This window comes from Miscanthus floridulus, chromosome 5 (genome assembly GCF_019320115.1).
Source record: "Miscanthus floridulus cultivar M001 chromosome 5, ASM1932011v1, whole genome shotgun sequence".
Lineage (NCBI taxonomy): Eukaryota > Viridiplantae > Streptophyta > Magnoliopsida > Poales > Poaceae > Miscanthus > Miscanthus floridulus.
In genome coordinates this window covers 19,214,541-19,357,924 of record NC_089584.1, presented here as the reverse complement: position 1 = coordinate 19,357,924, position 143,384 = coordinate 19,214,541, and the positions used below count along the sequence as shown (strand labels likewise).

Here is a 143,384-nt window from a genome sequence, read left to right as displayed (position 1 = left end):
CCTAGTCCTGCCTAGGGAAGCGGAGAGTCGCCTATAGGTGAGCGTGCCTCAGTTCTCATGCCCGGGGCGCATTAGTGGTGGGCCATGCCTGGGTGACGTTCTGGCTTACCAGGTGGTGTCCTGTCGACCAGAGCGCATCCCGTCATTTCCGGCGCGTCCCCTCGGATTTAAGTCCGCCCGTGATTCTGTCAGCATTGATTTCACATTTGCATTGAATAGGGGAAGGCAGAAAGTTTTTCGTCTGAACCTTTCACCTTTCCTTAGATGCTAAGCCCCCTCTTTAAATAGGGGGGAAAGAGTTCTCGCCCCACCTCCCCACCAGCCTCTGAGCCGCCACCTCTTCTCCTTTCTTCTCTCCGAATGCGTCGTCTCCTAAGTAAGAGAGGGTAATGTCAGAGAGAGAAGAACTCACAAGTCCGCCTGTGATTCTAGAGCGTGATGTCGAGCTGGAGGTCATCCAATGTGGATGAGATGGTGCGGTTCGCCTGTGCTGAGGAGGGGTCACTGCTGCCAAAGGAGAAAGGGCGCCGGAGGGCGATGAGCGTTGTTGACTTTGCCGCTGTTGGTTGTAGCCTTCCCTCAGCGAGAGGTGCTTCTCACCTCGTCGCCGTTGTTAGGGTTGTGGCTGATGACGATGGCGTAGTCCCGGGGCATCCTAGTGGAGGCGCCATCATTGGGGTTGCGGCTGATGATGATGGCGTAGTCCCTAGGCGCCCCGGGGTCAGGACACCATAGTCGCTGGCGTGGTGCTCATTGTTGTAGATGACGGCGCTTTCGAAGATCTGGGGAAGCGGTGGGACATCGCCAACGGAGAGCATGGCGCGGTGGCCGCAGTAGATGAACTGGTTCATGTACATGCTCGAACATTGCTGATGGAGAGCTTGGCACGGTGGCCGTAGTAGACGAACTGGTCCGTGTATAGTTTTTTAGTTCCCTCTTTTTGTGAAGGGGTTTTCATGCCTTCCCATGGCCCAAGTTGCAAAAGACTAGGAATAAGGGTGAATTAGTTCTGATTATGCTGGTGAGCAAAGAGGTTGTAGCCGCTGGGGTGTGGGTCTCCCATAGTCCTACCAGTTGTACTCAGAACTTGTTCCCAAAATCTTAGTTTTTAGGACTTGTTATGAGAAGAACCGAAAAACTTAGATGAAGATTTGCAAAGACAACGCAGGAAGTGTTTGCAGAATGTGCTTGTATTATTTGTATCAGCCCCCGAGTGAGGTCCGTCCCCTAGCGATTTGCAGGGGTTGGATGTCACTAAAGATCGGGGATTTGTAAGGACAAAAACTGATAAGAAAAACATGCGTTTATTTAAGGGTAAAAATGACGTAGCTGCTCAATGTTCCAGGCGTTGGTGAAGACCTCGCCGTCGATGGTTTTTCAGCCTGTAGGCGCCCGGGCAAAGTACTTCCGCAATGACATACGGCCCCTCCCAGGGCGGGGAGAGCTTGTGGCGGTCCTTGTTGCTCTGCACAAGGCGGAGGACGAGGTCCCTGACGTTGAAGGCTCGGTCCCGCACCCGTCGGCTGTGGTACCGTCGCAACGCCTGCTGGTACTTAGCTGAATGGAGGAGGGCGATATCGCGGGCTTCATCTAGCTGGTCCATGGTGTCTTGGTGGGATGCCTCATCCCTCTATTCATCGTATGCTCTGATTCTTGGTGCTCCATAGTCAAGGTTCGTTGGGAGAACGGCCTTAGAATCGTAGACCATGAAGAAGGGTGTGTAGCCGGTGGCCCGGCTAGGAGTTGTCCTTAGGGTCTAGAGCATGGCCAGAAGCTCAGCGAGCCAGCGTGCGCCAAACTTGTTCAACCGGTTGAGAATTCTGGGCTTAAGGCCTTGTAGGAGCATGCCGTTTGCGCGCTCGACCTGCCCGTTCATCCGGGGGTGCGCGACAGTTGCCCAATCGATCCGGATGTGTTGTTCATCGTAGAATCGAATGAATTTCCTATCGATGAACTACGTGCCGTTGTCTATGATGATGGAGTTTGGTACTTCGAAGCGATGGATGATGTTGAGGAAGAATAGCACAACATGCTCGGATTTGATCGTGGAGATCGGTCGAGCTTCGATCCATTTTGTAAACTTGTCTATGGTGGCAAGTAGATGGGTGAAGCCCCCGGGTGCCTTTTTGAGTGGCCCAACCAGGTCGAGCCCCCAGACCGCGAAGGGCCATGTGATGGGGATCATATAGAGCGCCTGGGCTAGAAGGTGAATCTGCCGAGCGTAGTACTGACACCCTTTGTAGGTGCGTACAATTTGCTCGACATCAGTTACTGCGGTGGGCCAGTAGAAGCCCTATCGGAATGTGTTTCCAACCAAGGTCCTTGGTGTGGCATGGTGACCGTAGACTCCATCGTGGATATCACACAACAGAAGTTTTCCCTGTTCGCCAGGGATACAGAGCTATAGGATCCCGGTATGGCTTCATTTGTAGAGTTCGCCTTCTACAAGAACGAAGGACTTGTCATGATGTGCGAGCCATCGGGCTTCCGTCTTGTCTGTCGATAGTGTGTCGCGGAGGAGGTAGTTGAGGTAAAGCATTCTCCAGTTGTCGGGAGGGTCGGACTCTGCTGCTGGGTCCTCTTCAAGCTCTATGACCTCAGGGTCAGGTGGATCCATTAGCGGATTGGCCCCTGGGGTCGGATTAGATGGGCCATCGTCGGCCTGTTCTGACCTCGCGTAGCGTATCGAAGGTTTGTGTTGATCGCTGGCGAAAACACTTGCTGGGACTGGCTCTTGGCCAGACGCTGCTTTCGTGAGTGCGTCGACTGCTTCGTTGAGGCGCCTTGGGATGTGATTGAGCTCGAGGCCATCGAATCTGTCCTCCAGTCGTCGGACTTCTTAGCAATATGCCGTCATCTTGGTGTCATGGCAGTTTGACTCCTTCATAACCTAATCGACGACCACCTGGGAGTCGCCCCTGACATTATGGCGTCGAATGCCCAGCTCGATGGCGATTCGTAGGCCATTGATGAGCACTTTGTATTCTACAATATTGTTTGATGAGGGGAAATGGAGCCAAACCATGTACCTCATGTGGACCCCGAGGGGTGATACGAAGACTAGTCCTGCACCGGCGCCCTTTTTCATCAGTGATCCATCAAAGTACATTGTCCAGTACTCTTGATCGATGACTGCTGGTGGCATCTGGACTTTGGTCCACTCCACGATGAAGTCGGCCAGCACCAGGGATTTGATCGTCGTTTGGGAGGCATAAGTAATGCCCTGATCCATCAGCTCGAGCACCCACTTCGCGGTTCTTCCTATAGCGTCCTTGCTATGGATGACCTCGCCGAGGGGGAACGACGTCATGACTATCACAGGGTATTGACGAAATATGGTCGGTAGTCTACCTAGGGGTATGCCCAAGGTAGTAGATTATTGGCAGACAGGTGCGCAAGCCACGAACGAGATGGTGATGCAAGACAGACACGTGGTTTTATCTAGGTTCGACCGCCGTGAAGGCGTAATACATACGTCCTGCGTCTGGTTGTATTGTTGTATGTCAATGAGATGTTTTTTGAGAGGGGTCCCCTGCCCGCCTTATATAGTCTGGGGGGGTAGGGTTACAGATCTAGAAACTAATCCTAACTAGTTACAATTGCCATAGGTGGCCAGATAAGGATTCCTATTCTAACCGACCAGGATCTTGCTTGATCTCCAAGTCTGCCTTGATTCCTTGCGCGGGACTCTAAGCTGGTTGGTCGGGCCGCGCGTCGTCTTCTAGTGGGCCAGACCCCCTGGTCCGAACTAGCCTAGGCCTAGCCGTAAGGGTATAGGGGTTAATACCCCCACAGCTAGTCCCCGAGCACCATGTATTATGTTGCGACACGCCGTTCGATCTTCTTCGGCTAATGCAGTCTGTCTTCATATCATCTCCAACTGGTTGAAAAACGTTGACCAAGCAAATGTGCCAGTATTCCGGTCAGCACAGAGAGGAGTAGACCATGATTATAGCCGAAGATTCCGGTTGTCCGAAGAATGCATGGTGTTCTAAAGAAAAATGAAAAAGATTTCTTTCCTGATCAAGTGTGCCCACTTGTATTTCTGAAAAGAAATGTAAGTGACCCTTGTACAGTAGTAGTTATGGCCAACAGTCAGAGCGTAGGGGTCGATAAAATAAGCACATTCACCGCAAGGTGAAGTGTGCCCACTTAGTCCCCGAGCCTGGTAGTAGGTGACGTAGGCACGTGGTGCTAGGGTCTAAAAAGAATTCCCAGTTAAGTTAAAAATTCAATCGTCGTACAAGCGATACGACATGCACCGGCAGGTGCATCGTACCGATGTAGTCTCCAAGCTTGCTGGAAGATGAGGTATCAGCCTTGTAGCAAGGTCTAAGTGAGAAAAAATAAATGCCTCTCAACTGTATGTGAGTACAAATCACATGTAGCCAAGGAGAGCGGTCTCCGAGCAATGGTCAGAGAGTGGTACGGGCAGTCCCCGAGTGCAGCATGGGGAAAACGATGAATCCCCAAGAAAAACCGTAGTCAGTTTAGTCCCCGAGCACGAGGGCGATCGAGACAGTCCTGAGGACGAGAGTGGTCGGAATAGTCCCCGAGCACGATGGTGGTCTAGATAGTCCTCGAGCACGATGGTGGTCTGGACAGTCCCCGAGCTCAAGGATAGTCAGGATAATCCCCAAGCACAAAAAGTGTGGCAAAAAACCATATGCCACTTGTACTATTATTTTATGTATTTATTTATTTATTTGCTCTGACAAGTCCAGTCGGACACGTCTGGTCAAAAAAGTAGACGAGTATAGCACATCATACTGCCTTTTTGTCTTGTCAAGCAAAACAGTTGTGTGGCACCTATCAGTAGGTGCGTCAGCATGGGCCCTCCCACACTGGCAACGAAGAGGCGCATATATTGGCATAGATCTTGAGGCTATGAAAACAACCGTCTACGGCGCATGCGCACGTCTCCCAAGAATCCTAGGCAGACGAAACAACATAACTCTTGGGTTAAATACAGTATAGGATAGGTCAGTTACTATTTTACTGAACCCCATTGCCATTCGCAACCGCAGCTTTTGTCTTCCTCTCGCCAACCAACCCTAACACATCTAAAATCACCACCAATCAATCCGCCGCCATTTCCCCGTTCACCAGCAAGGCCGGAGTCATGGTGAAAAGTGATGCGCAGAAGAAAGCAGGGGTCATGGCGAAGGAATGGTGGAAATCGAAAAGCAACGAGCAGACCATTGAAGACCTCATCACCATGGGGGTATTCCACAACAAGGAGCTCATAGGATGGCGTGCACCGGAGGGCGAGGGGTACCCTGATCCACAACCAGGTGAGATCATGGTGTTCGAGGATTTCTTTAAACGGGGATTTGGGGTTCCAGTACATCCATTTCTTCAGGGGCTCTATCTTTACTACGAGATTGAGATTTGCAATCTGCATCCCAACTTGATCCTCCTTGTCGCCACTTTTATTCATCTCTGCGAAGCATATGGCAGCTTCCAACCCCATTTCAATTTTTTCCACCATCTGTTCTGTCTGCGGAAGAAAGGAAGCGATGGTTCAAAGATAGCCGGGGGTGTGTACCTCAACCTCCATGACGTCATGAAAGCCCAGTACCTACACTGCCCATGGAACACGTCGCTCGACAACTGGTACAAGAAATGGTTCTACATCCGCGAAGAGCCAAACACGATCATGCTATGCAACGTGGGCTACATTCCAGAGAAGAAAACAAGCTGGTCGGAAAAGCCCGAGCATCTGGGACAGATCCCAGAAATATTTGGAATGAACCCATGGAAAAGACTGGATGGTCCGAGTGTGGTCGGGAGCTTCATTAGCCGATGAATCTAGCCCTGCCAGAGGAGGGTACATCCTGGCTATGAGTATCAAGGGAGCACGGACCCGACGTGGACGAGGCAGGAGGCACTTGACAAAATCGAAGTCAAAGCCAGAATTGGCGAGCTATTTAACTTAGCCGATCCAAATTATGCCAAATTGAGCGACATCAAGCATGCTTTCAAGCTTGCCGACCTCCCCCAAAGGTAACTCATCTTGCCTTGTACCTGTAGTCTTATATTGTGGTAGGATAAGTGGAAACTTACTGTGTTCGCTCCCTTTTGTTACCCAGGTTAATGGTCGGGATAGAACGATAGTGTTTGTGTCGCCACCCCCTGGAGTAGAGTGGCCACAAGGAGCTAATCCCACCACCCAGACTAGCGTCGAGATCGAGGACGAGGACATCGACTGAGCGGTGCTCGGAGCTGGAGAAGAGGCAGCGGCCAAAGCCGCTGGTAAGCGGCCGACTGCCCCCAAACAGTCGAAGAAGAGATCAGTAACCACCCTGCTCACCGGGGGGGGGCGCTAAATATCAATGAGCCCGAGGGGGACCCAGAGGAGAACCCTGCCGGCAAACGTCGGCAGGTGATTTTTGCCTGGTCGGACGATGACGCAGAGAAGGGAGAGGATGCAGACACCTTTTGACTTGTCCCTCGAAAAAGGAGGAAGCAACTGGAGTCGATGGAGTAAGGTGGCTCCTCCACGCCTATGGGACCTATATCACCGACGGCGGTGAAGGATGCAGCCGGGTCGACTTTGGGAGGACCTAGGCAAGGAACGTGACCGGCGATGGGAGCGACAACCCAACCGAGCACGCCACCGACCACTGCAGTGCGAAGGACAAGCGGTGGAGGGGTCGAGCACCAAGGCCCAGTGATAGTGCTGAATGTCGAGGGAGACCAAGAGTCACTCGCATAGCACGTGGAGCAAGTACGGTTGAAAAGACGCGCCTTCTCCACATCATTCCGTGGTTCCAACATGTAAGTATTTTTAACCCTGTTGTAAGTTAGCAATTTGCATTGAATATGATTGTGTTCTAAACTTATTTCGGATGTACTAGCTCAGCATCCACAGAAAGTCCGGACCAGCTAGCTAGAAGTGGCGTGGCGCCGCCAATAGGTACAGAGCAGACTGCCCAGCAGCCGACCACCGAGGAACCCATAGTAGAAAATCTGTCGGGGCCTCAGCAAACGAGCAGTCAGACAACAGTCCCCGAGCTAGTGGTCGAGGGACCAGCCGAGCCGGGCATGAGTGCTCTGAGCGCTAAACCTACTAAGGACAACACCTCAGTGTTGAGGGTAATGGAGCAGATCAAGGAGCAGCAGCCGGAGGTGAGAGCACAGACCACATTTACTGACGCTGCAGCTCATGGGAAGGTTGTGGTGATCACAGATGCTGCTAACGCCGGACTAGCACCAGGACCCGAAGAAGAAACCGAAGAGGATGAGGTGGAGGAGGTCCTGGGCCATCCACAAGACAAGCGACAACATGTTTATGTGTTGCATTGGCGGAACGACCAATGGGTTATCCATGAGGAAGTCCTAGAGGTTGAAGAAACCAAGAGAGTTGAACGGGCGGCGAAGCGGCTTGTTATGGAGGTGTAGGTAAGCTTCACTTCACCCGTTGGTCTTGCTGTCTAGTCGTAGTTGTCTTACTTAGCTATCTGCACACAGGACTTAATGAAGACCGCAAGGTACCGCAAGAAATGCTTCGACCAGATCGAGGGGATCGCTGCAAGTAACAAGGAGCTGACGGCGGAGGTGGACCGCTTGCGCCAGTGACTTGAAGCCGCCAATCATGAAAAGACGGTGCAAGAGTCCTAGAACCAGAACCTGGTCATCCAGCTCAGTAATAAAGAGCGGGAAAGAACAAGTAAGTAGCCATTTTATCATACCGACTACTGACAGGTGCTGTTGCGTTGTTGGTAGTAACAGCTATAGTGTAGGCTTAGAAGCTAAAGTGATCCGTCTCCGAGAGGAGAACAGTCGTGCGGTCGTGGAGTGTGATCGCCTGAACGAGGACAATAGAAAACTGGCGCAAGACCAGTCGCAGCTCCGAGACCACACGACCAAGATGACAGAGGAGTTGAAAGGTAAGTTGTCCAACCGCCTTTGCTTATTTTTGTTGCCTACCGTAGTTTGGCGTGGTTCAACGTTTTAATAGCGTGTGCGGTTTGCAGTTATAAAAATCAGTGCAAAGAAGCATCTGGAGGCCATGATGAAAGACCATGATGGCTAGAAGGCACAATGCCAAGAGATCACCAAAGACTGTGATGTGCTAAGCATGGTACGTGTTCACTACCCCCTGATCGATCTCAAGCACCTGGAGGCTGGATACCCGAAGGAGGTAGATCCAAACAAGGCCGAGGAGCTACGGATGACCCAGCTGGACTTGTCAGTGAAAATAATTGGCGATATTAACTTGTGTGGAGGTGCGACACCACCCGTACAAGGTGCGCCGTCAACAAGTCAGCTGGGAGTGCCGTCATCTTTAAGCCAACCGGTGAAGCCTGCGGTCTCGACCAGCCAGGCATTGGCGGGGCCATCTTCTTTAGCTCGATCAATGCCAGAGTCCCTAAGACCCAAGCACGATGTCAGGGCCAGCGAGCAGCAGGCGCCGCATGCCCCAACCAGCCAATAGTGTAGGCTATAGCTGTAGAAGACGATGTAGTTGGGTTATTGTAAACTTGGACCTTTTCAGGCAAGCTTGTAATAATGTAACTGTATATCAACATAAGCTTGTTTGTTTTGTAGAAAACGTGTTTAAGCTCGGATATCGCATTGATGTAACTAAGTTAGAACGGGTTGGTGTTCTGTTTAGTTGTACCAGTTTAGTCGACACGTCATCCTAGAAGGTTTGTATGGCCCTGGTTTGTCTTGCGATCGGAGTGTGAGGTGCGTAGCTTGTGCACACGTAGAAACACACAAGTCAAACCAGAGAGCACCTGCCGATCACCCGTAGCGTAGAGAGCGGATCCCATGCACGCGTTGGGAGGAACCGGAAATAGGGCCTGCTCCGAGAACCCGAGAAGGAATGGTGGTCGGTTTTAACTGGCAAAGTTGTAGTAACAATAGACTTCGAAGTGAAAAAGTAGAGTGGTCGGAGAAATTATAATAGCTTCATTGAAATAAATCAGAAGTACAAGAGGGGTACATATCTTAATAGCTAAGCATAGAAATGCCTAAGCTTGTCGATGTGCTAGGAATTGGGTACGTCTGTGCCGTCTAGGCGAGCTAACCTATAAGATGTAGGGCGTGTAACCTCCTAGATCATGAAGGGTCCTTCCCATGGGGTTATGAGTTTGTGGACACCAGCCTAATTCGTCTTCCACTTCAGGACCAGGTCCCCGGCCACGAAGAACCGCTCCTTGACGTTCTTGTTGTAGTACATGCGCAAAACAGCAAGGTATTTGGCTATATGTACGCAAGAATCGAGCCGCTTCTCTTTTACACTATTCACTTCTAGCTCCTGCACTTTATTGGCCTTGTCTTCGTCGAAGTTCTCTACCCGTGCTGATCTGAACGCTATATCTGCTGGAAGCACTGGCTTAGCGCCATAAACCATAAAGTATGGTGATACGCCGGTATTGCAACTGGGCTAGGTTCTGAGACCCCAGACAACGGTTGGTAACTCTTTTAGCCATCTTCCAGGAGCTTTGTTATTCTCTCTGTACATCCTCTTCTTAAGTGCGTCCTAGATCATACCATTTGCCCGCTCGACCTGTCCATTAGCTCTAGGATGTGCCACCAAGACGTATTTTACTACTATGCTCCTTTCATCGCAGAAGTCCCAAAAAATATTCTCGATGAACTGGGTACCCAGATCAGTGATGATGCTGTAGGGTATGCTGAAGCGATGGATGACCTGGTCAAGAAACACGACGGCCTTTTCTGAGGATGCCTTGACCAGGGGCATGTATTCTATCCACTAGGAGAATTTGTCGATCAGCACAAAGACGCATGTAAATTTTCTAGGGCTGGTTTGAAAGGCCCGATCATGTCCAGTCCCCAGCATGCAAAGGGCCAAGAGGCTAGTATAGTCTGAATCTCGTGTGCTGGTATGTGGATTCTCTTGGTGAAAAACTGACAACCTTCACAATGGCGGACTAGCTTCTCTGCATCGGCTACGGCTGACGGCCAATAGAACCCTGCTCGGAAAGCCTTGCCAACCAGCGTTCTCGAGGCCGCGTGGTTGCCGCAGGAGCCAGAGTGGATTTTGTCTAGGAGATGTTCACCATCCTCCTGGGTTATACACTTCATCAAGATTTCCTCCTTCGCGTTCTTGCGCCACAATTTGCCATCGAGGAGCAGATACTGTTTACTGCGACGCATCAGGCATTCATTTTCTGTTTGATCGGTGTAACTGCTGCCATCTGTTAGGTATTTGATGAAAGGTACTCTCTAGTCGGGCTCCTTAGTGGTCGGAGGTGGTTTGGTGGTGTTTGACGCCAGAACCATAGCCACCAATAGCTGGTCTGGAGGCTTGTCGACCGCAGGATCTTCTTCTTTGATGGAGGGCATGAGCAGGTCTTGAACAAATACGCCATGTGGGACTTTGGCTCGGGATGATCCTAACTTTGACAGTGCATCTGCTGCTTGATTTTTGTCCCGGACCACATGTGTGTACTCGATGTCATAGAACTTGCCTTCTAGCTTTCTGATCGCTTTGCAGTATGCGTCCATCTTTTCGCTGGTCGTATCCCAGTCCTTGTTGAGTTGGTTGATGACCAGAGCCGAGTCTCTGTAGACATAGAGACGCTTGACACCAAGCTCGACCGCAATGCACAAACCATGTAGGCATGCTTCGTACTCAGCGGCGTTATTAGACGTCGAGAAATAAATCCTGAGGACATATCAGAGCTGCTCCTTGGATGGTGATATGAAAAGAACTCCTACTCCTACGCCACCGATGTTGAGAAAGTCGTCGAAGTACATCTTCCAATACTCGGTGGGCCCCTGAGAGGCAAGTGTGCTTAAGTCTATCCACTCGACGATGAAATCGACAAGTGCCTGAGACTTGATTGTGGTATGGCTTGCAAATTCCAAGGAGAAAGGGCATAGCTCCATTGCCCATTTGACGATGCACCCATTTGCATCCTTCTTATTGCGAATGATGTCTCCCAGAGGGTACTCAGTCATGACCACCACATGATATCCGTCGAAGTAGTGTTTCAACTTTCAGGATGTGATTAGTATGGCGTAGATCAGTTTCTGAATCTATGGGTACCTGGTCTTGGATTCATTGAGTACCTCACTGATAAAATAAATTGGTCACTGTACCTTGTAGACGTGGTCGGGCTCATCACGCTCGACCACCATGGCAGTGGAGACCACTTGATTAGTTGCCGTGATGTAAAGCAGGAGGGTTTCGTCTTCTCTGGGAGCAGTGAGGACCGGAGGTGATGTAAGGAATTGTTTCAGCTTTGTGAAGGCAGCGTCTGCTTCCTCTGACCACTCAAACTTCTCGGACGCCTTGAGCAGCTTGAAAAACGGTAGTCCTTTTTCTCCTAATCTTGATATGAAACGACTGAGGGCAGCCATGCATCCGGTAAGCTTCTGAACATCCTTCACCTTTTTGGGCGGCTTCATGTCCAAGACAGCTTTTACTTTCTCTGGGTTAGGGCGTATGCCATCAAGACTGACGACGTTGCCGAGCAATATACCAGATGGAACACCAAAGATGCACTTCTTTGGGTTTAATTTCCATTGGAATGTGTTAAGGGTTGCAAAGGTACGTTTTAGGTCATCAACAAGGGTGTATGCTTCCTTGGTTTTAACAACTACATCGTCAACATAAGCCTCGACGAGGTCGTCTTTTATCTCATCTTTGAGGCAGGCCTGTATGGCGTGTTGGTAGGTAGCCCCGGCGTTCTTGAGCCCAAACGACATGGTCATGTAGCAGTAGGCGCCGAAGGGCGTGATGAAGGATGTCTTGATCTGGTCATCCTTTTTGAGAGCGATCTGGTGATAACCAGAGTAGCAATCGAGAAAGGAAAGCAACTCACAACCGATAGTTGAATCTACGACCTCATCTATGCGAGGTAAGCCAAAGGGGGTCTTTAGGGCAATGTTTGTTGAGATCGGTGTAATCAACGCACATTCTTCATTCATTATTCTTTTTGCGTACAAGAACCGGGTTGGCTAACCACTCTAGATGATACACTTCTTTGATAAATCAGGCTGCCAAAAGCCATGTAACTTCTACCCTAATAGCCTCCTTTTTGTCATGAGCGAACCATCGTAGCTTTTGCTTGATGGGTTTGGCCTTGCCATCAACATTTAAGGATTGCTCGATCAAGTTCTGAGGTACACCGGGCATGTCAGCGGGTTTCCATGCGAACACACTCACGTTGCTCCTCAAGAACCTGATCAGTGCGTCTTCCTATTTAGGATCCAGGTTGGCCCCGATAAGGGCCGTTTTGCTGGGATCACCGTCGACCAGCTAGATCGCTTTGTGCTCTTTGGACTTGATGTTCTTGCGTGGGGCCTCGAGCTCTGGGATCACCAGGTGGTCGGCTGGGGTCTGCTTGGTGTCGAGCATGGTCTCGGCCATGCGAATAGAGAGGTCATGAGCCTCTACTATTTTGAAGCTGTCATCCTCGCAGGTGTAAGCTACATATACGTTGCCTTTGAGAGTCAGAACCCCCTTCTCGGTAGGCATCTTGAGCACCAAATACCTGTAGTGAGGTATGGCCATGAACTTGGTGAGCGCTGGTCGGCCAAGGATAGCATGGTAGGTGCCTTCGAAGTCGGCGACCACGAAGTTGACATAGTCAGTGTAGAAGTGGTCTGGGGTACCAAATTGCACAGGTAGTGTGATCTGCCCAAGAGGTGTGGAGCTCTGTCTGGGGAGAACACCCCAAAACTATGCCTCATATGGCTTGAGATCAGCCTAGGTTATCTTCAGGGCTGGCAAACTATTCTTGAATAGTATATCGATGGAACTGCCATTGTCAATCAGCACTCTATCGAACTAAACCTTGTTGATACAAGGATCGAGAACCAGAGGAAAATGCCCTGGCTCAGGTATCATGGCCCATTGGTCCTTTCTGCTAAAGGAGATCTCACAGTGAGACCAAGGAGGGAGCCGTGGATCGGTGATGAGGTTGTCGGTGTTGGCCACATTCAAACAAGTGCGGGCGAGCAGCTTGCGCTCTCGTTTGGTCTCGATGGACACTCTACCCCCAATGATGGTGTGGACGCGGTCGGTTGGCTTGACGTACTTGTGACGGGGATCTGTGTCTTCATCATTGTTGTCCTCGTTACGCTGTTCCCCTACGTCGTTAGGCTTGTCGGATTTATCCGGAGCCTGTTGGCGTGTGTAGATGGATTTGAGAACACGGCAATTCTCCATGGTATGGTTTGACTTGGGATGGAGCTGGTAGGGTCCTTTCAATGCTTTGGCATAGTCTTCTTCGTAGTTGCGACGTCCGCCACCTTTCTTAACGATGTTGACTTTGCCGTCATCTTCCCGAGCATGCTTGCCCCTGTAATCGTCACGGCGATTACGTCGCTGATTACGCTGGTCGTGATGGTCGTGGGAGTCGTTGCGCTAGTTGCGGCGATCAAAATTGTCGTTCTGACCACGGTTGCCGCGGTAGTCGTCGTGGTGTGGGGGTGGTCGGAGCGTGGAACCCTTGCTGCTTCTTCAATGATTATCTTTTTAGCATCATTAGCGTTCGTATATTTTTTAGCAGTGGCTAGGAGCGCTATGACCGATTCAGGTCTTTTACGAAGGAGCTTGTCCCTTAGGGCATCGTGGAAGTGGAGACCAGTGATGAAAGCTTCGATTGCCTCGTTGTTGGAGATTGACGGGACCTTGATGCGCATCTCCGAGAAGCGTCGGACGTACTCGCGCAGTGGCTCATCTTTGCGATCTCGAATCCGCTGCAGATCATATTTGTTGCCGGGTTGTTCGCAAGTAGCAATGAAGTTGTCGATGAATGCTTGCTTGAGCTCTTGCCAAGAACCAAAGTTGTTTGCCGGCAAGCTGACTAGCCATTGGTGGCCTACATGGCCGACGGCGACTAGGAAGTAATTAGACATGATGTGCTTGTCAGCCATGGCGGATCTGCACGCGGTTTCATAGAGCATGACCCATAACTCAGGGTTCTCCTTGCCATCGTACTTCTAGAGTTTTTCGAGCTTGAAGTTTTTGGGCCATATGACTTAGCGAAGGTGAGGAGTAAACTGCTTCAAACCCAGAGGGCCGTGGGTAGTGTCATATTCCATACGGCGATAGCTTTCATGGGATGCACGATCGTTGGCTCTTTGGTTAATGCGATCGCGCAGATCGCGTTCTCTGAGGGAATGGCGGAGATCGTTATTGCCATCACGGTGATCCCGATTGCCCCCCTAGTTGACCCTGTGACCATGGTTATCACGGCGATTGTCACAGTTGTCTCATCGATTATCGTCCCGGTTGTTGCGGCGGTTGTCATCCCGACCACCATCATGACCACCGTTTTTGCCTTGACGGTTGTCTGATGGGTTGTTGTTGCACGAGCCACGTTGGTTGGGTGACTGTGGGTGACTTGAGTACTGGCGACTGTGGCTTGATTCGACTGAGATGGATGGAGCCCGGGCTTGGTTTGCAATTTCTGCGGTCTAGGCCATAGCAGCCGTCAGGTAGGCTTGTACATCATCACGAATTGCCTGGGTTTCTAGGGTATTGGGTAGTCGTTGCATTGTCACCATAGCAACAGCTACATTGGCACTTGGAGTCCTGAAGACCTGCTTTTCCCCTACCCTATCAAAGGCGTTATTGAGGTCATGTGGCTGGAACCTTATGCGTCGTGCCTCCTCTTCTGCCTCGGCTTTGGCTTGTCTGTGATTAAACCGGTCAATATTGCGTGCTTCGCGCGCTAGCCTTTCTTGTTCTATTTCGCCAACTGCCAGTGGTTCGTCATTACTGATGACATTGATCAAGTCTCCTCGCCTTGGTGGGAAGGACGGGAATCGTGGGTACCCTGGGAAGTGGTCTGGGATATCCAGATCGTACTCAACTTCTTCATTGCCATGATGCTGGAGCTCAGTGTGGATGGAGCCATTAGATGCGATGTCGAGCGAGGAGCTTGAGCCGCCCTCTTGAACTATGTGGACCGATCCTTCTTGATACTCCTCAATCCGAACCATGTTGATAAAGTTGTGCATGCCGTAAGCCTGAGCCTGGTAATTCTCCATCAAGGCTTCGCACTTGGAGAGCCAGAGACCCATCGAGGGGGCTGATCGGCGACGAACGGAGCACCCTTCAGGAGTAGACGTGACCACGAGATCTGTACAAAGTCGTGCAGGACGACTGGCCTGAGCTGGTCGGGTAGATCTGTTGCGGGTGGTGGTTACCTGCTCGGTAGGTTGATTTTGAATCGAATCTACCAGAGCTAGGGTTTCAGCAAGCTTGGTGCCGACCCGATCGATGGAGTTGAGCAGGTTGGTGTTGTCGATCTGCCTCCCTTTGTAGCAAGGAAGCAAACGATGGGTTATAGGTGTGGCTGAAGACGATGCTGGTGTGGCCGGAGCCAGATCCAACGTGGTCGGAGTTGTAGCTGATTCTGGTGAAGCAGTGGTCGACGCAGATTGGATCTACGCCTCCTCCATGGTCATGGCGATGAAGTTGTCGGAGCCAGTGGTCCAGTGATCTGGCCGATGGTGAACGTGAGGCCGTTCGGCGTAGCCATGGAGCCGAGGATGATGACCATCTTGTTCGTCTGGAGAGCAGTACGCACACCCCCTACCTGGCGTGACACTGTCAACAAAATATGGTCGGCAGTCTACCTAGGGGTATGCCCAAGGTAGTAGATTATCAGCAGACAGGTGCGCAAGCCACGAACGAGATGGTGACGCAAGACAGACATGAGGTTTTATCCAGGTTCGGCCACCGTGAAGACGTAATACCTACGTCCTGCGTTTAGTTGTATTGTTGTATGTCAATGAGATGTTTTTTGAGAGGGGTCCCCTACCCGCCTTATATAGTCTGAGGGGCAGGGTTACAGATCTGGAAACTAATCCTAACCAGTTACAATTGCCATAGGTGGCCGGATAAGGATTCCTATTCTAACCGACCAGGATCTTGCTTGATCTCCAAGTCTGCCTTGATTCCTTGCGCGGGACTCCGAGCAGATTGGCCGGGCCACGCGTCGTCTTCTAGTGGGCTAGACCCCCTAGTCCAAACTGGCCTAGGCGTAGCCGTAAGGGTATAGGGGTTAATACCCCCACACAGGGTGTGACTCAAAGTAGTGGTGTAGCTTCCTTTTGGTGATGAGGATGGTGTAGAGAAGTTTCTGGATTTGGGAGTAGCGAGTTTTGGAGTCAGATAATACCTCGCTGATGAAATATACAGGGCGCTGCACCTTGAAGGCGTGTCCCTCTTCTTCCCACTCTACTACCAAGGCAGCGCTAACCACTTGCATGGTGGCCGCTATGTACAGGAGGAGGGATTCTCCGTTGCTTTGAGGGACCAGGACCGGGGGTTTAGTCAAAAATTGGTTAACCTTGTCAAGCGCCTCCTGGGCCTCGGCTGTCCATTTGAAGCGGTCGAACTTCTTCAGGAGTCGATAAAGGGGGAGTCCTCGTTCGCCGAGGCACGAAATGAATCGGCTGAGGGCGGCAAGGCACCCTGTGATCCGCTGAACCCCCTTTATGTTTTGGATCATGCCCATCATTGTGATGGCTGAGATCTTCTCCGGGTTGGCTTCAATGCCATGCTCGAAAACAATGAAGCTGAGCAGCATGCCCCTCGGGACCCCGAAAACACATTTTTTGAGATTGAGTTTGATGCCGTTTGCCCGGAGTTTCGCAAAGATTTGTTCGAGGTCGGCGACAAGGTGGTCAGCCCGTTTGGACTTAACTATGATGTCATCGACGTAGGCCTCAACGGTTCGCCCGATGAGGTCCCCGAAGTAGTTGAGCATACAGCGCTGGTAAGTTGCCCCTACGTTCTTCAGACCGAACGGCATTGAAATGTAGCAGAACGATCTGAAGGGGGTGATAAAAGACGTCGCGAGCTGGTCGGACTCTTTCATTGTGATCTGGTGGTAGCCAGAGTATGCGTCAAGGAAGTAGAGGGTTTCACACCCTGAGGTGGAATTGACTATTTGATCTATTCATGGCAAAGGAAATGGGTCCTTCGGGCACGCCTTGTTGAGGCCCGTGTAATCGACACACATCCTCCATTTCCTGCTTTTCTTTCGCACAAGAACAGCATTTGCTAACCACTCTGGGTGGTGTACTTCCCTGATGAACCCAGCAGCCAACAGTTTTGCTATCTCTTCACCAATGGCCCTGCATTTTTCCTCGTTGAAGCGGCACAGGCGTTGCTTCACCGGCTTGGAGCCTGGGAGGATTTTCAGGGTATGCTCGGCGACCTCCCTTGGGATGCCTGGCATATCCGAGGGTTTCCATGCAAAGATGTCTTTGTTATCACGGAGGAAGCCAACGAGCGTGCTTTCCTATTCGGAGGAGAGCGTGGTCTCGATGCAGACTTTTTTGCCCTTGGAGCTGCTGGGGTCCACGAGGACCTCCTTGGACCCTTCCGCCGATTTGAACGATCTGGACGACCTCTTTGTGTCGGGTGCTTCTTCAATGAGCTCCTCCCTAAGGGTGGCGAGATCTTCGGAGGCGACGACTGCTGAGGCATGGCCATAGCATTCAACTTCGCACTCGTAGGCACGACGGAAGGAGGTGCCGATGGTGATGACCCCGTGGGGGCCCGACATCTTTAGCTTGAGGTATGTATAGTTGAGGACGGCCATGAACTTCGCGTAACATGGACGTCCGAGGATGGCGTGGAAGGTTCTGGGAAACCCTACCACGTCGAAGGTTAGGGTCTCAGTCCTGTAATTGGACTGATCCCCAAAAGTGACGGGCAGATCGATCTACCCTAGCGGTACGGCTTGTCTGTCAGGTACGACGCCATGGAAGGGTGCTCGGATGGGGCGGAGGTTTGTTCGGTCAATGCCCATCTTGTTGAGTGTCTTGGTGTACATGATGTTGAGGCCGCTGCCTCCGTCCATTAGTACTTTCGTGAGTCGCTTTGGGCCGATGATCGGATCGACAACCAGTGGGTACCTTCCCGGGTGTGGGACGGTATCCGGATGGTCGGTCCAGTCAAAGGTTATGGCGGATTCTAACCACCGGGAAAAGGCGGGTGTGGCCGGTCTGGCCATATAGACCTCGCAGCGCGCGACCTTCTGGCGGTGTTTGGAGTCATAGGCCGCTGATCCTCCGAAGATCATGAGGGCGCCATTCGGCATCGGGAAGGCGTCGTCCTTCTCCTCGGCGTCGTCTGTGGTAGAGGCAGGTTCCTTCCCCTGCTCCCCTTTGTTGAGGCCTCCGGACAAGTATTTGCGCATGAGGCCGCAATCCTTGTATAGATGCTTGGCCAGGAAAGCATGGTTTGGGCATGGCCCCTCGAGCAATTTCTCAAAGTGGTTCAGAGCGCCCTCCGTGGGCTTCCGGCCACCCTTGCGGTTGGTGGAGGCCACGAGCGAGCTGTCACGCTGTTGCTTCTTGTTTTTTTTCTTTTGGCGGGACGGTTGGAGGCACCTTTGCTGGCGTCCTCATCCCGCCTCGCCTTACCGTCAGAACGGTCGAAGATGGCTCCAACCGCCTCCTCTCCTGAGGCGTGGCTGGTGGCGATGTCCAGGAGTTCCTTGGTGGTCCGCGGGCCCCTACGCCCCAGCATGTGAACCAAAGACTCGCAGGTTGTCCCGGATAGGAAGGCTCCTATCACGTCGGCATCGACGACGTTAGGGAGCTCGTTGCACTACCAAGAGAAGCGCTAGATGTACCCGTAGAGGGTTTCATTGGCCTTCTGGCGGTAGTTCTTGAGGTCCCATGGGTTTCCAGGGCGTTTGTACATGCCCTGGAAGTTGCCCACGAAGATCTCTATAAGATCCGCCCAACTTTGAATGGCATTGGACGGTAGGTGCTCCAACCATGCTCACGCTGAATCGGCCAAGAATAGTGGGAGATTACGAATAATGAAATCGTCATCACTCGCACCACCGGCCTGACATGCAAGCCGATAGTCTTTGAGCCAAAGCCCGGGGTTTGTTTCCCCATAATATTTAGGGATGTTGGTTGGCGGTCGGTACCTTAGTGGGAACGCAGCGTTGAGGATGTGTCGGCCGAAGGCCTGAGGGCCTGGCAGGCCAGGGCTCGGGCTTTGGTCCTCGCCGTAGTCATAGTGTCCGCCACGTCAAGGATGGTAGCCACGGCGGGCTGCCTCTCCTGCGTCGCCGTGGGTGCGCCTACGGGCGTCGATGGTGCTGCGCATGTTGCGGTCGTGGCCGAGACATTGATGTACCGGGACGGCAGAGGGCTGCCTATCGCCTGGCGGTGTCTGGTGAATGGACGTGTCCTTGGTGGGGCACACCGAGGGCATGCGCTGGCTAGCGTCGGGCTCGCGTCGTCGGGACAACGAGCTTTCTGCCTACTGCGCCGCCGCACGCTAGAGCAACGTGCGAATTTTTCAGCGGGTGCGGCGATCCTCGGACGTCGCGGCCTCTAGAAGGCCGTGCAGCAAGGCCGTCGCTGCAGCGATGTTTTGGCTCGCCCGAGCAAAGTGAGGAAGGGTCCCGTCGTCGGTGAGGATCCTTTGGTGTACGGTGCGGGCCGTGGCATGGGCGCACCCACCGCTTTCACGGTGTTCAATCTCGCGATTGATGTCCGCGTACTCCCAGACGAGCCCTTGCTAGGCCTCATCGATCTCCAGCTTGCGGACCCTCAGCTGCTCCATCCTTAGGCGAGATGGGGCCGCCGTCTCCTCCCCAGACCTACCGCCAGGGTTGCTTGTTAGGGTGGCCTCTTCCCCGTAGATACTTTTGACGTGCCCCTCGGGGGTCTGCGCCATGAAGCATTCCCGGGAAGGGTGGTGGCTCCCCCTGCTGGAGTCAGAGCTAGAGGACGATCCTGGCTCCTTCGTGAGGAGCCTGTGGAGAGTCTCTGTATCATTTTCAATTGTCCCCACGAACTCACTGTCTGTGGGTGGCTGAACCATGCGTAGTGCTAGAAGGTGGCCAGCGGTCGCCACGGCGTTGTGGAGACCGAACGGAAACGCTGTCGGGGCACTCCGCACAAGGCCTTCCGGAGAGAGGGTGATGCAGCGCGGGGCCTCCCTGGATAACTAGGGTCCAAGAGTCACCGGGCTGGCCCTCAAGCCTCTGGTGGCTGAGGCTAACGGAAGGGAGAGACTGCACGACCGTGTGGGCTAGTGCCAGCTCTCCTCCTAGTGTGACGATGAAATCTAGGTCACTGAAATGCACGTGTGCGCCCGGAACCCAGCTGATTGCGTGGGTGGCCATCCGAGGCCTGATTTGGAACGCGCAAAGTCCCCTACCTGGCGCGCCAACTGTCGGTGTTTCGTACAAGCACCGACAAGTAAATTTATAGTAATGCACGTTAGGCCCGGATGGTGCGCTAAAGGACACAAGATTTATACTGGTTCGGGCCGAATGTCCCTATGTCCAGTCTGTTGCTGCTCGTGTTATTAGCACCGAAAAATAGTTTGTAGTAGGGGGTACAAACGATCGAGAGAGGGACTGGTCCCAAGTCTCTGATGGAAGGGTCGAAAGGAGGCCAAGAGCTTGGCGGCAGCTTGACTGTGTGTGTTGTGTTGTCAAAAGTCCATCCCCTTGTTGGAGGAAGCGCATCCCCTTTTATAGATGAAGGGGTCAGCTTTACCAGTGAGAGGGTTAGGGTGCGTACGCTACCTAGCCTTGTTGTTCACGTCTACCCAGCCTTGTTGTCCATTCCGGTGGGTGCGAAAGGATGATAAGCGCCTACAATACTGTCGATGCCACTGTAGAATGTCAGGATGGCTACAGAGTACTGCCCCGCGCAGGGTATGGACTCTGGTACCATGGTTTTGACTTATGAGCCTCGCCCAACCTTGCTCCGCACGCCTTCTGGTTCCTATGAGTCTTTGTCGGAGGGACGCGGGGTCGGGGTCCGGAGTAGCGCTGTGGGCAAGGTCTTCCGATTAGAGAGGGCGTCCGAAGGCTGAAGCGAGCTCTCCGATCTGGTGGACCCGAGGGGCCGGGAAGCGGACGCCGCTCCCCTGTGATCATAACGTGGTGACCGCACATTCGTCATTTGTGGAGGACGCGAGTCCTTTCCTGGACCGTAGTGGTTGTCGCATATCTACGTCGGGTTCCATGTCCCAGAGCTAAAGGCGGCGCCTACAACTCTACAGGGCGAAGAGCACGCACCTGCAACACTTTTCAGACTCTGCTACGTCCGGGAGGGTCTAGAGCTCCCATCCCGTCGTTCCCTGGCGGTACTTTTCCTGCCGAGGCGCAGGGTATGGTCCTTGAAGCCGCGGATGACCCGAACGTCTTGTCCTACCCTGCACCTATCATCGTGAGAGAATGGGGAGAGGTTGTCAGGCAAGACGAAACCAGTCCTTGGACATTGAGTGAGGCGAGGTTCGTCCTCGGACGTCGGGCGAGGCGGAGTCCAGTCCTTATCCCTTGGGCGAGACCGAGCCCATCCCTCGGGGGTCGGGCGATGCGGAGTCAATCCCTAAGCTCTCGGGCGAGGCGGAGCTGGCCCTTATCCCTCGGGCGAGACCGAGCCCATCCCTCGGGGGTCGGGCGAGGCGGATTCAATCCCTAAGCTCTTGGGCGAGGCGGAGCTGGCCCTTATCCCTCGGGCGAGACCGAGCCTAGCCCTCGGGGGTCGGGCGAGACCGAGCCTGGCCCTCGGGGGTCGGGCGAGGCGGAGTCTATCCCTAAACCCTCGGGCGAGGTGGAGCTGGCCCAAAGGCGTCGGGCGAGGCGGAACCAAACTCCCGTCACTCGGGCAAGAAACGCAGCGGCGCCCTTGTCCGTCCAGAAGTTTTTAACGTTCGATGGCTATCGGTTCCACCTCCTGGGTACCCCGGTGTTAGGTCCCCGACAAGTATATACTATATAGTTAAGCATTGATGCAGTGCTGCTGCATACGAATAATGTTAGCTAAAATGTTCTACCCTGGTCTTGGCAGCCTGATTCAGAGAGACAGCTACTGTTCAGTTTGAGTGTCATGGTGTGCTGAAATCAGTATCCAGCACGTTGATTGGTGTCAGTCCTGAGTTTGATTTGTTGCAAATTTGCAAATAGAATTTATGCATCCACAAACATGTGGCAAATAATATGCTAACCCGAGATTGCCACTCTGTCAAAACGTTTGACTCAACTGCTTCGCAGACTTTCAGAGCAGAAATTCAAAGGCAGCGTTGCTTATTCCAGTAGAACAAGAAAGCACTTTTTTTCAATTCAAACATTGCGATTTCAGCATCATATATTATTAGGTTGAAAAGAAAAAGGGAGGCCTGCATTTCACACGTTCCAATTTTTTCGTCATCTTTTGCTAGTGCCTACTCAAAAACTGACGCATTAGATCAGGCAATGAAAAAAAATCAATGTCAACCTTCTAAGCTGCTGGATTCAGAGGCTTCGCAGGTTTGTGCAGCAAAATGCAAATCAATAAACAGTTTAATGCAGCCAAAAAAAGATTTGAGATTGTAATCCAGCTAGCTCAAACTGCAAAAAGGTGAAATTACATCTTTTCTATTGTTTGTACCATGTAGGATAAAGCATTGTCGCCGGTGTGTACCTGAGACTGAGAGATGGCAGGTTGTCTGAGCCGCAAACCAGCTCCAGGTGTAGCAGGTCAGGACGGTGCAGGGCAGGGGCGTCCACGTTGAAGGGGCAGGGAGGCCGTCGGAGGGCTTCACCGGGGTCGTGGACGAGCTCCGGTGAGGGCGGTGAATCGACTGCTGCGACCTTTGACCGCTGGCTCGGGGAAATGCGAGCAGGTACGCGGGGGCCAGAAGCGCGGGCCGGCACGGGAAGCTCGAGCGGCCGGCGACGACGGCGCAGCGAGGCCCCAGCGACTCAGCGACCGAATGCGCGCGCATGGCCGCGCCGCTCGATTCGCCGGATCCGAGCTCCGGTGCGACGGGGAACGGGCTTCCGGTCGGCTCGCGCGACGCGACACCGGATCCGGCACACCGGCTGCTGTTGTGCTAAGGCGCAGCGAGACGACGAGCGCGACGAGGGCCTCACGGGGCGATTAATTAAGAGGTGACGATGACATTGGGATCGTTTATATATATATATATATATATATATATATATATAGAGAGAGAGAGAGAGAGAGAGAGAGATGAGAGAAGTCCAAACTGGCCTAGGCGTAGCCGTAAGGGTATAGGGGTTAATACCCCCACACAGGGTGTGACTCAAAGTAGTGGTGTAGCTTCCTTTTGGTGATGAGGATGGTGTAGAGAAGTTTCTGGATTTGGGAGTAGCGAGTTTTGGAGTCAGATAATACCTCGCTGATGAAATATACAGGGCGCTGCACCTTGAAGGCGTGTCCCTCTTCTTCCCACTCTACTACCAAGGCAGCGCTAACCACTTGCATGGTGGCCGCTATGTACAGGAGGAGGGATTCTCCGTTGCTTTGAGGGACCAGGACCGGGGGTTTAGTCAAAAATTGGTTAACCTTGTCAAGCGCCTCCTGGGCCTCGGCTGTCCATTTGAAGCGGTCGAACTTCTTCAGGAGTCGATAAAGGGGGAGTCCTCGTTCGCCGAGGCACGAAATGAATCGGCTGAGGGCGGCAAGGCACCCTGTGATCCGCTGAACCCCCTTTATGTTTTGGATCATGCCCATCATTGTGATGGCTGAGATCTTCTCCGGGTTGGCTTCAATGCCATGCTCGAAAACAATGAAGCTGAGCAGCATGCCCCTCGGGACCCCGAAAACACATTTTTTGAGATTGAGTTTGATGCCGTTTGCCCGGAGTTTCGCAAAGATTTGTTCGAGGTCGGCGACAAGGTGGTCAGCCCGTTTGGACTTAACTATGATGTCATCGACGTAGGCCTCAACGGTTCGCCCGATGAGGTCCCCGAAGTAGTTGAGCATACAGCGCTGGTAAGTTGCCCCTACGTTCTTCAGACCGAACGGCATTGAAATGTAGCAGAACGATCTGAAGGGGGTGATAAAAGACGTCGCGAGCTGGTCGGACTCTTTCATTGTGATCTGGTGGTAGCCAGAGTATGCGTCAAGGAAGTAGAGGGTTTCACACCCTGAGGTGGAATTGACTATTTGATCTATTCATGGCAAAGGAAATGGGTCCTTCGGGCACGCCTTGTTGAGGCCCGTGTAATCGACACACATCCTCCATTTCCTGCTTTTCTTTCGCACAAGAACAGCATTTGCTAACCACTCTGGGTGGTGTACTTCCCTGATGAACCCAGCAGCCAACAGTTTTGCTATCTCTTCACCAATGGCCCTGCATTTTTCCTCGTTGAAGCGGCACAGGCGTTGCTTCACCGGCTTGGAGCCTGGGAGGATTTTCAGGGTATGCTCGGCGACCTCCCTTGGGATGCCTGGCATATCCGAGGGTTTCCATGCAAAGATGTCTTTGTTATCACGGAGGAAGCCAACGAGCGTGCTTTCCTATTCGGAGGAGAGCGTGGTCTCGATGCAGACTTTTTTGCCCTTGGAGCTGCTGGGGTCCACGAGGACCTCCTTGGACCCTTCCGCCGATTTGAACGATCTGGACGACCTCTTTGTGTCGGGTGCTTCTTCAATGAGCTCCTCCCTAAGGGTGGCGAGATCTTCGGAGGCGACGACTGCTGAGGCATGGCCATAGCATTCAACTTCGCACTCGTAGGCACGACGGAAGGAGGTGCCGATGGTGATGACCCCGTGGGGGCCCGACATCTTTAGCTTGAGGTATGTATAGTTGAGGACGGCCATGAACTTCGCGTAACATGGACGTCCGAGGATGGCGTGGAAGGTTCTGGGAAACCCTACCACGTCGAAGGTTAGGGTCTCAGTCCTGTAATTGGACTGATCCCCAAAAGTGACGGGCAGATCGATCTACCCTAGCGGTACGGCTTGTCTGTCAGGTACGACGCCATGGAAGGGTGCTCGGATGGGGCGGAGGTTTGTTCGGTCAATGCCCATCTTGTTGAGTGTCTTGGTGTACATGATGTTGAGGCCGCTGCCTCCGTCCATTAGTACTTTCGTGAGTCGCTTTGGGCCGATGATCGGATCGACAACCAGTGGGTACCTTCCCGGGTGTGGGACGGTATCCGGATGGTCGGTCCAGTCAAAGGTTATGGCGGATTCTAACCACCGGGAAAAGGCGGGTGTGGCCGGTCTGGCCATATAGACCTCGCAGCGCGCGACCTTCTGGCGGTGTTTGGAGTCATAGGCCGCTGATCCTCCGAAGATCATGAGGGCGCCATTCGGCATCGGGAAGGCGTCGTCCTTCTCCTCGGCGTCGTCTGTGGTAGAGGCAGGTTCCTTCCCCTGCTCCCCTTTGTTGAGGCCTCCGGACAAGTATTTGCGCATGAGGCCGCAATCCTTGTATAGATGCTTGGCCAGGAAAGCATGGTTTGGGCATGGCCCCTCGAGCAATTTCTCAAAGTGGTTCAGAGCGCCCTCCGTGGGCTTCCGGCCACCCTTGCGGTTGGTGGAGGCCACGAGCGAGCTGTCACGCTGTTGCTTCTTGTTTTTTTTCTTTTGGCGGGACGGTTGGAGGCACCTTTGCTGGCGTCCTCATCCCGCCTCGCCTTACCGTCAGAACGGTCGAAGATGGCTCCAACCGCCTCCTCTCCTGAGGCGTGGCTGGTGGCGATGTCCAGGAGTTCCTTGGTGGTCCGCGGGCCCCTACGCCCCAGCATGTGAACCAAAGACTCGCAGGTTGTCCCGGATAGGAAGGCTCCTATCACGTCGGCATCGACGACGTTAGGGAGCTCGTTGCACTACCAAGAGAAGCGCTAGATGTACCCGTAGAGGGTTTCATTGGCCTTCTGGCGGTAGTTCTTGAGGTCCCATGGGTTTCCAGGGCGTTTGTACATGCCCTGGAAGTTGCCCACGAAGATCTCTATAAGATCCGCCCAACTTTGAATGGCATTGGACGGTAGGTGCTCCAACCATGCTCACGCTGAATCGGCCAAGAATAGTGGGAGATTACGAATAATGAAATCGTCATCACTCGCACCACCGGCCTGACATGCAAGCCGATAGTCTTTGAGCCAAAGCCCGGGGTTTGTTTCCCCATAATATTTAGGGATGTTGGTTGGCGGTCGGTACCTTAGTGGGAACGCAGCGTTGAGGATGTGTCGGCCGAAGGCCTGAGGGCCTGGCAGGCCAGGGCTCGGGCTTTGGTCCTCGCCGTAGTCATAGTGTCCGCCACGTCAAGGATGGTAGCCACGGCGGGCTGCCTCTCCTGCGTCGCCGTGGGTGCGCCTACGGGCGTCGATGGTGCTGCGCATGTTGCGGTCGTGGCCGAGACATTGATGTACCGGGACGGCAGAGGGCTGCCTATCGCCTGGCGGTGTCTGGTGAATGGACGTGTCCTTGGTGGGGCACACCGAGGGCATGCGCTGGCTAGCGTCGGGCTCGCGTCGTCGGGACAACGAGCTTTCTGCCTACTGCGCCGCCGCACGCTAGAGCAACGTGCGAATTTTTCAGCGGGTGCGGCGATCCTCGGACGTCGCGGCCTCTAGAAGGCCGTGCAGCAAGGCCGTCGCTGCAGCGATGTTTTGGCTCGCCCGAGCAAAGTGAGGAAGGGTCCCGTCGTCGGTGAGGATCCTTTGGTGTACGGTGCGGGCCGTGGCATGGGCGCACCCACCGCTTTCACGGTGTTCAATCTCGCGATTGATGTCCGCGTACTCCCAGACGAGCCCTTGCTAGGCCTCATCGATCTCCAGCTTGCGGACCCTCAGCTGCTCCATCCTTAGGCGAGATGGGGCCGCCGTCTCCTCCCCAGACCTACCGCCAGGGTTGCTTGTTAGGGTGGCCTCTTCCCCGTAGATACTTTTGACGTGCCCCTCGGGGGTCTGCGCCATGAAGCATTCCCGGGAAGGGTGGTGGCTCCCCCTGCTGGAGTCAGAGCTAGAGGACGATCCTGGCTCCTTCGTGAGGAGCCTGTGGAGAGTCTCTGTATCATTTTCAATTGTCCCCACGAACTCACTGTCTGTGGGTGGCTGAACCATGCGTAGTGCTAGAAGGTGGCCAGCGGTCGCCACGGCGTTGTGGAGACCGAACGGAAACGCTGTCGGGGCACTCCGCACAAGGCCTTCCGGAGAGAGGGTGATGCAGCGCGGGGCCTCCCTGGATAACTAGGGTCCAAGAGTCACCGGGCTGGCCCTCAAGCCTCTGGTGGCTGAGGCTAACGGAAGGGAGAGACTGCACGACCGTGTGGGCTAGTGCCAGCTCTCCTCCTAGTGTGACGATGAAATCTAGGTCACTGAAATGCACGTGTGCGCCCGGAACCCAGCTGATTGCGTGGGTGGCCATCCGAGGCCTGATTTGGAACGCGCAAAGTCCCCTACCTGGCGCGCCAACTGTCGGTGTTTCGTACAAGCACCGACAAGTAAATTTATAGTAATGCACGTTAGGCCCGGATGGTGCGCTAAAGGACACAAGATTTATACTGGTTCGGGCCGAATGTCCCTATGTCCAGTCTGTTGCTGCTCGTGTTATTAGCACCGAAAAATAGTTTGTAGTAGGGGGTACAAACGATCGAGAGAGGGACTGGTCCCAAGTCTCTGATGGAAGGGTCGAAAGGAGGCCAAGAGCTTGGCGGCAGCTTGACTGTGTGTGTTGTGTTGTCAAAAGTCCATCCCCTTGTTGGAGGAAGCGCATCCCCTTTTATAGATGAAGGGGTCAGCTTTACCAGTGAGAGGGTTAGGGTGCGTACGCTACCTAGCCTTGTTGTTCACGTCTACCCAGCCTTGTTGTCCATTCCGGTGGGTGCGAAAGGATGATAAGCGCCTACAATACTGTCGATGCCACTGTAGAATGTCAGGATGGCTACAGAGTACTGCCCCGCGCAGGGTATGGACTCTGGTACCATGGTTTTGACTTATGAGCCTCGCCCAACCTTGCTCCGCACGCCTTCTGGTTCCTATGAGTCTTTGTCGGAGGGACGCGGGGTCGGGGTCCGGAGTAGCGCTGTGGGCAAGGTCTTCCGATTAGAGAGGGCGTCCGAAGGCTGAAGCGAGCTCTCCGATCTGGTGGACCCGAGGGGCCGGGAAGCGGACGCCGCTCCCCTGTGATCATAACGTGGTGACCGCACATTCGTCATTTGTGGAGGACGCGAGTCCTTTCCTGGACCGTAGTGGTTGTCGCATATCTACGTCGGGTTCCATGTCCCAGAGCTAAAGGCGGCGCCTACAACTCTACAGGGCGAAGAGCACGCACCTGCAACACTTTTCAGACTCTGCTACGTCCGGGAGGGTCTAGAGCTCCCATCCCGTCGTTCCCTGGCGGTACTTTTCCTGCCGAGGCGCAGGGTATGGTCCTTGAAGCCGCGGATGACCCGAACGTCTTGTCCTACCCTGCACCTATCATCGTGAGAGAATGGGGAGAGGTTGTCAGGCAAGACGAAACCAGTCCTTGGACATTGAGTGAGGCGAGGTTCGTCCTCGGACGTCGGGCGAGGCGGAGTCCAGTCCTTATCCCTTGGGCGAGACCGAGCCCATCCCTCGGGGGTCGGGCGATGCGGAGTCAATCCCTAAGCTCTCGGGCGAGGCGGAGCTGGCCCTTATCCCTCGGGCGAGACCGAGCCCATCCCTCGGGGGTCGGGCGAGGCGGATTCAATCCCTAAGCTCTTGGGCGAGGCGGAGCTGGCCCTTATCCCTCGGGCGAGACCGAGCCTAGCCCTCGGGGGTCGGGCGAGACCGAGCCTGGCCCTCGGGGGTCGGGCGAGGCGGAGTCTATCCCTAAACCCTCGGGCGAGGTGGAGCTGGCCCAAAGGCGTCGGGCGAGGCGGAACCAAACTCCCGTCACTCGGGCAAGAAACGCAGCGGCGCCCTTGTCCGTCCAGAAGTTTTTAACGTTCGATGGCTATCGGTTCCACCTCCTGGGTACCCCGGTGTTAGGTCCCCGACAAGTATATACTATATAGTTAAGCATTGATGCAGTGCTGCTGCATACGAATAATGTTAGCTAAAATGTTCTACCCTGGTCTTGGCAGCCTGATTCAGAGAGACAGCTACTGTTCAGTTTGAGTGTCATGGTGTGCTGAAATCAGTATCCAGCACGTTGATTGGTGTCAGTCCTGAGTTTGATTTGTTGCAAATTTGCAAATAGAATTTATGCATCCACAAACATGTGGCAAATAATATGCTAACCCGAGATTGCCACTCTGTCAAAACGTTTGACTCAACTGCTTCGCAGACTTTCAGAGCAGAAATTCAAAGGCAGCGTTGCTTATTCCAGTAGAACAAGAAAGCACTTTTTTTCAATTCAAACATTGCGATTTCAGCATCATATATTATTAGGTTGAAAAGAAAAAGGGAGGCCTGCATTTCACACGTTCCAATTTTTTCGTCATCTTTTGCTAGTGCCTACTCAAAAACTGACGCATTAGATCAGGCAATGAAAAAAAATCAATGTCAACCTTCTAAGCTGCTGGATTCAGAGGCTTCGCAGGTTTGTGCAGCAAAATGCAAATCAATAAACAGTTTAATGCAGCCAAAAAAAGATTTGAGATTGTAATCCAGCTAGCTCAAACTGCAAAAAGGTGAAATTACATCTTTTCTATTGTTTGTACCATGTAGGATAAAGCATTGTCGCCGGTGTGTACCTGAGACTGAGAGATGGCAGGTTGTCTGAGCCGCAAACCAGCTCCAGGTGTAGCAGGTCAGGACGGTGCAGGGCAGGGGCGTCCACGTTGAAGGGGCAGGGAGGCCGTCGGAGGGCTTCACCGGGGTCGTGGACGAGCTCCGGTGAGGGCGGTGAATCGACTGCTGCGACCTTTGACCGCTGGCTCGGGGAAATGCGAGCAGGTACGCGGGGGCCAGAAGCGCGGGCCGGCACGGGAAGCTCGAGCGGCCGGCGACGACGGCGCAGCGAGGCCCCAGCGACTCAGCGACCGAATGCGCGCGCATGGCCGCGCCGCTCGATTCGCCGGATCCGAGCTCCGGTGCGACGGGGAACGGGCTTCCGGTCGGCTCGCGCGACGCGACACCGGATCCGGCACACCGGCTGCTGTTGTGCTAAGGCGCAGCGAGACGACGAGCGCGACGAGGGCCTCACGGGGCGATTAATTAAGAGGTGACGATGACATTGGGATCGTTTATATATATATATATATATATATATATATATATATATATATATATATAGAGAGAGAGAGAGAGAGAGAGAGAGAGAGAGAGAGAGAGAGACTAGTTAAGTGTCCATGCGGTTGCTATGGGTGTATCTAGAATCTCATGATAGGTAGCCACAGATGTAGGAATATGTAAAATCTCGTCTATTCATTAACAATGTATTTGATATAAAGCTAAATATTAACCATAGAAAAAAGAGGCATGTTAGAAATAATAGCCATCGTGTTACAAATTAAACATAAATGCACATATAGTTATTGAAATATATTATAAGATAATAAGTACATCCAATCAGTAACATGTCCACGAGATCATCATAAGCTAGTTGTCTCGTATTGTTACCTAAAATGTAGATGGATATGACAAATATCAGTAACAAAGGTCACAAACGTAAGATATATAATACTTGTATAAAACAGGTAAATTATTCACAGGTTAGTTTGAAGTCTACATCTGTTTGATTTATGATTGCTTACTAAAAATGCTACACCCTAAAAAAACACGGAAGAAATTAAGTTTCATCACGGTTGGTAACCATGGAAATCACTGCACAAAAAAAAATTGACTTTTCACAAGAGATTGAAATTGAGAACACCCACCGGACGTAGAGGGAGTCCACTCCAGTTTAATTTGACAAGACGACAAACACAAAACGAAGTTCCCTGGAATGATAAAACTTGCACCACATGGATGGAAGAGCACCACGGGGTCATGCACGACACTGAGACCAATGATGAGCCACCAGCAGAATGCGTCCATGATCATTTGGTAATTAAAACAATTATCACAGCTGAGAAACAATTGTAGTAAGTTGCAGTGATTCATCATTAGCGGCAGGTGAACATTAGATAGACAGCTAGTAAAATTAAGTTAGTAGTAAACTGCAAACCCTCTTTACAAAAACTGCAATCTCATGTCCAAGGATGGCAAATGTATGAATCTTGCATCATCTATTTATCCCTTACTTCGATCTGTGCACTAGTATTACGGTTCCATTTAGTCCTATGTGTTGTTATTGGTGATTTCTTGGGGCCTATTTATCCAATGTGGTTTTGGTCCAGTATATTTCGCTATGGATCTTTTTCCTCATGAGAAAATGAGGTCTCATGTATTTTATTTTCTTTTGCTCCTAGGGAATTGTGAAATTTAGTGCCTTCTCTATTCTCAAGGAAGGTAGGTGTTCATCCACCTCTAATTAAAAAAACACTTCTTTAGGGCCTGTTCGGTTAGTCCGGATTGAGTCCAGGAATTATTTCCACTGATCATTGTTATACAGATTAGACAATCGTTCTGGCCGGGAATCGTTCTAGGTCTTTATTCCGAGGTAACTGAACAGGCCCTAAAAAGACCGAGGATGCCACCTAGAGGGGGGTGAATAGGTGTTTCTAAATTTTAACCCTTTAAAATGCGGAAACGATTAGTGTTGGAGTTTCCAATTACATGGAAACCCCAATTCAGATAAATAAATCCCTCACGAGTTAGCCAATAATGAATACAAGGTATATAGAATAAGTCTAGAAGATACAACCCTGCAACAAACAAGTTAAAGCAACAGGTATACAAATTCAGCGCAGTGACCAAATACCGGACATGTCCGGTATTCACGGGTTTGCCCGGCCAGCTCTCAACTTGCTTCGATTGATCTCTCTTTTCAAACCAAGGTCTAGACCACTATTGGTAACCTGCAGATAAGCTTAAACAACACACAAAGATCACAAATACCAAATGTAGAGAGAGATCGAGACACGGTATTTGTTTTACCGAAGTTCAAACTCGGTTGAGTCCTACTCTCCATTGAGGGGGCTGCGGGCGACCCAGCGAAGGTCAGCCCTAGAGGGTACCATGAAGGTCACTCTAGCCGGAGTCTTTTTCAACTCCTTTTCCTCCTTCCACTAGTTGATTCCTTCCCTTGCGGTGGCGGAATCGACCGTTACAAACTTTCCAAGGCACACCACAATCTTTCGGTTGCTCTCCGGCGACGCCTAGCCGTCTAGGACCGAAGAGTCCAAGAGTAACAAATGCAAATCACGAAATCGACAAATATGCACAAGTGCTCAAGGGTGGCTTGCTCTCAATTTTGAATCTCACTCAACCCACAAGATGGATTTTACAAGTTTGAATCAATCAATCACTAAGAGAGGGTTGGAGAGTGTTTACAAGGCTAAAAACGTGCTAGAGGATCAGCAGAATCAGCAGCCTCCAAAGGTGGAGGCTAAGGGGTATTTATAGCCCCTTTGAAAAACTAGCCGTTATGTAGCCGTTGGGCAATATCGGACACGTCCGGTATTTGCCGTACAGCCCCAACGGCTACTATGTTAGTGAAGCGCGAGACGTTGGAACTCCCGATGATTGCCGGAACTCCTGACTCATGTCGGAATTCCCGATGAATCAACCTGAGAACATCAAGAATTTTACCGTGGCTGGGCAAATACCGGACACGTTGCCAGACCAGCAAAAAACAAGTTAGCTCTTTTATCTCTCAAACACTCATAACTCACATGAGTTGGCATGAGCACTTATGAATGATTATCTATCAACAAGATGCATCCCTCTTAATAGTATGGCATACCTATAACTCAAGTTTAACTGAAAACGGAATTTGAAGCGCTTGAGTTGAATTTCCTTGAATAAAAATGCCATAGCTTTCAATCTTCATCGAGAGAGGGTGCCAACATGTCGATATTGATCTTTTCACTTGAGTATAGCCATCTTGAGCACGTGACTTGATTCCATTCATCAAATATGAATAACTCCAAATGCATCCAGTCACTTCATCAACTTGTCTAATATAGATTTGATCCTCCAAATCAATATGACCTTCATAGCTTGATTAGTACCTCAACTAAATGCAAGTACTTCCTTCTTTACCCTAGCTAGGTTCTTTGGACACAAAGGCGTCGCTTGCCCTTCACCCTTGCTTAGTACCTCGAAGCCTTTCCTTGCTATCTTCACCATCTCAAGTCATCTAGTCACACTTGGTGTTGAATCATTCATTAAATTCATTTGTATACTTGTCTTTCATATAGCAAGCTTGAGAGCATTCCATATGCAATCCCTCTTGTCTCATTAATTATTTTTCAACGTGCTTGCTTTCATATGAGTTATCGAATCCCACAATGAATAAGCCTTACATGAATTCATTTGCATTGTTGTCTTGTGTTTGAAATAAATTGTTTCTAACAATACATTATTTTGGATTTTATTAAATATATGTGAGATAACATATTTCCTATCCACACTTAGCAAATGGATTAGTCCTTTAATCATATTGTCATTCAATAATCCACAACCCACTAAAGGGCTAGATGCACTTTCAGGCCCTTATGGATTTTATGGGTCATCCACTTATTAAATTTCATTGTTCTTTGTGTGTAAATGTGTTTGTGTATGTAGTAGAGAAAACATCAGAAGGATGCAAAGTTATTTTACTATGATCCATTGTTCTTTGTTTTGTAAATGTGTGTGTTTTATTTTCTTTAGTAACTGTTGCGGGAGGTGCCATGGAAGCCTTGGAATTCTTGGATGCGGTACATCAATATTGTTTTGTATATCTATGTAATTCTTTAAGTTGATGTGGTTGTTTACCATATTTGACATGTTTACTAAGCACCGTACATATTTGTATATCTTGGCCCAAAACCATATTCATACATCTTGGCCCAAAATCTACTAGACATCGAACCTTTAGTCAACGACCAAGATTATTCTTCTCTGTATATAAGAGGTAAGTCGAACCTTAACCCTACTTAGCCATTCTCTATGGTCGAACCCCTATCATGAGCGTCGCCATCACCATCTCTCACTCCACCTCATCACCTTCCCACCATCCCATCGCAAGGGAGGTTGGATGAAAACCACCTTGATTGTGCTTCTCCGTGCATCCGTCCTCCTCTCAACAACCTCACCGGTTTCAATGGCTTCACCACCACCAGATCTAGCTAGCGATGCCTCTCCACACCTATCTCCATATGAGAGGCCATGTCGCCCTGAAGAGGAAGGTATAAAGTCTGTAGCTTTTGGAGAACACATCATTGACAAACATAGGTCATCGTTTCTAGAAAAGAATAGCTTGTTCTAAAATGAAGATTATACACCACAAGAGAATCCATGCATCAGTAGCCAACATGAATCAGATGTGTCCATGATGGCCTATCCAAGGATGCCAATTTTAAGAACACATTTACACATGTGCCCCCTTCCTAGAAACCAAATTCACTTGTGATTTTTTTTCTAACTGCTACAGTACAGCCTAAGGCTCGCCCTCTACTCTCACTTTACATTCCCCATGTGTTGTGGCTAGGAAGGGGAGGAACAACTTCTTGTAATCGCAAAGGTATGAATCTTGCATCATCTATTTATCCCTTACTTTGATTTGTGCACTAGTATTACGGTTCCATTCAGTCCTATGTGTTGTTATTGGTGATTTCTTGGGGCTTATTTGTCCAATGTGGTTCCATACGAGTATGTTTCGCAATGGAGCTTTTCCTCACGAGGAAATGAGGTTTCATGTATTTTATTTTCTTTTGCTCCTAGAAAATTGTGAAATTAGAGCCTTTTCTATTCTCAAGGAAGGAAGGCCTTCATCCACCTCCAATTAAAAAAAGACTTCTATATGGATTTTCAGGTTGTCCACTTATTAGATTTCATTTAAGCCTTCAATATGGATTTTATGGGTCATCCACTTAAAAAAAGACTTATTTACGGATCATCCACTTATTAGATTTCATTTAAGTATAGACTTCTTTAGTAGTTGTTCACACATTTAGATACTACCACAAAGTGTAGATGATTTTATGGGTCTCTTTTCAATGAATTTGTTTGCTTAGTGGCCCATAAAGTGTAGACTCTTTTCACCATAACACCTCTCTTATATATTATTTATTATTTCCATATTGCTGGACAATATTGAGTGGATCTTTAGGCATAGATACGAAGATGTAGCAGGCACCTATATGCAAGATATAATTAATCTTCACATTTCAAGATGTGGTAGGTGGATCTGGCTACTGTTAAATGATAGATCATCTTGTCGTGTCATGAGGCATGACAACCAAATCCAGCTAGTATTTGCTATCTCCTTATCTTAAGGATATTGTTAATTCTCTATCTTAATGATATTGTGAGTTTCTTAGGGATATTGTGAGTTATTCATCATTTACTATATAAACAAGTCTATTCTACCTTCAATCGTACATAACATTGTAATGCAAACTACCTATACCAAAGGTTAACACAGAGAACCTGTGTGGCTAGTTCCATGGCCACCCAAACTCCCCATGTTCTCATTGTGGATGATTCCCGTGTTGATTGCTTTGTTGCATCGATTATCCTAAATAGTTTCAATATTGTAGGTATCATGGTTATTATGAGTTTTAAAAATAATTATCGAGTAGTTCTGACTTAATATTTTAGTAATGTGATTTTCGCTTGCTTCTAAACAATAGAGAATGCTGGTACAATATTATCTCAGACATGACACTAGCACTTATTCATTTGCAATTATTTGTACCTTGAACTACATCATAAATAGAAATTCAGAACATGTTATGCAACATCTATATAGTAGAGAAAACATCAGGAGGATGCAATGTTATGTTACTATGATCCATTGTTCTTTGTGTGTAAATGTGTGTTTTTTATTTTCTTTAGTAACTGTTGCGGGAGGTGCCATGGAAGCCTTGGAATTCTTGGATGCGGTACATCAGTATTGTTTTGTATATCTATGTACTTCTTTAAGTTGTTGTGGTTGTTTACGATATTTAACATATTTACTAAGCACCGTACATATTTGTATATCTTGGCCCAAAACCATATTGATACATCCTGGCCCAAAATCTACCAGACACCGAATCTTTAGTCAACGGACAAGATTAATCTTCTCTTTATATAAAAGGTAAGTCGAACCTTAACCCTACTTAGCCATTCGTTGTTGTTGAACTCCTATGTTGAGCGTCGCCGTCACCATCTCTCACTCTACCTCATCACCTCCCCGTCTTCCCATTGTAAGGGAGGTTGGTTGAAAACCACCTTGATTGTGATTCCCCATGCATCCATCCTCCTCGCATCAACCTCACCAGTTTTAGTGGCTTCACCACCACTAGATTTAGCACCGTCGCTCCACACCTATCTCCATACTGAAAGCCCTAGTTTGATTTTGGATAATTGATGAAACCTATGGACTAATCCTTGAGCTAAGTGTGTAGACAAGAGAGGATGGTCCAAAGCCAAGTGGTGGAGCTAGATGATGGTCATGGTGATGGTGGTGACCAACCTTGAAGATGAAGTGCTCCAACTTGAAAAGAATAAAGAGAAAAACAAAAAACAAGTTGATCAAGGCAAATATATCAAATAGGTTTTTGTTTTGGCACTCAATACACCATAGAGGGTGTGAGTGTGTTTAGGATCGATAGCCGTACTATAAAGAGGGGAAATATTTGGCTAAGCGATCATCGAGTGCCACTAGGTGACATGATTCTTGGATATGCATTAGGGACCTAGTGTGCTAACTTCTAACCCTTGAAAAATGCTTGGAAAAATGCTAACACACGAGCACACAAGTTACACACTTTGTGGTTAGCAACTTGGAAGCAAGGGTGTAGTGTTTGAGGAGATAGAAAAAAGAAAAGGAGGAGAAGGTGTAGGACCAGACGTTGGTATCGGGTTGACCGGACGCGTCCAGTACCTAACCCTAGGTAGCGATGCACTTGGCCGAGAGGACTGAGGCTTGATCGGACATTGGCGCAGGGTCCGATCACTCGGTACAGTGAGGGCGTGGCGTGGCTTCACGATCGGACACAGTGACAAGCACACGACCGGACGCGCAGGGGGTGCGTCAGGTCATGGCTGACGTAGGCGCGGTTGAGGGCGTAGAGAGGACCGAACGCACTGGCGAGTCCGGTTGCACGCGATAGGACACGTCCGGTCTCCCGAAACCCTCTCTGGTGACTGGTGTCGTTCTACACTTGATCGAACGCCACGTTGTGGTGAGTCCAGTCATTTCAAGAAGCGCGTCCGGTCACTCTTTGACTGTGCATGAAACGTTAAGTGACTGTTGAGATCTGGCGGTTGAGGTTCAAAGGAGGGATGCGGGGCTGCGTCCGGTCAGGCCTCCAATAGAGCAATGGCTCTATTTTCTTAGGGCACCTATTTAAAGGGTTTGGCCGGCTTGGGGCTCACTCTCTTGGCACTTTAACATACATGACATCCTAGTGAGCCTAAGCAAACACCTTCCACTCATCTCCATCATTGATTCATCATCATAGTGAGATTGTGAGTGATTCCTAGTGCATTTGCTTGAGTGATTGCATCTAGTGGCACTTGGGGATCATTGTGGCTGCGGATTTCTTATTACTCTTGGTGGTTGTCGCCACCTAGATGGCTTAGAGCAGTGGAGGAGCTTTGGCATGAGTTGGTGATTGTTCGTGGCCATCTCCTGGTGATTGTGAGGGGTCTTGTACTTTCCCGGCGAAGAGTCGAAAGATAACTCTAGTGGATTGCTAGTGTCATGTAGTTACCTCACTTGTGGTAAGTTCTTGCGGTGCCTAGTGAAGGCTTGGTGTGATGCCAATTAGCCACCAAACCACCAAGTGTTGGTCGACACAATGGGGACTAGCATGCCGGCAAGCACGTGAACCTCGGGAGAAAAATTGCTTGTCTCATTGTTTCCATTGGTATTCTCTCGGTGTTTATTGGCATTCATATTGTGTTTGATCATCTATCTTGCCATGGTGGTATAATCACCCTACTCTCTCTAGTATTTACATTGTTTACATTCTTGCCTAGTCAAGCTCTTTAGTGTAGTTAATCTTTGAGAGCTTGTTAGTTTGGTTAGTGAGGCTCTTTAGTTAGTCTTTGAGAGCTCACTAACTTATAGATTAGTGACATTGCCTTTGTGGGAACCTAGAGATTATAAAGAACTAGAATTGTTGGTATAGGTGGCTTGCAAGTTGCAACCCTTGTATAGCTAGAGCAAAATTGTATTTTGCCATTTAGGTTACTAACCCTTTGCTCTAGTGTATTTGTAGAGAATTTTTATAGGCTATTCACCTCCTCTCTAGCCATTTAGGACCTTTCACATACAAGAGGCCATGTCGCCCAGAAGAGGAAGGTATAAAGTCTGCACCTTTTGGAGAACACATCATTGACCAATACTGGTCATCATTTCTAGAAAAAGAATAGCTTAATCTAAAATGAAGATTATACACCACAAGAGAATCCATGCATATAAGTAGCCAACATGAATCTGATGTGTCCATGATGGCCTATCCAAGATGCCAATTTTAAGAACACATTTACACATGTGGCCCCCTTCCTAGAAATCAAATTCACTTGTGATTTTTTTATAACTGCTACGGAACAGCCTAAGGCTCGCCCTCTGCTCTCACTTTATTTTCCTCACGTGTTGTGGCAGGGAAGGGGAGGAACAACTTCTTGTAATCGCAAAGGTATGAATCTTGCATCGTCTATTTATCCCTTACTTGGATTTGTGCATTAGTATTAGGGTTCCATTCAGTCCTATGTGTTGTTATTGGTGATTTCTTGGGGCTTATTTGTCCAATGTGGTTCCGTACGAGTATGTTTCGCAATGGAGCTTTTCCTCACGAGGAAATGAGGTTTCATGTATTTTATTTTCTTTTGCTCCTAGAAAATTGTGAAATTAGTGCCTTTTCTATTCTCAAGGAAGGAAGGCCTTCATCCACCTCCAATTAAAAAAGACTTATTTATGGATTTTTGGGTCGTTCACTTATTAGATTTCATTTAAGCCTTCAATATGGATTTTATGGGTCATCCACTTAAAAAATGACTTATTTACGGATCGTCCACTTATTATATTTCATTTAAGTAAAGACTTCTTTAGTAGTTGTTCAGACATTTAGATACTACCACAAAGTGTAGACGATTTTATGGGTCTCTTTTCAATGAATTTGTTTGGTCAGTGACCCACAAAGTGTAGACTCCTTTTACCATAACACCATAACACCTCTCTTATCTATCAAAGTAGGTGTCATAGTTATATGGGCCAAACTTTAACAAATCGCAAGGCTTCTAAAACAAACACATATATAGGTGATGGGCTTACATCGGTTGTCATCAGGGTCAAACCCCTGTCTTGAGCATCACCATCACCATCTCTCACTCCACCTTATCACCTCCCCACCATCCCATCACAAGGGAGGTGTGTTGAAAACCACCTTGACTGCGATTCTCCACGCATCCGTCGTCCTCGCACCTAAAAGATGGCAACGGGAAATTCCCCGTTGGGGGATGCCTCCCCATCCCCGTCCCCGTGGGGAGATAAATTCCCCGTCCCCGTCCTCGTCCCCATCCCCGTCCCCGTCCCCGCCAAAGCTAACGGGGAAGCTTTCTTCCCCATCCCCGTCCCCGCATGGGGGAAAATCCCCGTCGGGGATCCCCGCCCCGCGTTTGTTTATCATCATCACCATTCACATAAGGCATTGATATGAAATTAGAGTACAACACGAATTACAATCCAGAAATAGCAATCAAGAAAATAGAAATAGCCAAATAGCAAGATATTGAGTAGGGAGTAGGGACGTGGAGGACAAATCCATGGACCACGGCGGTGGTGATAAGTCTTGATCTAAAGTTCCAGTACCTACCTACTTCAAGAAGCCGCTACTATCCTTGGGGAATGGGGAAGAACGCACTGTTGCCCGTGGGGAGCAATGGACACGAGCTGCTGCTCTTGTGGAGCACGCGCGGCTGCAGGGCACAGCTATCCATAGTGTCTGCGCGTGGATGCATCGCCGCTACTGGAGGATCGCGCGGATGCGCCGTCGCCGGAGGTGCACAGATGGACAACTTGCGGGCTTGCTAGAGCCGTCGTGCAGCAGTGGTGAATGGTGACGGGCACCTGGAAGCCTGGCGACGGCGGAAGGGGTGGCTGGGAGCCTGGGATAGGGAACTCGAGGGTGGAGAAGTTAGGGTTATCGGTGTTATATACTTGGATGATATTGGGCCTTCATGGGCTAGTTGGGCCATCAACAAAGAAAGCGAAGCATGTGTACTAAATGGGGCGGGGAAGCGGATATCGGGTACGGGGATTGATCCCCCATCCCCGTCCCCGCCAGACTCGACGGGGGGCAATTTTTCCCCGTTTAGATCCCCGTGGGGATCAATTTGGCCCCATCCCCGTCCCCTAATAGGGGAATTCTCCGCGGGGAATCGGGGATCAGGGCCCCGTTGCCATCTTTACTCGCACCCACCTCACCTGTTTGGGCTTCACCACCACTAGATCTAGTGCCTCCTCTCCACACCTATCTCCATCTGGGAGGACATGTCGCCCTGAAGAGGAAGGTATAAAGTCTGCAACTTTTGGAGAACACATCGTTAACAAATATAGGTCATTGTTTCTAGAAAAGAATAACTTAATCTCAAATAAAGATTATACATAGGGATGAAAACGGATCGGATACGGACGGATATCACCGATATTACATTTGTTTTCATATTTCTATCCGGATTCGGGTTCGAATACGGATAGTGTCAACTATGTCGGATACGATACGATTGGATATCGACATCATAAATATGCAATTTGAGTATTCGGATACGGATACGGTATCGGATGTTGCATATCCGGACTCGGATACGGACAGATCTCAACCCCTCTAAACGGATTCGGTTTCGAATACGGTCGGAAAATATCCGTACTGTTTTCATCCATAATTATACACCACAAGAGAATCCATGCATCAGTAGCCAACATGAATCAGATGTGTCCATGATAGCCTATCCAAGGATGTCAATTTTAAGAACACATATACAGGTGGTCCCCTTCCTAAAAACCAAACTCACGTGTAATTTTTTTAACTGCTACAGAATAGTCTCAGACTCGGGCTCTGCTCTTACTTTATTTTCCCCGTGTGTTGCGGCTAGGAAGGTGATGAGCCCATAGCTCCTCAGGGTGTTCATGGAGACATGTTTAGTGATAATTCAAATATAGCAATCGGTAATTCTCTAATATAATCTGGTCTTCAATTTAGAGCTATTTATTTTGATGAGAAATATAACAAGAATATGGAGAAATTTGCTAGCATTGGCCTATCATCGCATATCATTTTTCGAGGTACAACATTCAAGAAAGCAAAAAATATAAAGCCAAGGAAATATATATTTTATTGGCTCTATAAATTTGGACATCACGTGATTCAAGTCGCCATTGTTCATTATCAGAGACTAAATTAGCTTGTCATTAGCAGCCTTGCCGGATTATTTTAATATTCTTTGTAAGGGAGAGTCGTAGGCTATCTTAGTTTTTATTATCTATTATTAGTAATCATGTATTCATAGTTTTTATTATCTATTATTAGTAATCATGTATTCATGTATGTGTCGCTGGAGAGTCCTGGTCGGTTTGGCCTGGCCGTGCTTTCACATACACTTTGTTTGGGTTAGTGTTAAGGCTGGACGAAAAACTCGAAGCTCGTTAGTTCACTTGGCTCGTGGCCGGCTCAACTCGGCTCGTCTCGGCTCATTAAGATAACGAGCCGAGCCGAGCCAAGATTTTAGCTCGTTAGCTATAACGAGCCAACTCAAGCCAGCTCGCAAGCCACTTACGAGCTAAACGAGCCAAGCTTCTAGGAAAAAAAGTATCATTTAAGGTTGTTAGATCCATGAATACTGTAGTATTTTATTATACTTGTATATATATTAGCGCATATTAATTTTTTTATTCGATTTAAGGTTGTTAGATGCATTTCTTTTGTATTATTATTATTCTCAAACTTTAGATAAATACAAATATTATATTTTTTGTATTTTTTATACCTGGCTCGCGAGCTTAACGAGCCAGCTCGAGCTTTTAACGAGCCGAGCCGAGCTTGCTTTCTGGCTCGTTTGGATAACGAGCCGAGCCGAGCTAGCTCGTTATTTTAACGAGCCAGAACGAGCCGAGCCGAAACGAGCCGAGCCGGCTCGTTATCCAGCCTTAGTTAGAGTCGGACTTTGGCTTGGCCAAAGCCTGGTGTGTCAGGTCAAGTCCGTTTTCAGCACCTGCGTGTGTTATATTGGCTAGGGTGTTGGCCGTGTAAGTAGAGGAAGTTTTTTTTTTATCGTGGTTATTATGCGCTGCAGACACCAGGAACCCTAGGAGGCGAATTGTCCTCCATCTATCAGCTGCCCATCTGTTGAGGCCGTGAAGATCGTGAGATCAAGCTTCAGGCTTGGGCTCGTGGCGAATTCCATCGGAGTTCATCTCTTATAATCGTGGGTGTTGCTACTCAAGGGTGGAAGATTCTTCTATCAATAATATTGCTTTTGAAATATCGGAGGAATTATTTGATCTCCGGCCCCCTTGGTCTCGCCTCCAGCCCAGAAATTCAAACAGGCCAAGAAGCTAACTTGTAGCCAGAAGCCAACCGGGCCCACTCACGCACGCACAGGCACGGAGGGCAGCAAACCAGTGACCAGGTGGCCGAACGCCGCCGCTGCCCGACGGGATTGGGTCGCTGCTCGCGTGTCCGCGTGGTGCGGCCAGGTTAATATTGCGGGTTGCTTTGAGTTCGGCTGCTACTTACCTGAGATAAAACCGTGCAGCTTCTTGATTATCAGCCTGTTCGTTTGGCTGTGCCATGTCGTAAATAATCGTAAATTTTTAGCTAGAATAGTATTTTTCTTTCACACAAACTTACCAGCAGTACTTCCTTACAAACCAGCAATGATACGAACCAGCCAATCGAACAGGTTGTATATTAACAGACAAGTAATGTCAGTTTAGAGTAAAGTGCATGGCCCATCCTTTAACTCGTGAGAATGTGTCATCCTGATCCCTAAACTTAAAAAATATGTTATTTTTGGGCCTTAAACTCTGCTAGGGTCCTATATTCACCTAAATGGATCTGGACCCACATGTCAGCCCTATGAGGCAGCAGCTGCTCGCCGTGCCTGGTCCAGTGCCCTGACGGGCCAGTGCGCGCCGGCAAACTACGTCCTCGGCCAGTGTTCGGCTGGTGGAGCACGGCGATCGCGTCCTGGGCACGGTCAGCGCCGTGTTCGGCGACAAGCCCGTGGAGCTGTCGGCGAAGATCCCGTTCATGCACTGGCGGCACGGGGCGTGGTCGCGGCCGGCCGAGGCGGCGGCGGGCTTCTGCAAGACGTTCGCGCGCCACGGCTGCACCATGGTGGTGCCGGGCATGGACGGGTGCACGAACAAGCAGCACCACAGCACGGGGTCCAGTCCGAACAACTTGCTGGTGCAGATGAAGAACGCGTGCCGCTGCCACGGAGCACGCATCGCCGGCGAGAACGCGTCGCTCGTGATGACGCACACCAGCAGCTCCTTGCGCATCCGCAGCAACATCCTCACTAACGATATCATGCAGACCTGCCCCTTCACGTACCAGCGCATGGGCGCCGTGTTCTTCTCGACGGACCAGTTCACGTACGAGGACGATGGCCCTGCTGACGAGGAGCGCGGGCGAGCAGCTGCCGCCGCCGCGCCCAGGCACGGGAGAGCAGCCGTCGTGCAGGCGACCGAGAAGCCGCACCGTGAGGAAGAAGACGACTGTTTCCAAAACAACCCCTCGCAAAATTTATAAATATTTGTCTATTTTTTTTTATGTCTAAGCCATTTTATATATAACCTCAGCTAATCTTCTATTTTAAGCAATCAAGTCTAATCTTATACGCGGGCACCGATCAATACCCGTTTGGATGAATATGAGATCCAAACAGAGTTTAAGGACAAAGTGACATTTTTTAAGTTTGAGGACCGAGATGACACACCTGTACAAGTTCGAGAACTGGCCATGAACTTTACTCAGTTTATTTGCTAGTGAAGTTTGATTCTCTTGTAGGCATGGCTTGCGCTCGGACGCTCTGGACGCTAGCTCCCGTCTTGACGCCCACGCCTGCCCCGCTATGCTGTCCGTCCGATGGGCCCACACGCTGACTGTTGCGCCTCACCTTTTGCGTGCCTGCCCCAGCGCCGAGCAGTCGAGCACCCACCTACGCGCCCTACTTCCTCAGTCTCACATGCGCCAGCTGAGCCCTCTCTTTACTGCATGCAGCTATAGGAGTGGCAACAATTTTCCTCTGCATGCAAGGTTCCCACGCGAATTAATGCGCTCCACTCATGAAGAAATGGAACGGCACCTGCCTCACATGCAACAGTTGCGCCTACAACTGATCTCTTGCAAGTCGCGGTATAAGTTAGTTATTGATCTATATTGTTATTTTTAAGGCTGCAACAGACGACTGATCTCTTACAAATCACGGTATAGATTAGTTATCGATTCGTATCAATCTTTATAAGGCTGCAACAGACGACTGATCTCTTGTAAATGTTGGTATTAATCAAAGTTATCGATATCGTGCTAAATAGTTTATTGTTTAACACAATATCACCAATTGCCCGATTAAGATTGAGATTTATTGGTCTTATTATTTTAATATATCGTCTGCCGATTATTATCACAGTTGAATTCAATTATTGATGTTAGATCCTGTTTGATAACTAATCTATCTCGATCTTGATCGTACATGGTGGGTGGTTGAAGTCGTGTTCTATTAAGAGATAGATTCATTGATCACTAGTACCCGGTATGACCCCGCTATCAATGCTGTATTAGCCGACTCGACCTGTTGATAGTGTGTCAGATTGGATATTGTCGGTTAGCAGATCTATCTATTAAGAAGAGCATGGAGTCAAGCCACCCACTATGTCTCCATCGGCTATTTAGCCGATGGCCTGAGCTTCCACGTGTATAACATGCCTCCATTATTTCCTTGCGATGTAAATAGATCTATTGATTGTTGGTCTCTGATCTAGGGTTCTACTATCAGTGTTGCATCAGACGACCCGATCTGTTGACAGTACAATAAATTGGGCCTAGTTGTTTGTAGGTTTATTTATATCCAACGGATGAGCGATCGCATGCTATACGATAAGATCACCGGAATCGGCTAGTTTAGCCGATAGCCATGTTTATCGAGGATGTACTTGCTGTTTATATGCTTTTACTTGTTTTTGTCCAGGATAAAAAGCTAGTATGTCTCTCACTTGAACGCTTACACGACTATCTTTACACCTCTTGCATTTTTTCATAATCATTGGCTAAGTTAGATCCATGTAACTGAGAAAATAATAATTACCGATATGCTTATTTTGTTTACATTATATCATGAACATGCGGGATATCGACTCTCTAGTCGATAGTCTTATCTTGCTGGCCACTTGGCCGTATATTTCGAACTGTCTGGACAAATGACGGCATATTCTGTCTTAAATTACTGATCAATTTTCTTTTCTTATCAATTATAGGGTCAAATTGATTGGCACGCCCTCGGTCACGACCATCCGGTCCAGTGTCCACTACAAGCCGAGAGAGAGCTCGAAATCTGCTCCACGCGGTTTCTCTCGGCTTGCTTCGTGTGTGCTGCACCTGACGGCTGAAAGGTCCTAATATGGCTAGAGGGGGGTGAATAGCCTATTTAAAATTCTACAAATCAACTAGAGCAATTTAATTAGTATGACAAATAGCGTAATGCAAACTTGCTCTAGCTCTACAAGGGTTGCAAGTCACCTATCCAACAATTCTAGTTGCAATGATTACTTAGGCACACAACTTCAAAAGTAATTACTCACTAAGAGCTCTCAATCTTGCTACTCTAAAGAGCTCAACTAGATGAATGTAAATAATAAAGCAAGCTCTCAATTCTAATTACACTAAAGAGCTTGTATCAACTAGTTTGCAAGAATGTAAATAAGTGAGTAAGGTGATTATACCGACGTGTAGGGGATGAACCAATCACAAGAAGAATATATAGCCAATCACCGGGAGAATGCCAAAGACAAGAGACAATTGATTTTCTCCCGAGGTTCACGTGCTTGCCAACACGCTACGTCCCCGTTGTGTCGACCAACACTTGGTGGTTCGGCGGCTAAGAGGTGTTTCACAAACCTCGTCCACATGATAGGACACCGCAAGAACCGACCCACAAGTGAAGTAACTCAATGACACGAGCAATTTACTAGAGTTACCTTTTGACACTCCGTCGGGGAAGGTACAACTCCCCTCACAATCACTGAAGGCGGCCACGAACAATCACCAACTCATGCCGATCCTTCACCGCTGCTCCAACCGTCTAGGTGGTGCAACCACCAAGAGAAACAAGCGAAATCCGCAGTGCAACACGAATACCAAGTACCTCTAGATGCAATCACTCAAGCAATGCACTTGGATTCTCTCATAATCTCACAAAGATGATGAATCAATGATGGAGATGAGTGGGAGGACTTTAGCTAAGCTCATAAGGTTGTTATGTCAATGAAAATGTGCAAGAGTTACCCCCTTGAGCCGGTCATGGGGCTATAAATAGAACCCCCATCAAATAGAGCCGTTATACCCCTTCACTGGGCAAAACGCGCTCTGACCGGACGCTCCGATCATACTGACCGGACGCTGGCCCTCAACGTCCGGTCGCCCGATGGACGCCACGCGTCACCAGCTTCAAACGTTGTTCGTCAGATTTCAACGGCTACGAAGCTGACCGGACGCTCCGGTAAAACTGACCGGACGCTGAAGCCCCAGCGTTCGGTCGTTTCCAGTAAGCTCCCCGAGGCATATTTTTTCAACCAAACGCGTCCGGTCCACCTTGACCGGACATAGACCAGCGTCCGGTGCAATACCCTCGGTACTGTGTAGACCCGTCAGTTTGACCGGACGCAGAAACCAGCGTCCGGTGCTTTCAGACCCAGCGTCCGGTCAGTTGACCGACGCCAGCGTCTTCGCGATCAACTCATTTTCACTTCTAACTTCTTCACCCTTGATCCAATGTGCCAACCATAAGAATTTGCATCCGGCGTAATAGAAAATAGGCATTTCATTTTCCCGAAAGGGCCGAATAGGACCCCAAACCCATCTCAACCCTGCAAACACCACCTCCTTTGTAGATGTGCTAACACCACCAAGTGTATCACCTTGTGCACAAGTGTTAGCATATTTTCACAAATATTTTCAAGGGTGTTAGCACTCCACTAGATCCTAAATGCATATGCAATGAGTTAGAGCATCTAGTAGCACTTTGATAACCGCATTCCGATACGAGTTTCACTCCTCTTAATAGTACGGCTATCTATCCTAAATGTGATCACACTCACTAAGTGTCTTGATCACTAAAACAAAAATGGCTCCTATATTTTATACCTTTGCCTTGAGCCTTTTGTTTTTCTCTTTCTTCTTTTCCAAGTTTAAGCATTTGACCATCACCATGCCATCTCCATTGTCATGATCTTCGCCATTGCTTCATCACTTGGAGTAGTGCTATCTATCTCATAATCATCTTGATACACTAGGTTAGCACTTAGGGTTTCATCAATTAACCAAAACCAAACTAGAGCTTTCAACGGCAGAGGATGACCCATCGCTTTTCCGCCGTCCACATTTACTGGCATGAAAATTACAGACATGCACCGTATTTAAAAGTTCACTTTTGAATTTTCAGTTCTATCTTTCTAGATTCTAACTAAAACAGTCCATGAAACAAAAACATCCGAATGTGCATATGCAGCAAGATAGGTCACATCCTCACTCACCAAACTATAGTATCCAGACAAACATCACTATTGTATCCAGGCACACATACACGTCTAACTCAGTGTCGACAGAATATCATTGGCAGTCCTCCGAAGGGTATCCCACGAAGGTAGATTGATCGGCGGAGGTGCGTGTAATCGAGAACAAGAAGGTAACAGAGACACAAGAGTTAGACAGGTTCGGGCCATCAGCACGACGTAATACCCTACTCCTATGGTCTGTTGGTTTGTATTGGCTATCGTATGATATTGCGTGTGTGATTGAATGTGGGATGGAGCATGCCGACTAGGGGACCCTTGCCCCTCCTTATATACTATGGAGGGTAGGGTTACAGGGAAAGTATCCTAGTCGATTATATGGCAAGTATTATATTACAATATCTGTAGTATCCGATCAAATCTTCTAGATGTCTTGCAGCGTACGCCGAGCAGTGCCATGCGTCGCAAGTCTTGAATCTTGTGGGCTAGACCATCCTTGACCGTGCGGCCCTATCCCTTGCCGTGGGTACCTGGGGTTATACCCCCACACGCAGGAATAACAGTTCATCTCTTTCCCTTAGACGCCAATCGATAGATCATCTCCCTGCACACAGAAGCATCTCACGATGGCTCAAATCTAACACAAAAATTAATGGCTAGAGAAAGAAGGGAGAGCTCACCTCACCTAGGAGTAGGCGAAGGGGTCAGGTCAGAGGAGGAGAACGGCCTCCTGTCGGCTGTAGCTCGACGTCGCCTCAGGCCCCTTCGGTCTGGGAACCAGCCCACTTAGGGACACCCGAGTGCGGGTGCAGCTGGCCAAGGGACAAGCCACCGGTGCCACATTCGCTACAGCCCGGAAGGTGGATGGAGTCCCACGCCCGCGCCAGGGTGGCCTGCAGCCACCATGCTGCGCCTGCCGCCTGCTATGGGGTGGCCAGAGCCGCCACACTCACACAGCAGGCCGCGCCGGGGTTGCAGGGGAAGCAGGGCCCCCCGCCCGCGCCGGGATGGCCGGGACCGGAGCGGCTGGGGTCGTCGGGGCCAATGGGGCCAATGGGGCCCCCACCCGTGCCGGGATGGCTGGGAATGCGGCGCCCGCACCCCGCCTGTGCTGGGGCCACTGGCCCACGCCCGCTCCGGGAGGAGGGAGGTGTGGGGCGGCGGAGGGCAGCAGGAGCCTGGAGGTCTGGAGGAGAGGACCGCGCCAGGGAGAGGCGAGTCGCTCGCCAGTGGGTTCGTGAGGATTCCTGACCATCCGGGTCGACTGCTTAACGGGTGATAGACCCGCTACGCCCCCGATCGGACGGTCCATATTGCATGTTGGTCAGATCCGACGGCTAGCGGGTTTGCGGGTGACGTGGCCCTATCCGTTAGCCCGCTTTTGGTGCATGAATCGTATTTAGAGATACCACATCTTTCTTGTCTTAGTTGCAAAAATAGAAGTTCCAGTCTTTGATACTTCATTGCATGATTGATTAACTGTAGCCACAAACTGCTCAACTTTCTTTACAGCATTTGTGCCCTCTCCTCTCATTGTATCGACCACTGCCAAGTCAGACATAAAACCAAAATGTAGAGGAGACTGTACCAGATCCTTTTCTACAGTATTAGAACCACTACTGGTAGCTTCTAGAGTAGAAATGCCTATGCCACTTTGGTTCATCGCAACTTCTTGTAATCGCAATGGTATGAATCTTGCATCGTCTATTTATCCCTTACTTTGATTTGTACACTAGGATTGCGGTTCCATTCAGTCCTGTGTGTTGCTATTGGTGATTTCTTAGGGTTTATTTGTCCAATGTGGTTTTGTTCCAGTATGTTTCGCTACGGAGCTTTTTCCTCGTGAGGAAATGAGGTTTCCATGTATTTTATTTTCTTTTGCTCCTAGAAAATTGTGAAATTAGTGCCTTTTCTATTCTCAAGGAAGGTAGGCCTTCACCCACCTCTAATAAAAAAAAGACTTATTTATGGATTTTATGGGTCATCCACTTTTTAGATTTCACTGGCAAATATGCCCGTGTGTTGCAACGGGGGAAAAAATGTATCAAAATGTTTATGAAGAACGGAGAGAGGAAATGCTGCATAACTACTTACGTTTTTTTTCTTTTTTTATTAAATTTGACTGTTATACTTTATTTTGTGACAATTATATGACATCTAAAACACAACAATTAAATAATATGACAATGTATAATGCTCACGTTTCTAAGAACAAAAAAAATTGCTCGTACATAAATCACAAAAAATATTTGCTCGTACATACATCTGTTGGTACAATTAAATATCAAGTTTCAAATTCTTTTTAACACACGTAAAATTTTTTAATTCAAGTCAGTGTAGATTTATAGTTATCGATATGTTAGGGCTGGTATGTCGGATTATTATGAGAGTAGGCCTCTCTCGATTTTTCATATCGTGACATAATCGGGGATTGCACCGGTGCAATAATCAGGGATATACAGACCGCATTGGGTTACAAACTACTTATGATCTAGTCTCACGGTTTGATTAGTTGGACTATCGACAGATCCGGGGTTATAAGAGTTTTGCTTTTAATCAAAATTATATTAATAACTTCATGGTGGAAAACATTTCTTTTTCAATGAAAGGTTATGAGTTCAAAGCCTGTTGTCTTTCTTTTATTCTTTATTTTTACTTATATTATTCATCTATCAGTTTTTCGCATTTATATTTATTGAACATGTTGGAATGGGAGAAAAAAAGACAAAAAAAAATGGAAAAACATACATCCAAACGGAAAAAGAAATTGACCCTCTGCATGACACACGAAAACACACGGACGGTACTCCTATGCGTGACGAATGACTCTCTCTATCTGTTTCTCTTGATGAAAATTGGAACGTCCTAGCAAGAGAAAAAGAAAAAAGATCGATTTCAAGATGCTTCCGAGGTCGCTGGGTGTGGAAACAGAAAACAAATGGCTGACCATGCAGAATGGCAACAAAAGTCAGAACGACTATCAACTCCAGGATGGTGCAGAACAGGAGCAAAACAAAAAGAGCGGCAGAATGACTCTTGACTCTTGACTTTGAGTCTCAGACGGGCACGAACATGGCGCGAGGGGCAGAGCGGGAGCAATACAGAAAGCAGCGGCAGACCGACTCCCAGACAGGCACGGACATAGAGTGAGGGCCGAGGGGAGCTTCTTCATTTTAGTTCCTATATCTTGTTTATTCTTATTCTATGATAAAGAACATATGACAAAAAGAAATCGGATGATCCTAATCGGGTCAAAAAGATCTATTATTTATTTTGAATAGTGTATTTATTTTTAACGTATAAAAACATATTCTTTATTATGAATGTAATATACTGTATTTATTATTTTTAATATTTACTTTTTGGAAACAATAAACCATAAGACTATAAAAGCGGAGGCAGGGTCGGCAGAAAAAAAGTTCTCACCTAATCGGAATCATTTTTTTTTTATTAAAGCGTGTGGAGGAATAAACAAAACCATAACCTCTCGCATACGTACAACTGAATACGGAAGGCGCGATTCAATACATCTTAGAATCGGTATCGATCATCACGAGACATGAGCTGTTCTAACTCGTACGGGTCATATAAATGAGAGTGCAATAGGATTATGATTCTTACGCAGGTTCCTCAAGACCTAAAGGACCTATTTGGATTAGGATTTGGATTCGTACATATCCAGGTTATCTCAAGACGGCCTACGTATGTTACTATATATATGAAAAACGGGAAGTTATAGAGAGATGAATAGAAATAGTTTTCACATTCACGGAATTAGTTAGAGGAGGCCGTACAAAAAAAAATGGTACAAAAAAATAGGCTGAAATTTTGTCTCTTTATTATTAGGGGTATAGATTTAAGCTTTATGGATTTCATTTAAGTGGATTTTATGGGTCATCCACTTAAATAAATGTGTGAACTGCCATGGTCCACTTATTTATGGATCATCCACTTATTATATTTCATTTAAGGAAAGACTTCTTTAGTAGTTGTTCACACGTTTAGATCCTAACCACAAAGTGTAGACGATTTTATGGGTTTCTTTTCGATGAATTTGTTTGATTAGTGACCCACAAAGTGTGTCTTTCACCATAACACCGTAACACCGTCGGCAGAAGTGCGTGGAAGTGCGTCGGTCGCGCGAAGAAAGGAGCGGGGTGAGTAAACGAGCTTTGAGGGGCGATTAGAAGTTAATCTGACAATAACATCCGGGTTTTTTAGTACTAGAGTAGATAGATATACATAGATTGATAGAGATGGAGACGATTGAGGTGGGGGAAGATAGAGAGAGAAAATTAACGGTAGAAATAGCACGTGCGGCCACAGATTTGCCTTTCCCGGCCCACTAGCCCAAGTTAATAATCCTTGATGGGAGGCCCAGGTCTCAGTTACAGGTCCAGTCTAACCCAATTAATCAAGAATCGTAACCCAATAGCGTACTGATCCAGATAAGCCCAATACGCGGACAGGCTTGATTAGGCCCATTTCAGATAGACCCGATTCCTCAAGGTTTATCGCAGAGGCGGGCCAATCTTCAGTCCAATGCAGCTGTTCTTCTGTTGCGTAGCCCAGCCCAGCATGATGGCTGCTAAAGAGGTCAGTCTTCTTCATCGCCGAAAGCAAGATAGCGAAGATCCAAACAGACATGACATGACCCCCGGTTTCATTGAACGTTTGTCGACTTGTGTTGATAGCTTGGGCGCGGCTATCCAGAGATACTGCCAAGAAGCTCGCTCAGCCACACCGTTTGAGAAATTTTACAAATTTGAACTGAAATATTGGCAGAGAAGTTGGACTAATCATTGAGTTTGCTTTCTCGGAGTCCGAGGTAGATTTTCCTCACCCAATACTCGGCAGATTGTTTTCCGGATCAGATAACTTGTTCAAGTTGATGTACAGGTTACATTCTATTCAAAAGCGAGAAAAAGCAGATCGTCCGCGGGTAGGAAGGAACAGAGAAGAACCGGGCGAGCACGCAAAGTTACAGGGCACAAGTGCATCTCAGAAAAAGAAAAATGAAACGCTGGAATACCGCCGTACGAAGTTGATCGGACTGACTGACGCACTTGAATGCCGAATCATATCCCAGCGCTTGTAATTCACATAAACAGACTTGCGATCAACCGACCGATCCATCACTCCGGGATGGCGACGAGCATCGGCCGCCAGGGGCGCCGCATGAGCAGCCGGCGGCGGAACCCGCCGAACATGAACCTCCGGTGCACGGCCGGTGCGCCACGGTGCGCGTCACTAGCTGCCGGCGACACCGCAGCCGCCGGAGCCGCCTCTGGCCGAGCCAGCGCCGGCAGCAGCACCGCCACCGGCTGGCCGTGCTTCTTGGCGCCGCCATCGTCGCCAGGGTCGCAGTCATCCGTCATCACGAGGAGCTGCTCCAAGGAGCTTCGACTCAGGAGGCCGCTCTTCTCCCCCTCGCCATCCTCCTCCGCGGCCGCCGGCGGCGGCGGCTTGTTGCGGCCTTTGCCGAGGAGGAGGCGGCGCACGAGGATCCACAAGCTCCTCGCCTTCGGTGGCTTGTTGAGCAGCCTTGCTACGGCCATTATTCTCCTCGTCGCGCTCTAATAATTGGCCCCCTCTGATGTCTGATCAGTCAGTGTTGTGGACAGTGGACGTGCTGTTATAGGTAGGCCCCTGTTCCATTGAATGTCTGAGATATGCAAGTATTAAATATAGAATAAAAAAATAATTAATTATATAGTTACGATTAATTTATAAGACCAATCTTTTAAGCCTAATTAGTTCATGATTTGATAATATGGTGCTATAGTAACATATATGCTAATCATAGATTAATTAGACTTAATAAATTCGTCTCGCGGATTACTGACAGATTCTATAATTTATTTTTTTATTAGTACTGTCGGGGACCTAATACCAGGATACCCTAGAAGGTGGAACCGATAACCACCGAACGTGAAAAACTTCTGGACGCATAAGGGCTCCATGTCATCCCTTGTTCGAGTGACAGGAGTTCGGTTCCGCCTCGCCCGACACCTTTGGGACGGGCTCGGTCTCGCCCGAGGGCCGAGGGATAAACTCCGTCTCGCCCGATGCCTTGAGGGCGGGCTCGGTCTCGCCCGAGGGCTGAGGGATGAATTCCGTCTCGCCCGATCCCGGAGGGGCGGGGTCAGCCTCACCCGACGCCTTTGTGGGATAACCCTGCCTCGCCCCAAAAGCTCAAGGCTAATCTCCGTCTCGCCCGACGCCTATAGGGCGGGCTCGGTCTCGTCCGAGGGCAAAGGGATGGATTCCGCCTCGCCCGATCCCGGAGGGATAGGGTTAGTCTCGCCCAAGAGATAGGGATTGGTCTCCGCCTCATCCGACGGCCCAGAACGAGCCTCGCCCTGATCGATATCTATCCCTCATAATGATGGGTACAGGACGAGACAAGACGTTCGGGTCAACCATGGCTCCAACGACTATACCCTGCGCCCTGGCAGGAAGAGGACTGCCAGAGAACGACAGGACTAATGCTTTAGACCCTTCCAGGCGCCGCAGAGCCCAAAAGGTATTACAGGTGCGTGCATCTCACCCTGTAGAGTTGTAGGCGCCGTCTTCAGCTCTGGGACACGGAACCCAATGAAGATATACGACAATCGCTACGCTCCAAGAACGGATTTGCTATCTCTACGAACGACGGATATTCCATCGCCACGCTGTGGACCCGAGGGAGCGGCGCCCTATTCCCGATCCCTCAGGTCCTCCTAGTCAGAAGGCCTTGGCCACGGCGCTACACCGGGCCCCGACCCCGAATTCTCCCAACAAGGAATCATGGGAACCAGAAGGCGTGCGGAGCAAGGCTGGAGGGAGGCTCATAAGTCAAAATCACTATACTACAGCCCATACCCTGCGGGCAGCATTCTGTGATTAATCTGACATCCTACAGAGACATCGACAACATGCTAAGCACTTATCTTCCTTCGCACTCATCAGAATGGAGGACCTGACCAGGTAAACGTGAGCCACATGACTAAGTAGAGTACACATCCTGGAGCCCTCACCCTTGTAAAGCCAGCCCCTTCATCTATAAAAGGGGATGCGCTTCCTCCATCAGGGAGGACGGGAAAAATAGGACCGAACAATAGAGCGCACTCATACACACATTCAAGCAGCTACGAAGCTCTTGACCACCATTTCAATCCTTCCATTAGAGACTTGGGACCAGTCCCTCTCTCGACAGTTTGTATCCCTTACTACAGACCGTTCACGGTGCTAATAACACAAGCAGCAACGAACTGGACGTAGGGACGTTCCGCCCGAACCAGTATAAATCTTGTGTCCTTTAGCGCACCATCTGAGCCTAACGCGTATTACTATAAATTTACTTGCCGGTGCTTGTACGAAACACCGACAGTTGGCGCGCTAGGTAAGGGCTTTGCGCGTTCCAAATCAGGTCTCGGATGGCCACCCACGCAATCACCTGGGCCCCGGGCGCACATGTGCATTTCGGCGACCTGGATTTCATCATCACATTAGGAGAGCTGGCGCTGACTCGCTCAGCCGCCCCATCTCCCCCTTCCATCAACCTCAGCCGTCTCAGGCTTGAGGGCCCACCGGGCAACTCCCGAGGAGTCCCGTCACCCAAGGAGGCCTCTCACAATGCCACCATGTGTCCGGAGGGGTCCGTATGGAGCACCCCGACAGCGTTTCCGTTCGGTCTCCGCAACGTTGCGGCAACCGCTGGCCGCCTTCTGGCGCTACGTGTGGTTCAACCACCCACGGACATCGAGTTCGTGGGGGCGATTGAGCGGGATACGGAGACCCTCTACGAGCTCCTCAATGAGGAGCCGATATCACTCTCCAGCTCAGATTCCAGTAGGGGGAGCCACCACCCTTCCCGGAAATGCTACATGACGCAGACCCCCGAGGGTCACGTCGAAAGCGCCTCCAGGGAAGAGGCCACCCCTACAAACAATCCTGACAGCAGATTCGAGGAAGAGGGGATAGCCCCATCTCACCTGAGGATGGAGCAGCTAAGGGCTCGTCAGCAAGAGATCGATGAGGTCGGGCAAGGGCTCGCACGGGAATACGCGGACATCAATCGCGAGATTGAACGCCGCAAAGACGGGGGGCGCGCGCGCGCCACAGCTCGCACCGTACATCAAAGGATCCTCACCGACGATGGGGCCTTTCCTCACTTTGCCCGAGCCAGCCAGAATATCGCCGCAGCAACCGCCTTGCTGCATGGCCTCCCGGAGGCCGCGACGTCAGAAGATCGACACGCTTATCGGGAGATTCGCACGTTGCTCGAGCGTGCAACAGCGCAGCAGGCGGAAAGTTCGTTGTCTCGGCGATGCGAATCCGACACCAGCCAGCGCGCGCCCTCAGTGCGTCCCACCAAGGATGCATCCGTACACCAAACACCACCAGTTGGCGGGCAGCCCTCCGTTGTCCCTGTACATCAACGCCTCGGCCGTGGCCACGACGTACGCAGCATCATCGACGCCCGGAGACGTGCCCACGGCGACGAGGGAGAAGCAGCGCGCCACGGCTATCATCCTCGACGTGGCAGGCGCTACGACAGCAATGAGGACCGAAGCTCGAGCCCCGTCCTGCCAGGCCCTCAGGCCTTTGGCCGGCACATCCTCAATGCTGCGTTCCCCCTAAGGTATCGACCGCCTACGAACATTCCTAGATATTCTGGCGAAACAAATCCCGGGCTTTGGCTCGAAGACTACCGGCTTGCATGTCAGGCCGATGGTGCGAGTGATGATAACTTCATTATTCGTAATCTCCCGCTGTTCTTGACCGACTCGGCATGAGCATGGCTAGAGCACCAACCGTCCAATGCTATTCAGAGTTGGGCGGATCTGACTGGGATCTTCGTGGGTAATTTCTAGGGCACGTACAAACGCCCTGGAAACCCATGAGACCTCAAGAACTGTCGTCAGAAGGCCAATGAAACCCTCTGCGGGTACATCCGGTGCTTTTCCCGACAATGCAATGAGCTCCCGAACGTCGCCGACGCCGACGTGATAGGAGCCTTTCTGTCTGGAATGACCTGCGAATCCCTGGTCCACAAGCTAGGACGCAAGGGCCCGCGAACCACCAAGGAACTTCTGGACATCGCCACCAGTCACGCCTCTAGAGAGGAGGCGGTCGGAGCCATCTTTGATCGCTCCGACAGAAAGACAAGGCGGGACGAGGACGCCAGCGAAGGCGCCTCCAACCGCCCCGCCAAAGGGAAAAGTAAGAAGCAACGGTGCGACAACTCACTCGTGGCCGCTGCCGACCGCAAAGGTGGCCGGAAGCCCGCGGAGGGCACTCCGAACCACTTCGAAAAAATGCTCGAGGGGCCATGCCCAAACCACGCCTTCCTGGCCAAGAACCTATACAAGGAATGCGGCCTTATGCGCAAATACTTGGCTGGAGGCCTGAACAAAGAGGAGCAGGGGAAGGAGCCTGTTCCCACCACTAACAACATGGAGGAGAAGGACGACACCTTCCCAACTCTGACCGGTGCCCTCATGATCTTCGAAGGATCAACGGCCTACGACTCCAGGCGCCGCCAGAAGGTCGCACGACGAGAAGTCTATACCGCTGGACCAGCCATGCCAGCTTTTCTCCGATGGTCAGAATCCACCATAACCTTCGACCGGACCGACCATCCGAATGCCATCCCACACCCGGGAAGGTATCCGCTTGTCGTCGACCCGATCGTCGGTCCAAAGCGGCTCACCAAGGTACTAATGGATGGGGGCAGCGGCCTCAACATCATGTATGCCAAGACGCTCGACGAGATGGGCGTCGACCGAACGCACCTCCATCCCGTCCGAGCACCTTTCCATGGCGTCGTGCCTGGAAGGCAAGCCGTGCCACTAGGGCAGATTAACCTGCCCATCACTTTTGGGGATCGATCCAATTACCGGACTGAGACCCTCACCTTCGATGTAGTGGGGTTCCCGGGGACTTTCCATGCCATTCTGGGGTGACCATGTTACGCGAAGTTCATGGCCGTACCCAATTACACATACCTGAAGCTGAAGATGCCGGGCCCCCATGGGATCATCACCATCGGCACCTCCTTCCAGCGCGCTTACGAGTGCGAGGTCGAATGCTGCAGACACGCATCCACGGTCATCGCATCCGAAGAGCTCGCCACCCTCAGGGAGGAGGTCATTGAAGGGACACCCGACGCAAAGAAATCGTCTGGATCGTTCGAATCGGCAGAGGGCTCTAGGGATGTCCTCTTGGATCCCGGTAGCCCCGAGGGCAAAAAAGTCCAAATCGGGACCGCGCTCTCCTCCGCATAGGAAAGCGCGCTCGTCGACTTCCTCCGCGCCAACAAGGACATCTTTGCGTGGAAACCCTCGGATATGCCGGGCATCCCGAGGGAGGTCACCGAGCATACCCTCTAGATCCTCCCGGGCTCCAAGCCAGTGAAACAACGCCTGCGCCGCTTCGACGAGGAGAAACGCAGGGCCATCGGCGAGGAGATAGCCAAACTACTAGCCGCAGGATTCATTAAGGAAGTATACCACCTAGAGTGGTTAGCAAATCCTGTTCTTGTCCAGAAAAAGAGCGGGAAATGGAGAATGTGTGTTGATTATACTGGCCTCAACAAAGCGTGTCCAAAGGATCCATTTCCTTTGCCACGAATAGACCAAATAGTCGATTCTACCTCGGGGTGCGAAACCCTCTGTTTCCTGGACGCATACTCAGGCTACCATCAAATCGCAATGAAAGAGTTCGACCAGCTCGCGACATCTTTTATCACGCCCTTCGGATCATTTTGCTATGTTTCAATGCCGTTTGGTCTGAAAAACACTGGGGCAACGTACCAGCGCTGTATGCTTAGTTGCTTCGGAGACCTCATCAGGCGAACCGTTGAGGCCTATGTCGACAACATCGTAGTCAAATCCAAGCGGGCTGACCACCTTGTCGCCGACCTTGAACGCACCTTTGCGAAGCTCCGGGCGAACGGCATCAAGCTCAATCCCGAAAAATGTGTTTTCGGGGTCCCGAGGGGCATGCTGCTTGGCTTCATCGTCTCCGAGCGTGGCATCGAAGCCAACCCAGAGAAGATATCAGCCATCACAAGGATGGGCCCGATCCAAAACATAAAGGGGGTTCAGCAGATCACCGGGTGCCTTGCCACCCTCAGCCGATTCATTTCATGCCTCGGCGAACGGGGACTCCCCCTTTATCGACTCCTGAAGAAAACTGACCGCTTCGAGTGGATAGCCGAGGCTCAGGAGGCGCTTGACATGGTTAAATGATTTTTAACTAAGCCGCCGGTCCTAGTTCCTCCATGCGACGGAGAATCTCTCCTACTGTATATATCGGCCACCACCCAGGTGGTAAGTTCTGCCTTAATAGTAGAGCGTGAGGAAGAGGGGCACGCCTTCAAGGTGCAGCGCCCTGTATATTTCATCAGCAAGGTGCTATCCGACTCTAAAACCCGCTACTCCCAGATCCAGAAACTCCTCTACACCATCCTCATCACTAAAAGGAAGGTACGCCACTACTTCGAGTCACACCCCGTGACAGTAGTGACGTCGTTCCCCCATGGCGAGGTCGTTCGTAGCCATGGCGCTACGGGAAGAACCGCAAAGTGGGCACTCGAGCTGATGGATCAGGGCATTTCTTATATCCCCCGAACGGCGATCAAATCTCAGGCACTAGCTGACTTCATCGCAGAGTGGACCGAGGTCCAGATGCCACCAGCAGCCGTCGATCAAGAGTACTGGATAATGTACTTCGACGGATCGCTGATGAAGAAAGGCGCCGGAGCAGGACTAGTCTTTGTATCCCCCCTCGGGGTGCACATGAGGTACATGGTTCGGCTTCATTTTCCCTCATCAAACAATACTGCAGAATACGAAGCGCTCATCAACGGCCTACGAATCGCCATCGAGCTGGGCATCCGATGCCTCGATGTTAGGGGCGACTCTTAGCTGATCGTCAACCAGGTCATGAAAGAATCAGGCTGCCACGATACTAAGATGGAGGCGTACTGTCAAGAGGTCCGATGCCTGGAGGACAAATTCGATGGCCTCGAACTCAATCATATCCCCAGGCGCCTCAACGAAGCGGCCGACACACTCGCAAAAGCAGCATCCAGCCGAGAGCCAGTTCCAACAGGCGTCTTCGCCAGTGACCAACACAAACCCTCGGTACGCTACGCGAGGTCGGAACAAGCCAATGATGGCCCTTCTAGTCCGACCCCCAAGGCCGATCCGCCAACTGTTCCTCCCGACCCCGAGGTCATGGAGATTGAAGAAGACCCAGCAATGGAGTCCGACCCTCCCAATGACTGGAGAACGCTTTACCTCGACTATCTCCTCCACGACGTACTACCAACCGACAAGACAGAAGCCCGACGGCTCGCGCGACACGCCAAATCCTTCGTTCTTGTAGAGGGCGAACTCTACAAACGAAGTCACATCGGAATTCTGCAACTTTGTATCCCTGGCGAATAGGGAAAACTCCTACTGAGCGACATCCACGGTGGAGCATGCGGTCACCATGCCGCGCTAAGAACCTTGGTTGGGAAGGCATTCCGACAGGGTTTCTATTGGCCCACCGCAGTAGCCGATGCCGAGCAAGTTGTACGCACCTGCGAAGGGTGCCAATACTACGCTCGGCAAACACACCTCCTGGCCCAGGCTCTCCAGATGATCCCCATCACATGGCCCTTCGTGGTCTGGGGGCTTGACCTGGTTGGGCCACTTAAAAAGGCGCCCGGGGGCTTTACCCACCTGCTTGTCACCATAGACAAGTTCACAAAATGGATTGAAGCTCGGCCAATATCCACAATCAAATCCGAGCAAGCTGTGCTGTTCTTTCTCGACATCATCCATCGCTTTGGAGTACTGAACTCCATCATCACAGACAATGGCACGCAGTTCACCGGTAGGAAATTCGTTCAGTTTCTGTGATGAACAACACATCCGAATCGATTGGGCAGCCGTCGCACACCCCCGGACGAATGGACAGGTCGAGCGCGCAAACGGCATGCTTCTTCAAGGCCTCAAACCCAGAATTTTTAACCGGATGAACAAGTTCGGCGCGTGTTGGCTCACTGAGCTCCTGGCTGTGCTCTGGAGCCTAAGGACGACTCCTAGCCGGGCCACCGGCTACACACCCTTCTTCATGATCTACGGTTCCGAGGCTGTTTTCCCGACGGACCTCGACTATGGAGCACCAAGAATCAGAGCATATGACGAACAGGGAGCTGAGGCATCTCACCAAGACGCCATGGACCAGCTAGATGAGGCCCGCGACATCGCCCTCCTCCGTTCAGCTAAGTACCAGCAAGCGTTACGGCGGTACCACAGCCGACGGGTGCGGGGTCAAGCCTTCAACGTCGGAGACCTCGTCCTCCGTCTTGTACAGAGCAACAAGGATCGCTACAAACTCACCCCGCCCTGGGAAGGGCCCTACATCGTCGCGGAAATACTTCGCCCAGGCGCCTACCAGTTGAAAACCATCAAAGGCGAGGTCTTCACCAACGCCTAGAACATTGAGCAGCTACGTCATTTCTATCCTTAAAATAAGCTTACACTTTTCCTTATCAGTTTTTGTCTTAACAGAACCCCAGTGACTTCCGACCCCTGCAAATCGTGAGGGGTCAAACCTCACTCGGGGGCTGGCATGTGATCGTAACATATGTCATGAGTAATACAAGTATTACGCTTGCAAAAAATCCTTGTGTTATACTTACAAACATTCTCTAAGTTTTCCATTCGCCTCGTAAACGAGTCTCGAGGGCTAAGATCTTGGGAACCAATTCTGAATACAACTGGTAGGACTGCGAGACACCCATGCCCCAGTGGCTGCAACCTCTTTGCTCACCAGTTCAATCAGAATTAGTTCGCCCACGTTCCTAGCTTCCTATGACTTAGACCACGAGAAGAGTTGAAAAGCGCTAAAATGACTTACCATAAGCAAAGGATGTAATTTTGTTCATTTTTTGCACAAATTCACCACTTACAAAGCGATGTCATTACAAAAAGGAACAATATACTCAGGGGGGCTTCCCCACAACGTTATTTCATTACAGTCTTGACTCAGCCCTACCACAAGTACTACTGCAGTCGCCGCGCCACGCTCTCCATCGGTGACGTCTGGGGCGTGTACACGGGCCAGCTCATCTACTGCGGTCACCGTGCCACGCTCTCCATCGGCGACATCTTCGCTGGATCCTCAAAGGCGCCACCATCTACGACGCCTCCACCGGAGCGTCCGGGGACTACGCCATCGTTGTCAGCCGCAACCCCGGCGGCAACGCCACCGCCATGGCATCTGGGGACTACACCTTCATCCCCAGCCATAACCCTGACAACGGCATATGGGCAGGAAATGCCTCCCGCCAAGGGAGGAGCGCAGCAAACGACGACGCCGTCAACGACGTACGATGCCCACCGACGCCTTTTTTCCTTCAGCAGCAGCGACTCCTCAGCAAGGGCCGCGCGCACCATCTCATCTATGTTGGATAACCTCCAGCTCAACATCACGCACTAGACTCACGAGCAAGTTTGTAAGTTCTCTATCTCTCTCTGGCATTACTCTTCCTCACTCAGGAACTGCCGCGACGCACGGACGCGTTCGGCGGAAAGGAAGAAGAAGGAGAGATAGCGGCTCGAAGGCAGAAGGGGAGGTGGGATGAGAACTCCTCTCCCCCTCCCTATTTAAGGAGGAGGCGCTATAACTAAGGAAAGGCAAAAGGTCGGACGAAAAACCCTCTCCCTTCCCCTTTTTTAATACGCAATCAAAGCTGATTGATATCTGAGGGGACGCACCGAAAGTGATGGGACGAACCCCGGTCTACGAGGCGTCCCCCTTTGGTCAAACTGAATACTGCCTAGGTATGGCCCTCCACTAACCCGCTCCGGACGCGGCGATTAAGGCACCCACATAGGCAGACAACCTTTTTGCCTCCCCATGCAGGACCACGGATGACCCGATGACGGGACCTTTCAGATCTCCTGGGTCGGCCGTTCGGCCCAAAAGACACGACGAACGAACGACCAAAGAAAGATAAGCCTCTCAGATTTCTCACTTTATGCGTTAAAATTCATTCACAAGATTCCGACCCCGTCAAATAGCAGGGATGCGAACATCACTCGGGGGCTGCCGAGGATGACTACCAGTCTAGACATCCTCTTCACCCGACCCCTCCGTACACTTGAAACTAAGGGCGCGACATACAGGCACAAAGCTTTGAGTAAAACTAGATGAACTAGCAAACCCTACGCCCCGATAGCTACGGTGTTTCTGTTCACCAGAAAAGTCATACTCAACGCCCCTCGCGTCTCTAGTTTCGACGTCTGCCTTCTCAAAGAAGGATCAGAGGGGTCCGCCTACAGAGTCTCCCCCAAAGGAAGAGCTGTCAGGATGCCCAAGATAATCGAACGGCTCAGATCGTCACCGAGACATGAAAACAAAGAATAGCAATTCTTACGCAGGTTATTCCAACCTCGTCACAAACGTCAGGGCCCGGACCCATCTGGTAGGAGCTTTTCCGCCACTCATACCACCAAGGTAACGTTATCGACCCTGCCTTTATTTTCAATTAAATCTCGCATTCAAAACATTACAGATGCAGAACATTGCATCCCAACGATTCGTGTTGCACCATGAAACGGCTGTCGCCTCATTCGATATAGACAACCACAGGCTAAGGTTCGAAGGTCTGCCCGCGAAGGGCTCGAGGCCGCCTCACGTCAAACAGAGCCAGGGAGAGATAACCGAGACGAGCCCCAGTGGCCCTGCCCGACCCCACTCAGAAGCGAACCAGGACGTCTCGACCTTCTCTCGTTCGATTCTAACCTCGAGCCAAACCCACAGAATCTCCATCGAGGAGAGGCCATCGGGCCCCCTAAGCTTATCGAACGACTCAGGCATCTGCCGGGAGGCGGGTTAAGAAGTTGTGGAGTGCCACCAGAGGGCTCTGCCAACCCCATCAGCAAATGATGGACCCGGATTCCGCATGAATGTACCCGTTAGCGAGCTCGTTGAGCGCGGTACTCAAGCCGTCGAGGCAAGTGTCGTTCACTCAGCCCCTCCGATTGCGAAAACCGAGGACAGGGTAACACGCAATTAACGGCCAACCCCTATCAGACCCTAACAGGGCTCGGGGGCTCGGGCCAAACAATGCAGGGACACAGGTTCAAGGGCCCCACCTTGCCGAGCCCATAGAGTCCCCAGTTGGGATTTCTGTTGGAAGACAAGGCGGGGATTATTGCGATGACATCCATTGTCACCAAAATCACGATACCGGTCTCCAGTAACACCCGGCCCCAGCAGGTGCGGGGGTCGGACCTTACTCGGGGGCTGTTAAGGTACGGCTACCTCCTCAATCTCCTCGCACTATAATCAGCGGCATAATTCAGGGGAACATATTGGCAAGACCATAAAAAATCAAATCGCAAAAAATCAAACAAAACAAAATTAAGACGCAAAAGCATGAAAGGCGTCCAGACTCGAAAAGTACCGACACTTGTCCACGTATTACATATAAGCTGTTCTCAAAATTATTCGATTAATTACTCCCGCGGAGGGAGAACCATTTCTTTCAGACTGTCTGCCAGGTTCTTCGCAAGGGGAGCGACCATCTTCTCCATTTCCTCCAGCTCTTCATCCTCGTAGGTGGATGGAAAGCCTTCGCTCATCACCTTCAGGTTTATTTCCTTCTCATAATGGGCGTGGGCGACGGTGAAGGCCTGGGTAATCCCGGCGTGAAAGGCACTCTCCTCAAGTTGGCCCACCCGAGCCATGATACCTCCGACGCGAGCTGCGAGCGGGCTGGTCTCCACATGCTCCGTCACATTCAGGGCGTTAAGGACCACCCCGACCATAGCTTGTAGAAGATCGTGCTCATCGCTCTCAACCTGAAGGGCCCTTCGCATATAAGCAGCCTCTTTCTCCAGCTTGGTGGCGACGTTCTCAGCACTCAACCTTCCTTCCACCGCGTCACCAAGCTTCGCCTGGAGAGAGCAGACCACCTCGACGTCCTCGTCCACCTTCTGCTGGAGGGCTGTGGCCCTACTCTCGGCCTTCCGCCGGAGGTCCCGCTCCATCTCCAGCTCCTTCAGCAACTTGCTGGCCTTCTCATTGGCCGCGGCATTCCTCTGCAACAGCTCGTCTCGCTCTTTTTGGAGTCTGGCAATCTCCTCTCCATCCAGCTTAGACCTCGCCGATAGGTCCTCGAACATCCCGTGCACCTCCTCCGCATCCTGACGCGCCTGGGCCTCCCGCTCCTGAACGATAGCAAGCTGGGTGGCCATGTTTGCTCGTAGCCGGGTCTCCTCGGAGAGGCGATCCCGTTCTGCCTTCTGCTCACGGAGGAATTGGGATTTTTTCTGGCTACGAGCAACAAGAATCTGAAGAAGAAGAAGACTGATATCAGAAATGTGAGAACACACAAACACGCGAAGAAAGAAGAAAGAAAGTCCAGAGAATACCTGAGAAGTAGGGATAACGATCTCACGGAGGGCTCCTCTGGCTTGGTCCAGGGCGTTCAGCATGGTTGAGATCCCGATGTCAAGACCTTCTCGCTCCATACTCTCGGAATGATCATCGAGCGAGAAAAGAGCCGACGTCGGGTCCTGAGCAGCCATCCACTGGAGCGGCGGCTCCCCCCGCGCAGGGGAGCGGCTTCCTCCCGACAAAGGGGCTGGTGGTGGCTCCCTCCTGACCCTGTGCGGCACCACCGCCGCACTCAAGGACCCTCCGGCTGGACCCTCCTCCGTCTGGACCGCTTCGGGCGCCACGGGCGGATCCACATGGGCGCCTGGCGGCGCGGATTGCACCACGCCCTCGGGTGCCACCACGACCACACCCGGCTGATCCTGGCTTGGCGCAGTCACGATCACCTTCACCGGTGGTATACGGTCCTCGGTCGGCTGTTCCACCTCCGCGGGCGTGGGAGCCACCATGGACGCCGTCGGTTCGGCCAACGCGGCCCCGACATCGGCACCACTCCTGCCTGAAACAGGGGTGACTCCAGGCGACGTTGTCTGTCCCACTTGAAGGGCAAGGCTCTTCTTAGGCGACAGCCCTAGGGGGTGACCCGTCCGCAAGAACCTACACAAAGGTAATAACCGATAAGTCAAAATAAAAATGGAAAAAAGATGAAAACAGAGGAGTCAAGAGCTTACGTTGACGTCCTCGGCCGGCGGAAGCGTTTTGGGGATGGATCCCCAGATCCCTGCCCTGACTCGTCCAGACGGGACCATTTCATGCCTGCCCCCTGCTCCAGGGCAGGGGGGTTCATCTCGTCAGGCGCGGCGCCGGAGTCGCTCCCCTCCATCGTCTCGTCGGGTGCGGCACCGGAGCCGTCCCCCTCCATCGTCTCACAAGGTGCAGCACTGGAGCTGCTCCCCTCCATCACTTCACAGGGCGTGGCATCAGAGCCGGGCATGGCTCCGGTGCCACCCCCCTCCACGGTTGCCTTGGGGTCGGCGGCAGCAAGCCCGACGTCCCCCGTCCACCGATCCTCGGCCGGCACGCCATGCGAAGCGGCAGACTCGCCGGCCTCCACTGACCTCATCGATTCACTTCCCTCTGCGTGAAAAGGGAAGGGCCCCTGCACGGGTGGGTGGCCACTCGTCAGCGTTTCCTCATCCTCTAGGACGCCCCAATCTATGTCGACGGCTACCTCGTCGTCGTCATCGTCATCATCATCATCATCGTCATCCTCACTGCTCACGTCCTCTCCCTGATCCCGTGCCTCCTGCTTCAGTCGTTTCGCCTTCTTCATCTCCTCCTTCGCTTTCTTGTCCCGCTCGGCCGTGAGTCGATTTGCCACCGCCACAACCTTGTCCTTCGGTAGTGGAGCCGGACTATCCTTGAAGACTAGCCCCCCCGGCTAGCCCCAACATCACAAAAGCAAGCATTAAAAAAGAGATTTAGGAGAAAGAAAAGAGTGCGGGAGAAGAAGGCTTACAAATTCGAAGAACCTAGGCTCCGGCCGCATTGGAGGATGCCCGGGCACCGGATACATGATGTCGAGGACCCTGTCGGCGGAATCCTTCGTCGGCTCCGTCGCCTCCTTGATACGTTGTGCCACTTCCAAATAAGGGAGCGCCTCGTCAACGAGCACCGTCCCCTCGAACGATATCCCGGGCATCATCCGATGTAGGGGAAGCACACGCGCCATCAGTGGTGCCACCCTCCTCGCGTGGTAGGCACCGATAATCCCCGACCCCTTTACACCCCGACCCTTTAGGGCATGGAGGGCGGAGAGAAGGTTGGAGATATGTTTCTTGTCTTTAGACTGGATGCCCCAGCCCCACAACTCCGGAGCATCCACAATAAGACGTCCGGTGTACTTCGGTAGGGTGGCACTCACATTGTCCCTAACATAAAACCACTGCGAATGCCATCCCTTGTTGGATGTAGCCAGACGCATGTACGGGTAACCCTTCGACCGGGTATGGTTCAGATGAATGCTGGCACACCCCATCGGCGCGTTCACTTCTTTCCCCCCAATCTTCCTCTTCGACAGACTAATGCTAAAGAAATACCGCCACAGATCAAAATGGGGATCGATCCCCAGGAAACCCTCGCACAGGGCAACGAACGCCGCCATATGCTGAATCCCATTGGGAGTGAGATGCTGCAGCTCTACCTCATAGTAATCTAATAGCCCCCGAAGGAATCTATGCGCGGGTACCCCGAATCCCCGCTCATGGAAGATGGCAAAGGAGACGACATACCCTTCAGGTGGCACCGGCTCACCCTCGTCGCCGGGGAGTAACCACTCCTGGACGGCGGATAGTGGGTGGAGAAGGCCACGGCGGACGAGGCCCTCCAGACGCCGAGAAGTGATGCTTGATCTGCCCCACAACTCCATTGAAGCAGTAGGGGGGAAGGGCAGGCGCGAGCTTAACGGTGGCTGGAACACGAACGCAGGCCGGTCGACGGTGGCGATGCGGGCGCGAGAGGCTGGGAAGATTGGCGGTGGATGTTTCAGAACGCAAAGGAAGGGGAGCGAAATACGGGACCCTAGGGGCGAACCCCGTGGTTTTATAGGGGGTGACGGACGTGAGAAGGGCAACCGTCCGCCTCGATCTCTGGGCCTGCCACGCACGCCACCACGTCACGTCGCGGGACACGCGCCCGCAGTCCCTATCCTCTCATCCCAAAAATCTCGGCGGACGGTTCGCCTTCCCCAAGCGAATCCAGACTCTCTACCCACCAGGGAAGCGCAAGCCACAAAGGCTTGTTCTTTTCTCTTTGGCCCACCTAGGGCCCAGCAACTCGCCGGTCGGCCCAACTAAGAAGGAATCCACGAACAATCCGCCACCAAGGGCAGAAGCACCAGTTAGGACGGCCCCGAATCGGTCCCCAGCGAACGGGACGCCACGACCCACTCGGAAAAACACCCAGTTGATGAAAAACTAAGTCCTTCAGCCTTACCCGCGAAGGGGCCGATACAACCCCCCGGGCGACTCTACTCGAGTCACCCGGGGGCTCGGGGGCTACACCCATCGGGTGCGCTCGCGCGCACCCTCCGGCAAATTAGCTTCGACGAAATCAAAGACACCCTCCAGGCGGTTCTACCCGAATCACCTAGAGTCTCAGGGGCTACTGTCGGGGACCTAATACCAGGGTACCCCAGAAGGTGGAACCGATAACCACCGAACGTGAAAAACTTCTGGACGCATAAGGGCTCCATGTCATCCCTTGTTCGAGTGACAGGAGTTCGGTTCCGCCTCGCCCGACACCTTTGGGACGGGCTCGGTCTCGCCTGAGGGCCGAGGGATAAACTCCGTCTCGCCCGACGCCTTGAGGGCGGGCTCGGTCTCGCCCGAGGGCTGAGGGATGAATTCCGTCTCGCCCGATCCCAGAGGGGCGGGGTCAGCCTCACCCGACGCCTTTGTGGGATAACCCTGCCTCGCCCCAAAAGCTCAAGGCTAATCTCCGTCTCGCCCGACGCCTATAGGGCGGGCTCGGTCTCGCCCGAGGGCAAAGGGATGGATTCCGCCTCACCCGATCCCGGAGGGATAGGGTTAGTCTCGCCCAAGAGATAGGGATTGGTCTCCGCCTCACCCGATGGCCCAGAACGAGCCTCGCCCTGATCGATATCTATCCCTCATAATGATGGGTACAGGACGAGACAAGACGTTCGGGTCAACCATGGCTCCAACGACCATACCCTGCGCCCTGGCAGGAAGAGAACTGCCAGGGAACGACAGGACTGATGCTTTAGACCCTTTCGGGCGCCGCAGAGCCAAAAAGGTATTACAGGTGCGTGCATCTCACCCTGTAGAGTTGTAGGCGCCGTCTTCAGCTCTGGGACACGGAACCCAATGAAGATATACGACAACCGCTACACTCCAAGAACGGATTTGCTATCTCCACGAACGACGGATATTCCGTCGCCACGCTGTGGACCCGAGGGAGCGGCGCCCTATTCCCGATCCCTCAGGTCCTCCCAGTCAGAAGGCCTTGGCCACGGCGCTACACCGGGCCCCGACCCCGAATTCTCCCAACAAGGAATCATGGGAATCAGAAAGCGTGCGGAGCAAGGCTGGAGGGAGGCTCATAAGTCAAAATCACTATACTATAGCCCATACCCTGCGGGCAGCATTCTGTGATTAATCTGACATCCTACAGAGACATCGACAACATACTAAGCACTTATCTTCCTTCGCACTCATCAGAATGGAGGACCTGACCAGGTAAACGTGAGCCACATGACTAAGTAGAGTACACATCCTGGAGCCCTCACCCTTGTAAAGCCAGCCCCTTCATCTATAAAAGGGGATGCGCTTCCTCCATCAGGGAGGACGGGAAAAATAGGACCGAACAATAGAGCGCACTCATACACACATTCATGCAGCTACGAAGCTCTTGACCACCTTTTCAATCCTTCCATCAGAGACTTGGGACCAGTCCCTCTCTCGACAGTTTGTATCCCTTACTACAGACCGTTCACGGTGCTAATAACACAAGCAGCAACGAACTGGACGTAGGGACGTTCCGCCTGAACCAGTATAAATCTTGTGTCCTTTAGCGCACCATCCGAACCTAACGCGCATTACTATAAATTTACTTGCCGGTGCTTGTACGAAACACCGACAAGTACCCGAACACTCCCACCTTATGTGACACTCGACATCCCCAAATTTACTACGTACATTTAAACAATTCCATACTAACCGTGTTCTTCCTCACATTTTAGCTGCCGGTGACCTCTGGTGTGCTGTTGTCAGCTACTGCCACTTGAGATGATCTAGTCTAGCTCTAGGTCTAGGATTTTGAAGTTGAACCTGGAACGCACGCTGCTCTCGTTATATAAGAGTGTGTGTGTGTGTGTATATATATATATATATATATATATATATATATATATATATATATATATATATATATATATATATATATATATATATATATATATATATATATATATATAGAGAGAGAGAGAGAGAGAGAGAGAGAGAGAGAGAGAGAGAGACACCTATCCATCAGTTTTGTCATGGACGCATATGGTATTCTTAGGCTCCGTTCGGCTTACCTCATATTCGACTTGTTCGGCTTCTTTTTTCAACCGGAACGGTGTTTTTCTCTCACAACAATTTAGCCAGAACAATATTTTTCAGACAGTTTCAGCCAAAATTCTGTCAGCCGAACGGAGCCCATGCGAGTGTTAGAATAATAGACAATTTCCATGTCATTTTAATTCCATAAATTAACAGCATGATGATGACATATAAAGAAATATTAATCATTGACATCATGATATCGATTATCTCATCGGTGAAAATACAGGCTAGATCATATATCATGTGAAACATATGAAGATCAAAAACATGTGAACATGATTCATGAACCATAACAGAGAAAAACTGGCATGATATACATCTCATATTTGCAACAAGCATAAGGCTACATATGAAGCCACATGACTGTAAAAATAAAACACATACGCAGAGCATATATTTGGCAGAAACAGACACAGGATATCTTATAAATCGACAAGAAACAAACTGATGGCAACATATGGAACAACACAGAAGAACTGCTGAAACATGTAGAAAGTAAAACAGAGAGAAGATGAAACGATCATACCCTCCCGCCCGTAATTCAGAAGTTCCAGCACTCGATATGTCGTAGGAGAAGAAAATGTTTCCTCGAGGAAGGCGACGTCGGCGATCGGGAAGAAGACGACGTACGAAGACGGAGACTCTCGGGCAGTCGCGTAGACGCTCCCCAAAAACCTAATTGCCGATCCCCCGAGCAAGGCCCCGAACGACAAGGGCTTCGGAGGCACCTGCCCTCTCGCTTCTCCGTGCGCGCAGAGTTACGAGATGAGGAAAGCCATCGAGCAACTGAACTGATTTCCGGAATACGTATGTTCTCTATTTTAACTGGAGTTGGAAGACTCGTCGGGAAGACGAAGAGGCTACAGAAGCATGCGCCGGGAAGACCGAGAGACTCAGGGAGATCAAGCGTCAGATCGAGTTAGTGGGTGCTAAAAATTAACACACGGCGGCGGCGGCGGCGCGCGCGTGGGGCACGCCTTTGTCCGTTTCTCAATCTCTCAAATTAAATGGATTAATTCCAATCATTTAAGTTGAGTCAACGTCCTTTTAACTTCCAATCCGGTACAAACAATAATACCCACAAATACAAGCCATAGAGTTATTGATTTATTAAATATATAAATGGGCCTAGCCCATAATAAATCCAACAGCGAGTTATCCGGATCAGTCCCTGTTGTACGCAACCATTCCAACGAGGCCCTTGACCACTGCATACAACAGCTGCCACAGACAACAGCCAGGGCAGCTTTGGTACACCGCGAGGGTGTCGAGGTTCGAACTGCAAAAACAAATTCCCTGAATTTCTTTGTTTACGACGTGTAGCTTGAGACGGCCGCGACGCGCCTCGCCTCGCCTCGCATCGCCATTTGGAAGGCCGGGAGCGCGGCGCGGGGGCTGTGTCCGCATCAGGATCACCGTCAGGCGCTAACTACCCCAGCGCCAGAGGACGCGCGATTCTTGGTGGGGGTGCAAGAGAACCGCTGCTCGTGCTCGTGCTCGTGCTCGTGCTCGTGCTCGGACCAACGGTCGGCGTCGCCGCCATGGCTAATGGCTTCTTATCGTCGGAGCGTTGTATTTTACGTCGCCGTCGTCGGATCCCAGTTTTTGCACCGGGACAAAACGGGATGCGTGTGTTGTTGGGCGACGGGATTTGACGCGTTCGTTTTTAAGTAGTGGGGTGGTGCTGTGACTGGTTCCGACTGACGTGAACCCAATGGATATTTCTAGTGACAGTGTGCATTAGTGTTTTTTTTAAAAAACGGTGCATTAGTGTTGTTGACTTTCTTTGTTTTAGACTATATATATATATACTCACAAATGTTTCTCTTTCTTTCTTTTATACTTCGTGGCATTAGTGCTTCAGAAGAGATGCGCCTGACGAAGAGGCCCAAAAGTTTACATTGGGCTTTGTTAGATTTTGCACGACAGCCTGGCCCGGTGAACTTTCTTTACCGAAGTAGCCCGTGGACTTGTCGAGATGTGGTACGGCGTCCGTCCCGCGCCCCGTGCTCATTTCGCCGTTACGCACGCCGCCGCAGCGTCGAGTCGAACGCCCCGCCCCGCAACCGCAGTCCGCAGACGGCCTAGAGCGAGGAGGCGAGGAGGGCGATTCCGTTCGCCATTCGGGACCCAGGACTCCAGGAAAGCCAGGAGAGAGACAGACGGGCAACCTGCGCGCTACCGTCTGACAGCGGCGAGCGCGGCGATTGCCCGTCGTGGCGGTGGCGTCGCACAAGCTGCCGCCTCGCGTGGCAAGAACGGCTGGTTGTCTCCTGTTCAGGTACGCATATGCATTTTTATTCTTCCCTGTATATATGTATTGCCTAAGCGTATACAGGCCTTAAACTTCCATCAGAATTAGAAGATATGCATGATAGATCCCCCACTGATAGCTAAATAGATCATGTCTTAGGACTGCTAGAAACAGGAGCAATGTCGCAAACCCAGGAATGCCAACATCACTCATACGTGCATTCGGAAAAATCATGTCCACACTCACAAAAATTGATTGCAGATAAGTGCGAGTGCGATTGATAACATAAAATGGGAATGATTGTGCCTAAGAGACCACACAGGTCAATACAACTTAAACATGGTGGACCAAATACTGGACTGTCAGCGAATTAGAGTACAAAGTATACAGCTTCATTTCTTTGTTTCGTGTTGCTCCGTTTCTGTCATCGGTAGTCCCCCTTTTGTCAAAATGAAAAATAGTTTCTACAATTTTTGGCATGATACTGATTCTACTACTCTGCCTAATGTTTCAATTTATATGCCAAGCTCCTGCTGTGGCTACATACAACATGACTTTACACTACGGACCAGTCAACAAAGAAAAAGGAAACAACAACTTACCCAGATGAATCAGTTCATTAACAAATCTCTATACTGTATACAATTCGTCCGATAGGACTTTATTTCTTCAGGATCAGTATATATACAAGGTACCTCATCCGCTAGCATTTCATGCCACTGAGTGCGTGGTTGATTGGCTATGGAATCTGTGGATTACCGAGTCAGGTGAAAACTGTATGCTATTCGTCAGCAAGTGTGCATCTTCCTTAGGAGATGAGGAGCTCCTATCCGTCTTATTCTCTGGGGAATCCCCATTCTTGATACAGTTCAGGGCCTCCACTATTTCCTTCATTGACGGCCGTGAATCCCTTTCTAGCTGCAGACACTGAAATGCCAACTCAGCAACGAGATCTATCAATTTCTTTGTTTCATCATCAGTCTCGTACCCGAGCTCAGGGTCAACCAGTTGATCAATCTCGTGGTTCTGAATTCTGTTGAGAGCCATGTTGGCCAAGTTAATATCGCTGTGGCTCCTGCTCATGTCAACAGCTGGTTTAGAGGATATGAGCTCGACCAACACAACTCCGAAGCTGTACACATCGCTCTTCTCGGTTAGCTGGTAGCACTGGTGGTACACTGGGTCGACATAGCCTGGTGTGCCCTGTGGGACAGTTGATACATGGGTGACTTCAGGAGGGCACAGGCGCGACAACCCAAAGTCGGCAACTTTGACGTGGAAGCTGTTGTCCAACAGTATGTTGTTGGTCTTAACATCACGGTGTATGATTTCGACTGCATGGAGGTATGCAAGTGCTTCAGCTGTTTCTATGGCAATGTTCATCCTTAGAGGCCATGTAAGGCCACGTTCTGATGCACGGGATCCATGAAGATGGTCTGCAACTGTCCCATTAGGGATGAACTCGTACACAAGCATAAGGTCACGGCTGCTACGAGACGTGCAGCCATATAGGATGACTAGGTTCTGGTGGAGGAGGCGGGACAAAATGTCTACCTCATTTATGAATTGTTCAACCCGTTTGTAGTTGTTCTTGTAGAGGCGCTTAACTGCAACTACTCTCCCATCCCGGAGTTTCCCTGAAGAATAAAAGGGTTACCTTGTCATGTAAAGTCAACAAGAAGAAGATAAATAATATTTTATGCATAGCTCCTATCGTTCACAGTTTCATCTGTTAATGTAGAAATGATGAGATGCAGACTGCCGAATTAAGAATGACAAGGGATTTCAGTAAATAGTATTCCCACCTTTGTAAACAGTTCCAAAACCACCATCACCAAGTTCCCTTGAGTCACTAAATCCATCGGTAGCTTCTTCAAGTTCCTCATAAGTGAAAATATGTGGAGAGCCACCCAACTCAAGGTCTTTGCTATATGACTGCATTGAAGATTCGCTACGCATGAAGCCATTTGGTGCTCTAGCCTGTTTCCTCCTCTTGCGCTTGTGCCAGACAAAAAAGAAGCATGCTACCAATAGACTGCCGCCTCCTACTCCACAGACTGCCCGTAATAGTGTATCAACATTAGCAATATGTGGTAACCAATTGATCCTAGACATTCTGAAACATATATAAGATGCTAAAAATGTTCGTGCAGTGCAGGAAATGGGACCCAATATAATAGATACAAAATACAATACATGGTTGGTACTCACCAATTCCGACTACCATACTTGTTTTGATTTTTCCTCCTGCATAAGAATAGTAACTGTGAATAGCTTGCTAATTTAAATGTAATATTTTCAGATTAAATTAGTCTATAGCCTTCCATGGCTGTCAGTTAAGATATGACAGTATATATGAGGAGAATAGAAAATAAAAAGAACTGTTCAAGGAAAAAAGAGATGTATGTTTAAACATAGAAATGATCGTTAGCATTCGATATCCAGCAATAGTGACCATTTTGCACCTTTGTGTGGCATGAGAAAATATAAGCCTGTACGGCTGTACAACATAGATGTACTTGTAGATATTAAATAGGTATATTTGCAGTGTTTACTGATGATAAACCTGCAAATTCTCAGTGCCCTACAGCCAGAATCAAACATGATGTCATCCTGGAGACAAAGCCACACTATTTGGTCTCTACAGGCAAAAAATTCCTACTACCATTTTCCCAGTTCGATATACAATGGTCAATTATCAGCGCAGGATATATATATCGATGCACTGAGTATCTCTCTCTGATCTCCAGAAACATCATGGAAAAGCAGAAGCATGGCTATGTTACAACCTAAATATTAATGAATTGTCTAGGTATAAATGATTATGGTAAGAAATTGAAGGTGTAAAGTTGAAAAAGACAGCACAAGAAAATGCAGCAACTGCTGGATTTCAGATCCTCAATTGAAGGTGGTACCAACACCATCAGCTTGTTAGAAGTAAAAGAAATAAAAATCTTGACTTCTAGACCATAATGACATCAAAATTGTATGTCCATATATAGATTATGTGGTCTTTGTAACTGCTGAAAACCATGATTAGTGACAAGACAAAAAAAATATTCCAGACAAGACAAAACCATGATTGAAGCACATCTGGGATAGGTTAAATTAGGATGGACAACAGTAATCCAGTGCCTTGTTTGAAACTTTCTTGCATTGTTGTTGGTTACCATTATTGACTTTGACTTTGACTTCATCGAATAGTCATAAAATTCCTTGGTCATGATTGCTGGCCCAAACTATCTATATATTCACCAGCAAATGGAAGAAAATTTAAAATGGGGGATGACTAGAGGGTAAACTTTCTGTCCTCATTCCTCAAAAGAACCTTAAAGGGTAAAGCAGTACTCAAAACATAGATGCGTGAAGAAACACTTCTAAGATGAGCATGGGAGGGTTTTGAGATCAATCTAATTTCAAATTATAAGCCAAGGTGTTGGTACCACCAACCAGTGGTTCCTAGGTTCTCTACATAGAACCAAAGATGTAGTTAGATAAGAGAGAAAAATAGCCCTCAGAAATCGTAGCCAGAAAGTAAGCAAATCCTTACGCAAACTGACTCTTCACACAAGCCAGAAAAGGCTTGGTGGAAGAAAATAGCACAGACACGTCATGCTCACAAAAGGCATGCAGGAGCAATATGATGCAACGAGGAAACATCAAACATGAGAATCAAAATAAACAACACCAAGGAATCTTGTGAATATCAAATCATCAAAAAAATTGTCCAAGTCATGCAGACTATATCACTGTTGTGCAGTTGAAACATGACTAATCACATCACATGGGTATGATTGCACCCCATATAAATTCACTGCAGTGTGTTCTTCTCAACTTTAGAAGCTTGATTCCACAACAGATAAATTCAATTGTTTTCTTAAAAAAATATAGTGCACTGGTTAGCAGACGCTAGAACAGTTCTCTAGTCAGCTACCACTAGTAGAAGAAAAATAGGGATAAGGGCCATTGGTACGGCATCTTTTTTAAATAGTGTAGTTGAATACTTCAACCAATATGTTTGACTATAATACAGTGGGCCTCAATGTCCCAATCAATGGAATAACTGACACTAATCAACCAAAAGATAATTTGCCGTTGAAGCAGACTGTCCACGTAAAAGCGGGACAAACTTTTTTCCAATCAACATTGTATATTCCATGCAGCAGTGATCACGCTAAACTGTATGAAGACGACCTGTTGTTATTATTCAATTAGTACGGATAGCGACTTTATGTCATTGGCAGGACTGTATTTGGCACCCAAATGGACACTACAGAATCATTGAATCCTTTGCATAGTTGCATTGCATGACCTAAGAACTACTGGTTTTGTTCGAGAAAAAAGAACTACTGGTAAAGTGGTAATTGACTACTAGAAGAGTAGGAGTAAAGCAATCCTCCGTTAATTGTGCTTGAACTTCTCTGATTTTTCAGTCCCCCTTTTCTTTATGTGTGTGTGTTGTCTCCTCTTTGTACTATTTGGGATAGGCCAACTTGCTCCTACTTCCAGATTAGCAGACTAATGCTATTTCCAACAAAGAAAGACTAAGCCGAACTTGCTGAGCATTTTAAATTTCCTGAACTCACCGCACTTGTCACCGGAGCAATCACAGGCGAACTTGGTGCCGGTGTCGCCATAGTACCTGCATTCCCCGCCGCTTGCCATGCAATTGGGGCAATCGTCTGGCACCGCTTTCCACTCCACGAGGAGTCCATTCTTCATGCTGGTGATGTAGTCGTCCCCATTTCCATCGGGAGACCCGAGAAACGGCACGACAGTGAAGAGGCAGCCCGGCGGGATCCCTCCCTGGATGCCGTGGCTTGAGAAATTCCGGCCGTCGCCGAGCCGGACAAAGGAACTGTTGTCGCAAGGTAGGCTGTGAAACCCAGCCGACTCCGCCGGTGGAGACCCCGTGCACTTCCCAAGAAAGAGCAGCTCTTTGTTGGTCTTGCTGAATACGAATGCGGGCGAGAGGAGCGACATGTTCATCGTCGGCGCTGGGCAGCCGGTGGCGAGCGGGAGGTTGTGGTCCACCACATGGAAGGAGTTGTTGTTGGGGAAGATGCTGAGCACCTGATACGCCTGGTAGACGGATTTAGTCAAGAAAGCGCCGCTGCTGTTGCATTTGAGCTGGAAGGACGGCGGTCCACACGGCGGCCGGCCGGGCTCCTCCAGCCAGAACGGATAGGTGATGTTGAGCCCCCCGCATGCCTTGGGCCAGCAGCCTGACGACTCTTCCGCGCTGGCCGCCGCCGGCGGGAGGAGGAAGGAAGCGAGTAGCAGGAGGAGGAATGGTTGCATAGCGGATTGGGGATGGAGGGGGTGTCAGCGGCAGAGTGGTTTGGATTCCAGAGTTCGGCCAGGGACCTCCGGACCCGAAGAGTGAGCAGGGAAAATGGTGGGACGAGGGACGGCCGGACGGGACGGGTATGACGATGACGAGGGGAGAAGAGGACAGAGGACGGTGGCAACTGGCGAGCCCTTTGACCGGTCGTGGTCCACGCCTCCAAGCGTTTGATTACTAGTCTTGTTGTACGTATTACCGTTTTTTTTTCTGAACTTCTTTCTGTTCCAGTTTAATACGAGTAGAATATACTGTATTTCGTTTGACTTCCGTGCTGCCGACCCCTGACGGCGAAGTGCCGGCGGCTAAACTAAAAAACGACTACCGGCCACCGTGGTTGGGAGCGACGACACGCGTTTCGCTACGGTCCTTATCAAATCAGCGGGTAAACATGCTGATCGGTGGTTTGGGCTGCCAGGTCCGTGCTTTTCGGTCTATCATGTGGCTGCTCATGTTCTTGTGGAGCTGTGGTGTGTTCGACAATTTTTAGACCAGTGCCCAATGAATGCAATTCTCTCTATGCTATAGTAGCAGTTCTTGATTCCAATTGCGAACTTACCAGGCGGTGATGGCGACGGCGGCAGTTGCCATGTCAAGAGATATCCGCCACTGATGAACTCCTCGTAGTTTGCTGGGTTCACCTCGCCGGGCCTCGCAAGCATCGGCACGACGGTAGCGTTGCAGCCCTCCACGAAGTAGCTGCCAGGCACGTCGGGACCCTTGGTGACGCCAACCAGCGTCCTGTTCCCGCACGTCGTGTCCACGAGCCCACGGCTCTTGCGCACCGCCGGCGCCGGCGGCTCCACGCAGCCGTAGAAGATCATGTTCTGGTTAACTGGGCTGATCGAGAACGAGGGGAAGACCTTGGAGGAGCTGTTGTTCGTCGGGGAGTGGCAGAGCTTGGTGGCGGAGCTATGGAAGTCGTCAAGCTTGTTGACATCGGCGATGAGCAAGGAGGAGTTGTCGTAGAAGATGTCGAGAATCCGGGGCGAATATGTACTCAACCCGAAGTATGGGATGTTGTTAGAGCAGAGAACCTGGAACCCGATCACCAAGCAGTTGGTATCCGTTGCGTGGTCGGCGACGATCCCGAACGGGAAGGAGATGTTCACGCTGCCGCATAGCGTGGTCGGGCAGAGCTCTCCTTGCCGGTCCGCTGCCGTCGTTGGTGCCGCCGTCGCGAGTATCAGAGGCAACGACCACCACGCCCATGCCGTCCAGAGCGAGGAGACGAGGGAGAGCCACGATAAGGACGGAGCCACAGCCATGGATGGGAGCATAGCATATTAGCATCACCAAGTGGTGAAGGTGATTCGACCAGCTACAATCGGTGATGGTGGGAGAAGGAAATATCAAGAGCGCGCAAGTGGCTAACTACAAATGATGAGGGTGAGTCCGCGCGTCCTGTGTGGACACTGTAGGGGGCCGAAACCTTTGACTGGACGTTTTGGCCGTCGTCGTCCGCGCACGGCAATTCCTGAGTTGCTGGATAGACACTGCACAGTGGCAGGCACTGACGTGACCGGATGCGCGCGCCCTGATCAGCTCCGGCCACCGTGTAAGGCACGCTCCTGTCGGCCAATAAGCTCGTCGTCCCACTTCTTTTTGTCAAACCCTGGACTGGTATTAGCGAACGGCGACCACTGTACACACAAACCGGACTAGCAGACTCTTTTTCCAAAAGAAAAGGTGGTCAACGGAATGCGCTAGATATAATTTTGACTTGCAGTTTCAACTTTCACACCTGAATATGTTGGCAAAAGCTAAGGAAGTGTATTGACAACAACCAGAAGTGGTTTTTACAAGCCCAATTACTACTGATTTTTGCACGGTGCATTTAAATGTGTCTGCCACAAATTTTCTTTCTTAGACAAATGTGTTTCTGGGGCTTGCAAAGGTAGCAATAGCTTTTTTCGTGGATAAGGGCGATAGGCTCGTGCTAGGAAAAATATCCATTGGAATCTTGTCAGTGTCAGCTAAAGCAACAGTTCTACTATTATCCTTAATTGCCAGTGAAAAAAAAACGCAAAAACTCTGAAATTATACATATAGGGCCACTTAAGATTAGCAATATATTCTACTACCAAGCTGAGGAGTGCAACCCTATTAATTTTGCTACTTGCATTCAAATTTTACTATTTCACTCAAAAAATCACTTAAAAGTGAATTATTCTAAGAGAAATGCAAACATTCCTCAACAGAGTGCTAATTTAAAGGCAAATAATCCACATTCTATAACTACTCATTCTGCTGACAACTTCTTCGCCATACTCTGTCTGTGTGTGTTTTCTGGAGGTCGTGGGCGATATGCACATCTTCTTGCTCTGAGAAGGCGAAGACTACATAGCATTTTACATCAAATAAGATATTTTTTTCTTTTAGTTGAATTTCCCTTTTTCTCTTTGTTAGTATTGTGCGTGGAAATTGTTGAAATTAGACGCTTTAAAGAATTTAATGGTTTGTCTCAAATGTAGACTTTAAACTACACTTTTCGCTAGTATGAACCAATGAAAATGGAAGGTCAAGTTCTTTGATTGAAAGTTCCAATCAAGGCTCCACTGAAAGTTGGATGCTAGTTGAAAGTTGTATTTGTTTGATTGGAGCTTGGAAGTCATGGTTCACCCCAGTTGAAACACTTAATTCTATCACTAAGTTGAAAGAGTCAAACTGTTATGTATACCGGTGAGGAAAAAAGAGTAGTTGCACCTATAACCTTAGTAGATACGCTTTTGGCTGCTTTTGGCTTTGTAGGTTTAACATGAACATGTTGGCAAAAGCTAAGAAAGTATATTACAACAATCTAAAGTGTTTTTTTTGCCTTTTTTATAGTACTGATTTTTGCGGGATGAATTCAGATGTCTTTGCCACATTCTTTCTTTTTAAAAAAAATATGTTGCTGTCCATTTCCTAGCAGCGGAATCCGTGCTTTGTTATTAGTGGGATCTTGTCAGTGTAAGCCAAAGCAACAGTACTACTATATATTCACGTCCACTTATGCTACTGCTAGAGCTGGGGAGTGCAAACCTATTATTTTTGCTAGTTTCAAGCAAATTTTACTATTCACTAAAAACACTTAAGAGTGAAATACTCTAAAGAGAAATGTAAGCATTCCTAAGAGTGCTAATTTAAAGCCAAATAATCCACATTCTATAACTACTCATCATGCCAACAACTTATTCGCCATACTTTGTTTGTGTGTGTTTTCTGGAGATCGTGCCCGTGGGAGATAGGCACATCTTCTTGCTATGAGAAGACCACGTAGCTTTTTACATCAAATACAATATTTTTCCTTTTAGTTGAATTTCCCTTTTCTCTTTGTTATTAGTATTGTGCATGGAAATTGTTGAGATCAGACATTTTAAAGAATTTGATGTATTGTCTCAAATGTAAAGACTTTAAAGTATACTTTTTGCTAGTATGAACCGATGATGAAAATGGAAGGTCAAAATCTGAGCTCTATGATTTAAAGTTTCAATCAAGGATCCACTGAAAGATGGATGCTAGTTGACAGTTGTCTTTGTCTAGTTGGAAATCATGGGGCACCCCACTTAAAATAATTGAATTCCATCGCTTAAAGTTGAAAGAGTCAAATTGTTAAGTGCAAGGGCAGAGCCAGCATGCTGCCGGAGGGGGCCATCTTCTCTTTTTTCCTCTTTCTCTTCTTCTTTCTCCTGTCTCCTTGATCCATGGCTACAAGATTTAGAGGGGGCTTCATAGGGCTCCATGGACAACATGGAGGGTAGCCCCCCCCCCCCCCCCCCCCCCCCCACACACACACACACCCCAAGCCTCAATGTTAGATCCACCCCGGGCTAGGTGTAAGTTTCGTATCATGTACCAGTGATAACAAAAGAGTTGCTCAACTTATAGGTCTGTTCAAAAAATGATCGACGATGCATAGACACTAGGCAAACAACACTGACTCTCCTAGGTGGTTTTCTACCTATAGTGGTCTAAATATCCACGTCTGCACTCGGCGTTTAGATCAACTAAATTGGTGGCATAGCACATAGGTCACCAGAGGATCATGTAGAAGTCGCGAGGGTTACATCTAACAAAAGCTAAAGCACCTACTAGGGCACACGTTGGAGTTGGAGTAGATATGGGGCTCTATCACACGTTTTTCCTTGAGACCACACACCCCTAGCATAACTCTCTCCACGCCGCGCGCTTAAAGGCATGGCTGTTTTTCTTCTAGGACAACGCATAGAGGAGAGAATTGTGGCTTGCATTCGAAAATGTAATGATCACATCGACATGCCCGATTGTTTTTAGGCTCTCTTTGGTAGAGCTTTGGCTTCTCCAAAAATGGTGAAGCCAAATAAAGCCATATTTTTGTGACTTCGGCTTCTAAGCCAAAACGGCTTGAGCTTCACCACTTTTTGTCTGGTTTTGGCTTCACAAGCCGTTTCACGTGCGACTGTTTGGTAGGGCTTCTCCCAAAAGCCACAGAAGCCACTGGTGAAGCCCCTCTAGAAACCATGCCAAAAAAGACCTTAGGCTAATGCTCTTGTTAGCTTACATTGGCGGTGCTCTAATGGGGCCTGCCGATGCGAGGTGAAAAGAATACAACCTTTGTATTGAGTACTATGTTTTTTGTTTAAGTTTAATTCTTTTTTATTTTTGATAGTAGTAATTCATACATGGGAAATGACGAACCAAACATTTTAAAGTAAGCATTTGATATTTGAAAAATGATGTTAAGACTTTAAAACATATTTTGGCTAGTTTGAATTCAAATTGGTAAGTCAAAATATGAGGGCCCGTTTGGTTGGTGAGCCTGAGATACCAAGACAAATTTAGTCCATGCCATGGTAATTTGGCTAGTGTGAAAATCAAAACGCCAAATTGGTGACCGACGTGTGTGGCCGTAGCCGTACGGCCCAAGCTGTGGGCCCACTTGTCTCAAATGAGCATTTTGGCAAAGCTGAGCCTGTTCATTTGTTGGTTTCAGTTGGGGCTTATCAACCAGTCAATAGTATTTTTTTCTCACAACAAACCAGCACCAACCGGGCTTATCAGCCCAGAAACCAAAGAGCGAACAGGCCGACTAACGGCAACCTACTACCAGGAATCAGGGGCGGATCCAAAGGGGGGGGGGCTAGGGGGGGGGCTCTAGCCCCCCCCCCCCCCCCCCAAATGGCTTTGATTTCACCACTAATCATTGTAGCAAAAGCTTGATTTCACCATTAAATCTTCATGCAAATCAACATCTTCATTGTTTTAGCCCTCCTTGTCCCGCATCGTGCATCCGCCACTGCCAGGAATAGCAATAAAGTACGCAGGACGACGGCAAAGGCACCGAAGCTTCAGGCAAGTGCTCATATTCTTTCTTTTTTCAAAAAAAAAGTGCTCATATTCTTTCATTTGATGCGGTCTGTCAGAGCACTAACGAGAACAATCATACGCGAAGAGGACACGACAAAGCTAACTAATGGCATTGGCATGGCAGGTGAAGTTGACACCCGGCGAGCACTCCATCAGCTGCGCCGGCAGGGAAGATGGCACCAGTGATCACACGCGTTTATCTATAGGATCGCGGCGTGGCCAGTGCGCGCACCACACGTGAACAGTCCTGGGCTCCCGCCAGGCAACTCGTCAAATGTCACTCAGTGCAGACTGCTTGCAGCTACCGCGCGCCAGAGGTACCGGTGAATTGAGGGAAGCTTGCCAGCAAGGTCACTGAGAGTACGTGACATGAGAGCTAGTACGTGCTTCGTGCAATTAGTGTGTCAGTAAGCACCTAGATCTCCATGGGGGCCTAGGAAGGATAACGCTCGATCGCTCCAGTGGGCAGCACCGACGCAACGCCAACGCGCCAGCGCCACGCCGCAATCTGCATGATGCAACGGGACCAAGAAAGTCGTGCGGCTAAAACGACCAGCACTGTTAGAATTATAAAATAGTAGCTTTTATTTTTTAAAATCCAAAAATTAACCCGATAAGCTAGGATCACAAAGGCGTAAATTGTATCATTTATATCATAAAACTTGAAATTTAAAAAACTATACCAGGGATTGTTGTGTGGCCAGTGCGCGCACGACACCCCCAGCATGTAATTCGTCGTGTCACCACCAATTGAGCACGAACACGACACACGAGATAATAACCATCACTTCCAGCTGCCGCTGGCCAAAACTAGCTACCGGTGGATCGAGGGAACAGGGAAGGCAGCCAAGGTCACTCAGGGTGAGATGAGAGCTACTCCTGCGTGCAAATGGGGACCTAATTCCATGGGGCCTACGAAGGATATGACTATGAGCTCCTCTTACTTCTATGTCAGCCCTGATTCGAAGCTACTAGTGTGTGTGTGTGTGTGTCTCTCTCTCTCTCTCTCTCTCTCTCTCTCTCTCTCTCTCTCTCTATATATATATATATATATATATATATATATAACTACTATCCTGTAGCTGGCTACAGAATAACTTATTCTGTAGCCACTTTGAGTTATGATAATTACTATGTTAATTTACGAGATTATAGTAACTCCTTACTAAGTGGTTTAATATAACGTTATGGTAAATATCCCCACGTGTTATAGTAACCCAACTATCGTAAATATGTATTGACATTATGGTAAATTAGTATATAAAATTATAGTAAATGGAGGTGGCTACAGAATAACTTATTTTGTAGCCGGCTACTGAATAGCCTCTCCCTATATATATATATATATATATATATATATATATATATATATATATATATATATAGAGAGAGAGAGAGAGAGAGAGAGAGAGAGAGAGAGAGAGACCAAAAGAAGTATTCCTCTTCCTTGCTAAGCTGATAGATAGATAGACTCGGTATAATACTAGTTCCAAGAGCGAAGTTACCTGGCGGCGGCAGCGGTGGTGGCCGCTGCCATGTCGCTAGGAAGCCATCCCTGACGAGTTGCTCATAGTTGGTTGCGTTCACCTTGCCGGACACTCCAAGCACCGCCACCATGGCAGCGGTGCAGCCTTCCAAGAAGTAGCTGCCTTCTGACTCGTCGGAACGCCCATCGGCGGCACGAACAAACGTGTTGTCGTGGGCCTTATGGCACAGCGTCTCCACGAGGTCCACACCAGGCGACGACGGCGGCTTGTTGCAGTTGTAGAGGATGAGGTTCTGATTTACGGAGCTGATCGAGAACGGACGAACAAGACGGGACGAGGTGTTGGTCGGGAAGGTGTGGCATCTTCCAGTGCTAGTACTATTGAAATATGCAGTCCAGTGTCTATCGGCGATGAGCAAGGAGTGGTTGTGGTAAAAGATGCTGAGGATCTGCATGCGGTGCTCGCTCTGATAGTATCCGAGGTATGGCGTCGGGGTGGTGTCGTTATGGCAACGAACCTGGAACCCATTCCCGGCGCCGCAGTTGGTGTGCTCGGCGCCCTCCGGGATGAGCCCAAACGGGAAGTAGATGGTCACGTCGCCGCATGAAAAGGGCGGGCACTGCTCTCCTCCTGCTTGCCAATCTGCTGCCGCCACCGGCGATGGTAAGGATAAGGCCACCCACACCAACGACGAGACTAGGAAGAGAAGCAACGAGGATGGAGCCAGAGACATGGAAAGCTTCAAAGATGGCATTAGCAATTTAGCAGGACGAATAGAAGGGTGAACCGCTCACACTGGCCTCACAGGCAAACAGGTAGTGGCAGAGTAAATAGCGAAGGTGAGTCCGCGTCGTCGTCGTGTGTGCGTAGACCCGAAAACTTTGACTCGGCCCGATGGACGGGGCACGGCGAGGGCGACGACTGACGTGACCGTGGACGCGCGCTCCCCAGGTAAGCAGGCACGCTCCTGCCGTCCGACCAACGAGCTCCTTCACTTTTTCCAAACACATACACCAAGCCACTATATATATTCCTATTCCTACGGGGAGACTAGCTATAGGCAGATTTTGGAAGTGGTCATCGCAATCGCAATGCTCTAGATATGATTTTGGCTTCTAGTTCCAACCTGAATATATATATGTTTGCAAAAGCTACCAAAGTTTACAACAGCCTAGTGTCGGTGTGTGTTTTAACGGAACTCATGTACTCCTGATTTTGCACTGTTGATTTTATGTTGATGTGTGTTTGCCACAAACAAAATCTCTTTATTGGTATCTTCTCTCTTAGACGAATGTGTTTCTGTTGATTTCGTGAGAGGGCCTGTAGCTTACAAGAGTCACGGTAGCACCTGACCTCTATGATTTCACGGCAATGATAGGCGACGTTCTTGTTAATATACAGTGAGACGTCTGTGGTGACTTTGTCAATCTCGCCTTTAGAATTTACCGGTCCAGCCTTCGAAGGTGCTCAGAGAGGTAAGGTTTGCATGCGTATGTTCTTAGAGGTGAGTGTGTGTGCGTGCGTTGTCCTGTGTAATTGGAAAAAAAAGTGTTTATGTCGATTTTCTAGCGCAGGGAAATCTGTTATTGCAAACGTAGCAATAGCTATTTTGGCGGATAGGTGCCAACATACTTTACTTGCGAGTGAAAGAATCATGTCACGGTCAGCAACAGTTCCAATATTTCCACGACAAATTTTACTTGCGAGTCATTTTTTGGGGCAAAAACTCTGAATTGTATATTTATTATAATGAACAAACTAGACCGGAGAGTGTGAGCCTTTTACTTTTGCTAGTGTCAATCAATTTAATGTTTCCTCCGAAAAGGCAGTTACTATTGAATTATTCAAGAATTTGCAAGCATTTCTAAATGCCAGACTTCTATGTGCATGCGTGTTTTTTTTTGAGGCAGCAGATATATATATTTTTTTTTAATTTTAACCCTTTTTTGAATATAATTTTAAATCTAACACTGTCGTTTTTTTTAAACTAACACTTTTGGCCGCGTCTATTACCCTGGCGCGGCCAAATGCCTGTGCCGCGCCATGCATAGTGGCGCGGCACAGGGCTGACGTGGCGCGGGCCGGCCGGGGGGGGGGGGGGGGCGCTGACGTGGCGGGTCCTGCCGCGCCACCGACCATGGCGATACACTTGGTGGTTGGCACATTTGATCAAGGGTGGTGAAGTTTAGGTGCAAGGGTAAGAAACTCCACCGGCGGAGTGTCCGCCCGTAGAGTGCAGACAGTCCGACGGTGCCACTGGCGCCCTAGACAGAAAAGACGGAGGTCTCTGTAAGTGACCGAACGCTGGTCTCGGTTGGACCGGCGTGTCCGGTCAGTGGCAGCAGAGGGCGTGCATTTCGGTCTCATGACCGGACGCCGGGTCGCTCAGCGACCGGACACTGAGAGGGTGCGTCCGGTCAAGGCTGACGTACGCTGACGTGGGGCACACAGAGGAGACACTGTGTGATCGGACACTGGCTGTGTCCGGTCAAGCATGACCGGACGCGTCCGGTCGGGAAAAATCACGTTTGGAACCTTACTGGAAACGACCGGACGCTAAGGTCTAGCGTCCGATCACTTTCTAACTGACGCGTCCGGTCAACAGACGACCATTGAAATATGACGAACAGTATTTGAAGCAGGGGACACGTGGCGTGAATCACGTGACCGGACGTTGAGGGCGAGCGTCCGGTCAATATGACCGGAGCGTCCGGTCACCCCGCGTTTTACCCAGTGAAGGGGTACAACGGCTCTATTTCGTGGGGGCTTCTATTTAAGCCCTATGACCGGCTCAAGCTCACTCTCTTGGCCATTTGCATTGATATAGCAACCTTGTGAGCTTAGCCAAAGCCCTCCCACTCATCTCCATCATTGATTCATCATCATAGTGAGATTGGGAGTAATCCAAGTGCATTGCTTGAGTGATTGCATCTAGAGGCACTTGGTGTTCGTGTTTCGCTGCGGGATTCGCTTGTTACTCTTGGTGGTTGCCGCCACCTAGACGGCTTGGAGCAGCGAGGATCGTTGAGCGGAGGGTGGTGATTGTCTCCGGCTCCGATCGTGGTGATTGTGAGGGGTTCTTGACCTTTCCCCGGCGGAGCGCCAAAAGGTACTCTAGTGGATTGCTCGTGGCTTGTGTGATCCTCATCTTGTGTTGGTTGTGCGGCACCCTATTGAGGGTTTGGCGTGTGATGCCAATTAGCGCGTGAACCTCCAAGTGAGTGAATCGCCACAACGAGGACTAGCTTGTCGGCAAGCAAGTGAACCTCGGTAAAAAATCATTGTGTTCATCCTTTGATTCCGAGGTGATTGGTCTTCATTGTTATCCACACTTGTGATTGATTGGTTCATACATCTACACGGCGGTATAACCTTCTTGCCTACTCTTTACATTACCACAAACTAGTTGTCAAGCTCTTTAGTGTAACTAGTTGTGAGAGCTTGTTAGTTTGGTTAGTGTGGCTCTTTAGTTAGCATTTGAGAGCACACTAACTTAGTATAGTGATATAGCTATTGTGTGGATATACTCTATCTAAACTAGAATTATGGTAGGTGGCTTGCATTTCTGTAGGCTAGCGCAAAACTCGCTTTGCCTCATAATTGTCTAATCCTTTTGTTAAGTGTTGTTGTAGAAATTTTATTAGGCTATTCATCCCCCCCTCTAGCCATTAGGACCTTTCAAGTGGTATCAGAGCCGAGGTCACCGTTATTTGAGGCTTAACAACCTTCGGTGTTAAAATGGCTCAAATCAACAACACCAAGAAGCCACCCCAATTTGATGGCTCAAATTATCCCTATTGGAAGGCTAAGATGACAACATATATCAAGTCAATCAATAGGAAGATTTGGAAGGTGGTAGAAACAAAAATTGAGATAGAAGATGAAGTGGCTCCCACCCCTGCCGAAGAATTGCTACTCCAAAACAATGGCATTGCTCTTAGTGCCATCCATGATGCTTTGGATGAGAGAACATTTGAGCAAATCAAGAATATTGAGAGAGCTCATGAGGCATAGAAGAAATTGGAAGAATCATTTGAGGGCACCAAGGCAATCAAGGGTGCAAAGGCATACATTCTCAAGGATAAATTTGCTAGTTTCAAGATGAAGGAAGATGAGAGTGTGCCGGACATGTTCCATCGGATGGAAGTGATTGTAAATGATCTCAAGGCACTTGGTGAGAAGATAGAGGACAAGGAATTCTCAAATAAGTTCTTGAGATACTTACCCTCAAGATTTGGTACATTGGTCACTATTCTAGTGAGGTCCGGTTTGGATACAATGACACCAAATCAAATTTTGGGAGATATCATGACCGATGATGCTTATAGAGATAATGATGAGAAGGAAGAAAAGAGGGAGAAGAAAGATGAGAAGAAGGATGACAAGAAGAAGAGCATGGCATTCAAAGCCACATCATCCAAGGGTAAAGCCAAGCAAGAAACATCAAGTGAAGAGGATGATTCATGGGATGATGATGATGATGAGAAGATGGCTCTCTTTGTCAAGAGATTTGGCAAGTTCATGGTGAAGAAGGGCTATCGTGCTAGAAGAAAGAAGTCTTCATCCAAAAACAAGAAAGAGTCAAGAAGATGCTTCAAGTGTGGAAGCAAAGATTATCTTGTTGCTCAATGTCCATACAATAGCGACAATGATGATGACAACAAGAAGAACAAGAAGAAGGACAAGAAAGAAAAGAAAGAGAAGAATGACAAGATGGCCTTCAAGAAGAAGAAGGGTGGTTCATATGTGGTCACTTGGGATAGTGATGCTTCCTCAAGTGATGATGATGATGATAGTGATGATCACAAGACCACCAAGAAGAAGGTTATAGCAAGCATTGCTATCAATAAGAAGCCTTCTCTCTTCGACTCTTCATCATGCTTCATGGCTAAGGCCACTAAGGTACAAACTTGTGATGATGAAAGTGATGAAGAACATGATGATGATAATAAAAATGAAAATGAAAATGAAAATGATAGTGATAGTGATGATGATGAACCTACTAAGGATGAATTAATTGACATGCTAGAAGATGCTAGAGAACACTTTGACATCAAGAGAAGGGAATGCAAAAGCTTGCGTAAGGAACTAAAAGCCCTTAAGCAAGCCTTTGATGAGCTCAATGCATCTCATGAGAGGCTAGAGGAAGCCAATGAGAAGCTTGGCAAAGCTTACAAAAAGCTTGAAAAGGCTCATTCCAATTTGCTTGATGAGCAAAATAAAAGGAAGCATGTTGATACTTATGATGTAGGTTTAACTTGTGATATAATTGATGAATCACTATCTATGTCTATCATTGTTCCTTCTACTAACCCTTCTTGTAGTACTTCCACTTCCACCTCATCTAGTGGTGACGGTCTCACTTGTGATGCCTCACTAGTGGTTGAGAATGAGAATCTCAAGAAGGAAGTTAACAAGCTCACTCACACTTTGGCTAAGGCCTATGGTGGTGAGGACCGCTTGCTTATGTGCTTAGGTAGCCAAAGAGCTTCTCTCTACAAAGAGGGATTGGGCTATACCCCCAAGAAAGACAAGGCGGCCTTTGCTCCTCACAAGACTAGTTTCGTGAAGAACAATGGTCGGTTTTACATTAGTTGCAAGCAAGTGGGTCATAAAGAGCATGAATGCACCAACAAGAGCAAAAATGCTAATGTATCCTCCCTTAAGCTTGATTCATGCAATATGCTTACTAAGGGTACAAATGGTGTGAAGGCTAAGTTCATTGGTAAACCATGAATGGGCTCAAAGAAGAAAGCCATTTGGATACCAAAGAGCTTAGTGACTAACCTTCAAGGACCCAAGCAAGTTTAGGTACCTAAAAAGAATTGACCTTCTTTTGTAGGTGAATTACAAAGCTGGAGGAAGGCATTGAATTCTTGATAGTGGGTGCACTCAACACATGACCGGTGATGCAAGAATGTTCAACTTAATCAACACCAATGGTAATGATGGTTACGATAGTATCACATTTGGTGACAATGGCAAAGGCAAGGTCAAAGGGCTTGGTAAGATTGCAATATCCAATGACATGAGCATATACAATGTGTTGCTAGTAGAGAGCTTGAATTTCAATTTGCTATCCGTGGCTCAATTGTGTGATCTTGGATTTAAATGCATATTTGGAGTAGATGATATAGAGATCATAAGTGTAGATGGCTCTAACTTGATCTTCAAAGGCTTTAGATATGAGAATCTATACTTGGTTGATTTTAATGCTAGTGAAGCTAAATTATCTACATGCTTGTTCACTAAGTCTAGCATGGGTTGGTTATGGTATAGGAGGCTTGGTCATGTTGGAATGAAACAATTGAATAGATTGGTTAAGCATGACTTAGTTAAAGGCTTGAAAGATGTTGTGTTTGAAAAGGATAAGCTTTGTAGCTCTTGTCAAGCCGGCAAACAAGTTGGAAACACCCATCCAAAGAAAAGTATGATGAGCACTAGTAAAGCATTTGAGTTATTGCATATGGATTTGTTTGGGCCAACACAATACACTAGCATTGGTGGTAACAAATATGGCTTTGTGATAGTGGATGATTACACTAGATACACATGGGTATTCTTTCTAGTGGACAAAAGTGATGTGTTTGCAACATTCAAATCATTTGTCAAGGGCATTCACAATGAGTTTGAAACAACCATCAAGAGAGTTAGAAGTGACAATGGTAGTGAGTTCAAGAACACTAGAATTGATGAGTTATGTGATAAATTTGGAATTAAACATCAATTCTCGGCCAAGTACACCCCCACAATCAAATGGCCTTGTTGAGAGGAAGAATAGAACACTCATTGATATGGCAAGGTCTATGCTTAGTGAGTACAATATGAGTCAATCTTTTTGGGCCGAAGCTATCAACACGGCTTGCTATTGTAGCAACCGCCTCTATTGTCACCGATTGAAAGAGAAGACACCATATGAGCTCTTGAATGGTAGAAAGCCAAACATTGCATATTTTTGGGTCTTTGGTTGCAAATGCTATATCTTGAAGAAAGGCACAAGATTGGGCAAGTTTGATAAGAAATGTGATGAAGGATTCCTACTTGGTTATTCCACTACAAGCAAAGCATATAGAGTTTGGAATTTGGATAGTGGTACTCTTGAGGAAGTTCATGATATTGAATTTGATGAAACCAAGGGTTCACAAGTAGAGAATGAGAACTTGGAAGATGTTAGAGGCATTCAACTTTCAAATGCCATGAAGAACATGGATGTTGGTGAATTGATGCCTAGGCAAGTGAATGATGATGAAGATGACCAAGTGCAAGTGCTCTCTAACTCAAATGTGCAAGATGATACAAATCAAGCTAGTACAAGTGGCTCTCATAATAATGAACAAGATCAAGTGGCTAGCACATCATCTCAACCTAATGATCAAGCAAGTGTAAGCAATCAAGTTCCAATGCTCCAACCAACAAATATTGTAAGGGATCATCCATTGGAAACTATCATTGGTGATATTTCTAGAGGTGTTCAAACAAGATCAAGATTGGCTTCATTTTGTGAGCACTTCTCATTTATGTCATCCATTGAACCAAAGAAGATAGATGAAGCATTAAAAGATGTTGATTGGGTGAATGCTATGCATGAAGAATTGAATAACTTCACAAGAAATTAAGTATGGGAATTAGTAGAAAGACCAAAGGGACACAATGTGATTGGAACCAAATGGATCTTTAGAAACAAGCAAGATCAAGATGGGATAGTAGTAAGGAACAAAGCAAGATTGGTAGCACAAGGCTATACACAAGTTGAAGGTCTTGACTTTAGAGAAACATATGCCCTGGTTGCTAGATTGGAAGCAATTAGAATCTTGCTAGCCTATGCTTGTGCCCACAACATCAAGCTCTATCAAATGGATGTTAAGATTGCATTTCTCAATGGCTACATCAATGAAGAAGTATATGTTGAGCAACCTCCCAGTTTTGAAGATGACAAGAAGCCCAACCATGTGTACAAATTGAAGAAAGCTTTGTATGGTTTGAAGCAAGCACCTAGAGCATGGTATGAGAGATTGAGGGACTTCCTCCTCTCTAAAGGGTTCACAATGGGCATGGTTGACACCACTATTTTCATCAAGAAGATTGGAAAAGATCTATTTGTGTTGCAAATCTATGTTGATGATATCATATTTGGATCAACCAATTAAGATTTTTGTGATGAGTTTAGAAAGATGATGGCTAATGAGTTTGAGATGTCCATGATTGGAGAATTGAGTTACTTTCTTGGTCTTCAAATCAAGCAATTGAAACATGGTATATTTGTAAGTCAAGGCAAGTACATCAAGGATATGATCAAGAAGTTTGACATGAGTGAAAGTAAAGCCATTAGCACACCAATGGAAACCAATGGCAACTTAGATAGTGATGCAAGTGGAAACATGGTGGATCAAAAGTTATATCGGTCTATGATTGGAAGCCTACTCTATGTGACCGCATCAAGGCTAGATGTCATGTTTAGTGTATGCATGTGTGCAAGATTTCAAGCCTCACCAAGAAAAAGTCATTTGAAGGCTACAAAGAGGATATTGAGGTACTTGAAGCATACACCAAATGTTGGTTTGTGGTATTCCAAAGGAGCAAAATTTGAGTTGGTTGGTTACTCCGATTCGGATTATGCGGGATGCAAGGTTGAAAGGAAGAGCACCTCAGGCACATGTCAATTGTTGGGAAGATCACTTGTTTTTTGGTCATCAAAGAAGCAAAATAGTGTTGCATTATCAACCGCCGAAGCCGAATACATATCCGCCGGTAGTTGTTGTGCACAAATACTTTGGATGAAGGCCACTTTGAGTGACTTTGGAATCAAGTTCAAGAAAGTGCCATTGCTATGTGACAATGAGAGTGCAATCAAGTTAACCAACAATCCGGTTCAACATGCAAGAACAAAGCACATTGATGACCGCCACCATTTCATAAGAGATCACCAACAAAAAGGGGACATTTACATTGAGAGTGTAGGCACCAAAGATCAACTTGCCGATATATTCACCAAGCCATTGGATGAGAAAAGGTTTTGCAAGCTAAGGAATGAGTTGAACATATTGGATTTCTCAAATATGTGTTGATGCACCCCCACTCATATGACATGCCTCTCCTTCGAGCAATCCAAGGTAAAAGTTGATTGGCATGGCATACATCCTTGCTAAGGACATGTTTAGTGCATCTAGTCATATTTTCAATCTTATTAGGACCTTTCAAGTGGTTCTATTTTATTAGGCTCATTCATAAAAATCAAATGACTTTGATGTCTATATGGTATCACTATTGCTTCTATGCTTGACTTGATCTAGTGATGGCATATGACATGTTTATGGGCTTGTAAACCTAGTATTTAATCTAGAAAATGAGCTCTAAGTATTTAACTCAACATGGTACAAGATAACCCTTATTTGGAGGTGTGAAGAAGCTTGTCCTTGGATCAAACCGAGTTAAATATCTTTGGTAAATGATCTAGACTAGACCAAATTTGGGAAAATAATCCTCACCCCATTGATTGACATTGATAATCTCGACCCTACAAATAATACTATCTATATTTAGAACCTTTGTGGTCATTGATGACAAAGGGGGAGAGAAACAAAGATAGTAGCAAAGATAGTGAAAAATGGGAAGAAATATCATAAAGGAAGTGAAACAAAAAGATATCTTGATATATGACATAAGGGGAGAGATATGACAAAGGAAAGGGATCAACTAAAATTTTGAGCACACAAGTAGGGGGAGCAAGCTCATGAACTTGTATGGTGCATTTGAATATGCATTTCATAAGTTTGCTTGCATGGCACAAGTATTAAATTTAAACATCCATGCTTGTGTGATGTATGTTAGTTGTAAGATTGAATGATGATTTGAAATCACTAGATAACTTTCTTTTCAAGTATTGTTTCCAAGTGGTATTAAGCTAACCATGGTGCTAAGGATGGTATATTGGTGCACTCCGATTGGTATCACGCTTCAAAGGTCCATCTTTTATACCTTAGCATCATTTGGTAGACATTGTCTCCTATATTTCCTATCTAAGCATATGCGCAAGCTACAATCCAAACTCTTAGCACATATGTAGGGGGAGCAATTGCTACCATTTGGGGTTCATGAAACTTGTCCATATCCTTTTACACATGGTAAATATGCTTGGACAAGTAACATGGATTCAATTAAATTTTAATTCATATCTTTGTATAAGGGTTGTCATCAATTACCAAAAAGGGAGAGATTGAAAGCTCTAGTTTGGTTTTGGTGAATTGATGAAACCCTAAGTGCTAACCTAGTTTATCAAGTGATCATGATATAGGTAGCACACTCCAAGTGGTGAAGCAAATGAAGATCATGACATGATGATGGTGATGCCATGGTGATGATCAAGTGCTCGGACTTGGAAAGAAGAAAGAGAAAAACAAAAGGCTCAAGGCAAAGATATAAATTGTAGGAGCCATTTTGTTTTGGTGATCAAGACACTTAGAGAGTGTTATCACATTTAGGTTTGATAGCCGTACTATTAAGAGGGGTGAAACTCGTATCGGAATGCGGTTATCAAAGTGCCACTAGATGCTCTAACTCATTGCATATGCATTTAGGATCTAGTGGAGTGCTAACACCCTTGAAAATGTTTGTGAAAATATGCTAACACATATGCACAAAGGTGATACACTTGGTGGTTGGCACATTTGATCAAGGGTGGTGAAGTTTAGGTGCAAGGGTAAGAAACTCCACCGGTGGAGTGTCCGCCCGTAGAGTGTGGATAGTCCGACGGTGCCACCGGCGCCCTAGACAGAAAAGACGGAGGTCTCTGTAAGTGACCGGACGCTGGTCTCGGTTGGACCGGCGTGTTCGGTCAGTGGCAGCAGAGGGCGTGCATTTCGGTCTCATGACCGGATGCTGGGTCGCTCAGCGACCGGACGCTGAGAGGGTGCGTCCGGTCGGTGCTGACGTACGCTGACGTGGGGCACACAGAGGAGACACTGTGTGACCGGACACTGGCTGTGTTCGGTCAAGCATGACCGGACGCGTCCGGTCGGGAAAAATCACGTTTGGAACCTTACTAGAAATGACCGGACGCTAAGGTCTAGCGTCCGGTCACTTTCTAACTGACGCGTCCGGTCAATAGATGACCATTGAAATATGATGAATAGTATTTGAAGCAGGGGACACGTGGCGTGAATCACGTGATCGGACGCTGAGGGCGAGCGTCCGGTCAATATGACCGGAGCGTCCGGTCACCCCGCGTTTTACCCAGTGAAGGGGTACAACGGCTCTATTTCGTGGAGGCTTCTATTTAAGCCCCATGGCCGGCTCAAGCTCACTCTCTTGGCCATTTTGCATTGACATAGCAATCTTGTGAGCTTAGCCAAAGCCCTCCCACTCATCTCCATCATTGATTCATCATCATAGTGAGATTGGGAGTGATCCAAGTGCATTGCTTGAGTGATTGCATTTAGAGGCACTTGGTGTTCGTGTTTCGCTGCGGGATTCGCTTGTTACTCTTGGTGGTTGCCGCCACCTAGACGGCTTGGAGCAGCGAGGATCGTTGAGCGGAGGGTGGTGAATGTCTCCGGCTCCGATCGTGGTGATTGTGAGGGGTTCTTGACCTTTCCTGGCGGAGCGCCAAAAGGTACTCTAGTGGATTGCTCATGACTTGTGTGATCCTCATCTTGTGTTGGTTGTGCGGCACCCTATTGAGGGTTTGGCGTGTGATGCCAATTAGCGCGTGAACCTCCAAGTGAGTGAATCGCCACAACGAGGACTAGCTTGCCGGCAAGCAAGTGAACCTCGGTAAAAAATCATTGTGTTCATCCTTTGATTCTAAGGTGATTGGTCTTCATTGTTATCCACACTTGTGATTGATTGGTTCATACATCTACACGGCGGTATAACCTTCTTGCCTACTCTTTACATTACCACAAACTAGTTGTCAAGCTCTTTAGTGTAACTAGTTGTGAGAGCTTGTTAGTTTGGTTAGTGTGGCTCTTTAGTTAGCATTTGAGAGCACACTAACTTAGTGTAGTGATATAGCTATTGTGTGGATATACTCCATCTAAACTAGAATTGTGGTAGGTGGCTTGCATTTTGGTAGGCTAGCGCATAACTCGCTTCGCCTCATAATTGTCTAATCCTTTTGTTAAGTGTTGTTGTAGAAATTTTATTAGGCTATTCAACCCCCCCTCCCCCCTGCTCTAGCCATTAGGACCTTTCACTTGGCTAGGTGGTGCTCCGTTTGGCACCCAAGGAGCCTCACAGGTACTAACAAAGATAGTTTGTTTCAGTACATAGGCTCCATGAACTAACGATTATAAAGAATTATAAGTAATCGTGCGTATCATATACCTGTAGGGTACGAGCCGTACGCACCGTCGACGCGACCATACCGACGTTGGCTACACTCCTAATGTGTTGCCAACAAATCCAAAGAGACAGAGGCGTCCGAGGGATCCTTACACTCCTAGGTCTTAGTTTGTTTAGGTCAAACGAATATTGACATCCAAAACTTGCGGGGTTATTTGGTTATGTTATGTCAAACTTATGTAAAAACCATGAATATGTTATGTGGCAGCTTGTCAACTTGCTTCTTATTCGTTTCGTTGAGTCACGGCAGCACTGCTGGCGAGATTAAGTACCCTGCGTTCGGAAACCGGCAGTCCCGGCGTATCTGGACACCGGTGGCAATTTTTCGTAATTGATTAGTTAAAATGGTGCATAACCGTATTATGAAAGACGAAAAACTAATCATTGGCTTATCAAATTCTCTATTCGGCCGTGAAAAAAACTCAACAAAATACGGGCGCGACGCGTTTCGATTCTACCATCCAGGTAGCCCGGGCCGGCGGCAGGCGCAGCGGCCAGGTGGTGTGGCTGCTCGCGCGGTATGGTCGGTCTAGCCGCGCCACGCAACAGGGCGCGGCAGTGCCGCGCCAGGGTCGGTGGCGCGGCACTGCCGTGCCATGGTCGGTGGCACGGCAGGACCTGCCACGTCAGCGCCCCCCCCCCCCCGGTCGGCCAACGCCACGTTAGCCCTGTGCCGCGCCACCATGCATGTCACGGCACAGGCATTTGGTCATGCCAGGGCAATAGGCGCGGCCAAAAGTATTAGTTTTAAAAAAATGACAATGTTAGATTTAAAATTATATTCAAAAAAGGGTTAAAATTAAAAAAATTTCCAGATATACTACGAAGTTAGGGCTAATTTAGGAGAGCTCCTCCTGCTTCAGATTTTCTATGAAAACCATGATTCTCTATAAGAAGTGATTCTTTGATTGAAATTGATTCTCATCTATTCTCTAGAATAAACTCTATGCAAGTGATTCTGACCGTTGAGTGAATTAGGACAAGCTACTTTTTTCAGTTCCCAGCCTGTAGTTTATTTTAGAGAATCACTTAACAGAATCTGCGAAGAATCACTTCTCAATAAAAAAAACTATTTAGCTGAGCTTCTCCTAGATTTAGTCTAGAAGATGCTCTGAGAGCTCTGCCAAACTGGCCCTTAGGCTAATGTGGAGCCTCCCACAAGCCTTGTATGTGGTGGAATCTAAGAGAGCAATAATTATTTTATTCAATTATGATAACTAAGAATTGAACTTGGTATCTTTAACCATGATTCGATATTAAGTCGCATGCACTAACCAGTTCAATATAAGAGTTTAAGCGGATGGAGAATATAGAGACAATTCACTAATACTTTAACGATATCAAATACTCCATGCGCTCCAAATTGCAAGTCATTTTTTATTTTTTTTTAGGTACATTAGTTTTATTATGCATCTAGATATATGCTATTTCTAGATATATAGGAAAAATATATATCTAGAAAAGTCAAAAGAACTTACAATTTGGAATTGAGGGAGTATGTACTAATACTTTTCCCTTTGAGTTCTCTTTTTCTCTTTGATAATATTGTGGGTTGAATCAAACACTTGAAAGTAAGAAGTTGATAGTTTGTCTTATATGTAGAGACTTTAAAGCAAACTTTTAGTTAGTTTGAAAGTGATGACGAAAGTGGAAAGGTCAAAATTTGGGTTTTTTGATTGAAAGATCCAATCAAGTCTCCATTGAAAGTTGGATGCTAGTTGAAAGTTGTCTTTGTTCAGTTTGAAGTAATGGCTAGCCTAGTTGAATCATTTTAATTCTCACACTTAAATAAAGTTGAGGTCATGATCGAACTGGTATATGGAAGTGCAATTTTTCGTTTTGGTGAGAGGGTTGGTGAGAGAAGAGAGTAGTTGCACCAGCAAAGTAGTAGATCCTCCTCTAAGCAAATATCATAAGGGCATCACCAAACTTACACTAGTAGAGAACAAACTTTTGCTTTTTGGCTTTAGTCCCAGCCAGAATTTGGTTCGGGAGTAATAGGAGATTTAGTCCCGGTTGGTGGTGGCCCAGGAGTAATAGAAAATTTAGTCCCGGTTGAAACTACCAACCGGGACTAGAATCCCCTGCCCAACGGATAGTGCAGCAGGCTTTTGCAGTAGGGACCTTTAGTCCCGGTCTGTGGTTTAAACCGGGACTAAAGGTTGCCTTTCAATCCCGGTTGGAACCACCAACCGGGACCAAAGGTCTCGCTGGCCTTTTATCCCGAGTTTTGGCTCCAACCAGAACTGTAGGTTGATCCTTTAATCCTGGTAGGCTCCGCCAACTGGGACTAAAGGTCCCCGCCTATATATACCTGCTTTCCTTGGTCTTTGCCTATTGTTCATCCATGTTCTTGCTTGGGGGAGCAAGTTCTTGCTCTCGGCCGCTGGCTTCATCTTCAATCTTCTAAAGGTTAGCATCTTCTTCTTCTAATCTTTCATTGCTAATAATATAGATCATTTCATGCTTTAGTAATAAGCATAGAAATATTCAAATATGTGGTTTTTTAGATTAGGAATAATAATTGTGGATTTTATTTTTATTTATACATCATTTCTACATAACCTTAAACATTTATTGTTTTCTAGATCTTTGTTAGCAACATTATTTCTTGACGAGAGTTAATAATCGTTAAACAAAATTATGTGCAAAATGTTTAAGTTTACTTGGCATGCATATATATATATATATATATGATTTATTGTTTATATGTTTCTCTAATACATATTATTGCATGGTATATTTATATGAGGGTTCTATATTTATTGGGATGTTTTTTCAATTTTTTTAGTTATAATGAATGGCGTTGGACTTCCTCACCCATAGGAACCAAGTTTCCACCCTAGCGATCTTCTATTCGCGCCATCGCCAGATAGGGCCGTTCCGCGTTACCCAGAGCCATCAATAGTATAGAATATTTTAAGTTTTGCGTGCTAATATAATTTTTGCATATATACATTCATTCATAATATGATTGTTGCATATGTCACAACCTATAAAACCGGTCAAGTGGCTGGAAGCAGCACTATAGCTGCTCGGGGCGTGGGACATCTTTGAGACGACGACAAGTGAGGTCGTGAATGATGAAGGAGGTGAGTTAGGAACATGCAATCTCGCCTTCGATATCCTCATTAGGTACAATAATGAGGTGCGCCAGGACATCGTACAGACTGGACGACGGTCGTCGACCAAGATAGGCGTCCAGATCGATGTCGTGCTGCTTTCTTTGTAGGCAATCGAACGAAATGTCTATTGTATGCCTAATTTATCGTCCTTGAAGATAGAAGCTCTACGTGAGCACAATCTGGATGTGCCGTGAGTAAGCGAGAGGCATGCGACATTCAACTATATGGATGTGGTACGTCGTGTATGATATGAGAGTAATGTTTATTTATTCTTATTATTATATGAGCGCTTCCTGATATTTTTTGTTTGTCCACTTGCAGGTTTTGCTCTATGATTTCACCTATGCTACATGTGGCTGTAAGCTCTTAAGTGACTGGGGTACTCCTGGGACTTCGTGGAAGCGATGGGCCAAAGGACGACAGCTGGCATTAAGTATTGCGTGAGATTTAGGCAGAACCAGGCCATCGTTAGTCCGTCAGTAGGCTACATCTATGGGATGCCATGTCCTCGAGTGTTGTAGTGCGGGCCTTACATTACATAGACAATGACCATGGTTACACAATCCGAGACATGCACTACTGGTAGTGGAGACAGACTAGGGTTGCAGCCGGTTTGTAGGATCTATGTGTTAGTTAGGTTTATTCGTACTGTTATGTTTAATCATATTTATTCGAACGATTATGTACTTTAATTAGGTTTATTTGTAGGGATATTTTAATTATGTTTGTATGCAAGTTAATTATGTTTCATTAGGTTTATTTATATGGACATCATAGTTATATTTGTATGGATTGTAAGGTTCTCTAAGATATTTATTATTGTTTTGGTCATTTCTTTGTCCGATAAAGTCATAGTCTATATTGTTCATAAATTTACATCTATGTGCAGTACCACTTTGTCGAACGAAGAAATGACCAAAATAAAACTTGTAGATCTTGAAAAATTACACAACTTTGTAGTTGACAACTTTTCGATTTGAAATCATTTTGTCAAGGAAAACTATGTTTGAATTTTTAAAATTTGAAATTTGAATTTTGAAAATGTCATCAAATGGAGAAATGACCAAAAATGAAAGTTGTAGATCTCGAAAAGTTACATAACTTTGTAGTTGATAATTTTTTTTCTTTGAAATCATCTTATCAAATAAAACTATGTTTGAATTTCTGAGATTTGAAATTTAAATTTTTAAATTGTAATTATAATTTATAGCATATGTTATTAAACATTTAAAGCATGAGACAAAAACATTATAAACTGTATATGAAAGCAAATTTTTATTGCAATTTTTTGAGTTATATTTTTTTTACTAAGCAATTTCTATTTTTCAGCCTATTTATGTTAAAGGATATGTTATAACTATTGCATGGGCAGAAAACGAATCTGTCGAGTAGACAGCAGTTTCATCGCAAGCTAAAATTTAGCTTTAGTCCCGGGCCAGGCCCGAAGGTTTTGACCTTTAGTCCCGGGTTGGGCGACCAACCGGGACTAGAGTCCTTTTAGTCCCGGTTGGTGGCCCAACCCGGGACTAAAGGTACCAACCCTACATATACCCATCTCTTCTCTTCTTCTTTCTCCTTTCAAGCACTGCCAGATCCGCGCCGCCAGCCCCGTCGTGCGCCGCCCGTCCGACCTCGCCCTCTTCTCCAGCTCACGCGGTGGGTCCTTGTCCTCGTCCTCGGCTCCGGTGCCCGCGGCAGCGCCCACGTCCTCGTCCTTCGTCGGCCAGCCAGCGTCCTCGTCATCCGCTCTGGCGCGTGCACGGCTCGTCCTCGGCTCCGGTGCGCGCACGACGGGCCCTCGTCATTGTCGCCTCGGCACGCGCGGTGACGCCCTCATCCTCGTCCTCCAGCGGCCGGCCGACGTCGCCCTCGTCCTCGGCTTGCTCCGGCGCGCGCGGTGCCCTCGTCCTCCTCTCTCGTGCGTGCGGCGGCTCCATCGCCCTCCTTGTCTCTGGCCAGCGCCTTCGCGTCGCCCGCCTCGCCCTCATCTCCGGCAGCGCCTTCTTCTCCGGCCTCGACATCGTCTCCGCCGACTTCTTCGTCTCCGGCCTCGGCCTCGGCCTCGACCTTCGTCTACGGCCAGGTGGTAATACTCGTTGCCAACCTCTTTTCATCCCTTCGTGCTGTGTGAAACTCAGTTTGGAAAGATGTTGAATTTTGATACATAGGGTTTATTGATGTGAATTTTGGTATATATAGACTTATAAAAAAATGACTTCAGTGATATACATATATGAATTTTGATATATTGACGTGTTATGCATTTTGATATATTGACTTTAGTGATATGAATTTTGATATATAAGGTTTATTGATGTGAATTTTGATATATATATATATATATATATATATATATATATATATATATATATATATATAGACTTATAAAAAAATTGACTTCAGTGATATATTTTGATATATTAACTTTAGTATTTATGCATTTTGGTATATGATAAATATTGACTACAGTGATTTGAATTTTGATATAGGGTTTAGTGATGTGAATTTTGATATTTGTAGACTTATGAGAAAAAATTGACTTTAGTGATATGCATTTTCGTGTATGAAAAATATTGTCTCCGGTGATATGATTTTTGATATATTAATTTTAGTGAGAAGAGATGGTTGGACGTCGTCTCCCTCTGCTGGAAGTTATAGGTTTCAACGGCTATGTAACATGGATGGGATTCGATCCAGTGTTGCCGGATGTACCGTTTAATCATCCAAGTGTAGTAAGCAACTCTATATGTTTCCAATAAATTAATGTGTCAAATACGCTTGTATAGATATATTTTCTGATATGTATATATGTGATTCTTAAATGTACCATAGGTAATTGACCCAATTATTTTGTTTAAAGAGACACTATCAAATTTTGGGGTTCAGAAAGTGGTTGTTCAAACCTTTCATGTAGATAATGGTCCATTAATCCAATGTCGAATAGGCTTTTCCATCGTCGCTAGGAGGGGTAGAGGTGCTGTACAAATCTCAGAGATGGGAATTAAGGCACCCAGCAGACTGTTACACAAAACTATGTTGCCATTGCATGTGTAACTAATCTTGTGAATATTTGGTACACCCTACCTACACTATCCTCCTTGCTGATACAAGCTATAAACACGGACATGCGTCATGATGTTGAGGGCTTTTGTGCAAGCATTGTTCGGAACAACCGAAATGATGTGGTAAAGTCGAAGTCGAACTCATAGCTTATATCTGGATTTGTTGTTATATGTTGCAAAGTTTGGTTCTCATAACATTTTTTCTGCCAACAATTACAGGTTGAGGACTCTGACTTAACTTACAAAGGGTGCAATTTTGAAGCCATTCTAAACCAGACAATGTATCAATTGGGTTATGATTGGAAATATGCTCATGAATGGCCAACACTCACTATGGAAGGATTTCAAGCAAAGCTGCTTGCGACTAAGAGGGGAGACCTACCGACTTCTCGAGCGCCGTTAAACGTCGTTAGTAGACCCTGTGCTTGTGCTTGTGAAGCAAGGGAGAGTGCACTAGTTAATGCGTTGGTCTTCATCAATGATATTTTTTTGATACCACATCGGTGACCTACACTTCACCGAATTAAAAATACGAGAAAGTCAACTTCATTAGGTAGTAGTGGTGACATAGTATGTTTGCATGAACTTTGGGGAGTACTTGCACATGTAGTGTGTAAGGACTTGGTTTAAATTTATTATGGTTTGTATGAAATTTGATTATGGGATGGATGATCATTGTAATATACAACATCTTACTTAATTAGTTTCACTCTTAATATGTGTGTACAATATTCAATGCAAAGAAACTGTAAAAGAAAAGAAAAAAAAGAGACATTCAGTACGTGGCAGCGCCTGGGGCTCGGGCTGTAGCCGCCTTTACTCCCGATTGGTATTACCAACCGAGACTAAGTCCCAAATCAATCTCGGTTGAGGAGATCGGGACTAAAGCCGGATTGTCAGTTCCGGTTGGAAAACCAGGACTAGAGGGGCCTGCATTAGTGTTGTAATGCTATGACGAGGCTCAACCTCACTAAAAGATATTTGTCCATATTTCGAAATCAGAGAGACAGAGACACTGCAGGACAATATTTAATTTACTTGTAATTCGAGGTGGGATCCAACGACTCTCAAACTAAAGCTACTTGATGAGAGTCATGCATGTCATAAAATAGTGCCAAATTGATGGCCACCTGTGACCATAGTGCAGCGGCAGAGTCAAAACTTAGTTTAGGAGAGATAAATGTCAATGGGAGTCTATTTACTCTTTTTTTTTTTTGCGAATTGGGAGTCTATTTACTCTTTAATTACATGGTGGATTAGTTAGATCATTAAAGTGTATAATGGAAAACATCAAAGTTAGACGGTGCCGGCCCCACCTCCCTGGCTTCGTCAGTGCTGTAGCCATACTACACAAGTTGTGGACCCACTTGCCTCAAATGAGCATTTTGGCAATGCCAACGGCAACCTACTAGACAGGAATGGCAATAAAGTACGGAGGACGGCAAAGGCACCGAAAGCTTCAGGCAAGTGCTCATATTCTTCCGTTTGATTCGGTCGTCTAGAGCACTAACGAGAACAATCATACGCGAAGAGGACACGAGAAAGCTAACTAATGGCATTAGCAGGTGAAGTTGACACCCGGCGACGGCGAGCACTCCGCTGCGCCGGCAGGGAAGAAGGCATCAATGATTTCACACGCGTTTGCCTATAGGATTGCGCCTGCGGCGTGGCCAGTGCGCGCACCACACAGTCCCGGCAACTCGTCAAATGTCACTCACTGCAGCTGCCGCGCGGCCAGAGCTACCGGTGAATTGAGGGGAGCTAGCCAAGGTTACTGAGAGTGACACGAGAGCTACTACGTGCTTCGTGCAATTAGTGTCCGTAAGAAAGTCGTGCGGCTAAAACGACCAGCACGTACGTACTGTAGATGGATGCACATACGTGTGCGGAGGGCATGGGCAAGTGGGGCCGTGGGGGAGCATGGTGGGACTCACCGGCGCATGTCGGGCGCGCCGCGCGCCTGCCGTCGGGGCAGAGGCAGCAGAACTCCTCGGCGACGCTGTCGTACCGGCACTGCCCGCCGCTGGCGTTGCAGGTCCGGCAGTCGCCGACGCCGGCCACCTCCCAGTCCAGGACGAACCCGTCCTTCAGCAGCCGGCTGTAGTTGGCCGCCGTCATGACCGCCGCCTCCGACCCGAGCACCGGCATGTAGGCGTTTTGGCATCTCCACGCCGCGATCGGCGCCGGTGGCCTGCCCCAGTAGTAGTCCCCGCCGAGGTACGCGTAGCTGGGAGAACTGCTGCAGTTGGCGGTGGCGTTCGCGTACTCGGGGCCGCTCGGGGCCGTGCCGCTGCAGTTGTAGAGGAAGCACAGGGCACGGTTCTGTGGGCTAATATTGAACAGGCTGAGCGCGATGCTGGAGGACACGTTGAAGTCGATTTTGCACACGACGTCGTCGCCAGCGAGCTTGGCGTGGCAGGCGACGAGGGAGTTGTTGGTGTAGTCGATGCTCAGGACGTGGATGGAGGAGCCCTTCAAGGAGGCTACGCGGCCGTCGTCGCTGCACCAGACCTCGAAGTCCGGGTGACCACAGAGCGAAGGCGGCTGGCTGCTGGTGCTGCTGCCGAGCCAGAACGGGTACCTGAGGGTGAGGTTCCCGCATGCCGCCGGCTCGCAGTCGGCGCTGGCGTGGTCATGGAGGAGGAGGAGCAAGGAGGCCAAGAGCGGGAGCAACAGCAAGGTGGGATGCATCAGGCGTTCAAGCTATCCACTGAATTAATGGAGACGGTGCCAGCACGAGAAATAATGGAGGCGATTGGGGATCGACGTAGGTGAGTGATGAGAGAGGAGAAGGTCGAAAGAGAAATAGCAATTGTTGCTTGATTGACTAGTCTGCTTTCCGGTTTGTTGGACCTTTTCAGTGTGGGTTTAGTTCGCGAAATTTGAAAATTTGATCATGGTAGCACTTTCATTTTTATTTGACAATTAGTGTTTAATCATGGACTAATTAGGCTCAAAATATTCGTCTTGCGATTTTTAACTAAACTGTGCAATTAATTTTTTTCGTCTACATTTAATGCTCCATGCACGTATCGTAAGATTTGATATGATGGCTACTGTAGCACTTTTTGGGAAATTTTTTGGAGCACTTAATCATGAACTAAACAAGCACTTAATCAACAGGACAGCAGGAGTAGAAAAGTCAGTGTTGTCTTATCGCTGATAATTATTTTCCCTGCTATGGCTCGTAAGAGATGACGAAAGGCGCTAGTCTATCGTTCGTCTACTGTTCTCAATTTCGACTTTCGAGTTCCCCGTTTTTAAAAAAACAAAAAATGATTTTGGAGCTTTTGCATCTATATCTGCCGTGATTTTTTTGTTCAATTATCATATATGTGTTTGTTGTACATTTTTTTTAAATGTCTCTCATCTAGTTACAGCTGTAGCATCTGTTCGTACACACGCACGTCCACTCAACGTACGCACACTACTCACACCATCCGATACAAACAAACATATAACTATACCCAGATCAGAAGACCGCGACCTTCTTGAGATCACCGAAATCCACTGATTTCGTAGGCGACGGGTACGTCGCGATCCCATTGTGGCATCACGCGCGAGAAGCAGAAATCCCGGGAAAATCCCAGGCAACGGTGAGGCAAGCGAGTCCATCCGGGATCAAACCCGGGTGGGCTGCTCGCACCCCGGCGCAGCAAGCCAACCGAGCCTTGCTCGGTCCTCTGTGTTTGTTGTACTTGTCTCTTTAGATGCATGGACCTTTGTTGGGCCACAAGATGTGTCAACTAAAACAACCAACCAAACGTGCTATGTGAATAAGCTAATTTTATAAATAGTAATGATGGGACGCGGGCATCCGTCTCTCTGGATGTCCTGCACTCACTCCGCTCGCTGCTTAAAAGTAGGCGAAACTCCGCCTCTGTATCTCCACAAAAAATAAATCGCTCAACTTCTCTAGCGCAGTTGCACAGGGCCGCTCGCTGCAGCTAGCGCACCCGCCCGACGTGGCCTTCTTTAGCACAGCGGCGCCACACCGGGGCCCATCCCTGACTGCTCGCGCGCCCCATCACTGGTTGCTCCACGGTCCGCGCCACCATCCCGTGCCACCCCCATCAACCTCGCACGTCAGTAGGAAGGGGAGGCATGCACCGGGGTCTATGCTAGGGCAATGGGCCGTTAACATCCCTGACTAGCGTATGTTGTAAGAGTATGTTTCAAATATTTCAGATGTTCCAGAGGTATGTTGGAAGTGTTGTATATCGATGTTGCAAAATTAGATCGGGATGTTGCACATGTTGTAATAGCTATACACGTATGTTTCAAGTGTATGTTACAAATGTTTCATCTATTCCTGATGTATGTTGCAAGTATTTTACCTTAATGTTGTAAAAGAAGATCTGGATGTTGCATATAATGTTGTTGCAAGCATATGTTTTAAGTGTTTTCAGGTGTTTCATACGGGTGTTTACAAGTGTTTTAACTGGATGTTGCATATGTTTGCAATGGGTTTCAAATGTTTTTAAGACGTTTTCGCAGGTGTTTCATACGCTTGTTTCGAGTGTTTCATTTATCTTTTTTATGTTGCAACTGTTACATCTGGATGTTTCAAAAGTAGATCGGGTGTTGCACATAGGATGCTCGTGGGAAGCGATAGGCGAGGGGGGCGACGTCCGGGGGTGGCACGGGCCCACTACTGGTGCGCTCGCTCGTGAGCCCGACACGCTAGGCGTTCGCTCCCACCTTGTGCGGGCACCGTCCGGATGCTAGTGCCTAAACCGGACGTTCGGATGCTAGTAGTTCCGTTTTATAAAACAGCAATATGAATATCAAACAACGAAATAGTAAAATCTACCCGATCAACAAAGATTGTATCATCAAGTGCATGATAAAATCACGATTGCGACTTACACTGTTTGAAATTTGCTAGCCACATACACATATAATATATCACATTGACACTTTTGTCCTCTCTTCATGTAAATGGTTATCTCGGAGTTAGCGATATGAAACTCTAAAAATTATATATTAGTCTAACCAACCCTTAACCACCGAGACGTGACTTAAATCTCCACAATATCACACCACCGTCTAAATAGCCCACCATGGGCCTAATTCAGACTGGATCAATATGTCACGTACAACCCTCCCGCCTAATGGGATGGACGTCCTCAGATTAAGGGGTATTTGTTCTTTAGTCGCTCCTAAAATTTATGTCACGTCCAATATTTATATATTAATAAGGAGCATTAAATATAGGTTAATTATAAAAACCAATTACATAGATGGAGGCTAATTTCCGAGACGAATTTTTTAAGCCTAATTAATCTGTCATTAGCATATGTTTACTGTAGCACCACGTTGTCAAATCATGGACTAATTAGGTTTAAAAGATTCTTCTCGCAAATTAGTCGCAAGTTATGCAATTAGTTTCGTAATTAGTCTATATTTAATACTCCATGTATGTGTCCAAACATTTGATGTGATAGAAATTTTAGGAGTTCCTGCAGGAACCAAACAGCCCCTGGGAGGTGTTTGGTTCTTTAATCGCTCCTAAAATTCATATCACATCGAATATTTAAATACTAATAAAGAGCATTAAATATAGATTAATTACAAAACTAATTACATAGATGGAGGCTAATTTGCGAGACGATTTTTTAAACCTAATTAATCTGTCATTAGCACATGTTTACTGTAGCATCACGTTGTCAAATCATGGACTAATTAGGCTTAAAAGATTCGTCTCGCAAATTAGTCGCAAGTTGTGTAATTAGTTTCGTAATTAGTCTATATTTAATACTCCATGTATATGTCTAAACATTCGATGTGACAGGAATTTTAGAAGTGGCACGTAGAAACCAAACACCCCCTAACACACGCATAACTAGGCAAATGATAACCACGACAGTTCTCTGACTGTCAGTATGTCTAGTGCCAGCACTTATGCCGTGCTATGCACCACACTAGGCCAACACACGTGCAATGTGCCATATGTTCACGCTCCTGTCTGGCACGCGACCGTGTCCACGCAGTTCATGTTGCGTAGGCCATACACTTCCACCGAGCCACTTCACTTTCGTTCTCGCTTGGTCTAAAATATTAGGTCATGGTATGAAATCAATAAGATTAATATGTTGGTCCACTACAAACCCTCGTAATCTCACATAAACACACAATCGGCAGTTGTAGGTCTAATTCAAATTAGCCCCGATATCACAGTGTCAATTTTGACCTTGAACAACAACAAAGATTTTGAACTGGCGTGGTTTACACGTCACTAGAAGGTTGTGTCTATTGATGACTTTTTTTTTATATATACTCAGTCTATTGACGACTTGGTGCCCCTTAACAAGTTTGCATTGTGTTGTATTTGGCAGCCTGAAGGAGCGTGTACTCTTGCTATCCTTGTCAATTGGTCGAGTCCCTATCATTTACTTCCATTCTGAAACGTTGGTAGTACTAGATTTATCCAAAGTACAGTGAAACAAGATCTTCCAGTTGACACATTAACCATAGTACTGTATTAGCTGTCATTCAGCGAGCGGGATTATATAAAAGAAAAGATGCAAAGGAGACAAATTTGGTCTCGTTCGCTTCACTGAAAAAACAAGCTGAAATACTATTTCCGCTGATTTGTTGTAAAAAAAAAATACTGTTCCGACTAAAAAAAACAAATTGAAACATGGCCTTTATTGGAGGCAGAGAGTTACCGGAAAGAAATGCTGACTTCTGTAGAGATCAGATTGTCACACAGAAGGCGGGAGATGAAGACGAAAATCAGCAGAAATATTAGACCAGTCCATATGCTTATCTGACTTCTCTACAGAGTAAAACAAAATGGCCGTGATCGATGGCAGATGCCTCAAGGTGATTGTGATGGCGTCAACTGTCATCGTTTCTCATTTCGCGCACAAGCTTTTCGAAAGTAAAAAGACGGCACCTACCAAAGGGAACAGAACACATCCATCCCAAACGTATGGATTTGTTCGCCTTTGAACAGGCTAATGGTTTGATCAGTTGTTGTAAAAAAAACAGTTTGATCAACGGATAGACACTTGGACATTTGGCACGTAATGTCTCGCATTGGCGTTCATGCGCTGACATTGGTGGATCGTAAGGTTTCAGCATTTGTCAGACTAATTTGGATGGGCGGCTACGCGTTAACGTGCAATCAATTATATGCATGATCTATCATCTAGTCATCTAAAATTGGCCGCATAAATGATTTTTACACTAGTCTGTTCAAGCTAATTCTTTTTGTCTGTTTCAGTGGGGGAAAGAACGAATGGATTCGAGCAGATTCTAGTTATGCAGGTCTGAAAGAACTGTGGGCCTGTTTGTTTCCGGGAGTGGGTAACGCGCGGCCGCGTTGAGCGAACGCAGCTCCGGGGCCGCGTTCGCGATTTCCCACCGTCTAATTCAACTTTTCACGTTTCGTGTCGCGGGCGGCCGGCCAACGCGTGTCGGACGCGGAGCGTTTGGCGGGCTGTTTTCGCGTTTGCCGCTCAAACGCGCCGCAGATGCGGAAACAAACAGGCCCTGTAAGGCCTGTAACGAATCGCGGGATCAGTAAACTCACCGCGCGCGCACGTCGCCGGCTGCAGGCGGCCGTCGGGACAGAGGCACCTGACCGCATCGACGCCGCCATCGTGCCGGCACTGCCCTCCGCTCGCGTTACACGCCGCGCAATCCCCGGGCACCGTCCACTCCATCAGGAACCCGCGCCTCGCGAGCCTCGCGTAGTCGCCCAGCGCTCTCAGCTCCGGCGACCAGGGCAGCACCGGCACGGCCGAGTACTTGCAACCCGCAGACGACGTCGTGTCCCGCACGGGGCCCCCGCCGGTCTCGTAGCTCCGCCGGCTCAGGTACACGAGCCACGGGGCGGGGGCGGGGGCGCGGCCTGTGGCTGTGCAGTTCATCGGAACCGACCCCACGGGAGGCGTCCGCGAGCAGTTGGAGCAGAGGAAGAGCTCCCAGTTGGCGCGGCTGACGGGCAGCGACGACAGCGCGAGGGCCGCGGACATGTTGACGGGGAGCAGAGGCAGGAGCGCTAGTGCTAGCACGGCCGGAGCGTGCATTGTGAATTTGTGATATCGTCGGAGCAAATGCCGAAAGGACTATGGACGCTCGGGGTTTATTTATGCCATTTTGTTTGTGGCTTGTCAGGATGGATTATGGTTTTGGTAGATAGCGGATGGAGAGAGAGCCGATTTGTCTGAAATTGGCCACTTGATTACGAGGGATTCACGATACAGAGTTCAGTCAACGAGAATATGTATTGATACGGCACTGTTTAGTAGGAGTAGAATTTTCTCAGCTTGACTTTCATGCTTAGGAATGTGTTTTAATAGAAAAGATGTGATAGTACCATAGAACGTGTGCAATCGAAATGTATTAACTACTAAAATAAAATGGTGTTATTGTCTGGGGCATAACGATTGTATGCAGCAGATAAAAAACAAAGGACATCAACCAACTGTGGCAAAAATGTCAAGATGCTGAAACGGTGGAAGAATTCCAAGTTCAAAACATTCTCCAATTTTTTCAAAGATCATCACCCGAAGCTATTCACTCTAAACTTTCTCCAATTTTTTTTTCAAAGATCATCACCCGAAGCTTTCATATTTTTTCTATGCTGTTGAATATATGACCAATGGTATCCCTGTGAACTATTAGTATTTTTTTAATCAGACTGTGAACTAGTTACTCGGGATGATCTCAATAACTAGTTACCCACAAGGCAACAAAGCTAGACCTCACCACATTGGTTGATCTGCCCCTGCTAGTAGCTAAGCAACCAAGTCCTACCACTCTTGACTGTATCCACTGATCGGCTTTGGCCTTGACCATCAGGAGCAGAGCTTGCGAGGTCATGTACGAACTTCGAAAGCATCTTGCATTCCTCTCTTTCTTTGACACGAATCCACGATATCAGTGCGAAGAGGGTGTCCAAACCACTCCGCTGTTGGACAGACCATGATGCCCGCAGGTGTTTCCACCAGCTGTGGGATTCGTCAGTTCAATGCGTGGAGGATGCTCTCCCATACTTGCGAGGAGGATTTGCCGGCTGTGACACCATCATAAGTACACAACTTGACTTTCTCCTCTAGTTCAGTTCGAGCATTCTAATCTAGTATGTTGTTTGGTTCGACTCATGCTTCTTCTGTCCTGTCGTAAGTCGACTCTTTCTACCCTTTGGCCGCACATATACAGATAAAAAAGTGCAAAACTCGCACACGCCGTCTCTCCTAGTACCTACTTTCCATGCAAACTTCGTCCATTCTGATTTTTAAATCACGACGAATCGAGGCAAGAACAAGAGTCGATTCTTTCTCTCTCCTCGAACGATTCCATCGCTGCCGCGGCATGGTTCGATTCATCACGATCTAGCTAGGACTACGAGTCACTTTTTTCCTACCACTGGAGATGGCCTAACTCCAATAGCTACTGAACCTCGCTTAAAACTTCCCACGTTTTAGGCGGATGTTCCATACAAGGCGTGATATTCGAAAAGGGTGATGTTCGAGTCTGTAATCGATTGAAGAAACATGTTTGATCGTGTTTTGATTAAATCTGTTAGATGACGACAATAGAGAACACCGGCGCCATCATGCCTAGTTTGGAGTTTGGACCGTGCAATTCAACTTTTCTTCTACTCCCTCCGTTCCAAAATGAATGTTATTTTGCTTTTTTAATATATAACTTTTACATGATAATATGATTTACATTATGTTAGAAAAGCCAAAACAAATTAAAATTTGGAATGGAGAGAGTACGTTGGCTCGATCTTGTTATCTATATCTTTGTCCCTCCAAATTACTGGACTTTGGTCATTAGGGGGCGCTGGTCTCTGCACATACTCTAGTATATATTTCTTATATTGGTCCCGTTCGACTTACCCCATATTCGATTTGTTCGGCTTATTTTTTCAGCCGGAACAGTGTTTTTCTCTCACAACAATTCAGCCAAAACAGTGTTTTTCAGCCAGTTCCAGCCAAGATTCAGCAAGCCGAACGGGGCCATTGTCTAGACACTTGGATGTAAATAGGGATATAATTGTACTCTCAGTTTATTATAATCCCTTCCGTTCGAAAAAATAAGCTGTTAATATTAAAGCTATAAATGTATGCCAAATTACTTTTCACAAAAAGTAAAAAGTATAAACTATAAAAAAATGTGGATTTTTTTCACAGTGAAGGTAATGTTCTGCCACACCAACTAAGGTTGTATTTCGTTTAGCTTCTGAAAAGTATTTCTACTGCCAAAAAAGCAGAATACGTAAGAAGAGAATGATGGTTGACACTCTAATCTAATCTCAAATCAATGGAGTGGTGGGTGCATCCCATTGACATTGTATAATGGCGCGTGGCAGCTTAAGCAGCAATTTAAGCGACACTTTAATAAGTAAGTAAAGAAATTGATGAGGACATCGCCACGCTGGACACATCGACGCTATGGTCTTCCTCAAGTTGCAATTCGTTCCCAACTCAGCTGCCACGTCACCCTCGGATTCAGCAGACACGTCGTCACTGTTTCGATCATAACTTTCTCATACGACATCGAAACGGGCCGTTTTTTGATGCGTTGGAAAGGGGACGACGACGCCGTCGTTTTGGATCTGGTCCCAGCTCCAGAAAGTCCGTGGATCATTCTGTGTGACTACGGCAAGGTGCTGCATCACCTATTTGAGCCAACTTGACCATGTATCGTGTCGGGCCTTAAGCCCAAGTTGTGGGCGCCCAACCCCTGGCCGTCCCCAACCCTAGGTCGAGTCTTAGACTATAAACACAGTCGTCGCCGCTGCTACACAATTGGGTTTTGTTTAGAGTTTAGTTTTCCATCGAGAAACTGAATCGTTCATTGTAACTATGGTGACAAATCCTTTTACAGTGATCCAGGGCCCTCGTTCTTGATCTCCTCCACTGTGTCGATTAGTCCTTTGGAACCGAGTTCTTGAATCCTCTATTGATATTCGCGTCATTCATATTTGCAATTTCAGATTGCGTGTTTTACCTTCTTGCTTGTGCTCTTCGATTCGCTTGCAGGAAAAGCCTTCTTGGCGAGGTCAATCAAGTTGTGCTTGGTTGATAACCAATGAAGCAGTGGTGTAACGATTACAGGGTTCGAATCGCGTCTGATTTGAAGCCGGATCGCCAACGTCGAAATCTCCACAAAATCAAACTTACCGGCTACCTGTCGGAAGATCGGGCCTGTTCTTATCAATTGGTATCAGAGCTTTCAGGTTTACCGCGAGGTATAATCTCGTTTGCCTTAGATTCATATTTGTTCATTACCTAGAGTCCACAAAAAGCCCAAAAATATTTCAATTTCCGCTGTCCTATCGCCCTTTGTGCCTTTGCAATTTCGTTTCAGATTCGTGTTGTTGAGTTTGTGTCCGTGGTCGAGTCTTGTTGCTGGTTTAGGATTGTATTCGTGGTCGTAGTTCAATCGTCCGTTGCTATGATTTTTGTTTTCCGCTGCTATCCCATCCACCGTTCCCAAACAATAAGTCAAAGCCACCACATTACTCGACTTGCCCCGCTAGCCGCCTTGTGTAACTTCTCGCCGCCGCGCAAACCCTAGATAGGTTGTCAGCCACTCTTATTTTGCCTGCATCGCAGCCCTCCTTACATCATCAGGCGAATACCTACTGCTGTTAGTCAGTGACGATCCTGTGATCGGTGTTAGAGTTTATGGACGCTTTGCCCTAACTGCCGCCGCCGTGTTGTGCCTTCCGGAAAACATACCTTGAGATACATTCGGTAAAACAGGCATAACTTTTCGCTCGTTTATCAGAAAAATCTGAAATTTTTTCAGCAGCTTCTTGACACCATTTGGAGCCGACCCAAACTCGGCTACGCCCTGTTTGGTTTCCTCAGAATTACCAAAAAAATTCAGGAAAATATAAAAAAATTGTCAAAGTTTTTGCACGCTTTTCAGAGAACGTGCTGAATTTCTGTAGACCACATCCCACTTCAGTTGTAGGTGCCAATTTTTGTGGTTGCATCTTTTGTGATCCTTGTTCAGAGAAAAGTATAAAAAAAATAGTAAGAAATTTTTTTTTGTTTCCTACTAGTGCCTTTTGGAAAAATCCGGGAAAAAATTCAGAAAAAAAGAGAAATCCGGGCTATTTGCTTGTTCTGTGAGTTCTTTCGATCGTCCTTTGTTTTCACCTTGTTGCGCTACATCTCGACACGTCTTAGCCAGCACCTGTGATTTGTACTTTGGATCCGGATTGAACAATCGTTACTCTGCACTCGTTAATTGCTAATCCTTGCTGTCATATTGTGTGCCTATCCATAGCTCCACATATTCTTCTGTCAGCACAGGTTCATCTTGCAACTGTTACCCACGCTTAACAACAGATTGCTTCGCCACTTTGGTTTTGCTCCTGTTTGGCGTTGGTAAGAATACATGCAAGACGATGGTAAGCCGCTTGTGATTTTGTATTCCACTTTCACCACCATCACCACCACTTGTTTCTTTTTAGTTGATAGGGATAATACTTTGGTGTTATCTTTTTCTATCTTCTAACCATGGCAGGAACTCCGACGGACTTCAATGAGTACGTGTCCAAAGGCGAGCTTGCAACGTTCATGACTGAACAACGCAATCTTATGACCGAGCTGACGCGCAACGTGAACAATCTGGTCACCCGCATTGAACAGCTTGAGCAACGCCCTCCGCCTTATCGTGCTGATGATGAAGATGCGGATGCTTTTGGTGATGAAGATACGTATGCTGACGGTGGTGCCCGTCGCCGCCTCAACTTCAATCGTCGCGGTATGGCAGGTAATAATCATGGTAATAATGATCCTTTTGCTAAAATTAAATTTAGTCTACCTCCTTTTGCTGGTAATGTTGATCCAGAGGTATATTTAGATTGAGAGCTTGCTGTTCAACAAAAATTTGATTCTCATAATGTTCCTGCTGAGCATAGAGTTAGACTTGCTACTAGTGAGTTTACTAATTTTGCTTTGTTCTGGTGGAGTGATCTTTGCAATGCCAATAATGCTGCTGTTGTGCCACAAACTTGGAATGTTTTAAAGCAACGTATGACATCTCGTTTTGTTCCTCCTTATTACCAACGTGATTTACGTTTGAAACTACAAACTTTAAAACAAGGTGATAAAGGAGTGGAAGCATACTATCAAGAATTGCTTATTGGTTTAGCACGTTGTGGTATAAATGAAGATGATCATGATGCTAGTGCTAGATTTTTTGGTGGTTTAAACCATGATATACAGAACATACTTGATTACAAATAATGACGCAATTTTTCCCAATTGTATCATCTTGCTATTAAGGCAGAACGAGAAGTACAGGGACGCAAACAACACCAGCCTTTCAGGTCTAACAATGGGAGGAATTTTCAGAAGCGTTCCGAGCCGGAGACGCCCAAGCTTCCTGTTGCACCACAACCATCTACACCTCCATTTTCTTCCGAGGTAAATAAATTGTCTAATGTGCAGTTTACACGGCTGAAGAAAGGTGGCACTCCGGGTGCTTCTACTAGCTCCTCCTCGTCTAGCTCTAAAATCATTTGCCACCGATGCAAAGGCATGGGACATGTCATGAAGGAATGCTTCAGTCATCGCGCTTTCATTGCTACCGAGGATGGATATGTAAGTGCTAGTGATGTTGAAGATGATTTAGCCCTTGCTGCTAACATTGATGCAGATCCCACCGAGGGCGATCAAGACAAGGAGGCCATCACCATTGACTCTGTGGCTGCTGCCGCAGACTACCCTAGCCTTCTTGTGCAGCGTGTGTTGAGTACACATGTCGGACATGAAGAAGAGATGAAGATCCAACGCCACAATTTGTTCCACATATATCTCATTGTGCAGGGTTGTCGTGTTCTCACTATCATTGATGACGGGAGTTGCAACAACTTGGTGAGTTCAGATTTGGTTGACAAGCTTGGCTTGACCACACGACAACATTCGTATCCATATAAACTTCAATGGTTCAATAATAGTGGTAAGACTAAGGTAACTAAATCAGCACGCATTAGCTTTTTCACAGGCTCTTATCATGATACTGCTGATTTTGATGTTGTCCCTATGCAAGCTTGCTCTATTTTGTTAGGTCGCCCATGGGAATTTGATAATGATGCTTTACACCATGGTAAAACTAATACATACACTATCATACATAAGGACAAGAAAATTACATTGCTGCCTTTGTCTCCTATGGATATTATTAAACATGCTAATGAGATCAAAAATAAATCTTCAACAGACATTGCTAAACATAATGGGATTAAGTTAAAAGGAGGTGCTTTTCTTGCTACAACTTCTGCTAACGCTGAGTTATGTGATAATCCTGATGCACCATGTTATACTATGTTTTGTCAACCTTTTATGTCTGGTGCATTGCCTGCTGTCACTAACTTTTTGCAGGAGTTCGTTAATGATGGGATGGAGTCGAGGACGACTCCAATTCTAGAAGGAGGGGATGATGAGGACATCGCCAAGATGAAGTCGAGGACGACTCCAATTCGAGAAGGGGAGGATGATGAGGACATCGCCACGCTGGACACACCGACGCCATGGTCTTTCCCAAGTTGCAATTCGTTCTCAACTCAGCTGCCACGTCACCCTCAGATTCAGCAGACACGTCGTCACTGTTTCGGTCATAACTTTCTCATACGACATCGAAACGGGCCGTTCTTGGATGCGTTGAAAAGGGGACGACGACGCCGTCGTTTTTGGATCTGGTCCCAGCTCCAGAAGGTCCGTAGATCATTCTGTGTGACCATGGCAAGGTGCTGCGTCACCTATTTGGGCCAACTTGGCCATGTATCGTGTCGGGCCTTAAGCCCAAGTTGTGGGCGCCCAACCCCTGGCCGTCCCCAACCCTAGGTCGAGTCTTAAACTATAAACACAGCCGCCGCCGCTGCTACACAATTGGGTTTGTTTAGAGTTTAGTTTTCTATTGAGAAACTGAATCGTTCATCGTAACTGTGGTGACAAATCCTTTTACAGTGATCCAGGGCCCCCGTTCTTGATCTCCTCCACTGTGTCGATTAGTCCTTTAGAACCGAGTTCTTGAATCCTCTATTGATATTCGCGTCATTCATATTTGCAATTTCAGATTGCGTATTTTACCTTCTTGCTTGTGCTCTTCGATTCGCTTGCAGGAAAAGCCTTCTTGGCGAGGTCAATCAAGTTGTGCTTGGTTGATAACCAACGGAGCAGTGGTGTAACGGTTGCAGGGTTCGAATCGCGTCTGATTTGAAGCCGGATCGCCAACGTCGAGATCTCCACAAAATCGAACTTACCGGCTACCTCTCGGAAGATCGGGCCTGTACTCATCAGAAATTTTCTTTCGTGCTTTTTTTTCCTCGATCACGCAAAAGGTTTGCGCGTCTTTGTATTAAGGTAGAGAAAAAAGTTTAATACAACACGTCTTAGCGGCGTCCTAGAAGGTCAGAAGAGTTGTACATAGACGCTCAGATCCACCCTAGTGTACTGAAATCTATATTGTTACATTGGACTTTGATCAACCCAAATTACGACGCCGGCTACGAGCCCGGTATAATGTGTTTTGCTAATACCAGGCTTACGTACGTTGGTTTTCGAGTAATCGAGTCGAATATATACTACAATCGCAGGCAAATCAAGATGGAGAAAACAGCAGAGAAACAGAATAATAAATTACTGAATCGTAAGCATAAACAAATATACTGACCGCAAATAAACCATTCCTCGCCGTCGGAAAAGTGGCACACCAGGGCATCCTCGCCGACATGGACCCGGCACTTGCCGCCGCTCACCGTGCATGGTGTGCAGTCCTCTGCCGTGTAGTTGTGCTCTAGCAGAAACCCACCCTTGATCAGGCGCTCGTGGTCGGCCGCCGCCGCCCATGGTATCCCAGCACCGGCATCAACGCCACTGTGCAGTTCCCCGGCAGAGGCTTCTGAATGTCGTCGGGACTGTTCTTCCCAGCTAGCCAGGCGAACGAGTTGGGCGAGTCGCCGTCGGCACAACTCACTGGCGCCGCCCAAGGAGGCACCTGCCCAGGAAGAACAGCTCCTCGTTTCTGTTGCTAATCTGGAACGGACCAAGGCCAAGGTCAGAGGAGGTGTTGACGCCGAGCTTGACGTCGCAATAAAAGCTGTCGTAGGAAAGCTCGACGTTGGTGACTATGAAGGAGCCGTTGTCATAGAAGATATCCATGATCTGGTACATCCAGTAGGAGTTCTTCAGGGATACGTTGCCCTTGTCGCACGCGACCTCGAAGGCCCGGTAGCCGCACTCCGGCCGATGCGCGCCGGCGAGCCAGAACGGGTAGGAGATGTTGAGGTTCCCGCACGACGCCGTCGTGCACGGCACCGTCGACATGTTTACGGCGGCGACAGCGGTGGTGGGACTGGCTAGCAGCACTGGCAGGGCGAGCAGTAGCATGGCTGGGCAGAGTAGCACGCCAGCGGCGGGAACAGAGCACTCGTGCATCTTTTTGCGCTGCGAGTTGCGGCACAAGGGGAAAACACTAGTAGGGGAGAAAGATTTGGGAAGAACTCGCAGAAGAAGATGGCCGTGGCTGATGCATGCGTCGAAGACGCGAAGGATGTTGCCGAATGAGCTGACCGGCCGGTCCGGGTCTCTGTTCTCTGGTGGACGAGACGCTGGAGGGAGGCTTTCTGAGCAGGAAGCTGATGTGGACCTCAGTTGGTGGGAGCAGGCCCGACACGTGGGTCCATATGCCATGGGCCACACCAGCCAGCGACCGAAGATCGGTTTGGTGAAGACTTGGTGTAGTGCTGAAACAATCTTTTAGCTACCCCAACAAAGGAACGTGTCTGCTAGCCCAAGCTGATGACTGAGGACTGACGAGTCTGTCTGATCAGTACAGACACCGTTGGACAAAACCATTACGGACTATGTGAAACAAGTGTGGACAAAACCATTACCGTTGCCCAAACACGGTAGTGCACCAACTCATCAGTGACTCGCGCGTTGCTCAAAAGCCAAAACGATAACGATCCTATCATGCATCTTAATTTTTTTAGTATCCCAATCAACCGATCCTACATAAAAGCTTCATAGGATTTTTACATAAAACTTAATCCCGATACTACGTTTTACAATACTATGCAATAATCTGTACATTTAATATTAAAGAACAAATGTTTTTTTCGGCTCGCTTTAATTTCTTTCGTCTCACTTTTTCTACTTTCCAAACTGCACTCCCGCCTTTCATATCTGGTGATCTGGATTTATAGCCCGTGCTTACATAAGTTACAACAATTTGTGTCCATCAATGACATGAAGTCTAAATTTATTTAATCAGTATCGCATACTCATCTAGCCCACACTACTACCAGAAACGTTTTTCGTGGCGGACGAATTTGCTTTCCCGCAGCGGGCAAACGCGTCCGCCACCGCGTAAAGGTCACGGTAAATCGTGGCCTTCCTGCGGCGGGCCGCTTTGCCCGCTGCGGTTAATCGATTTACCGCGGCGGGCACATTAGGACGCCCGCCGCGGTAAATCATTAAAAAAAACAAAAAAAACCCAGGAGCCCACCGGCGAGCCCATTCTCAAGCCCGCCAGCGAACCCGTACGTTCCCAGCCCAACCCACCGACGCACCGGCTGGATCCGCCCACCACCGCGGCCAGGGAGCTCCTCCGCACCGGATCCGCCCACCACCGCGGCCAGGGAGATGAAGGAAGAGGGAGAGGGAGGGAAGTGTTGTACCTACCTCCACGTGCCGCGCCGCCGTGGATCCCCGCCGGAGCAGGTGCCGCCGCCATGGATCTGGCCCCAACCGTCGTGGATCTGGCCCCAGTCACCGTCGTCGTCGTGGACGCCCCAGCCGTCGCCGCCGCGAGGAGGGAGGGGGAAGGCCGCCGTCGTGGATCCGCGCCGTGTCGATCCGCGCCATGGAGAGGGAGGGAGGAAGGCCGCCGCCGTGGTGAGGCCAGATCCGTCGGGGACGCCGTGGTAGACGCCGCCGCCACCTTGCTGTGGCGGTCCTTGCCGCCGGGAGATGCAGGTCGCGCCTCCTCTAGAAGCAGCTCGCCGGCTCGAGGGGAGGGGGCATCCCGCGGCCGCGCGTGGAAGTGCAGCTCGCCGTCAGCCTTCGTGGAGAGCTCACCGGTGCGGCCGTGTCGGAGGGAGCAGGGCCGTCGCGCCGGGGGCAGGGCCGGCCGCCACACTGGTGCTGGCCTTTGCGTTAGAGGCAGAGCCACAGCGCCTAAGTATACCTATATATACGTGTAGACGAATATCGGGACAGCTTGGACCTGATGGGCCTAGTCCTTTTCCGCGGCGGGCTTTTAACGTTGTCCGCCACGGTAAATAGGGTATTTACCGTGGCGGACATATTAAGATGCCCGCCACGGTAAATCGATTTACCGTGGCGGGCAAAAGTGCCCGCTGCGGTAAATAAAAAATGCCCGCCGCGGTAGATCGTGGGATTTACCGCAGCGGGGAAAAAAAGATGCCCGCCACGGAGTGCAAAAGTGCAACGCTGCGCATATTCGTTTGTGTAGTAGTGCCAAATGGCGGACCGTCTCCTAGTTTGGTCACCCAACTACTTCTTTATTTCTTCATTTTTTTTATCATGTGACTTACTTGTAAGCCTCCACTAAATACCGCATACATGTTCTACAGTGAACATAGAAAGTATATACCACTAAAAACTTAAAAGTATATTTTTAATGGAAAATAATAGACTCCCTCCATCCGGAAATATAGTGTATTCTATCATTTAAAATTTGTCCTGAAATATAGTACATTCGGAGAACAAGAAGATAATGTTTAATTAAATAAAAATACATGATTATTTTGTATAAGAAAAGTAATTCATGTACTTGCCATATTTTGTACAAGGAGACAGAGAGCTCACCCTTTAATCATGAGGAATAGAATTAGATTTCAATAGATTAGGAAGTTAAATGAGGGGTACATGTGTCTATTGCATTCTCTCTTATTTTGTCTAAGAATGACCATAATGCACAGGACGGATGGAGTATTGTTTATCAGTATAAACATTGAAATTCAAGAATCTTGATTGAAATTTCATTATAAGCCATCATGTTCCCACACTATTACCAGCCTACTTCCCCACCTTTTAACCAATGCTCTAGGTGCCTTTTCTCACTTTCACACCGTTATCTTCAATCTTCGTCAACTCCTTCAATACCTCCTTCGAAATTAAAATACCTAAACACACACCACCAATATATGTTATACCATAACTAACCTTATGTGGCCATGGCATCTTTACATGATCAACCTTTCAACACAGATTGTTTCTGGGTATTTGACAACCCACAAATCCTAAAACACAACCCGAGTGACCATAAAGGTAATGTGCTAGGGTTTGGGGTTTGGACTATTTGTGAACCCAAAAACCCTAAAACACAACCCCGATGGCCCAATGATCACCGAAGGTATTGTATCGTAGTGCTAACTCGCCGAGCACCATGATCATAGTGTTTGGAATTTGACTTCGAGCATAACGTCATAGTGTTTTGGCACTATGGTGACTTGTTCTTAGGGTTCCTAGGGGTCAATAAACCGAAATATATGCGGTAGGGAACGGATCAGACAACCAACAAGGTCAAATCTTTAGGGCTTATTTGGTTGAAGGATTGTGAACATGCCTGGTCCTAGCAAGAATTCTCAGGCATTGGACTTCGGTGACCTGAGGTCCAGATACTTGCCTGGCTGCAAACCTACCTGCAGCAACCAAACAGGCCCTTAATGCCTATTTGGCACGACTTCTCTTCCAAAAGCTCATTTGGAGGAGCCAGAGTTTAAGTGCCGAAAAGTAGCTCATTCATATTAAAAAGGGGTCCCAGGTCCTCTTTTGGACACCAAAAAATAACTCATCCTCTTTGAGTGTTTGATATCGCTTTTCTGCTAAAGCTAGCCAAAGCTAGAACCGCACCAAATAGACCCTTAACTGTTCGGTTAGCCTAGATTGGACCTATGAGCCATTTCAGCTTGTCAAGATTATACAAATTAATGAACCATACCAACCGGGAATCATTCTAGGGACTCGTTCCGAAGGAACTGAATGACCCCTAACGGTGACCGGCTTGAGGTCTCACATCTCAGCGTGTCGATTGATTAATGAGAGAAGGCCATACAGGTAAGTCAAATTCATTTTCGGGTCTTACACGTAACTTCAGAAGAAAAATGACCATCTAAGGAAGCTATAGATTTTGTGAAGCCATACAGATAATTCTTCGATAATGATACTGTGCAGGCGTCCGTCCCGTCCAGATGGACCCGCACACAGAACGACTCACTGAACGCGCCCACCAACTTCTTATCCCATCCCGTCTCCCCCAGCGCCCACTCGCTGCTTCAGTCGCCCGCTCCCCCTCCCCCCCGCTCCTCTGTACCCACTCGCTGGCGCGCCGCGCGCCGTTCTCCAGGCCGCCACGGGGACGGACGCCACGCCTGTGCACTAGGTCGCTGCTAGGTCGCTGCCACCCCTCTCCCTCCCTCCGCGACCTCCATGCGACCCCCACCGGAGACGAGGACGATGGGGCGGCTTCGACGAGGTAAGTCGGTCCTTCTCTGGATCTGAACCCTCCTCCTCCTCCTCTAGATTTGAGTCCTCCTGCTCCTCCTCCTCTGGATCTGAGGGACGCGGCGGTGGCTGGGGTTATAGCGAGCTCTGGGGTCCTATTCCCTCCTCCCTCCAGCGAGCTCGAAGGTGATCAGCCAGGGGCATTTTATGTACCCTTTTTTGCTGTTTTCTCCCAAGTTGCAATGGTTTTTTTTATGTTGTAACAGATGATTTTTTGAATGTTGCAACAGGATCGTTGCAATAAATGTTTTTGCGATGTTGCAGTACTACTGCTTGAGATGTTGCAGTATATAATTTTTGATGTTGCAGCACATAATTTTCGATGTTGCATTACATATTTTTTCGATGTTGCAGTTCATGTTTTGCGATGTTGTAGCACATATTTTTTTGATGTTGCAGCACATAATTTTCGATGTTGCACTACATGTTTTTCGATGTTGCAGTATATATTTTTTTATGTTGCAGTGCATATTTTCGTTGTTGCAGTACATATTTTTCGATGTTGCAGTGCATGTTTTTAATGTTACACTATATTTTTTTTGGGATGTTACAGTATTTATATCATGATGTTACACTATATAGTTTTTCCATATATTTGCAATGTTGCACTGGAAGTGTTTCGTGCTCTTTTGGGACATGGGCGTGGTGGGGGAACGGGGGACAGGGGAGTGGTGGGGAGAGGAGAAATGGGGCGGGTTCCGTTCTATTCTGTTTTATACGCGGGGGGCGGGCGGGGTTCCATTTTATTCCACGCGGGGCGGGCACGTTTTTGAAGCGGACCAGCGTCCGATGCACTCACACTCCGGACGTCCGGGACACTAGAATTGTCGATAATTTTTTCTTTGATTAATTGAACCAAATCAACAAATCTTAAGTCCACCGGACACCAGGCCCTATACGGGCTAAGGCCCACTGGATTTGGGCCATCCTTTATAGTTTGCCTAACTCGCTGTCAGGCCAATTCTTAACTACGCGTCTCGGAGAGCTCCATATCGTTAAGCCCATTTAAACCTTGACGCAGCAAAAATCTATGAAATCTCTAAAGAACACGCCTAGGAGGAATATATATGCACGCGTACCTGGAGTTTTCGGAGGAATCCACGCTTGGTTCGCCGCTGCCCGGAAGCACGCGAAGGTCCACGGGCCGTGCCCCGCCTGCCGACGGCGGCCGCACAGGCCGCCGGCTCTCTCGCACTGTCCGCACTCCCCGTCCGCCTCGGGCCTCCAGCTCAGCTCGAACCCCATGTTGAGCGCGGGCACGACGGCGTCCAGCGGGCTGCTGGTGGACCCCGCGGCGCCGAGCAGGGACCTCCGCAGCACGGGCATGCCGATGACGCTCTGGCACAGCCCCGCGTAGCCGTACGGCGCGAGCTCGTCGCCGTCGCGGAACACGTACGAGTGGTGCCTGCCGTCGCCCTCGAGGCACGCCACGAGGTGCGCGGGTATGCCCACGAAGGAGCAGTGGACGAAGAAGGTGAGGTTGGCGTCCCGGGGCGTGAGCGACAGCGGCGACCCGGAGGGGAGGGACAGGTTGCGACCCACCAGCGGGCAGGTGTTGGACAGCGAGAACACGCCGAGGTCGAACAGCGACACGGTGCGGTCGCCGTACATGACGTGCGTCACGGCGTAGTCCCCCGACGGGAGCGGCAGCACCGGCGTCTCGCGCCGGCACTCCAGGCGCAGGCTCGGGTACCCGCAGTGGGACTGGGAGGACGACAACGACGAGGCGTTGCCGGCGCTCGCGCTGCCGTCGTCGATCCAGAACGGGTACCGGATGTCCACGGCGTGTCCGCACCGGTAGGATGGGCACGACGACGACGACGACGACGTGGTGGAGTTCGGGATCCGCTCTGTGGCTGCAGAGGCCGCGGCGAGGCTGGAGAAGAAGAGCAGTACGAACAGATGCAGAGGAGATCGTACTCGATGATGCATTGTTGATGATTGTTGTATTGCACTTGCACGAGTATTTTTCTGCATGTCCAACCAGCATTGCAGAGAAGAGCAGTGTATGTATGTTTTTGCCCAAAATTTGGGTCCCCTTGTTGCTCAAGTCGGAGATCATGCAAAATTTCGCACTGGATGTACCTTGCGCGACTGACTCCCTGTACTGCGGATGATTCAGATTCACACAAGGTGTGTGAACGTCCAACGGAAGATTACCAAAGCATTTGTCCTGGAACGGATGTAGTACACAAAAATGTATAATTTGGGGATGCAAAAAAAAGAGTCTTTTGGCTGACTGAAAGATACTCCATCCGTTTCAAATTATAAGTCATTTCAATAATCTTTGAGAGTCAAAGCATCTCAAGTTTGACTAAAGTTATAGAGAGAATTATAAAGATACGTGGCATCAAATAGATATACTATGAAAATATAATTAATAAAGAATCTAATAATACTTAGTTGGTATCATAAATATTATTATTTTATTATACAAATTTGGTTAAACTTAAAATATTTTAACTCTCTAAGGAAGTTGAAATAACTTATAATTTGGGATGGAAGGAGTACAGCAATATGCTAAATATATTCTGAAAATGAAATAGACAGGTCTTTTTGTCTGCATGTCAGCAGAAGCCATGGCCAACAACCAAAAGCTGTGGGAAGTCACACAAAGTTTGTTGTGCTTGTGCAGTGTGAACATGGAAATGTCGCATAAAGATTCCTCCAATCGGAAGTATGCAGCACGGCATCATCCTACGTGTACAGCAATATAATAATATATCAATATTTTCGGTGAATGCTTGATGTTTCAGTTGGCGCAGAATCTGAATTCTCTATCATCCATACGGCCTTTACAAGGAAGCTTTCCGCGAGATAATTTTTTGAACAAAAACACTCTCTTCCACAAACGCATCAATTTACAGGTTACGTAACCTAATAAGGGCTGCACACAGGTTACTGATATGTTTTCTTTTCTGACTGAACCCTCAACTGCTGTTATGGGTAGTGGTGGATGGGCTGGTCCACTGATACATGACGGAGTCTGGCGAGCCGTCCCTGCTCTTCTTGAGCAACCCCATGTCATCCTTGGCCTTGACGGCGCACCCATCCTGCTCCATCCTCTGCGCCTCTCTCAGCGCGTTCAGCACCTCGCTGATGGGCGGCCTCACGTCCTGCTCCGGCTGCAGGCACCGGAACGCCATCTCGGCGACGAGGTCCACGGCCCGCTTGGTCCCGCCGTCCGTCCGGTACCCGATCCGCGGGTCCACGAGGCGGTCGATCTCGTAGCACTGGATCATGTGCACGGCCATGCTGGCCAGGTTGACGTCGCCACCGCCGGGGGCGCGGGCGCGGCTCATGTCCACGGCGGGCTTGGAGGAGATGAGCTCCACCAGCACGACGCCGAAGCTGTACACGTCGCTCTTGTCGGTGAGCTGGTAGCACTGGTGGTACATGGGGTCGACGTACCCGGGCGTGCCCTGCGGCGCCGTGGACACGTGCGTGGCGTGCGCCGGGAACAGCCGGGACAGCCCGAAGTCGGCCACCTTCACGTGGAACGCCTCGTCCAGGAGGATGTTGTTGGTCTTCACGTCGCGGTGCACCACCTGGTGCGGCTCCACGCCGTGGAGGTACTCCAGCGCGCTCGCCGTCTCCACGGCGATGCCCAGGCGGACGGGCCACGACAGCGTCAGCGGCGGCGGCGGCGCGGAGTCGTCGGACCCCGCCGCCGAGGCCGAGGCGCGCGCGCCGTGGAGGTGGTCGGCTAGCGTGCCGTTGGGGACGTACTCGTAGACGAGGAGCAGGTCGCGGCTGCTCCACGGCGAGGTGCAGCCGTAGAGCGTCACCAGGTTCGGGTGCCGCAGCCGCGACAGGATCTCCACCTCGTTCTGGAACTGCTCCACGCTCTTGTAGCTGTTCTTGTACAGCCGCTTCACCGCCACCACGTTCCCGTCCCGCAGAGTCCCTGCACAACGTACATGCATGCCATTTCTTAGCTTTTAACCTCTGAAGAAACCATGCATCGGACAGGACTAGCTGAAACTGAAAACCCTTTATTTCGTGCCTTTGTACACTGTGCCGAAGCCGCCGACGCCGAGCTCGCGTTCGTCGCTGAAGCCGTCGGTGGCCTCGTCAAGCTCCTCGTAAGTGAAGATGTGCGTACGGGGCGATCCGGTCATGCTGAACTCTTTCCGGAGCGATGCCAATGGTGTCCCATCACGGATGAGCCCGGCCAGTGACGCAGATCTCTTCCTCTTCCTTCGCTTGTGCAGCATGAGGAGAAACCCAATGCTCAGTATGATCACGCATAGAAGAGCTGCTGCGATTCCTGCTTGTGACACCGGTTCCAACCACAAGGGTAACCACGTCATGAGTCATATAGCAAACTAATATGGCTCCAAGGATAATAAAGACCCAATGCTCAGCCAAATGCAAGCATGCACATTTGCACAATAAGGTCTGGTCTTTCATTCAGATAATAAAGTTTTTCATTACCTCCTGCAATTTTGAGCCCAAGACTCTTTGCGCCGCCTGCATGTTCAGAAAAGTTTCGTAAGGAGATGAGATCATGAGGATAAACCAACTCATAAAGTTTCAGAGAAATGAGAAAAGGATCTTTTTACTGTTAACAACGATCAGAGAAAAAATTGCTGCATGCCCCTTTACTTGGCACATCATGGTCAAATGTTTGATTGTTTGTTAGAGTTATGCAAAAAAAAAAAAAGACTTAAGTATACTAATCTTCTGGATCACTCTACTAAACGGCAAGTGTACCTCATTTGTCAGTGGAAGACAAAGTGAAGTTTTTGATAGGACATATAGTGATATAGTTTACATGAGTTGGGACAACCGAGAAAGTAAAAGACAAAGACATGATCTCAATCTCAACCGAACAAGTAGACATCAAGATGACATTGCATCCAATGAATCTGTGGAAGCAGCCAAGATGTTAGTCAAGATGTTCAAACAACAGGACAGCACTGTGCACGATCAAAGACTTCTGAGTTCTGTAGAGGAGAATATGCCTATCCTTGCCCTTGCACTAAGGTCACTTTGTGGTATTCCTAGCATGCATGAAATATCTAATGAAAACGAATGGTAGTCTATCCAGGGAAGACTTGGGGAGAAGACTTGAAGATCAGGCACTATTGGTAGACCTGAGTCAACTCTCAGCTGAACCTCATCTGTTATCAGTTGGAGATTAAATATGAACAGGTATCAGTCCCTTTCAGATTACCTATTACCCCGTTCCCTGATACCAGTTATGGAGAGAAGAAATTGAAAACTCTGGCAAATGCCTCTACTGTATATATACATGTGCGTGTTAGTCAGGAAAACATCAAGCATATGGTTGGACCAAATCTCCTGGCTGTCAAAAGGTTGAACAGTCTTTTCAGAAAACGGCCTGTGCATCAAACCTGAAGGCACAAATTAATAGAGCAGCCTGGCCGCCTCATGCTTTCCATTGACCATTGAATGGATTACAGTTTTTTAATAGGAAAAAAAAAACGATTACTGAATACACAAGGATTGGCTCCTGCTACCTTTTCAGCCTACTTCTAAGGCTTGTTAGAGGCTTTAGAGATAAGAAAGGAAGAAGTGCAGAGCAATTTGCCGCCAGTGATGCGAGGAAGCGCTTCAAAGTTCAAAGTTCCATCCAAGTCTATGAACTGACCACTTCAAAATTCATATTGGAGCTGCCGGGCTAGAGCTAGACAAGTCAAAGGGGAAGCGGTATTCAAACTTGAGGCTGGCATTGATTGTTTTATCTTGTTCGCGTCAAGTGCATCTTATCTACGAACAATACTTGTTGTTTTGTTTTGATGTCATAGTAGGAATTCAGGTTTAATTTAAATTCACAAGAACAGGTAAATACGAGGCACCAGCTAGACAAAAAAAAAATGCAGCAATGGTGAGGTTGTCCATCTACTAATGTATTGCTTCTCCAATCCAAAGTACTCCGGCACAAGGTAATAGAGGATGCTTACCACGAGAAGAAGTCGACGAATTGACGCATTGGAAGGAAAGCTCGTAGAACCTGCACTGCCCTCCTTTCCGTTTGCACGCATCGCAGTCTCCAAGCGTCGGCCAGTCCAGGAGGAAACCATCGCTGATCAATGAATCGTACACGGACTCACGAGTCAGATTCCGGCGCACCGGCACGCTCGCGGAGCTGCAGTTCGCCTGAACCCACTGCGGCCGGCTGTTCTCCACGTCGCCGGGCCTCTTGGAGATGTAAGCCCCAATTGGGTGTTTGGCACATGGCCCTGTCAGCAGCTCGTTGTGAGGAATCTTGCAGTTGTAGACGAACGTGAGCTCCCAGTTGGTGGCGCTGGTGTTGACCGGGAAGAGGCCGAGGCCAGAGGACACGTTGAAGTCCGGGATTCTACACGCCTCGTCGCCGGAGAAGGCGGTCTCCACTGCCACGAGCATGGAGCGGTTGTCGTAGGATATGCTGAGCACGCGGTACAGGTTCACCCTGAACGTCTTGCTGAGGTACGCCCTGCCAGCAGCAGCGTCGCATGTCAGCCCGAAGGCCGGGTAGCCGCACTCCAGCGGATGCACGCCGGCGAGCGAGAACGGGTACGTGATGCTCAGGTTCCCGCATGTCGCCGGCGCGCAGCTCGTGTCGTTGCCGCTGGTGGTCCGATTGGCGTCGGCGTCGGCGGTGGCCGTGGCTAAGCAGCCTAAGCGCAGCAAGGCGGAGAGGGGGAGCAGCAGCGCCGCCAACACCACCACCACGGCGGTCTGCATCGGGGAGAAGAAGAAAGAATAGGTGGTGGTGGTTCTTGGTCACGTCTGCGCGGTGGACTGTGGAGGTGGAGGTTGTGAAAAAGAGGACGTCTGACGCACGCACGCAGCTGCGGCCTGCGGTCACGGTCAGATACTTGGACTGGAATTTGTTCCCAGGACAGTTCCGCCACGCACTTGACACAGAAACCTCTACGGCCGGGCATTCCGCTCCTGCCGCGGCTTTGCCCGGCTTCGACCGACGGCCACGATGGAGCTTTGTGTCATGGAGGCGGCTCAAGAACCGTTGGATCGAACGTAGCAGAGGGTCTCAAACCGGGAGCATCGAATTCTCATGTCCCCGGTTCCGGCTCTGTTTTAGCTGTCTGCCTTTGGAGTTGAAGGTTCCAGGAAACCAACAGAGCGTCCGTGCATGTTGATATGCTCGCAGCACCAATCGTGTGAGTGATTACATGGCCCTCGCAGTGTTAAGATGGCATCTGCTTTTGCTTAAACACACGACTGCAGCGTCCGGTATATGCTTTGGGAGCGATGCTTCCCCACCACTACAGGCTTGACAGAAAAAACGTAAATTTCACAGGAATCGTTCAGGAATTTCACATGAATCAATTTAATTTTATCGAAAAATATAAAAATAGAAAAAATTCCTTGTTCCAAACAGTCCTTACCAAGGAGTCGCCGGGGTCAGCTGCGGACAAATAAATCCAGCAACCGGGTGTGGTGTGGGCCTGTGGGCAGCGATTTGTCTGTTTGCTCACTGTACAGACAGACTACTGAATCTATACATACATATATATAAAGAGCGTGCAAGCCGGCAACTTCCGTCCCTCTCACATATCACTGTTACCGGCACATATATTATATTATATATATAAAATATAAAGAGCGTGCAAGCCGGCAACTTCCGTCCCTCTCACATATCACTGTTACCGGCACAGTAAAAGCGAGATGGTTTTCGTGGTGAACAGTAACGGATTTTCTGTGAACAGTAACGGATTACTATGAATAGCACTCAATCCATTAAGGAACAGTTCGATTTTTTTTTCCCCACGCAACACAAATTTTTTTTCCCCACTATTACCCGCGCAACGCGCGGGGCTACCTGCTTGTAAAGGATGAAAACCGTGCACACGAGGTCCGCGATCTTGAATTTTTTAGTCTCCTCCGTCGTCTCTTCCGTGGAAGCGACGGCGCCGCAGCATGGCATGCGGTTGTTCTTTGGTTTAGTTTCTAAAAATTTTCACCCTAAACTATTATATCGAATCTTACGGCATATGTATAGAGTATTAAATATAGATGAAAAAACTAATTACACAGTTTGGTTAGAAATCGCGAGACGAATGTTTTAAGACTAATTAGTCCATGATTAGCCATAAGTGCTACAGTAGCTAACATGCGCTAATTATGGATTAATTAGGCTTAATAGATTCGTCTCGCAGTTTCCGGGCGAGCTATGTAATTAGTTTTTTTTATTAGTATCCAAAAATCTCTTCCGACATTCTCAAAACATCCAACGTGACATCCCAAAATTTCGTTTCACGAACTAAACACAGCCTTATTTTTCGAGACGCATACATATGCGCGTCTCCAGGCGCTCACCCGCTCCGGGCTCTGCTTCCGCGCGGCGAAAAAACTCTCGAGACTAACCGTTTGTGTCCTCATTTTCTTTTGAAAATGCATGCCCTTCTGGATGATGATGATAATGCAATGATAATAGTGAACGAACTTTGTTACTCAGTGGAAAAACTGCGCCTTGGTGAAGACAAAGGCTCTCTTCGTTTTGCTAAAAAGACATGACTAAAAATATTGTTCTATTGTGAAAAAAAATATACTCGAGTACGTCTGGTAAGACAAGCCAACAAGACCAACAACTAGCATCGGGCGTCCAACAACTCCACCAACAACTAGTATCGGGCGTCCAACAACTCCTCTCTTCTTCTTTCTTCTTTAAATTTGTTAAACCAAGATCTCACATCTACATGGACTGGAAATAGTACAGGAGAAATACTGCTTCATCGGCTCGTGCAATGGCTCCACCTTTAAGAATTCGTGATGCTCGAAATGAAGGCTCAAGGTAGACTGAGGATGTTCAGTAAGTCAATTTTTTTTAACATTGGTTCGCTTGAACTTATTAACCTGACAGTCATGGTGCAGTATTTTTCTCTCACAACAAAACAGCATCAGTCGGCTTATTAGTCGTAAAAATCATCAGGCGAACAAGATGTAAAAAAATATGATGCCTTCTAGCAAACATCAAGGCTTACTAGTGCGCGGACGTCCGGAGCCACTCCAAAATATCGGTTGCCTCCAGCCCTTCCCACGAGAGGCCGCACTGCACGCAAAAGAAGTCCGCGCTCCCTGTTCTCATGTGGCCCACCGTGTGGACCCCACGGTGCGTACCGCCATACCATCGCACTCGCACTGTTTCACGTGACCACCACGTCCGCACACAGGAACCCACATGGGTCTTAGTCACCTGCCCCATCTGTGGATGCCACGCCGCGGATGCATCTATCGACCTCAGATGCCCACACGGTGACCCACAACGGCGCACCAGCAGCTGCAGCAAGCGATTACGCAAGTGGATCCCATTGCAACATGTGCAACACCAGGTCTACTTTTGCAACATTTATATGAAACACTTGCAACATACGTCCGAAAATAATTGAAACACTTGCAATATACGTCTGAAACACTTGCAAAACACACCAGAAAAACTTGAAAACACGTGTGTAGCAGTTGCAAAACATGTGCAACATCCAGATAAAAATACTTACAACATACGTATGAAACACCTGAATCACTTCAAACATACGCTTGAAACATGCATGTATATGCAACATCCAGATTTACTTTTGCAACATCCAGATAAAACGCTTGCAACGTACGTCTGAAAGAGATGAAACATTTGGAACATACACTTGGAACATACGTGTATAGTCATTGCAACATGTGCAACATCACGATCTACTTTTGCAACATCAATATAAAGCACTTGTAACTTACCTCTGAAATAAACATCTGAAACACTTGAAATATATGCTTGCAACATGCGCTTTCAGTGCAATGTCACCTTGCTGCTTGAACGAATCGAGGTTCGTCGTTGCGGAGCTCAACACCGGCATTGAGGTCAGCGGCGGTGTGTGGAGCTCGTGGCGGCGTGGAGCTCGCTGGTGCTGCAGCACAGTGGGCAACTTGTTGGCATGGCGGGGTCACACGAAGCTCCTCCCCTTACCTGCTTGCTGGAGCATCCGTGTGGAGCCTCACCGGGCACGGTGAGTGAGCGGCGTGGTGGAGTGCGGAGTGAGAAAGGCGGGCAACGCGGTGGAACGAGCGGTGGTAAGGAGTGGGGAGTTTTCTATGAAGCGAGTCTGTCTGTCTGGAGCCCTGACCCAGCATTACCAATAAGTAAATGTAAACATTACATCAAAATAAAAAACATTTAACAATAATTTGAATAAAACCCTGTTATAATGCAACAACTTGCAAACCACAAACTATCAAGTCAACCACGATTTTTATAATTATATGGACACCACTAGTAAACCAACCTACGTAGAATGGCCGATGGTCAAATCAAACCCTCAGTCTTTTTTGAGAGGGTACCCATACACTCCACACTTACATCACAATTTTCTAAAAAAAGTGCAACACCACTAGAAAACCCTACCACCAAACCAAAGACACTTTTGCAAACCCTTAGGTAGTGTTTGGGTGCGTGGAGGAGCAGGGACGGGATGGGACGGCCTCGGGGCGAGCGTTGTTTGGTTTGGAGGCAACCGGAGGTGAGGACGTCCCACAGGCGAATATTCACACAAGATCCAAGCTCGCTTCACCCCCGAAAAACGAGCGGACGGGGACATCCTCGGTTGGACGAATGCCGCACGCGCGTGTGAGAAGAACGAGACGATGAGCGGGGGCTTGCTTGTAGTTGAGGGAGAAGGAAGAAGTAGGGACTAACCAGAGTTGCCGGAGTCGAGGAAGAAGCAGGCGAGCGAGCCCCGTGCCGCCGCCTCGCGGACGCGCTCTGCCATATCCGGGCGCTGGTGAGTGCGTGGGCTCCACCCCGACCCGCCTCCTCGCACGCGAGCTCTGCCCCGCTAGGCCGCCGGTGAGCGCGCGGGCTCCGGCCCGAGCCGCCTCCTCACAGGCCAAGCTCCGTTCCGCCCGGCCGCCAGCGAGCACGCGGGCTCCGCCCTGCCCCACCGCCGAGCGCCGGCCCCGTATGGAAGAGGAAAGGAAGGAGGAGCTCCTGGATTCGTCCGTATGGAAGGAAAGGGGAAGGAAAAAAGACTGGCACGTGGGCTCCACTTGTTAGCAACTGATCTCACTTTTGGTGCCCTCAAACCAAACAAAAATAGGTCGATTTCGTCTCTTCTCAACCAAATAGAAATGGAATCATCCAATCTAGAAATCAGAGATGGTACCATCTCACGCCATCTTGTCTCCCACTATCATTAATATCTTTAGCCTGAGCCTTCTACTCGATATTAAGAGAGTTTTCCAATTAATGTTTTCTATCTCTTGTGGTTGAGAGTAGTGACGAAATTAAACCCCTTTGTGGAGGCAACTTTCTAATAACATATCCAACCACAAACTTGTGAGGTACGACACACCTATGGAGCTCGAGTTTCTTTACAACGCATTTTATCTCATGAGCTTGCTCAACTTTATAGTCATGGAAGCTCTCCATGACGTACAATTGATTGATTGCATCTAGTTCACCGAATTTAGCATTTAGTTCATCCCACAACTATTTTCCGTCTTTTTATGTGCATGCCATATCTACCAAGACAATCGGCAAGAACTCCAAGAACACATCCACAAAAAAAGTATTGACTTCCTCGAATTTTCTTTGATACTCATCGGAGATATTTTCTCCACACAAGCCGTTACTAACCCATAATACTTTCACGACCTGCAGCCAGAGTGTGATCTTCACTTACCATCTCTTAAAAAGTGCACACCAATATTTTTTCCGGCCTCGGTGCATCAACAAAACCATCCATGGTTTATTCAAGAAAAGGCCTACGATAAGTTCATTTACCATTCTCGCACGAGCTCGACCGGCCCCGCGACGGCTTCGAGGACCGCGGTGGCGGGGGGTTTGGCGACAATGAGCACCGCGGGCTGCCCAGCAGGGGGTCGGATCTCTACATGCCCTCCTGCACTGACGAGGATCGCGATTGAGATATGCACAGTGGGAGAGCATGGGGAGCTTTGCGAGACGGTGATTCCGGCCACCATATCCACATCCAAGAGCATGGGGAGGGAGAGGATGATGATGGGAAGCTCCCTGGTGGCTCACCTTGGTTGGCTCGTCACCGGAGATAGAGATCAGGCCGATAGCCGGCGCATTGTGGAGAAAGAATATAAAGGTGCCGACAGGTCCTGCCCCCTTCCCACGCGGACGCTCTGCACAGAAAGCATGCCGAGGTGTCGTGCTTCGTCCAGCACCTTGTTGGCCTCCCACACGACCGCCATTGTTGCCCGGCGCAGGTGGAAGACAGACAGCATGTTCGGATGGCCGGTTCGTTTCGTTGCTGGTTCGTGAAGAAGTATTGCCGGTTGATTTATGTGAGAGAAAAATACTATTTCGGCTGAAAATTTATGATCGTTTACGACAAGCCACAGCCAAACGAACAGGCTGAGAAGAAAGAGAAGAGGGAGGAAGAAGGTGCCGACAGCTGAGCCCCTCTAGAAGTGACCTGAAGAGAGATAGGTGTGGGGGTAAAACAAACTTTTCAGCGTGTCTCTGTTCGGGACAGGCCAGGATCCACGGTGGCACGGTGGCATCAGCGAAAATAGCAAAGTTGCAGGCCAGTTCCTATTTTCCTCGTAAATTTGTAGTTATCACGGTAAACTTGGCAAAGGTATCAATAACAATTAATTAAATATCGTCGCATAGCCCGACAACTGCCGTGGCAGGCCCGACGGGTATCTAGGACTATCCTGAAATGTAGCCCAACAAACTTACTAATTATCATTTGAAAAAAATCTATTTTACCTCCCTAAACTATCCTCGAAGTATAGTTTTTCCCCCGAACTTGAAAACCGGGTAAATCACCTCCTTAACTTTTAAAACGGTTCATTTTACCTCCTGACCCGGTTATAGATGTTTTTAAAGCCGGTTTTGTCTTTTATTTATTTATTTTTAGCTAAATATTTGAAAAATCATAGTAAATCATAGAAGATTCATAAAATGGAAAATTCAATTTTTTTGGGCTCCACACGAGTAGATCTACACACTAAACATATAATATGATATGTTTTAATACAAAGTTTTTGCTGTAGCTCTAGATCTATAATTTTATATAATTAATTCATAGTTGCAGTTTCTATGGTCCAATTGTGGTGAAAATTTTATGATGGTTTAATTATTTTATGCTTTAACTGTAGTAAAAATTTCATACTCGTTTCTATTTTTACACACTTTTAACTATTTTAAAACTATTTAACAAGCATAAAACTAAATAAAATCTATAACTCAGTTATACACGATCCAATGAGCATGAAATTTTTACAACAGTTCAATCATATAATAATTAGCCCACCATAAAAAAAATCACTACAATTGGACCATAAAAATTGCAGCTTTAAATTAATTACGAAAAAATAGATCTTAAGGTACAACAAAAACTTTATACTAAAGTATACCCTATTATATATTTAATATGTAGATCTACTCACGTGGAGTAAAAAAATTGGATTTTCTATTTTATATTTTTCTACGATTTATTATGATTTTTTAAAAGATTATCCAAAATAAATAAAAAAGAAAAAATAAAACTACCTTTGAAAACCACGTATAACCAAATCAGAGGATAAAATAAATATGTTTTATCCGGTTTTGAAGTTCAACGACGAAAACTAGTCAGCTAAAATGGACTTCGCCTGCCTCATACCATTCTGACTCCCACCCCACATCCGCCGTCACCGAGCCCCGACTCGTTGCGTCGTCGTCGGGAGTCTTAGGAGCCTCTCCGCCAGGCGCCCAGACCGTCTCTGGCCTCCCGGCTCCCTCTGGCCTCTGCTCGCCAAGTCGCTCCTCGTCGGACTCCGGTCGTGGCTGCTGCCTGCTGTCCGATAGCTCGCAGCCTTCGGCAGGGGCCTAGGGCGGGTAGGCGGGCGGCTGCCGACAGATCTGGGCGGCGCGTCGGTACTGGCCGCTGTGCGGGTGCGGCGTGCGCCTGTGCGTCCGCCGGCCGCCCGTCTGGAGCTGGACACCAGTCACCACTACCCTCCTTGGCTCCCTGCTTGTGACCGGTGAGCATCTCTGGAGTCTTGAGTCTTGACTGGTGACTGAGTGGTGATTCCCTATCTCCATGTCCCTGATTTGCCGCTAGATGGATTGGTCGGTTGGGAGCATATGCCTGATGAATACGTCTCTTTTGCTTGTTTTGTTGTATGTGTTGGCAGACTAGTATTGCAATCTTCTGGTATTTATGTAAGACCTTATATTACAGTCGAACAATTTATATTGTTATTTATGCAAATTTCAAACTTATTTGTTGAATTTAAGGTATTATGAGTATTTGTAGATATATTATATTTTAACCGAACCATTTACTGAAATTTTGTATTAGATTATACCATATTGGGTAATAAAGTTTTGGTTAGGCATACCCTGGATTTGAATCCTGGGTCTGCCACTGTTCCGCTCCCTCCCCCACTTGCGCTCGGCATGCAGGCGACGGCGGCGGCGCTCAGGCTCGGGCTCTCAGCGATGGCGGGGCAGTCCCAGGCTCGGCGGTGGCGTCAGCGGCTCCCTCTCCCGCCTCTCGCCAGTCGCCTCACGCCCTCGCCTCTGGTCCTCCGCACACTGGCCGGTGACCCTGCGTGTGTGTCTCCCTCCCCTCCCGCCTCCAGTGGACCGTCCACGGTGCCTGGCCCCGGCGGCTACGCTGTGCGCCGTGCGTGGCCGGCGGGCAGCGGGAAGCCAGCAGGCGCTGCTCCACCAAGGCGGTTGCGCTGCTTTGGGAGCGCTTATGCCCCAAAACGAAGCGTTACCCGTTCGCTTAGCGCTGAAGCGTGCGCTTAGTGCCGCTTTTTGGAATGAAGTGGTACATAACTGGTATCTGCTTGTTTGTTGAGACCTGTTGTTTATTTATCCAATCTTCACATCGAATCAATTCATCAAATTAGATATTGTGTGTAGTGTGTACTCATTTTCCTATTGGGCATTTCGAAATTGAATTGGTTGAGTGATCATACCTACTATCGCTCAAGTTTCATCATTTTTAGATCTTAACATTGATATTATGTCTCTGACACGTTCCATTTTTAACAAGCAGATAGTATAATCTGATTTTGCGTGGAGGACGCATTTTAAGAACCGAAGTATAGTCTACAATGGCAGATGCCAGCCCTAGAACAGAAACATCAACAGATGATACTGACGACAATCACGGGGTAAGTCTGGTTGATCTTGATCTGGGGTGTTCAACGCAAATACTATTTTCTGGGTATGTGATGTGACCCGATAATATTTCTAAAGTATTGTGTGAATCATCATTAGTGTTTACAATATGATACCAAACATCACTTTCAGTTCAAAAACCATATATGTACCAATGCTTCCATGTAGTTATGTGAAATCCACTATCACAGGTAAATGATTTGATAAAGAGCAGCAGTAAAAATTGAACAGGCAAGATGGACTGAACATACATGTTTTCTTCTAAGATAGTCCTATAGCTTGTTGTTCCTTCAATTATTTGTAAAGATGGAGCCATGGAGGACGACGTGTGTGTACTGACAGTGGTCTATGCTAGGAAGTAGGAAGTACCAGTTACATTTAGTTTCTTATTAAAAATCTGTGTTGCGGAATTGCTCTTAAAACACAGGGTACATGTAAATCGCTTCAGGAGTTCAGGGCTCTTGAGTAAATATCTAGAATAAAACTTTGAGACTTAATACTCCCATACACTGTGTAGTGCATGGACAATTAACATAATCCACAAAATTAGGGAGTCCTGAAACTGAAACAACATCGTGAACAGTTGGATTTGTATATAGCTGGCAAAGTTCCATGTCACTATTAAGTAATAGGTTTGGTCAGTGAAGAACATAATTTTTTTCTTTATAAATGAAATGACAGCTTTCCTGCTCTGTTTGAGAAAAAAAAATCATAATTTCTTGATTTGGGCCTTAAAACTCTTTGACCTTTTTTTTAAAAAAAATTCCCAACCTTTTCCCCTTAAGCTTTTCATTCTTTCCAGTAGCTTGTCTGATGGTATTATAGTATCACTATCACATGCATTATAAGCTGGTTGCATTATATGTGCATTTACTGTTTTATACACTAACACAGACAGCGAGTTCTGAATTTACCTCCAACGTAGGTCATCTGATTAGTTGATTTGGTAGTAGTTGATGCATGCAAACACTATCAAAAGGCAGCCAAGGAACCTTTGTATGAAAATCTAACATTGTGGTATTTCCAAGCATAGTTGATGGGAGGGGAGCTAAAAGCTTTTATTTTAAAGAGAAAATTGGTGTGATGGATAAACATTACCAGGCGTTGACTACTTGTGCTTTAAAAAGAAGTATGGAAAATACTTCCGATTTTTAAGTAAAACCTTGGAAAGAGGGGGAAAATCTGTGGTGTACAGATAGGAATGAATAAATCAGAGCTTGATGATTATGCTTTCATCGGCAGCTTGAACCAGGCCCAGGTGCTCTTGTTGCTTCTGACTCCAGTGACAGATCCAAGGACAAACATGGAGATCAAAAGGTGCATGTTTTGAAGTAGCAATCTTGTTTTCATTTCATGTTTCTGCTGTTTCTTTTCCTTATAATTTATTTTGTAGACACTGCGTCGTCTTGCTCAAAATCGTGAGGCTGCAAGGAAGAGCCGATTAAGGAAGAAGGTGTGTGGATTTAGTTTTTACATCTTTGTACTTAAAAATAAAGCAGTGCTTGTTTGGATGTTTGTTTTTAGTAGTCTTAAAGCAGTGCTTTTATGTTTCTATAGACCTCTACTTGTTATAGCAGTGCTTTTATGTTCAGGAATAAGGTTTTCTTTTCTTCAGGACTTGTTGCTGGTATCATTGTACACAAAGTATATTGCATTTTTTTTTGTCGTTGTTGTTTGTATAAGTGCCGTGCATTGAAAGCTGTGCTTGCTACAGGCTGGAATGTAAATCCAGCAAAAGGGAAGTGTAAAAGTTGCTATCAGTTTACTTCCATATGAAGCTTTAGTTGAGTTCCATGGAAGTTACTGTTACTCTAATAAGCGTTAGCATTTTATTTTTGGGAAAGTTTAACTCTTCCATGTTCATTTTCAGTTCTCAGAGCTGACTTTTTCCTCTGGGGGTTTGCTCTAGTGGTCCTTTATATGAGAAGTTCATGAATCTTACAGCATGACTAGTAACTTGTAACTAGGGACAAATTCATCTCCTTAGCACAATTAGTCTATTACTTATTATCCATAATATCTCTTTATGCACCTTGCCATCCTCGTAATGGATGTATTCTGTTTGTGAAGATCCAGCCTTTATGGGGGAACTCTTGGGTTTGCACAATAGTCATAATTCAATATGATATGTTCAGCAGCTGGCGGCTGCACCAGCAGTAAGCTGATAGAGCCATCTAGAATAAACTTCTATCTCAATAGAGAGCATGATTTATTCATTCACTAAGTCATTATTGATGTTCTTGTGATGAATATTATTTGCTTTCTTTGATCATACACCACGTGGTCTCAACGAATAGTACGAACTCACTGCAAATTCTGTTGTATTGTTAGATCAGGTTCACATGCTCACATGCTTGTTAACTCAAACTTTAATAATGAGAATCCAATCAAGCGAACTAAGTAATACAAATCAGTGCTGACTTACCCTTGTCATTATTAAATACTTTTGTTTTAAGATTTCTGTAAGAGGATTGCACAAGCAAGTGGCAAGTACCCGTTTCCAATTTCTGATGTGGATTGCTAATTGCTGTGGTATTGATGGGTAATTTTTCTATTCCTATAGGCATATGTTCAACAGTTGGAGAATAGCAGACTAAAACTTACCCAACTAGAGCAAGAGTTGCAACGAGCTCGTCAGCAGGTTACTCCTATTGCATGTCACATTTTACAGCCGTGTGTCCTATTGACTAAATTGAAGTTTGCTTAAGATATTCTCTCTCACAGGGCATTTTTATATCTAGTTCAGTTGATCAGTCACACTCCATGAGTGGAAATGGTAATTATTACTTCGCATGCATAATGTTTGCTTGCTCATTACCATAGGAGCACTCATGCAGTAATTCCTGCTTTTTTATGGGGGAAATCTGTTTTCGTACAGGGGCATTGGCCTTTGATATGGAGTATGCGAGGTGGTTGGAAGAGCACAATCGGCAAATTAGTGAACTAAGGGCTGGTGTCAGTGCTCATGCAAGTGATACTGATCTCCGCAGTGTTGTTGATAAGATCATGTCACACTATGATGAGATTTTCAGGCTCAAAGGAAATGCAGCCAAGGCAGATGTCTTTCACGTCTTATCAGGCATGTGGAAGACACCAGCAGAGAGGTGTTTCTTGTGGCTAGGAGGTTTCCGACCATCTGAGGTTTTAAAGGTGTGCAATGTACTAGCCTTACAATGTGTTTATTATCTTTTGGGGCCTCCTAGAGTAGTAACGCACTTTTTAGGAATACATGGAATTTGTTCTCTTTTCAAGCACTGGTGATTTCATTGTTTGGGTCACTGATAAAATATATATATGCAAACTGCAGCTTCTTTCGACACAACTTGAACCTCTCACCGAGCAGCAGCTGTCAGGGATAGGCAACCTTCAGCAATCTTCACAGCAGGCTGAGGATGCTCTTTCACAAGGAATGGAGGCCCTTCAGCAATCCTTGGCTGAAACCTTGGCTGGGTCTCTTTCGTCTTCTGGATCAACAGGAAATGTGGCAAACTACATGGGTCAGATGGCCATGGCCATGGGAAAGCTCGGAACGCTTGAGAATTTCCTTCGTCAGGTATTAACCCTCTTTTCCAAATGCCTTAACAGAATGCACATCTCACTTTTCAAGGACAACTCTTTTAAGTTTGATCAGACACATAAAAAAAGTAGTAATATTTGTTTATGATGCGTAATAAGTGTCATTAGATTAATTGTGGAATGTATTTTTATAATAAATGTATTTAGGTCTACAAGTGCTGATACTGTTTTCTATAAACTAGTCAAACTTAAAAAAGGTTTGGTTCTCTGAGAAGTGAGATATGCATTCTTTTAGGGATGGAGGGACTAGAGAAGTAGAGAGCATGTGAATACGGTGCCTAAATCCTGCTACTTTTCTTTGCTGTATGTATCAAGGCTGATAACCTGCGGCTGCAGACCCTACAACAGATGCAAAGGATCCTGACCACTAGACAGTCAGCTCGGGCGCTGCTTGTGATAAGTGATTACTCTTCACGTCTCCGTGCCCTAAGCTCTCTCTGGCTTGCTCGGCCGAAGGAATAGCAAGAACATGCAATTTGACTGCAATACTTTTTCACAATTTGGTTTTCAATGGTTATCTTATCATCAGGAGATTTGACAGGGCTGCGACAGACTTGATTTGGACATATCTGCACATACTGTAATCCAAATGGAAGGGGGTGTTGATGTAGCTTAGGCTGCCTAGCCATGTAGTTAAGTGTTCAGTTCATGGTTCATGATGTATTATTACCAACTGCTGTAAAATTCTCACTCTGTATGCCCCTGATTTGCAGCGAATCATTAGAATGCACATTGATGTTGATCAGTCAATTTTTGTTCACTCTGTAGGAACACTAGCATGAGTATAATGCTTTGCCAGTAACATCTAACCAGGGTATATTGGCTGATCCACCGCATTAAAAATTTGAGCGTATAATTGCCAGGAGGCGAGCAGTATTGCGGGCATCATCAAGGCCGCAGTGAGCACGTCCCTCCCATGTAAGGCCAGCCTCCTTCAGGTTGCAGCAGGTAACCTTCAAGTTGACCCACCTGATCAAAATTTGTTCAAAGGAGACTTTTAAAATTAGAATAATAATCAAGACACCTTCAGATTCAGATCATAGCCTCACATGTGTCTCACTCATAATGAGTTCAAAAGTTTGATTAGCTCTAATAGTCCATGAGACGGCACAGTGGCGGTAAACAAGTTAATAATCACCTTTAGCGTGAAAGCTCCAGATTGTTTATCTCTAACTGATATGTTTGTTCTATAAAACAAGTAGACATAAAATAACAAGCAAAAGAATATCCAATTGACAATCCAGATCAAATAATACCATTACTAATATGTAGT

At 48.0% G+C, this 143,384-nt stretch overlaps 6 protein-coding genes and 2 pseudogenes across 8 annotated transcripts; 2 read left to right on the top strand and 6 right to left on the bottom strand.

Annotated features, from left to right (window-relative positions):
• Nucleotides 1-42,970: 42,970 nt before the first annotated feature.
• LOC136454356 (inactive beta-amylase 9-like) lies at nucleotides 42,971-43,474 on the top strand. The gene has a single exon (XM_066454803.1). It carries the CDS (start codon nucleotides 42,971-42,973, stop codon nucleotides 43,472-43,474), a length of 504 nt encoding a protein of 167 aa, XP_066310900.1.
• Nucleotides 43,475-52,249: 8,775 nt separating this feature from the next.
• Nucleotides 52,250-53,037, bottom strand: LOC136451684 (uncharacterized). Its single transcript, XM_066452372.1, has one exon. The coding sequence runs from the start codon at nucleotides 53,007-53,009 to the stop codon at nucleotides 52,587-52,589; it is 423 nt and encodes a 140-aa protein (XP_066308469.1). The 5' UTR covers nucleotides 53,010-53,037; the 3' UTR covers nucleotides 52,250-52,586.
• A 19,011-nt stretch (nucleotides 53,038-72,048) lies between these two features.
• LOC136449621 (LEAF RUST 10 DISEASE-RESISTANCE LOCUS RECEPTOR-LIKE PROTEIN KINASE-like 1.2) lies at nucleotides 72,049-105,759 on the bottom strand. The gene is made up of 5 exons (XM_066449728.1): nucleotides 104,842-105,759; nucleotides 84,400-85,023; nucleotides 74,434-74,469; nucleotides 74,028-74,279; nucleotides 72,049-73,859 (listed from the first exon to the last, which is right to left on the bottom strand). Exons 1-5 carry the CDS (start codon nucleotides 105,596-105,598, stop codon nucleotides 72,934-72,936), a joined length of 2,595 nt encoding a protein of 864 aa, XP_066305825.1. The 5' UTR covers nucleotides 105,599-105,759; the 3' UTR covers nucleotides 72,049-72,933.
• LOC136449624 (LEAF RUST 10 DISEASE-RESISTANCE LOCUS RECEPTOR-LIKE PROTEIN KINASE-like 1.2) lies at nucleotides 74,477-78,119 on the bottom strand. Its single transcript, XM_066449729.1, has one exon. The coding sequence runs from the start codon at nucleotides 77,521-77,523 to the stop codon at nucleotides 76,747-76,749; it is 777 nt and encodes a 258-aa protein (XP_066305826.1). The 5' UTR covers nucleotides 77,524-78,119; the 3' UTR covers nucleotides 74,477-76,746.
• A 12,639-nt stretch (nucleotides 105,760-118,398) lies between the features above and the next one.
• LOC136449622 (LEAF RUST 10 DISEASE-RESISTANCE LOCUS RECEPTOR-LIKE PROTEIN KINASE-like 1.2) lies at nucleotides 118,399-119,434 on the bottom strand (annotated as a pseudogene).
• A 4,953-nt stretch (nucleotides 119,435-124,387) lies between these two features.
• Nucleotides 124,388-125,413, bottom strand: LOC136454355 (LEAF RUST 10 DISEASE-RESISTANCE LOCUS RECEPTOR-LIKE PROTEIN KINASE-like 2.1; annotated as a pseudogene).
• A 760-nt stretch (nucleotides 125,414-126,173) lies between these two features.
• LOC136451683 (LEAF RUST 10 DISEASE-RESISTANCE LOCUS RECEPTOR-LIKE PROTEIN KINASE-like 1.2) lies at nucleotides 126,174-130,487 on the bottom strand. Its single transcript, XM_066452371.1, has 4 exons — nucleotides 129,354-130,487; nucleotides 127,861-127,896; nucleotides 127,430-127,693; nucleotides 126,174-127,330 (listed from the first exon to the last, which is right to left on the bottom strand). Exons 1-4 carry the CDS (start codon nucleotides 130,117-130,119, stop codon nucleotides 126,354-126,356), a joined length of 2,043 nt encoding a protein of 680 aa, XP_066308468.1. The 5' UTR covers nucleotides 130,120-130,487; the 3' UTR covers nucleotides 126,174-126,353.
• Nucleotides 130,488-136,990: 6,503 nt separating this feature from the next.
• Nucleotides 136,991-142,856, top strand: LOC136449619 (transcription factor TGA2.3). Of its 3 annotated transcripts, none has more exons than XM_066449727.1 (9): nucleotides 136,991-137,382; nucleotides 138,411-138,528; nucleotides 139,778-139,852; nucleotides 139,929-139,988; nucleotides 141,099-141,176; nucleotides 141,260-141,311; nucleotides 141,414-141,685; nucleotides 141,843-142,088; nucleotides 142,448-142,856. In XM_066449727.1, the coding sequence occupies exons 2-9, from the start codon at nucleotides 138,469-138,471 to the stop codon at nucleotides 142,571-142,573; spliced, it is 969 nt and encodes a 322-aa protein (XP_066305824.1). In that variant the 5' UTR covers nucleotides 136,991-137,382; nucleotides 138,411-138,468; the 3' UTR covers nucleotides 142,574-142,856. The 3 variants fall into 3 exon arrangements, with proteins under 3 accessions (XP_066305824.1, XP_066305822.1, XP_066305823.1); XM_066449725.1 differs by having other exon boundaries at nucleotides 136,996-137,382; nucleotides 142,427-142,856; XM_066449726.1 differs by having other exon boundaries at nucleotides 136,996-137,382; nucleotides 138,408-138,528; nucleotides 142,427-142,856.
• The last annotated feature ends 528 nt before the right edge of the window (nucleotides 142,857-143,384 follow it).

What these genes read in the sequence shown, in the direction of transcription:
- LOC136454356 (XM_066454803.1), top strand. Translation starts at nt 42,971, where the DNA reads ATGCACTGGCGGCACGGGGCGTGGTCGCGGCCGGCCGAGGCGGCGGCG.
- LOC136451684 (XM_066452372.1), bottom strand. Translation starts at nt 53,009, where the DNA reads ATGGCCGTAGCAAGGCTGCTCAACAAGCCACCGAAGGCGAGGAGCTTG.
- LOC136449624 (XM_066449729.1), bottom strand. Translation starts at nt 77,523, where the DNA reads ATGCAACCATTCCTCCTCCTGCTACTCGCTTCCTTCCTCCTCCCGCCG.
- LOC136449621 (XM_066449728.1), bottom strand. Translation starts at nt 105,598, where the DNA reads ATGCATCCCACCTTGCTGTTGCTCCCGCTCTTGGCCTCCTTGCTCCTC. An exon ending in GGCGCGCCCGACATGCGCCG is followed by an intron (nt 85,024 to 104,841) that starts GTGAGTCCCACC and finishes TGGCGGCAGCAG; the next exon opens with ATTGGCAAGCAGGAGGAGAG. An exon ending in ACCACCGCTGCCGCCGCCAG is followed by an intron (nt 74,470 to 84,399) that starts GTAACTTCGCTC and finishes ATTCTTATGCAG; the next exon opens with GAGGAAAAATCAAAACAAGT.
- LOC136451683 (XM_066452371.1), bottom strand. Translation starts at nt 130,119, where the DNA reads ATGCAGACCGCCGTGGTGGTGGTGTTGGCGGCGCTGCTGCTCCCCCTC. An exon ending in TGGGCTCAAAATTGCAGGAG is followed by an intron (nt 127,694 to 127,860) that starts GTAATGAAAAAC and finishes TGTCACAAGCAG; the next exon opens with GAATCGCAGCAGCTCTTCTA. An exon ending in CTTCGGCACAGTGTACAAAG is followed by an intron (nt 127,331 to 127,429) that starts GCACGAAATAAA and finishes TACGTTGTGCAG; the next exon opens with GGACTCTGCGGGACGGGAAC.
- LOC136449619 (XM_066449725.1), top strand. Translation starts at nt 138,469, where the DNA reads ATGGCAGATGCCAGCCCTAGAACAGAAACATCAACAGATGATACTGAC. An exon ending in ATACTGACGACAATCACGGG is followed by an intron (nt 138,529 to 139,777) that starts GTAAGTCTGGTT and finishes TTTCATCGGCAG; the next exon opens with CTTGAACCAGGCCCAGGTGC. An exon ending in AGAGCCGATTAAGGAAGAAG is followed by an intron (nt 139,989 to 141,098) that starts GTGTGTGGATTT and finishes CTATTCCTATAG; the next exon opens with GCATATGTTCAACAGTTGGA.